Below are 144,179 nucleotides of genomic sequence, written 5' to 3'. Positions count from 1 at the left end.
TCTTCCTTTCCAAATTGTATCCCTTTGACCTCCTTATGTTGTCGAATTGCCTGAGCTAGTACCTCAAGTACAATATTGAAAAGATAAGGAGAAAGGGGGCTGCCTTGTCTGGTCCCTGATTTCAGTGGGATTGCTTCAAGTTTCTCTCCATTTAGTTTGATGCTGGCTACCGGTGTGCTGTATATTGCTTTTACTATGTTTAGGTATGGGCCTTGAATTACTGTTCTCTCCAAGACTTTAAGTATGAAAGGATGCTGAATTTTGTCAAATGCTTTTTCAGCATCCAATGAAATGACCATGTGGTTTTGTTCTTTGAGTTTGTTTATGTAGTGGATTGCATTGATGGATTTCCGTATATTGAACCAACCCTGCATTCCCGGGATAAAGCCTACTTGATCATGGTGGATGATCGTTTTGATGTGTTCTTGGATTCGGTTGGCAAGAATTTTATTGAGTATTTTTGCATCGATGTTCATAAGGGAAATTGGTCTGAAGTTCTCTTTCTTTGTTGGATCTTTGTGTGGCTTCGTAGAAGGAATTGGGTAGTTTTCCTTCTGTTTCTATTTTGTGGAATAGTTTGAGGAGTATTGGTGTTAACTCTTCTTTGAAGGTCTGGTAGAATTCTGCACTGAAACCATCTGGTCCTGTGCTTTTTTTGGTTGGAAGACTTTCTATGACTCCTTCTATTTCTTTAGGCATTATGGGACTGTTTAGATGGTCTAGTTGGTCCTGATTTAATTTTGGTATTTGGTATCTGTCAAGGAAATTGTCCATTTCCTCCAGATTCTCCAGTTGTGTTGAGTACAGGCTCTTGTAGTAGGATCTGATGATTTTTTGGATTTCCTCAGTTTCCGTTGTTATATCTCCCTTTTCATTTCTAAGTTTGTTAATTTGGATACTTTCTCTGTGCCCTTTGGTCAGTCTGGCTAAGGGTTTATCTATCTTGTTGATTTTCTCAAAGAACCAGCTCCTGGTTTTGTTGATTCTTTGTATGGTTCTCTTTGTTTCTACTTGATTGATTTCAGCCCTGAGTTTGATGATTTCCTGCCTTCTCCTCCTCCTGGGTGAAATAGCTTCTTTTTGTTCCAGGGCTTTCAGGTGTGTCATTAAGCTGGTAATGTATGCTCTCTCCATTTTCTTTTTGGAGGCACTCAGGTCTATGAGTTTTCCTCTTAGCACTGCTTTCATTGTGTGCCATAGATTTGGGTATGTTGTGTTTTCATTTTCATTGTGTTCTAAAAAGTCTTTAATTTCTTTCTTTATTTCTTCCTTGACCAAGGTATCATTGAGTAGAGTATTGTTCAGTTTCCACGTGTATGTGGGTTTTCTGTTGTTTCTGTTGCTATTGAAGACCACTTTTACTCCATAGTGATCAGATAGGAGGCATGGGATTAGTTCGATCTTCTTATATTTGTTGAGGTCTGTCTTGTGACCAATTATATGGTCGATTTTGGAGAAGGTACCATGAGGTGCTGAGAAAAAGGTATATTCTTTTGTTTTAGGATAGAATGTTCTATATATATCTGTTAAATCTAATTGGTCCAAAGCTTCAATTAGTTTCATTGTGTCCCTGTTTAGTTTCTGTTTTCCTGATCGGTCCAGTGAGGAAAGTGCAGTGTTGAAGTCACCCACAATTATTGTGTTAGGTGCAATATGTGCTTTGAGCTTTAATAAAGTTTCTTTTATGTAAGAGGGTGCCCTTTCATTTGGAGCATAGATGTTCAGGATTGAGTGTTCTTCTTGTTGCATTTTTCCTTTGACCAGCAAGAAGTGTCCCTCAGAGTCTCTTTTGATGACTTTGGGTTGAAAGTCAATTTTATCTGATATTAAAATGGCTACTCCAGCTTGTTTCCTGAGACCATTTGCTTTTAAAATTGTCTTCCAGCCTTTTACTCTAAGGTAGTGTTTGTCTTTGACCCTGAGGTGTGTTTCCTGTAAGCAGCAAAATGTAGGGTCCTGTTTACGTATCCAGTCAGTTAGTCTATGTCTTTTTATTGGGGCATTAAGTCCATTGATGTTAAGAGATATTAAGGAATAATAATTGTTACTTCCTATCATTTTTGACGTTATTTTTTAAATTTGATTGCTTAACTTCTTTTGGGTTTGATGAAAGGTTACTATCTTGCTTTTTCCAGGGTGAAGTTTCCCTCCTTGTATTGGTGTTGTCCTCCTATTTTCCTTTGTAGGGCTGGGTTTGTGGATAGATATTGGGTAAACTTGGTTTTGTCATGAAATATCTTAGTTTCTCCATCTATGGTGATTGAGAGTTTTGCTGGCTATAGTAGTTTTGGTTGGCATTTGTGTTCTCTTAGAGTCTGCATGAGATCTGCCCAGGACCTTCTAGCCTTCATAGTCTCAGGTGAAAAATCTGCTGTGATTATGATAGGTCTTCCTTTATATGTTACTTGGCCTTTTTCTCTTACTGCCTTTAATATTCTTTCTTTGTTTAGAACATTTGGTGTTTTGATTATTATGCGACGGGAAGTATTTCTGTTCTGGTCCAGTCTGTTTGGAGTTCTGTAGGCTTCTTGTATATTCATGGGCATCTCTCTCTTTAGGTTAGGGAAGTTTTCTTCCATAATTTTATTGAAGATATTTGCTGGCCCTTTAAGTTGTAAATCTTCACTCTCATCTATGCCTATAATCCTTAGGTTTGGTCTTCTCATTGTGTCCTGGATTTCCTGGATATTTTGGGTTACAAGCTTTTTGCATTTTGCATTTTCTTTAACTGTTGAGTCCATGGTTTCTATGGAATCTTCAGCATCTGAGATTCTTTCTTCTATCTCTTGTATTCTGTTGTTGATATTTGCATCTCTGTCCCCTGATTTCTTCCCAAGGCTTTCTATCTCCAAAGTTGTCTCCCTTTGAGTTTTCTTAGTTGTTTCTACTTCTGATTTTAGATCCTGGATGGTTTTGCTTAGCTCCTTCACTTGCTTGTTTGTCCTTTCCTGTAATTCTTTAAGAGATTTTTGTGTTTCCTCTTTCATGACCTCAGCCTGTTGACCAAAGTTCTCCTGTATTTCTTTAAGTGTTTTTTTTTTTTTTTTTGTGTTTCCTCATTGTTGGCTTTTGTATTCTCCTGGATTTCTTTCAATGATTTTTGTGTTTCCCTTGCAAGGGCTTCTAACTTTTGATCCATTTTCTCCTGAATTTCTTTAAGTATGTCCTTCATGTGTTCCTGTACCAGCATCATGACCAGTGATTTTAAATCCAAATCTTGTTTTACTGGTGTGTTGGGGTATCCAGGACATGCTGGTAGAGGATAATTGGGTTCAGATGTTGTCATATTGCCTTGATTTCTGTTAGTGATATTCTTGTGTTTGCCTTTTGCCATCTAGTTCTCACTCGTGTTACTTGGTCTTGTCAGTGCTGAACTCACCAGTGCAAGCTGCCCCTTCCCATTTGGCCTCTGGTGCACAGCTTACCTCCTGCACTGCCTGTAGACATGGTGCTGCTGCCCAGACTGTTCAGATCCCGAAGCAAGCACCCGACGGCTCCCGCTGGGGCCCGCTGGATTCACTGGAGCACACTGACTTCTCCCAGCTGGCCGCCCGGAGTCCCCTCTAGGCTCTTGCAGGACCTGGAGATGTGGTGCTGCCGCCCAGGCTGTTCTCAGACTGTCCGATGTCACTAGATTTCGAAATCAAGATGGAGAGACCGAGTTCTGAAGTGGCTTCCGTGCAGCGAAAGGTGCCGCAAAACTGCAGCTGTTTGCATCCCGGCTGGTCAGTGAAGGTCAGTGGTCGTGGGCGCATGGCCTAACTGGTCCCTATGTCGCCTTGGTTCCACTGCTGATGGCCCTTCAGCTGGACCAACCACTGCTGTACTGCCGCCGCCGCCGCCGCCGCCGCCCTTATTTAAAATTTTGAATCCAGGATTGTTTCCATGTAAAGGAAATGCAGGTACAAAATGGAGCAGAGAATGATAAAAAGGCCACCCAGTGACTGGTCCAACTTTAGAGCCATCCCATGTACACAAACCAAATTCTGATGCTATTACTGAGTCCATATTGTCTGTTCAGAGAGGAGCCTGGCATGGCTGTCCTCTGCAAGGTTCTACCAGCAATTGACTGAGACAAATGCAGATACTTTTAGCCAGCAATTGGATTGAGATTGGAGACCAACATGGAAGAGTTAGAGGAAGGACTGAAGGAGCTAAAGGGGATTGCAGTCCCATAGGAAGAATAACAGTGTCAACTAAACCTGACCCCTCAGATCTCTCAGAGTATAAGAAAGAATACCAAGGAACATATATGGGATGATACTCAATGCCAGGAATATGTGTAGTGGAGGACGACATTGTATAACCTCTGTGGGAAAAGATACACTCAGTCCTGTGGAAACTTGATGTTCCAGGGAAGAGGCATTATTGTGGGGGTGAGGTGTGGGTAAATGGGCTGGTGGTGGAACACCCTCACAGAGATGGCGGTAAAAGTGACAGGGTGAAGAATTCAGGGAGGGATGACTGCGAAGGGGGCAAAAGCTTGGAATGTAAATAAATAAAATAATATAATATTAAAAAATACAGGAAAATAAATCATGTAGCTAGATCTCTCTAAAGATGAACCAAGCAAATCCCTTAAAGATATAAAGGAAAATGTAATTAAACAGGTAAAAGAAATAAACATTAACTTCAGAGTGTCTGGCTTTATGTGGAGGTCCTTGATCCATTTGGATTTGAGCTTAGTACAAGGAGACAAGGATGGATCAATTCGCATTCTTCTGCATGCTGACCTCCAGTTGAACCAGCACCATTTGTTGAAAAGGCTATCTTTTTTCCATTGGATGTTTTCAGCCTCTTTGTCGAGGATCAAGTGGCCATAGGTGTGTGGGTTCATTTCTGGATCTTCAATCCTGTTCCATTGATCCTCCTGCCTGTCACTGTACCAATACCGTGCAGTTTGTAACACTATTGCTCTGTAGTATTGCTTGAGGTCAGGGATACTGATTCCCCCAGAATTTCTTTTGTTGCTGAGAATAGTTTTAGCTATCCTGGGTTTTTTGCTATTCCAGATGAATTTGATAATTGCTCTTTCTAACTCTGTGAAGAATTGAGTTGGGATTTTGATGGGTATTGCATTGAATCTGTAGATTACTTTTGACAAAATGGCCATTTTAACTATATTGATTCTACCGATCCAACACTCTGAAGTTAATAGAAAAGAAACTGGGGAAGACCCTTGAGGACATTGGTACAGGGAGAAAGTTTCTGAACAGAACACCAATAGCGTATGCTCTAAGAGCAAGAATTGACAAATGGGACCTCATAAAATTACAAAGTTTCTGTAAGGCAAAGGACACCATCAAGAGGACAAATAGGCAATCAACAAATTGGGAAAAGATCTTCACCAATCCTACATCAGGAAGAGGGCTAATATCTAATATATATAAAGAACTCAAGAAGTTAGACTCCAGAAAACCAAACAACCCTATTAAAAAATGGGGTACAGAGTTAAGCAAAGAATTCTCACCTGAAGAACAAGGGATGGCAGAGAAGCATCTTAAAAAATGCTCAACTTCATTGGTCATTAGGGAAATGCAAATCAAAACAACCCTGAGATTTCACCTTACACCAGTCAGAATGGCTAAGATTAAAAATTCAGGAGATAGCAGGTGTTGGAGAGGGTGTGGAGAAAGAGGAACACTCCTCCACTGCTGGTGGGGTTGCAAACTGGTACAACCACTCTGGAAATCAGTCTGGCGGTTCCTCCGAAAACTGGGCACCTCACTTCCAGAAGATCCTGCTATACCACTCCTGGGCATATACCCAGAGGATTCCCCACCATGTAATAAGGATACATGCTCTACTATGTTCATAGCAGCCCTATTTATAATTGCCAGATGCTGGAAAGAACCCAGGTATCCCTCAACAGAAGAGTGGATGCAAAAAATGTGGTATATCTACACAATGGAGTACTACTATTCAGCCATTAGAAACAATGAATTCATGAAATTCTTAGGCAAATGGATGGAGCTGGAGAACATCATACTAAGTGAGGTAACCCAGACTCAAAAGATGAATCATGGTATGCACTCACTAATAAGTGGATATTAACCTAGAAACCTGGATTACCCAAAACCTAATCTACACATCAAATGAGGTGCAAGAAGAAAGGAAGAGTGGCCCCTTGTTCTAGAAAGACTCAATGAAGCAGTATTCAGTAAAACCAGAATGGGGAAGTGGGAAGGGGTGGATGGGAGGACAGGGGGAGAGAAGGGGGCTTACGGGACTTTTTGGGAGTGGGGGGGTCTAGAAAAGGGGAAATCATTTGAAATGTAAATAAAAAATATACCGAATAAAAAAAATCTTTCAATAAAAAAAAAGAAATAAACAAAATGGTACAAAACCTGAAAGAGGGAAGAAATGCAAGAAAACACAAACTGATGAAATCCTGGAATTGGAAAACCTAGAGAATAGAATGGGCAGAACAGATCATCAACAAAAGATTAGAAGAGATGGAAAAGAGAAACTCAGGTATAAAAGACACTTTGAAGAAATTGACACAGGAGTCAAAGAAAATGTTAAATCTAAAAAATTACTGACACAAATATCCAAGAAATCTGGGATACCATGAAAAGACCTAAGAATCATGGGAATGGAAGAAGGTGAAGAGTCCCACCTCCTAGGCCCAGAAAATAGTCTCAACAAAATCGTCTCAACTGTTCCAATGTAAAGAAAGAGATTCCTATAAACATACAAGAAACTTATATACCACCAACTAGACTGTATTATAAAATAAAATCCTCAAATCACATAATAATAAAAACAGAAAATTCACAGAAAAAAGGCAATTTAAAAGTTGTAAGGGAAAAATGCCAGGTAACATCCAAAGGCAGAACTATCAGAATTATACCTGGCTTATCAACAGAGACTCTAAAATCTGGATGAGCATAGACAGATATGGTGAAGCCTCTAAAAAAACAACAGGTGTCAATCTAGACTACTGTATCTAGCAAAACTCTCAATCACCATAGAATGAGAAAACAAGAATTTCATGACAAATTTGAAAAATATATATCCACAATTCTATTCCTACTGAAATAATAGAAGAAAATCTCCAACCCACAAAGGATAAGTAATCCAAGAAAACACAGGAAATAAGTAATACCATAGGAGAAAAAATAAGGAAATCACACACAAAAATAAACTCTCTCTCTCTCTCTCTCTCTCTCTCTCTCACACATACACACACACACAGACACACACACAGACACACACACAAACACTAGTACCACCACATTCAGTATAACAGAAAATAATCACTTGTCATCAATATCTTTCAACATCAATCTACAGAAGTCCCTAATAAAAAGACACAGGCTAATGGAGTTGATGCAAAAACATGGTCCATCATTCTGCATACAAAAAGTACACCTTAGTCATATACATAGACATTACAGAAAGGAAAAGGGCTAGAGAAAAGGTTTCCAATTCTCCTTTGAGCCAATTTGGAGAAAAAACGTGGAGCAGAGACTGAAGGAAGAGCCATCCAGAGATTGCCCCACCAGTATAATCACCAAACATAGACACTGTTGTGGATGCTAAGAAATGCATGTTGACAGAAGCCTGATATAGCTGTCTCCTGAGAGGTTCTGCCAGTACCTGACAAATACATATGTGGATTCTTGCAGTCACCCATTGGGGACTGAGCATGGGGTCTTCAATGAAGTAGTTAGAAAAAGGACTGAAGGAGGTGAAGGGGTTTCCAGCTCCATAGGAAGAACAACAATATCAACCAACTATACTTGCCAGAGTTCACAGGAACTAAATCACCAACCAAAGAATGCACATGGAGGGATCCATGGCTCCAGCTGCATATGTACCAGAGAATGACATTGTTGGAAGGAGAGGGCCTTGGTCCTGTGAAGGCTTGATGCCCCAATGTAGGGAATGTGAGTGTGGGGTGCTGGGAGTTGTTGGTCGGTTGAGGGAACATCCTCTAGAAGGAAAGCGGATAGATTACTGTGTTTCTCGGGGGGACTGGGAAAGAAGAATAACATTTTAAATGAAAATTAAAAAAATATCCAATAAAAAAGAAAGTAAAAAATATTTCCTAACAAATGAACCCAAGTAGCAAGCTGTAGTAGCTATTCTAATATGTAATAAAATAGACTTTCAACTGACCTCAGTCAATCAAGACAGGGAGGATACTTCATTCTTATCAATGGAAAAAAATCTTCCAATATGTTATCTCAATTCTGAACATCTATGCCACATACACAAGTTTACCCATATTTGTAAAAGAAACATTTCTAAAGCTTAAATTTCACATCGAACCCCACATATTAATAGTGGGAGAATCCAGCATCCAACTCTCACCAAATGACAGGACATCCAGATGAAAACACAATAGAGAAACAATGAAACTATTAGACATTTTGACTCAAATGGATGTAACAGACATCTATAGAATATTTCACCCCCCACACAAAAGTATATGCCTTCTTCTTAGCACCTCATGGGTCTTTCTCCAAAACAGTCACAAAGCAAGTCTCAACAGATATAAAAAAAAAATTGAAATAATACCTTGCATCTTATCAGACCACTATGTATTAAAGCTGAACTTCAACAACAATATAAACATTGGAAATCCTACCCACTTATGGAAATTGAACAACTCTCTACTCAATGATCTCTGGGTCATGGAAGAAATAATGGGAAAAAAGACTTTTTAGAATTCAATGAATATGAAGGAAGTATATACACAAACATATTAAAAAAATGAAAGCAGTGCTAAGAGTTAAGTTCATAGCACTGATTGCTTCCATAATGAAATTAGAAAATTTTCCTATTAGCAAGTTAAAAGTACACCTGGAAGCTCTAGAAGAAAAAGAATCATGCCTATCAAAGAGGAGTAGAAGTCAAATTATCAAGATCAGGTCTGAATTCAATCAGTTAGAAACAAAGAAAATAATACAAAGAATCAACAAAACCAAGAGTGGGTTCTGTGCAAAAATCAACAAGATACACAAACTCTTAACCAGACTAACCAAAGGAGAGAGATAGTATCCAAATAAACAAAATCAGTAGTAAAAAAAGGGAGACATAACAACTGACACTGAGGACATTCAAAGAATTATCAGGTCTTGCTTCTAAAATTGGTACTTCACAAAGTTGGAAAAATCTTAATGAAAGAAACATTTTCTAGACTGATACTATCAAAGTCAACTCAAGATCAGAAAAAACTATTTAAACAGCCCCATGACTCCTAAAGAAGTAGAAGCACTCATTAAGTATCTTCCAAGCAAAAAATACATAAAATAAAATAAAAAACAAACAAGCAAAAAACAAAGAAACACCACAGCCAGATTGTAGTGTAGAATTCTAGAAAACTATCTATGAACAGCTATCCAAATACTTCTCAAACTATTCCACAAAATGGAAAACATATACTAACAAACTGATTCTTTGAGTCTATAGTCACCATTATACCTAAACCACACAAAGACTCAACACAGAAAGAGAACTTCAGATAATTGCTTCTTATGAAAATTGATGAAAAAATACTCAATATAATATTCATAAACTGAATCCACGAATATATCAAGACATACTTCAAAACATTATGTAGTCTTCACTCCAGTGATGCACGGTCGGTTCAATATACGAAAATCCATCAGCAAAATATATCATTTAAACAAAATGAAAGAAAAAAGCATGTGATTATGTCACTAGTCTCTGAAAAAGCATTTGGTAAAATCTAATACCCCTTCTTATTTAATATATTAGAGAAATAGGATATATAGGCCATATATTTAATCATAATCAAAGCAATATTCTTGAAGCCAATTGCCAACATCAAACTAAATGGAGAGAAAGTTAAAGCATTTCCAGTAAAATGAGGGACATGATAAGGCTACCCACTCTATCCCTATGTATTCAAAATAATTCTTGAATTTCTAGTTAGAGGAAGAAGACTACTATAGGGGATCAAATGGATATATATTGGAAAGAAGAAATTAAATTATCACTATTTGTGGATATGATAGTATACATACATGACCCTAAAAATTTGAACAGAAAATTCCTACAGCTGATAAACACCTTCATCAAAGTGTGTTGGCATAAAATTAACTCAGAGAAATCAGTAGCTCTCATTTATAAAATGATAACCTGGACAAGAAATAAATTAGGGAAATATCATCCTTCACAATACCCATGAATAATTTAAAAATGTTTTGTTTTAACTTGAACCAAGCAAGTGAAAGATATGTTTGACAAGATCTTCAAGTCTATGAAGAAAGAAATCCAAGAAGACCCCAGAAGATGCAAATATCTCCCATGCGCATATATTGGTAGGATTTCCATAGTAAAAATGGCCATCCTACCAGATTCAATGCAGTCCTCATCAAAGTTCCAACATAATTTTTATAAAGGTTGAAAGAGAAGTTCTCACATTCATATGCAAAGAGAAAACCAAGATTAGCTGAAATAATCCTGAACAAAACAAGAAGTAGAGAGGAATCACCCATCCCTCACCTAAAGCTATACTGCAGAGCAATAGTGATAAAACCTGCATGGCATTTGTATAGACACAGACATGCTGATCAATTGACATGAATTAAGACCTAGAAATAAACTTAGACTTGATTTTTTATAAAGAAGCCAAAATCATGTAATGAAAAAATAAAAGCATATTTAACAAATGGTGCTGGACTTACTGGATATCTACATGTAGAAGAATGATGATCCATACCTATCACTCTGCACAATACTTCAGGCCAAGTGTATCAATAACCTCAACATCAAGCAGGATACACTAAATCTCACAGAACAAAAAGAGGGAAATACTCTTGATCTCATTGTTACAGGAGACAAGTTCCTGAATAAAGCAACAGTGGTCCAAGTTTTAAGATTACCAGTTGATCAATGGAACTTCATGGAACTGCAAAGCTTTTTATTTTAAAGGTAAATGATACTGTCAATAGGAAAAATTGCAGCCCACAGATTCAGAAATATCTTCACCAATGCTATATCTGACAGAGGGCTAATATCCAAAATTTAGAAACAACTCAACAAGTTATACACCAACAACCCAAATAACTCAATTAAAAACAGTGTACAGAACCTAAGAAACAAAGGGATGCTTCCAGCAAGAGGCATGTATCACCTGAGCCTGTGAAGATGAAACACATGAGAATAGTGTCAAACCAAGTTGAATCTGTGGAAGAGCAGGTTAGTACTGTTATGAAAACAGAAGAAATGGAAGCCAAAAGAGAAAACCTGTCACTCCAGATCAGAAAACCTCCCAGAGTTCTAGTTACCACATAAAACCAATGAAAACCAGCCACGACCCAAGGTTGATACATCTGCAGAAAAGGTTGGGATAAAGAAAAATGAGAAGACTATGAAGACTACCTCTCAGGAGACAGAGACAGGTCAAGATGACAGAGCCAAGAAGTCTACTTCTTGGGCAAAGTCAGTGGGAAAAGTACATGCTTGAGGTCTAGAGGACAGTCTGAGATTACTTATCCCAGTGAAGCAGAAGAGAAAACAATCAAATCAGGTGAAGAAATCTTGATAAATCTCAGAAAGAAAAAGGAGTCTCCAGAAATTCTGATGTTTGGTGTTTGAGATCCAGAAAAACTTGAGTCACTTTGGGCAGTGAACCTAAGACAAGAGTGATTCCAGGTGTCAAGAAAGATGCAAAGATTCAGAAGAAGGATGAAGACATTGGATACACCAAGAATTTAAGAAGAAGAAGTCAGCATAAAAGTGAAACTATGTAGCAAAGACATTTAAGAAGGAAAAATAAATTTGGCTTAGTGATAAATTCCAGAATGTGAAGATGACAGAGCCAAGAAGTCTACTTCTTGGGGCAAAGTCAGTGGGAAAAGTACATGCTTGAGGTCTAGAGGACAGGCTGAGATTACTTATCCTAGTGGAGTATTTTCAACCTCCAGTGTAAAGAACTGTAAACAATACTGCCTGTGTTTGAGCTTTCCTGGTCATACTCTCTTCAAAGTCCAATGGATCATATTATGAAGGATCACCAGGGATCTCAGAGCAATAACAGTTTAAATGTTTGGGGGTGACCAGGCAGAAATGATGCCACGTCTCCTACACAATGAAGTTCTGTGAAATTCAACCCAAACAGGCACACAAACAAAAACAGGGTACAGAAATTAAGAGAATTCTCAAGAGAGGATTCTCAAATGGCTGAGAAGTACTTAAAGAAATGTTCAAAGCCCTTTGTCATCAGGAAGTCCATTAAAACAATTCTGAGGTTCCATCTTATACCCAACAGAATGGTTAAGATGGAAAACTCAATGGATAGCACATACTGGAGAAGATGTGAACACTCCTCTATTGCTGGTGGAAGTGAAAACTTCTGCAACCAATTTTGAAATCAATTTGGTATTTTCTCATGAAATTGGATATAGATCTACCTCAAGACCCAACTATACCACTCTTGACCATATACCTAACAGATACTCCAACATCTCACTAAGGTACTTGCTCAACTGTGCTCACAGAAGCTTTATTCTTAGTAGCCAGAAAGTGGAAAGAACCTAGATGTTACTCATTTGAAGACACCATGGAATGTTATTCAGCAATTAAAAATAAAAATAAAAATAAGGCCATGATGAATTTTGCGGGCAAATAGATTGAAATTGAGAATGCCACCTTGAGTGAGGTAACCCAGACACAAAAGGACATCCATGATATGTACTTACATGTAAGTGGATATTCACCATAAAATACACATACTGGGTTACATGGTATCCATAGACCCAGAGAAGCTAAACTAGAAGGAATTCCCAAGTCGGGGAGCTTGAATCTCACTTACAAGGGAGGAGTTCATACTCATTAGAGGTAGGTAGATTGAGGGAACAGGGAGGGAGGTTGGATGGGAAGGGGAATGAGGTATTTATGATCTGATATGGGGCCAGACAGTGGTGGCCCACTCCTTTAATACCAGCACTTGGGAGGCAAAGCCAGCCTGATCTACAGAGTAAATTCCAGGACAGAGAGACCCTATCCCAAAAACAAAACAAAACAAAGAAACAAAACAGAAAAAATAAAACAGGATCTTGTGTTGGGTATGACAGGATATAAAATTAATGAAAATCTGCATTTGACAGTGGTGAAGTGGTAGGGGCCATCTCCAGGATTAGACAGAGACACTAACCCCCTCACAAAATTTTCAACCCAAATTTTATACTGTCCACAAGTAATGCAGTCATGAGGGAGGTAGCAGAGATTGAGGACATGGCCACCAATTATCAACCCAACTTGCTATCTGTTCCATGGGCAAATATCAATCCACAACACTACTAATGATACTTTGTTATGCTTGCAGACATGAGTATGTTGTCCTCTGGGAGGTTCCACCTAGCATCTGAATCAGACAGAAACGGATACCCACAGTCACATAGTGGGTGGAGATTTGTGACTCTTATGGAAAAATAGGAGGAGGAAGGATTTCAGATTTTGAAGGGAATAGGAACTCTACAGGAGGATCAACAAAGTCCATTAACCTGGACACTTGGAGGTCTCAGAGTATAAACTAGCCAACAAAGAACATGCAAATGGTGGACCCAGGCCTCCTTGCTTGTATGTAGCAGATATGTAATTTGACCTACATGTAGGTCCTGAACAACTAGAACTTGGGTTATCCCAAAAGTTGTTGCCTGTACTTTGGATATGTTCTACTAGCCAGCCTGTCTTGTTTGATAATCAGTGGGAGAGTAACCACCTAGGCTTGCAAAAATTTGAAGTGCCAGGGTTGGGAGAATAACCAGGGGTGTCCCCTCTTGCTTGGAGGAGAAGGGGGAGGGGGATATGGGAAGGATTGTAGGAGAGGGTGACAGGGCAAGGTGCAGTGATTTGAATGTAAATTGAACAAGTAAGAAAAATTTAAAAAATAATAAAAAGAATAGTTAAATAGTTGCATATTCAAATGAGTTTGTGTCTATGTTCAAAGAAGTTCTCTCATGTTTTCATGAGATAACTTGTGTGCTAGTGAATAAATATAGTAACAATTTTGCTCTATAATAAAGAGAAATTATTTACAAGAAATGCGATAATATATTCAATGAATGATTTTTGTAATCACAAATTGTAGTTTCCTATCACCAATGTATTCTTTACTTTGGCCATATGATTACTATAAACCCTTCTATTTTACCATAGTCTATAATGCAAGTACAAAGTTTTACATGAGGAAAAGTCATTGCTATTTACAGAAGGCACTTGTGAAAATCACAAAATAAATATCTTATTACATAATTACTATTGGCCAAGGTCATTCCAGGTGGGATATGCCCATGGGCAATTGCAAGGAATGAAAATGGCACTCATGTAATATAGAATTATATTAAAACTTATAACAAATTAATTAATTTTGTGTCCCTATTCCTAACCTGGTAGTAATATAGTTATTCTCTCTAGAGTTCTTATTATCTTGCTTCTCTAAGGAGAGAATGGGAATATATAAATTGTGGACTAACCCCCAGTGTGAGTCCTAAGAGCAAGTGTTAATTTGGTTTTTACCTACTGAAGTAATTTTTTTCTTTTCATTTTTTATTAGATATTTTCTTTATTTACATTTCAAATGTTATCCCTCTTCCTGATTTTTCTTCTGAAAATCTCCTATCCCATCTCCCCTCCCCCTGCTCACCAACCCACTCACTCCCACTTCCCTGTCCCGACATTCCCCTATACTGGGGCACTGGGCTTTCTCAGTACCAAGGGCCTCTCCTCCTTTTGATGTCCAACAAGGCCATTCTCTGCTACACATGCAGCTGGAGCCATGGGTCCCTCCATGTACACTCTTTGGTTGGTGCTCCAGTCCTTGGGAGATCTGGGGGTACTAGCTGGCTCATATTGCTGTTCCTCCTATGGGGCTACAAGCTCCTTCAGCTCCTTTGGTCCTTTCTTTAGCTCCTCTATTGGGGGACCTTGTGCTCAGTACAATATTTGGCTGAGATTCTTGCTGGGTCATCTACTTTGTTTTTCTGAAACTATTTATTGGTAACATAATCTATGTTAAGTATAATTTAAATGGAATATTTTATTGCTATTGCTACATTTGCTAATAAAATACAATTTTATAAGTGCTATAATTTAAGCTATATATGTTTTATTTTTGCTAAATTTTATGTTATATTTCCCTATGTAATAGGAACTTGAATATTCTAAAAAGAGAATATTTTCCTGTATAATATTTTTAGAATTTGCCCTATGAAATGTTATGTCAGAAATGGTAAGAAGGTCTGAACTGTTGGCAATTTTTAGTAGAAATGCAATGCTTTCTTTATGTATTGTTCTTTCATTAATTTCCATATGTATGTTTGTATTTTTTAGGTATATCAAGTAATCATAAAAGACACTTGGAGAGATTGAATTTAATAAAGCATCCCTAAATCTCTAGTTAGGAAACTATTGATCCTTCCATAAGATTCTAGTACTTGTTTCTGAGAAGTATGTTATCAATAAAAATATTTACTTTTAATTGCATCACAAATTTTTAATAAGTTATGTTAATACTAGAGTGAAAATGTTGATAAATATATACAGACTTTACATGTGAGGAAATGCCATGTTCTGTATATCAAGGATCATTAATTTCATAGAATACATTCAAAATATAATGTATAAAATTAAGAAAAATATGTTATTAGGTTTTATTGGGTATATACTGATTAAATCTGAAGATTAGGATACGTTTATTTAATCAGAATATTCTAAAATATATTTCTTTTAATTCTTGTTTTAAAGAGTTAAATATGTGTGAGGAAAAGTGTTATTGTACAAGTAAACTTTTTTGCTTAAAGATGTTGCTATTGCAATCTAAGTGCCTTATTTTATTTGCACATCATTTTTTGGAAAGATTAAAACATAGGATAAAATTTAAGAGTTCCATAGGGGTGTGAAAATCAGTGACACTAATAATTGATATGATTTATTTTTTTGTTCCAGTCATTGTTTTCCATCCAGGAACATCCTTCATTAACTTTATAATGACATACATATATTTGTGGTAATTATAATAATTTTCTTTGTTATATTTCAAGATATAAAGAAACTAGCAATAGAACTAACTCAGCAGTTATTTTCCGAATCTGTTGTTAATAGGAAAAACTCAGCAGTTATTTTCCAAATCTTTTGTTGCTTGAGGAATGAAGAGGAGTACTTTGCAGTGCTCTCACTTTTATTTTGGAACAGGGTTTGCTTTGTAGTTCAGGGTGGCCTCAAATTTACAATTCCTGGTCTTATCCTCCTAAATGTAGAAATGTGTTATATGTGGGAAAAGATAAAGATCTTTTTTATTTTGGGGATAAAACAATGATATATTATTTATGTTATATTTCTGTGTGTTTTAACTTACTGAAGAAAGTATTCATTGTTTCACCAGGAAATGAACAGGGTCAGATTATATATTCTAAATTTCCACTTATTTTCTAACAGCTTGTACTACAAATTGTCTAATATGTGATACTATAGAAAATTTGCTTTCAAAACCACCAAACAAAATATTATTTTTACAACTCTGATTAAGTTTTTCTGAACAATTTAATTAACATCATCCTTATGCATATGTTAATGAAAATGCTATTGTTCGTATATTAAAGATATAGTGTCAAAGTTATAGAAGCATTTCTACATTTATTTCTTCCAAGTAAAATACATGTTGAAGAAGTCATAGGTCATTCAAACACTCATGATATCATTGTTGATATGATTTTCTATAATTTTTGGAAATTTTAGTATTAAAGTCTTATCTACCATTGAATATATATGTATATATAATATAATTACATAGAGGAATACATGAAATAAGCAATTGTATAATACATTGATTCTACCTTAATTTAGACTTAGGGAGTGTCTAGTGTCATACACATTAATGTAAGGCATAAGATAATAAAACAAATGTTTAAGGTAATGTGAAAAATAGATCAGTTTGTAATGAATTGTGAGGTTAAAAATTAAGTAAGGATTCTACATGATTAATAAAGTCATGAATTTTCAATATCTAGTGAATTTCCTCCAGAGGTAGAATATAGATTTTGTATATTCAGAAATAGTATAAATAAAAAGAAGTTTAAGAATGTCTAAAAGGTAAATTCACACAACAGACACCAAAGTAATTCAGAGAATCGTAAAGACATACTTTCCAAGCCTGTAATCCAACAAATTGGAAAATCTAGAAGAAAGGAATAATTTTCTTGAACTGCACCAAGTCTATAAATAGACTTATAGCCCTTAGTAAATTAGAAGCAATTATTAAAAGTGTCCCAGCAATTACAACAACAATGAAAATGCCCAGGGTCAGGAGGTTTTAGTACAGAATTCTACCAGACATTTAAAGAAGATTCAATGCCAGTAACCCTGACATTATTACACAAAATAGAAGAAACAGGAGGAACTTTGCACAATTCATGCTGAGGCCACTCAAACCACATGAAGATTCAACAAAGAGAATTACTGACAAATATCTCTTAACTGTATAGACACAAAATACTCAAAAATATACTTGCAAATAGCATCCAAAGCACATAAAAAAGATCGTGATTTACCATAATGTGATAATAATTAAGATAGAGGTAGCACCTACAGCCTTCAACCACATTCTGCTATATTCTCAGTTTCTCAGAAGCAGGATATCTGCTTTATCATGCTAATCTGCATTCTGTGCTTTTATTTTCACTAGAAACATCCTGTGGACAGAGGAGATGGACAAATACAATCTTACCACAGTGACTCAATTCATCCTCATAGGGCTGTCTGACCTCCCTGAGGTGCGCTATCCACTCTTTGTGGCCTTTACCATCATCTATCAGATCACTTTACTGGGAAACGGGATCATCCTGTTGGCCATTTTTACTGAGAGAAAGCTTCAAACTCCCATGTATTACCTGTTGGCAAATCTGTCCCTGCTGGACATATTCTGCCCATCAGCTACTGTCCCCAACATGCTCAAGAATCTCTTGACTGAGAACCACAGCATTTCCTTTGTTGGGTGTGCTTTGCAGCTCTATTTCCTGGTGGCCCTAGCTGGGACTGAAGTTTTCTTGCTGGCTGTGATGGCTTATGACCGCTATGTGGCCATATGCTTCCCTCTGCGTTACTCCCTCATCATGACCAAGGTGCGCTGTGTGCAGCTGTTGTTTGGGACTTGGGTAGCTGGGTTTCTGAACTCCTTCATTCACACAATGGCCACCTTTAGTTTGTCTTTCTGCAACTCTAATAGAGTAAACCAGTACTACTGTGACATTCCACCTGTGGTGGCACTGTCATGTTCATCCACCTATGTGGCAGAAATGCTTCTTTTAGTGATAGGAAGCATTTTTGGGGTTGGTGCTTTTCTGATCACGTTGATCTCCTACATATACATTGTCTCCACCATCCTAAAGATCCAATCAGCAGAAGGTAAGCGCAAAGCTTTCTCTACATGTGCTTCCCATCTTCTTGTTGTCTTTTTGTTCTATGGCACAACTATATTTACCTATATCCGCCCAACTTCCAGTCAGCACTCTCCTGGCAGAGACCGACTTATCTCTATGTTGTATGGGGTCATTACTCCCATGTTAAACCCTATTATCTACAGCCTGAGAAATACAGAAGTCAAAGGAGCACTCAGAAAAGTTTTACATCTTAGGATATGTTCACAGAAAGCATGATAAAACACTTCTCAATCTAAAATATTTGTCTTTTTGGTACAAAATAGATGGATCATGAATCTTGATTCATGCAGTTGACCTGTGTCTTTTTATTAGTGAATTGAGGTCATTTTTGTTTAAAGTTATTATTGAAATGTGTGTGTTGATTGTAGTCATACTGTTATTGAATTTTTTGTTGTTGCTTTTGTTATCAACTGTGCTTAGTGCTTTAATAATTATCTTTCCACAGTCTTTTGGCTCTGCTCATTTGTATCTTTAGCTTGTAATATTGTTTCTCATGGTTTTGTTAGGTTTGGTTTGTTGCTTGTTTATAGTGTTGAACATTTTCCTTTCTCCTTCACTTATGACATAGTTTTCCTGGGTATATTGTTCTAGGTTGGCCATCATAGCCTTTAAGGACTTGACAATGCATTGTTCCATACTCTTCTGACTTTTAAAATTTTCATTGAGAAATCAGCAGTGATTCTGATGGATTTTCTTTCATTTATTATTTGAGTTCTTTCTCTTGAAATGTTCAATGCAATTTCTTTGTTTTGTATACTTAGTGCTCTAAATATCATATACCATGGGTATTTTCTCTTCTATGATTATTAAGTGTTCTGTGTGCTTCTTTTATTAGTTTTGATGTGTCTTTATTTGATTTAGAGACATTTCTATGATCCTGTTGAAGATCTGTTCTATGCTTTAGAGTTGGGATTATTCTACCTTCTCAATGCATAAAATTTAAGGTTATAGATTTTTCTTTTTTCTTTGGTTCCACATTTTCTGTGTGTCTTATAATTTGACTTATTTTATTTTAAAAACAATTTCCATATCACTTACTCATTTTGTCTAGATCCTCTACATTATTTTCAAATTCTGATAATATATCATTTGTGTAATTCATTCTATTTGAAAGGGATTCTTATGACTGTTATTATTAAATTAATGAGTTTTCCAATTTCATTTTTATATCAACTTAATTGCTGTTCAATATTTCATTATCCTCATTGAATTCTACTCTTGAGCTCTAGATTGCTTTTGTCATTTCTATCAGTTTTATTTTTGTATTTTTCTTGGATATCACTTAGGCATTGGTTCTCCCTAAGTTCTTTCTCTTTTAAAAATATTTTATTGGATATTTTAGTTATATACATTTCAAATGTTATCCCCTTTTCTGGTTTCCCCTCTGGAAAGCCCCTATTCCATCTTCCTTCCTTCTGCTTCTATTAGGGTGCTTCCCCACCTATCCAGCTATTCTTGCCTCCCCATCCTGGCATTTTCCTACACTGGGGAATCGAGTCTTTCTCAGACCAAGGGCCTCCCCTCACAATTGATGTCTGACAAGGTCATTTTCTTTAATTTCATTGTTCTATTTCTTCGTGACTTCTTTAAATTACTTGAAGTCTTTGATTTCATTTATGATTGCTCTTTTAAATTCTGTCTTCTTGTATCTATCTAAATAATCTTCCTTGGCAAACATTTCTATAGTATTGGTACATTTTGGAGAGAATATAGTGACCCAATTTGTCATATTGTTGGTATTTTGTGATGAAGTCTGGGTATATGAACTTCTTTTATTAGTTCTAAGTCTGATATAGACAGAGCCAATTGGGATAGAAAAGCAGATACATGCCGGGCCTACAGGTTGGAAATAACTTAGGGTAATAAAGTCAGGTACACATATTGTACTTTATCTCTGAACAGAATGCATTTCCCATGTTATAATGGTATATATACCTATGTGAATAGATTGAGTGTTGTGTTAAAGGGCCTTTCTATTGGGAAATAGGTAAGAATCCTTGTGATTATTTGTGACACAGGCAGTAGATGCCAGATTTGATTTAGGAACTAGATGTGGGACCCAGGTGATTTCTAGTAGGTTGTGGATATGCCTTGGATAGAGTTTCAGGAAGACTCACCAGGTGTTTTATTGATTAATGTTTGATGTAGGTCTTTATAGCTCACAATGGGAAGTGCTACTGCAGATCTGGTTATTCTGACTTGTATAAGGTATTAAGACAAGAAAGCCATGAGGAACAAGCCAATAGGCAGGATTTCTCTATGGTTTATGCTTCATTTCCTAACTCTGGGTTCCTGACTTGAGTTCTTGTTCTGGGTTCTTGATTATGAACTGTAAACTGTAAGATTAAATAAATGACATTACTTCCAAAATTTGTTGTAGTAAGTGTTTTTATCACAGTTATGGGCATTTGATTATGATTGCAATAACAAACAGAAAAGTCTCTTCTTGGGAGCAGGTGTCAAACCCAATCATAAAATGGTTAGTGACTCTATAATAGTCCTGTCAATATCACATCATCAAACACAACTTGCCTGGATGTAAGTATTGAAGTATGATAGATCTAAAGTTGGGTAAGACCATTGATGTTTTATTTTATACCAATTAGCCTGAAAGCACTTTTTACCATTATGAAATATAGCCAGTAGTGATGAAATTTGGTGGTTGATTTGGGATTGATTTCTTTGTCATTTATCCAAAGCTCATGTTATCTTCAGAACTAAGGAGTTGTTAAAAATTCAAATGTGGACCCACTAGTTCACAAATTTCAACGTGAAAGAATCAATTTATATATTTAGAAATATACATACATACATATATGTATGTATTTATCAACAAGTAATGAAAAAAGAGGCCATTTATTTGAATTCCCATTCATGAAGTTATATGGGAGGTTTGGAAGAAAAAGAAAGGGAAAATGATGTAATTAGATAAGCCAACTGATATCCAGTTTCAAGTGGTCATCCATAGATGCACCATCATAACGGCAATAAAAAATGGAATCTATCTGTATGTCTATCTGTCTGTCTATCTATCTATCTATCTATCTATCTATCTATCTATCTATCTATCTATCTATCTATGTATCATCTATCTATACAACTATCTGTCAACTATAGTATTCTACATATGCATATAATTGTTAACAAAGAATTATATATATATGCTACATACATTTATATGTACTTAAGTAAATAACAGTAAGTAAAGCAAATATCATGTGTTTAAGAGTATTACAGACAAAAGAATAGTTCAGGGATAGAAATGGCACAAATAAAATACACATGTATGACAATTTTTTTAACTAGAAAATGTTCAGATTACTGGAAAAGTTAAATTCTAAACATACTCTGTTGATGATTTTTCAGAAAACTATTATTAGACAATGTATAGTCTTTTATTTGCAGCCCCATAATAGGAACAATGATAGTTACCAACCAGTAGCCCCAGAGATTGTAGGTACTAAATGGCCAACCAAAGAGTGTACACATTTGTACTCTTTGGTTGGCAGTTTGGTACCTGCTACATATATAGAAGAGGATGGACTTTTCAGACACCAAAGAGAGGAGAGGCCATTGGTCCTGTGAAGACTCAATGACCTAGTATAGGGGAATGACAGGTCAAGAAAGTGGGAGAGGGGATTGGTAAGCATGTGGAGAGGGGATGGGTTAGGGGATTTTCAGGGGTAACAAGGAAAGGGGATAATGTTTGAAATGTAAATAAAGCAAATATTTAAGAAAAACATTATAACATAAAAAAGAGTACAGTCTTAAAAAATACTTTTTCTGTTAGTTTTTTTTTGGGGGACACCTACAGTGATCCCAGGCTGGACCTAGGCCTCTTGCATATACAGAGAATATGAGTAGCTTGGTCTTCAAGTGGGTCCATCAAACAACTGGAGCAAGTGTTGTTCCTGAGCCTGTTGCCTACCTGCCTGCTTGTGGAACCCACAACCTTAAATGGACAGCCTTGTCAGGCCTTAGTGGGAGAAGATGTGCCTAGTCCTGCAGCAACTTGAAGGGCAGGGGTGGGAGTGGGAGTGGTTGATACCCAGAGAGTGTTTGAAGGGGAATGGAGAATGGGGGAGGACATGAATGATAGAGTACTGAAAGGAGAGTAAGGACTGATACTGAGTTGTAAATGTAAATTCTTAGGCAAATGAGTGGAACTGGAAAATATACCTCCTAAGTGAGGTAACCCAATCACAAAAGAACACACATGGTATGTACTCACTGTTAAGTGTATATTAGCCCAGAAGCTTGGAATACCCAAGACACAATTCACATGTCAAATGTTGCTCAAGAAGAAGGAAGAACAAAGTATAGATACTCTGGTCCTTCTCAGAAGGGGGAACAAAACACCCACAGAAGGAGATGCAGAGACAAAGGGTGGATTAGATTCTGAGGGAAAGACAATTCAGAGACTACCCCACCTAGTGATCCATCTCATATACAGTTACAAAACTCAGACACTATTATAGATGCCCACAAGTACTTGCTGACTGGAGCTGGATATAGCTGTCACCTGTCTGCTAGTGTGTGAGAAATACAGAGGGGGACACTCTCAGCCAGCCATTGAACTGAGGACAGTGGATAGGTAGAGAAAGGACCCAAGGAATGGCAGGGGTTTGCAGTGCCATAGGAAGACCAGTAATATGAGCCACCCAGTACTCCCAGAGATCCCAGGGATGAAACCATGAACCAGATAGAATGCATGGTGTTCCCCATGGCTCCAGATGCATAGGAAGCAGAGGATGGCCATGTTGTACATCAAAGGGAGGCGAGTCCTTTGGTCCTAGAAAGGCTCAATGCAGTAGTGAGGGGAATACCAGGACAGGGAAGTGGGAGGGGATTGATTAGCAAACAGGGGGAGGGGAGATGGCTTATGGGATTTTTTGGGGGGGCAGTAAAGGGGAAATCATGTGAAATGTAAATACAGAATATATCTAATGAGAAAAAGTAAAATAAACATTATTAAATCTTTGTGAATTTCACATTTGTGGATGCCAATCATACTCATCTCCCCTCCCTTTATCTCTATCTCTATTTCTCTGTCTATGTCTGTGTCCCTGCCCTATTCCTATCTCTATCTATCTATCTATCTATCTATCTATCTATCTATCTATCTATCTATCTATCTATCTATCTATCCATTGCCCTTGCAACCTTGCCCACAAAACAAAACAAAAGAAGAAAAATAAAAAAGGAAAGAAAATAAGATTTAAAAACATCTTGTCATGGAAGCTGCAAGGTATTACAGTGTGTCCCACAATATAACCTTTTGCCTAAATATCTTTACTTGCAATGAGTCATTGGTCTGGTTTGAGGTCGCAGGCTTCTGCTATATCATCAATTCTGGATCCTCACTGAGACTCCTCTTAGATATCCTGTTGTTGTGTGGTGTCATGAATATTCTGCAACTTTGCTTTGCATGATAATCTAATTTACATGCTCCCACAGTTCATAGATGGGGTAGATGTTAGAGGTGGATCCTCTCAAAGAGCTGGATCTAGGCATGGGTGGTAGCTTATTTGGTTAGTCTAACAGCTCGACAAACTGTCTCAAATCAGTGCCAGTGCAAGGCCAGCAAGGGATTGCTCTCCTGGGTGCCACAGCTGGTGAAAGGCAGGGCCATATTTTCTTCAACAATGTCAGGTTTTCTATACTACCAAGGTGAATGACAGTGGCCAGTGAGTGACAGGGCCATCTCTGCTCATCATGAGTATGTTAACATGACTCTAGGTGGCAGCCTAGATCAGGAACATCAACATGACCTTTGGTTGTAACATGGACCATGGACATCAACATAAACCTCTGCTGCTGCAAAGGCACAGATCCACACATAGCCCTCAGATGCAGTATGTGCCAGGACATCAATCGTTTCAAGTAGAAGCATAGGTTACTCATCTTAGGCTGTTCCTCACCACTCTCACATCTTCAGTTCCAGCTGTTTTCATAGAACACACTGTTTCATTTGTCTTTCTCTACCATCTCTCCACCACATACTTGCTCACAGCACTGGCAACTTGCCTATTCAGCATAATTGTGAAAGAGACTCTCATGCAACCATTTTTTTTTTAAAGAAATATCTTGGTAAGTCAACATTTAAGCATAAACAATAGAACAGTTTTCAATATGACATAATTTACTTGAAATCTGTATTTTGATAAGATACTAGTTGAATATTATATAGATGAGAGGTAAATTGTGATTATAGAAAGATGATAGATTTGAAGACAAGAAATAATTTTTCACTTCTTGTGGTAAAAAATATAAGGACACATCTGTCACAATTCAAAGACTGTACTCTGATTTATTAAATCTTCCTTGAAATTCCAGTTCGAAGGATTCATGATGTCAGCATTCTGAGCTTATATGCAGGGTAAAAATATATTGCTCTTCTCTACTAAAATTTATTTGATTCTGACAAACAATTCTTTTGCACATTGCAGTAATTTGTGAGAGTATAGGTTTCCCAGAAGACAAGCAGTAAGGAATATGATGGCTATATGGATGATCTCTTGTGTACTATGTGGAGCATCACCTGTCAATAAAATCTGATGGCCAATAACTGAGGCAGGATTAGAAGGTGAGACATCCAGCAGAGAGAGAAGAACTTTGGGAAATAGTGAGGCAAGGGTTATTCCAATCTAGACTTGGAGAAAGTTGGGTGTATGAAACTGAGGAGAGGTAACTAGCCAAGTGGCATACGTAGAATAGTATAAATGGGTTATTACATATTCCAATGTGTGTCTATGTATGTGTGTGTGTGTTATATTATATATATTAGCTAGTCAGTGAACAAGCTTAGCTTCCCGCATAGGAATTTATTAATACAATATACTATTTGAGTTGTTATTTGGGAACCAGGGTGCTCTTCTTTGGTTTTATTCGTTCGTTCGTTCGTTCGTTCGTTCGTTCCTCCTTCCCTCCCTCCGTCCCTCTCTCCCTTCCTCCCTTCCTTCCTTCCTCCCTCCCTCCCTCCCTCCCCCTCTTTCTTCCCATCCCAAATGCTGCCAGCTCTTGTTCCTCTCTTGCAGATTGCCTCCCACACCCCGTTTTCCTTTTACCTCTGAGAGCATCCCCCATGTATCCCCACCCTGGTGCAAGAAGTCTTTTCAGGATTAGGTAAATCCTCTATCACTGAGGCCAGAAATTGCAGCCCTTTTCTACATATGTGCTGTGGGCCTTGGATCAGCCCATGTATTCTCTTTCGTTGGTGGCTCTGTCTCTGGGATTTCCCTGGGGTCCAGGTTAGTAGATACTTTTGGTCTTATTATGGGGTTGCCATCTCCTTGATGGCCTTCATTCCTTCCCCTAACTCTCCACACCAACAAGTTCTGTATTGTATATATCAACACCATGTGCTTTATTGAGTAGTTTCAAAAACCTAAGTGTAAAATAATAACAATATACTCTCATTTATGATGGATTCATATTAGTCATGTAGTTTTCAAACAAACAAGTTTTAATTATTGATGAATTTACTATATTCCATGTTTAGACAGAATGATATTGAAGAATTTTCTATAGTCCTTGTTTAGTAGAGTCAGGCTGAGAGAATTGTGCAGTCTCTTTAAAGTTCCTGTGATCATGATTCCTTAAAGCAGGAATTATGTGTTATCTCCAAACTCCTGATACGAATCTTACATTCAAGTGATGACTTTGTTTTATCTACTGATGTAGTTTGTTGGCTAGTTCATTTGCTTTGATTTGCTGATATATGCATATGTGTGTGTGTGTGTGTGTGTGTGTAATGTGACCTATGCCAAAACTAAAATTTACCTATACTATTTTAGTAATGTTGTTATAATAAATCAAATGCAGTTTTAATTATCCTAAGATTTACGGTTTATCTTTTATTTTTGCTTAATTAGCAATCGATTTTTTTTTATATAGAAGAAGCCTATTCCCCCTCCCACAACCTTCCCACAACTCTAGTGTGTGTGTGTGTGTGTGTGTGTGTGTGTGGTGTGTTTGTGTGTGTCTAATGACTAGCTGTGGGTCTTTTTATTTGATTCCATCTGCTGCAAGAAGACCTTTTCTGATGATGAATAAGGCATGGATCTGTGAGTATGGCAAAAAATCTTTAGGTGTAATATTTTGTCTTCCCTTTTGTTTTTTAGAGTAATTTTTTTGGTTTTACCCTATGTGTCTTGTCTCTGGTTCTTGGTCAGCTAAGGGGTGTTGGGTATGGGTTCAATCTTGGGGAGTGGGCTTTTAGTCAAACAAGTTATTTGTTAGCTTCTCCCACAAGTTTTGTGCTACCATTGACCTAGTATATTTGCCAGCAGACATATTGCAAATAAAGTTTTGTGGTCAGATTGCTGCTTATGTTTTTAGTAGCCTCCTTTACCAAAGAGTCTAGAAGATAGAAAGAATGCTCTTTATAGGTACCGTTTTTACCTTTCCATGTTCAATGAGTTGTGCAAGTGTTGTTTGCAATGAGAGTGTGAGTTTGCAATTGGGTCTTGCTGTCTGTTTGTAGAGAGCAACCTATTAACTTAACAACTGCCTGGGTTTTGGGGGGACTTCCATAGAACAACTGTGGCCATGAGTTCTGTTGGTTATGATATAGTCCTGATAATGGAAGCTCCATCTGAGGACAAGTGATTGCCAGTTGGGATTCATTTCTGTCATTATTTTCTTTTTTAACAGCTTAGTATAAGTGGACCACATTTTCTTTATTCATTCTTCTGACATCTAGGTTGTTTCAAACTTCTTGCCAATCATGAATTGAGCAGAGATATATATGGTTGATCAAGTGTCTTTGAGATAGGATGAAATGTTCTTTGGCTATATAACCAAGAATGGTACCGCTGGATCTTGAAGTAGACTAATTTCCATCTTTTTGAAGAATCACCATACTGATTTCCATAGTGTCTACACAAGTTTTCACTCTCAAAAGCAAAGGAGTGTTCCCCTTTTCCATGTCCTTGTCAGCAGTTGCTGCCACTTGGGTTATTGATTTAGGCTTCTTGACAGGTATGAGATAGACTCTCAAAGTACTTTTGATTTGCATTTGCATTTTCCTCATGGTATGAATATTGTACATTCTTTCTTTAAAAGTTCTTTTTTTTATTAATCATTTTAGTTGTTAAATTTCAAACGACATCCCCCTTCCCAGTTTCCCCTCCACCAACCTCCCATTCCATTCCTCCTGACCCCCTCTCCTTTGCCTCTATGGGGGTCCTCTTCCACCCATTCACCCACTCCTACTTCTACCCTTTAGCATTCCACTTCTGGGGCAACAAGCCTCCCTCTCCTCCCACTGATGTCAGTTAAGGCCATCCTCTGCTACATGTGTACCTGGGGTCCTGTAACATTTCTTTATGAGCTTTGCAACTATTTGAGTCTTCTCTACTGAGAAATTTCTGTTCATATCTGCACCACATTCTTAATTGGGTTATTTGGGAGAATTACTCCCTTACTTTAATTACTGCCTCTTTCACTCTAAAATAATATCTATTGTTTCATTGCTTATCTGATCTCAATTTAATGTTGGTAAGTACTATTTACTGATAAAATTATCTATTTATTTTAGATTTTTCTGTTTCATGGAACACACATTTTTCAAGTGTGCTCTATGATTTTGTGGATTTCTGCTCTGTATGTTCATACATCCTACTTTCCATTTCTGAGTATGGTACCTTCCTCTCATTTTTTGTTATTTGGGATAAGGGTTTGTGGATCTGTTTTATTTTCTTAAGGAGCCAATACTTTGGTTCATTGGTTCTTTTTCATTTTGTTTTAATTTTTTTTTTTATTTCAGACCCGAGTTTTATTACTACTTGCCTTCTATTCCTCTTGGGCTTGATCTTCCTCCCATCCCCGAGCTTTAAGATTTGCTGTTGTTAATATGAGATCTCTCCAGTTTTTTATTTTTATTATTCTTTTTTCTTTTTTTTTCATTTAGGCATTTAGTGCTCTGAACTTGTCTCTTAGCACTGCTTTCATTGTATACTGTATGTATTGGTGGGTTTAGCTACACCCCTTTGTGCTCCCAGCAGGCTGCATTCTTCCAGCCACCCACCCAGGAACTATTTGGATCTGTGAATGAAAGAAACACACATTAGCTTATTTTTAAAAATGCTGTGACTTGCTCAAAATCTGGGCACTCCTAAACCATCTCCTGTTACCCCAGGCCTAATTGGGGAAGTGGCTAGTGGCCACCTAGAAAGATTCTCATATTGCTGGTTAGTTGGCTTTCTCTCCTGCAGCTCCTATGTCCCATCCTTTTCCTCCATTTTATGGTTATTCTTCTTTCCATTTCTCTAGTTTCTAGCCCTTGCAAATCTAAAGGTCCTGCCCCATCTCTCTCCGCCCAGACATTGTCTGCTGTCATCTTTATTGATCAATCAAAAACAAATTGGGAAAAGGACCTTCAGTGTTTGGACACACAGATTCCTAATTAAATCAAAGCATTAGAGTCAGTCAAACACCTGTAAGTTTGGGTGTGTTCATCCATTTCTATTTAATTCTAGCCAATCTTTCACTTTTTGTTCAGTTTTGCCTTAACTCTTTGTTCTTTTAATAGAAAGTTTTTCAGTTTTTTTTTTGAGTTTGTAAATTTTCTTTTGTTGATATCCAGTTTTATTTAGTTCATGGCATATTTTTTATAGAACATAGAGAGGCATTTCAATTGTCTTGTATCTACTGAGACTGGCTTGGTGTCCACATGTGTAAAATTTGAAGAAGTCAATTTTAGAAAAAGTTCTATGATGTGCTAAAAAGAAGGAATATTCTTTTGTGTTTTGGGGATTTGTTCTGTAAATATATGTTAGGTCTATTTGATTTATTACTGTTACCTATAGCATTTCTTTCTTTAAATTTTGTCTGAATACCTGTCTAATTGTTGACTGGTATATTGAATTCTCCAACAATTAATGTTTAACGATCAGCTTATGATTAAATCTCCAGTAATATTCTTTTTTCTGTGATACTTTAAATTTTTGCCTTTCATTTCATTTATTTTAGCATTTATACTTTTTAAAAATTGGATATTTTATTTATTTACATTTCAAATGTTATCTCCTTTTATGGTTTCACTTCTGCAATCCCCTTTTCTATCCCCCCCTTACCCTGCTTCTATGAGGGTGCTCCTCCACACACCTATTCACTCCTGCCTCACCACCTTAGCATTTCTCTATATTGGGTAATCAAGCCTTGGCAGGACCAAGGGCCTCCCCTCCCATTGAAAAGGCCCCTTCAGATCCTTCAGTCTTTTCTCTAACTCCTTTATTTGAGGTCCCTGTGCTCAGTCTAAGTGTTGGCTGTGAGTGTCCACATCTGTATTGGTCAGTATCCAGCAATTCCTCTCAAGAAACAGGTGCATCAGATTCTTGTCAGCAACTACTTCTTGGCCTCAGAACTAGTGTCTGGGTTTGGTGTCTGTATGTGACATGGTTCCCAAGGTAGGCAGTCTTTGGATGGCCTTTCTTTTAGTCTATTCCATTTTTGTCCCTGTCTTTCTTTTTGACACAAATATTTCTAGGTTAACAATTTAGAGATGTGTAGGTGACCCCATCCCTCAACTGGGAATTGTGTCTATATACTGGACATGGTCTCTACAGGTTTTCTCTCTCCTTTCTTGCATATTTTGACTAAAGTCATTCCCATTGAGTCCTGGGAACCTCTCACTTCCCTGGCATTGGAAAATTTCTAGCGGCTAACCCCAGCTCCTCATCCCCCACTGCTACGTATTTCTATTCGATTTCCTGACTCTCTGTATTTCTCTCTTGTCCTTTCTAATACCTGATTATGTGACCCCCCACCAGTTTTTACTCTTCCCCTCCCAGGTCCTTCCCTCCCTCTATCTCCTATGCTTATTTTTCCCCTTCTATGTAGGATTGAAGCATCCACACTTTGATCTTCCTTCTTCTTAAGCTCCATTTGGTTTGTGGGTTATATTGTGAGTATTCCAAACTTTAGTGCTAATATCCACCTATCAGTGAGTATATACCATGTGTGTTTTTTGTGTCTGGGTTACCTCCCTCAGGCCATTGTTTTTTTTTTTTTTTTTTTTTTAATTTTAGAAGCACAGTGACATACATTTATTTTTTTCTTTTTTTTATTCAATATATTTTTATTTACATTTCAAATGATTTCCCTTTTTCTGGGCCCCCACTCCCTAAAAGTTCCATAAGCCCCCTTCCCTCCCCCTATTCTCCCACCCACCCCTTCCCACTTCCCTGTTCTGGTTTTGCCCTATACTGCTACACTGAGTCTTTCCAGAACAAGGGGCCACTCCTTCGTTCTTCTTATACCTCATTTGATGTGTGGATTATGTATTGGGTATTCCAGTTTTCTAAGTTTATATCCACTTATTAGTGAGTGCATACCATGACTGATCTTTTGAGACTGGGTTATCTCACTTAGTATGATGTTCTCCAGCTCCATCCATTTGCCTAAGAATTTCATGAATTCATTGTTTCTAATGGCTGAATAGTACTCCATTGTGTATGTGTACCATATTTTTTGCATCCATTCTTCAGTTGAGGGATACCTGGGTTCTTTCCAGCTTCCGGCTATTATAAATAGGGCTGCTATGAACATAGTGGAACATGTATCCTTATTACATGCTGGTGAATCCTCTGGGTATATGCCAGGAGTGATATAGCAGGATGTTCCGGAACTGAGGTGCCCAGTTTTCTGAGGAACCGCCAGACTGATTTCCAGAGTAGTTGTACCAGTTTGCAACCCCACCAGCAGTGGAGGAGTGTTCCTCTTTCTCCATATCCTCACCAACACCTGCTGTCTCCTGAATTTTTAGTCTTAGTCATTCTGACTGGTATAAGGTGAAATCTCAGATTTGTTTTGATTTGCCTTTCCCTAATGACTAATGAAGTTGAGCATTTTTTAAGATGCTTCTCCACCATCTGAACTTCTTCAGGTGATAATTCTTTGTTTAAGTCTGTACCCCATTTTTTAATATGGTTATTTGTTTTTCTATGGTCTAACTTCTTGAGTTCTTTGTATGTACTGGATATTAGCCCTCTATCTGATGTAGGGTTGGTGAAGATCTTTTCCCAATTTGTTGGTTGCTGATTTGTCTTTTTGATTCTGTCCTTTGCCTTACAGAAACTTTGTAATTTTATGAGGTCCCATTTGCCAATTCTTGATCTTAGAGCATACGCTATTCGTGATCTGTTCAGAAACTTTCTCCCTGTACCGATGTCCTCAAGGGTCTTCCCCAGTTTCTTTTCTATTAGCTTCAGAGTGTCTTGCTTTATGTATAGGTCCTTGGTCCATTTGGAGTTGAGCTTAGTACAAGGAGACAAGGATGGATCAATTCGCATTCTTCTGCATGCTGACCTCCATTTGAACCAGCACCATTTGTTGAAAAGGCTATCTTTTTTTTCCATTGGATGTTTTCAGCCTCTTTGTGGAGGATCAAGTGGCCATAGGTGTTTGGGTTCATTTCTGGATCTTCAATCCTGTTTCATTGATCTGCCTGCCTGTCAGTTTTCCAATACCATGCAGTTTTTAACACTATTACTCTGTAGTATTGCTTGAGGTCAGGGAAACTGATTCCCCCAGAATTTCTTTTGTTTTTGAGAACAGTTTTATCTATCCTGGGTTTTTTGTTATTCCAGATGAATTTGAGAATTCCACTTTCTAACTCTATGAAGAATTGAGTTGGGATTTTGATGGGTATTGCATTGAATCTGTATATTGCTTTTGGCAAAATGGCCATTTTAACTATATTAATCCTGCCGATCCATGAACATGGGAGGTTTTTCCATTTTTTGAGGTCTTCTTCCATTTCCTTCTTCAGAGTCTTGAAGTTCTTGTCATACAGATCTTTCACATGTTTGGTAAGAGTCACCCCAAGATACTTTATACTGTTTGTGGCTATTGTGAAGGGTGTCATTTCCCTAATTTCTTTCTCAGCCTGCTTATCCTGTGAGTATAGGAAGGCTACTGATTTGCTTGAGTTGATTTTGTAACCAGCCATTTTGCTGAAGTTGTTTATCAGCTGTAGGAGTTCTCTAGTGGAGTTTTTTGGGTCGCTTAGGTAGACTATCATATCATCTGCAAATAATGATAGTTTGACTTGTTCCTTTCCAATTTTTATCCCTTTGGCCTCCCTATATTGTCTAATTGCCTAAGCTAGTACCTCAAGTACAATATTGAAAAGATAAGGAGAAAGGGGTCAGCCCTGTCTAATCGTGATTTTAGGGGATTGCTTCAAGTTTCTCTCCATTTAGATTGATGCTGGCTACCGGTCTGCTGTATATTGCTTTTACTATGTTTAAGTATGGGCTTTGAATTCCTGTTCTTTCCAAGACTTTAAGCATGAAAGGATGCTGAATTTTGTCAAATGCTTTTTTTTAGCATCCAATGAAATGACCATGTGGTTTTTTTCTTTGAGTTTGTTTATGTAGTGGATTGCATTGATGGATTTTCGTATATTGAACCAACCCTGCATTCCCGGGATAAAGCCTACTTGATCATGGTGGATGATCGTTTTGATGTGCTCTTGGATTCGGTTGGCAAGAATTTTATTGAGTATTTTTTGCATCGATATTCATAAGAGAAATTGCTCTGAAGTTCTCTTTCTTTGTAGGATCTTTGTGTGGTTTTGGTATCAGCATAATTGTGGCTTTGTAGAAGGAACTGGGTAGTGTTCCTTCTGTTTCTATTTTGTGGAATAGTTTGATGAGTATTGGTGTTAACTCTTCTTTGAAGGTCTGATAGAATTCTGCACTGAAACCATCTGGTCCTGTGCTGTTTTTGGTTGGAAGACTTTCTATGACCCCTTCTATTTCTTTAGGGGTTATGGGACTGTTTAGATGATCTATTTGGTCCTGATTTAATTTTGGTATTTGGTATCTGTCTAGGAAATTGTCCATTTCCTCCAGATTCTCCAGTTGTGTTGAGTATAGGCTTTTGTAGTAGGCTCTGATGATTTTTTTCAAATTTCTCAGTTTCAGCTTCTGTTGTTATATCCCCCTTTTCATTTCTAATTTTGTTAATTTGGATACTTTCTTTCTGCCCTTTTGTCAGTCTGGCTAAGGGTCTATCTATCTTGTTGATTTTCTCAAAGAACCAGCTCCTGGATCCGTTGATTCTTTGTATGTTTCTCTTTGTTTCTACTTGATTGAGTTCAGCCCCGAGTTTGATGATTTCCTGTCTTCTACTCCTCCTGGGCAAATTGGCTTCTTTTTGTTCTAGGGCTTTCAGTTGTGTCCTTAAGCTGCTAGTGTATGCTCTCTCCATTTTCTTTTTGGAGGCACTCAGGGCTATGAGTTTTCCTCTTAGCAGTGCTTTCATTGTGTCCCAAAGTTTTGGGTATGTTTTGTCTTCATTTTCATTAAATTATAAAAAGTCTCTGATTTCTTTCTTTATTTCTTCTTTGGCCAAGATGTCATTGAGTAGAGTATTGTTCAGTCTCCATGTGTATGTGGGCTTTCTGTTGTTTTTGTTGCTATTGAAAACTACTCTTACTCCATAGTGATCTGATAGGAGGCATGGGATTAGTTCAATCTTCTTATATTTGTTGAGGTCTGTCTTGTGACCAATTATATGATTGATTTTGGAGAAGGTACCATGAGGTGCTGAGAAAAATGTATATTCTTTTGCTTTAGGGTGAAATATTTTATTAATATCAGTCAAATCCAATTGGTCCAAAATTCAATTAGTTTTATTGTGTTCCTAGTTTCTGTTTTCCTGATCTGCCTATTGAGGAGAGTGGAGTGTTGAAGTCACCCACAATTATTGTATTAGGTATAATGTGTGCTTTGAGCTTTAGTAAAGTTTTGTTTACAAATAAGGATAAGGGTGCCCTTGCATTTGGCGCATAGATGTTCAGAATTGAAAGTTCTTCTCGGTGGATTTTTCCTTTGACCAGCAAGAAGTGTCCTTCTGTGTTTCTTTTGATGACTTTAGGTTGAATGTCAATTATATCTGATATTAGAATGGCTACTCTGGCTCATTTCCGGAGATAATTGGCTTGTAAAATTGTCTTTCAGCCTTTTACTCTAAGGTAGTTTTTGTCTTTGGCACTGAGGTGTGTCTCCTGTATGCAGCAAAATGTAGGATCCTGTTTCCTTATCCAGTCTGTTAGTCTATGTCTTTTTATTGGGGAATTGATGTTAAGAGATATTAAGGAATAGTGATTATTACTTCCTGTCATTTTTTTATTTGATATAATTTAATTACATTTCAAATGATTTCCCCTTTTCTAGCCCCCCCACTCCCCGAAAGTCCCGTAAGCCCCCTTCTCTTCCCCTGTCCTCCCACCCACCCCTTCCCACTTCCCCGTTCTGGTTTTGCTGAATACTGTTTCACTGAGTCTTTCCAGAACCAGGGGCCACTCCTCCTTTCTTCTTGTACCTCATTTGATGTGTGGATTATGTTTTGGGTATTCCAGTTTTCTAGGTTAATATCCACTTATTAGTGAGTGCATACCATGATTCACCTTTTGAGTCTGGGTTACCTCACTTAGTATGATATTCTCTAGCTCCATCCATTTGCCTAAGAATTTCATGAATTCATTGTTTCTAATGGCTGAATAGTACTCCATTGTGTAGATATACCACATATTTTGCATCCACTCTTCTGTTGAGGGATACCTGGGTTCTTTCCAGCATCTGGCAATTATAAATAGGGCTGCTATGAACATAGTAGAACATGTATCCTTATTACATGGTGGGGAGTCTTCTGGGTATATGCCCAGGAGTGGTATAGCAGGATCTTCTGGAAGTGAGGTGCCCAGTTTTCTGAGGAACCGCCAGACTGCTTTCCAGAGTGGTTGTACCAATTTGCAACCCCACCAGCAGTGGAGGAGTGTTCCTCTTTCTCCACACCCTCTCCAACACCTGCTGTCTCCTGAAATTTTAATCTTAGCCATTCTGACTGGTGTAAGATGAAATCTTAGGGTTGTTTTGATTTGCATTTCCCTAATGACTAATGAATTTGAGCATTTTTTAAGATGCTTCTCCGCCATCCGAAGTTCTTCAGGTGAGAATTCTTTGTTTAACTCTGTACCCCATTTTTTAATAGGGTTGTTTGGTTTTCTGGAGTCTAACTTCTTGAGTTCTTTATATATATTGGATATTAGCCCTCTATCTGATGTAGGATTGGTGAAGATCTTTTCCCAATTTGTTGGTTGCCGATTTGTCCTCTTGATGGTGTCCTTTGCCTTACAGAAACTTTGTAATTTTATGAGGTCCCATTTGTCAATTCTTGTTCTTAGAGCATACGCTATTGGTGTTCTGTTCAGAAACTTTCTCCCTGTAACGATGTCCTCAAGGGTCTTCCCCAGTTTCTTTTCTATTAGCTTCAGCGTGTCTGGCTTTATGTGGAGGTCCTTGATCCATTTGGATTTGAGCTTAGTACAAGGAGACAAGGATGGATCAATTCGCATTCTTCTGCATGTTGACCTCCAGTTGAACCAGCACCATTTGTTGAAAAGGCTATCTTTTTTCCATTGGATGTTTTCAGCCTCTTTGTCGAGGATCAAGTGGCCATAGGTGTGTGGGTTCATTTCTGGATCTTCAATCCTGTTCCATTGATCCTCCTGCCTGTCACTGTACCAATACCATGCAGTTTTTAACACTATTGCTCTGTAGTATTGCTTGAGGTCAGGGATACTGATTCCCCCAGATTTTCTTTTGTTGCTGAGAATAGTTTTAGCTATCCTGGGTTTTTTGTTGTTCCAGATGAATTTGATAATTGCTCTTTCTAACTCTGTGAAGAATTGAGTTGGGATTTTGATGGGTATTGCATTGAATCTGTATAGTGCTTTAGGCAAAATGGCCATTTTAACTATATTGATTGTACCAATCCATGAGCATGGGAGGTTTTCCCATTTTTTGAGGTCTTCTTCCATTTCCTTCTTCAGATTCTTGAAGTTCTTGTCATACAGATCTTTCACATGTTTGGTAAGAGTCACCCCAAGATACTTTATACTGTTTGTGGCTATTGTGAAGGAGGTCATTTCCCTAATTTCTTTCTCAGCCTGCTTATCCTTTGAGTATAGGAAGGCCACTGATTTGCTTGAGTTGCTTTTAAAACCTGCCACTTTGCTGAAGTTGTTTATCAGCTGTAGGAGCTCTATAGTGGAGTTCTTTGGGTCACTTAGGTAGATGATCATGTCGTCTGCAAATAATGATACTTTGACTTCTTTCTTTCCAATTTGTATCCCTTTGACCTCCTTATGTTGTCGAATTGCCCGAGCTAGTACCTCAAGTACAATATTGAAAAGATAAGGAGAAAGGGGGCAGCCTTGTCTGATCCCTGATTTCAGTGGGATTGCTTCAAGTTTCTCTCCATTTAGTTTGATACTGGCTACCGGTTTGCTGTATATTGCTTTTACTATGTTTAGGTATGGGCTTGAATTCCTGTTCTCTCCAAGACTTAAAGCATGAAGGGATGCTGAATTTTGTCAAATGCTTTTTCAGCCTCCAAAGAAATGACCATGTGGTTTTGTTCTTTGAGTTTGTTTATGTAGTGGATTGTATTGATGGATTTCCGTATATTGAACCAACCTTGCATTCCCGGGATAAAGCCTACTTGATCATGGTGGATGATCGTTTTGATGTGTTCTTGGATTCAGTTGGCAAGAATTTTATTGAGTATTTTTGCATCGATGTTCATAAGAGAAATTGGTCTGAAGTTCTCTTTCTTTGTTGGATCTTTTTGTGGCTTTGGTATCAGCGTAATTGTGGCTTCGTAGAAGGAATTGGGTAGTGTTCCTTCTGTTTCTATTTTGTGGAATAGTTTAAAGAGTATTGGTGTTAACTCTTCTTTGAAGGTCTGGTAGAATTCTGCACTGAAGCCATCTGGTCCTGTGCTTTTTTTGGTTGGAAGACTTTCTATGACTCCTTCTATTTCTTTAGGCATTATGGGACTGTTTAGATGGTCTAGTTGGTCCTGATTTAATTTTGGTATTTGGTATCTGTCAAGGAAATTGTCCATTTCCTCCAGATTCTCCAGTTGTGTTGAGTACAGGCTCTTGTAGTAGGATCTGATGATTTTTTGGATTTCCTCAGTTTCCGTTGTTATATCTCCCTTTTCATTTCTAAGTTTGTTAATTTGGATACTTTCTCTGTGCCCTTTGGTCAGTCTGGCTAAGGGTTTATCTATCTCGTTGATTTTCTCAAAGAATCAGCTCCTGGTTTTGTTGATTTTTTGTATGGTTCTCTTTGTTTCTACTTGATTGATTTCAGCCCTGAGTTTGATGATTTCCTGCCTTCTACTCCTCCTGGACGAAATAGCTTCTTTTTGTTCTAGCGCTTTCAGGTGTGTCATTAAGCTGGTAATGTATCCTCTCTCCATTTTCTTTTTGGAGGCACTCAGGGCTATGAGTTTTCCTCTTAGCACTGCTTTCATTGTATCCCATAGATTTGGGTATGTTGTGTTTTCATTTTCATTGTGTTCTAAAAAGTCTCTAATTTCTTTTTTTATTTCTTCCTTGACCAAGGTATCATTGAGTAGAGTATCGTTCAGTTTCCACGTGTATGTGGGTTTTCTGTTGTTTCTGTTGCTATTGAAGACCACTTTTACTCCATAATTATCAGATAGGAGGCATGGGATTAGTTCTATCTTCTTATATTTGTTGAGGTCTGTCTTGTCACCAATCATATGGTCGATTTTGGAGAAGGTACCATGAGGTGCTGAGAAAAAGGTATATTCTTTTGTTTTAGGATAGAATGTTCTATATATATCTGTTAAATCTAATTGGTCCAAAGTTTCAATTAGTTTCATTGTGTCCCTGTTTAGTTTCTGTTTTCCTGATCGGTCCATTGAGGAAAGTGCAGTGTTGAAGTCACCCACAATTATTGTGTTAGGTGCAATGTGTGCTTTTAGTTTTAATAAAGTTTCTTTTACGAAAGAGGGTGCCCTTGCATTTGGGGCATAGATGTTCAGGATTGACAGTTCTTCTTTTTGTATTTTTCCTTTGACCAGCAAGAAGTATCCCTCAGGGTCTCTTTTGATGACTTTGGGTTGAAAGTCAATTTTATCTGATATTAAAATGGCTACTCCAGCTTGTTTCCTGAGACCATTTGCTTGTAAAATTGTCTTCCAGCCTTTTACTCTAAGGTAGTGTCTGTCTTTGACCCTGAGGTGTGTTTCCTGTAAGCAGCAAAATGTAGGGTCCTGTTTACGTATCCATTCAGTTAGTCTGTGTCTTTTTATTGGGGCATTAAGTTCATTGATGTTAAGAGATATTAAGGAATAGTGATTGTTACTTCCTATCATTTTTGACGTTATTTTTTAAATTTGAATGCTTAACTTCTTTTGGGTTTGATGAAAGGTTACTATCTTGCTTTTTCCAGGGTGAAGTTTCCCTCCTTGTATTGGTGTTGTCCTCCTATTATCCTTTTTAGGGCCGGGTTTGTGGATAGATATTGGGTAAACTTGGTTTTGTCATGAAATATCTTAGTTTCTCCATCTGTGGTGATTGAGAGTTTTGCTGGATATAGTAGTTTTGGTTGGCATTTGTGTTCTCTTAGAGTCTGCATGAGGTCTGCCCAGGACCTTCTAGCCTTCATAGTCTCAGGTGAAAAGTCTGCTGTGATTCTGATACGTCTTCCTTTATATCTTACTTGGCCTTTTTCTCTTACTGCCTTTAGTATTCTTTCTTTGTTTAGAACATTTGGTGTTTTGATTATTATGTGACGGGAAGTATTTCTGTTCTGGTCCAGTCTGTTTGGAGTTCTGTAGGCTTCTTGTATATTCATGGGCATCTCTCTCTTTAGGTTAGGGAAGTTTTCTTCCATAATTTTATTGAAGATATTTGCTGGCCCTTTAAGTTGTAAATCTTCACTCTCATCTATGCCTATAATCCTTAGGTTTGGTCTTCTCATTGTGTCCTGGATTTCCTGGATATTTTGGGTTACAAGCTTTTTGCATTTTGTATTTTCTTTAACTGTTGAGTCCATGGTTTGTATGGAATCTTCAGCATCTGAGATTCTTTCTTCTATCTCTTGTATTCTGTTGTTGATATTTGCATCTCTGTCCCCTGATTCCTTCCCAAGGCTTTCTATCTCCAAAATTGTCTCCCTTTGAGTTTTCTTAGTTGTTTCTACTTCTGATTTTAGATCCTGGATGGTTTTGCTTAGCTCCTTCACTTGCATGTTTGTGTTTTCCTGTAATTCTTTAAGAGATTTTTGTGTTTCCTCTTTCATGACCTCAGCCCGTTGGCCAAAGTTCTCCTGTATTTCTTTAAGAGATTTTTGTGTTTCCTCTTTCATGACCTCAGCCTGTTGACCAAAGTTCTCCTGTATTTCTTTAAGTGTTTTTTGCATTTCCTCCTTGTTGGCTTTTGTATTCTCCTGGATTTCTTTCAATGATTTTTGTGTTTCCCTTGCAAGGGCTTCTAACTTTTGATCCATTTTCTCCTGAATGTCCTTCATGTGTTCCTGTACCAGCATCATGACCAGTGATTTTAAATCCAAATCTTGTTTTACTGGTGTGATGGGGTATCCAGTACTTGCTGGTAGAGGAGAATTGGGTTCAGATGTTGCCATATTGCCTTGATTTCTGTTAGTGACGTTCCTGCGTTTGCCTTTTGCCATCTAGCTCTCACTGGTGTTACTTGGTCTTGTCAGTGCTGGACTCACCAGTGCAAGCTGCCCCTTCCCCGTTGGCCTCTGGTGCACAGCTTACACCCTGCACTGCCTGTAGACAGGGTGCTGTTGTCCAGGCTGTTCAGATCCCGAAGCAGGCACCTGAAGGCTCCCGCTGGGGCCTGCAGGATTTATTGGAGCACACCGACTTCTCCCAGCTGGCCGCCCGGAAGCCCCCACTAGCCTCTTGAGGGACCTGGAGATGTGGTGTGGCCACCCAGGCTGATCTGAAGCGGAGAGAGTTGACCTGAGGGCTTCTGCCTGAGGCCTTGCCCCAGATTGTGTCTGTGGACCAGATGGAACCCGTGTGCACCCCCAGGGAGCTCCGAAGGTGTATGCTGCTGTGACCTCCCCTGTGTTCCGCTCACTCCGCTGGGCAGCCGATTTCCCCAACCGTGCTGGCGCACACTAGGTTAGCCTTGTCGCCCAGGACCTGAGTCCAGGCAAAAGCCTGGGAGGCCAAGGTCCGAGCAAAGTTCCCCTAGGGCTATGACTGTTATTTGGGTCCGCCAGGTGACCCCGATGGCGGGCGTGCGCGTCCGCGCTCCGCGAAAGCACCGGGAGAGTCTGTTGTGCTAATAACCTCCTGGGCGGGTTGACACACAGATGGCCCACCAAGCCGCCCAGTTCTTGGGGTCAGTACTGTGCCTTTTGGGGCCTAGACCCCCGTTTTGTTAGCCTCAGGCTACGCTTGTTAGCTGTCTCTGCCCTCCCGAGCACTCTGGGTCCTGTAGGCAAAATGGCGGCACGTGCGCCGGCCAGGGCAAAAAAAAAACTCCTGGCTGGGTTGGCGCCCCGATGGCCACTCGAACAGCCCAGGGCCTGGGTGCAGGCCAACGCCCGTCAGGCTCAGGCCCCTGCGGTGTTGGGCCTAGGATTATGTTTGTGTACCTCAGTCTGTCCGATCTCTGGAGCCCGGAATCAAGATGGAGGTGAGTCTCTCCTGACTGGCGGGAAGCCGAGTTCTGAAGTGGCTTCCGTGCAGCGAAAGGCTCCGCAGAACCGCAGCTGCTTGCCGCCCGGCTGGTCAGCGAAGGTCAGTGGTCGTGGGCGCAGGGCCTAACTGGACCCTGTGTCGCCTTGGTTCCACCGCTGATGGCCCTTCAGCTGGACCAGCTACTGCTGCCGCCACCGCCGCTGCCGGTCCGAATGACTCACAGCTATTAAAGCTGGACAGTTTCCCCAGGCCTGGCTGACAGCCTCAAATACTCTCACCTGATTGCGTGTTTAAAAATAAAAAAGGGTTACACCAATACTCTTCAAACTATTCCACAAAATAGATACAGAAGGAACGCTACCCAATTCCTTCTACGAAGCCACAATTACGCTGATACCAAAGCCACACAAAGATCCAACAAAGAAAGAGAACTTCAGACCAATTTCCCTTATGAACATCGATGCAAAAATACTCAATAAAATTCTTGCCAACCGAATCCAAGAACACATCAAAACGATCATCCACCATGATCAAGTAGGCTTTATCCCAGGAATGCAGGGTTGGTTCAATATACGGAAATCCATCAATACAATCCACTACATAAACAAACTCAAAGAACAAAACCACATGGTCATTTCATTGGATGCTGAAAAAGCATTTGACAAAATTCAGCATCCCTTCATGCTTAAAGTCTTGGAGAGAACAGGAATTCAAGGCCCATACCTAAACATAGTAAAAGCAATATACAGCAAACCGGTAGCCAGCATCAAACTAAATGGAGAAAAACTTGAAGCAATCCCACTGAAATCAGGGACCAGACAAGGCTGCCCCCTTTCTCCTTATCTTTTCAATATTGTACTTGAGGTACTAGCTCGGGCAATTCGACAACATAAGGAGGTCAAAGGGATACAAATTGGAAAGGAAGAAGTCAAACTATCATTATTTGCAGACGACATGATCGTCTACCTAAGTGACCCAAAGAACTCCACTAGAGAGCTCCTACAGCTGATAAACAACTTCAGCAAAGTGGCAGGTTATAAAGTCAACTCAAGCAAATCAGTGGCCTTCATATACTCAAAGGATAAGCAGGCTGAGAAAGAAATTAGGGAAATGACCCCCTTCACAATAGCCACAAACAGTATAAAGTATCTTGGGGTGACTCTTACCAAACATGTGAAAGATCTGTATGACAAGAACTTCAAGACTCTGAAGAAGGAAATGGAAGAAGACCTCAAAAAATGGGAAAACCTCCCATGCTCATGGATCGGCAGAATCAATATAGTTAAAATGGCCATTTTGCCTAAAGCACTATACAGATTCAATGCAATACCCATCAAAATCCCAACTCAATTCTTCACAGAGCTAGAAAGAGCAATTATCAAATTCATCTGGAACAACAAAAAACCCAGGATAGCTAAAACTATTCTCAGCAACAAAAGGAAATCTGGGGGAATCAGTATCCCTGACCTCAAGCAATACTACAGAGCAATAGTGTTAAAAACTGCATGGTATTGGTACAGTGACAGACAGGAGGATCAATGGAACAGGATTGAAGATCCAGAAATGAACCCACACACCTATGGCCACTTGATCCTCGACAAAGAGGCTGAAAACATCCAATGGAAAAAAGATAGCCTTTTCAACAAATGGTGCTGGTTCAACTGGAGGTCAGCATGCAGAAGAATGCGAATTGATCCATCCTTGTCTCCTTGTACTAAGCTCAAATCCAAATGGATCAAGGACCTCCACATAAAGCCAGACACTCTGAAGCTAATAGAAAAAAAACTGGGGAAGACCCTTGAGGACATCGGTACAGGGAGAAAGTTTCTGAACAGAACACCAATAGCGTATGCTCTAAGAGCAAGAATTGACAAATGGGACCTCATAAAATTACAAAGTTTCTGTAAGGCAAAGGACACCATCAAGAGGACAAATCGGCAACCAACAAATTGGGAAAAGATATTCACCAATCCTACATCAGATAGAGGGCTAATATCCAATATATATAAAGAACTCAAGAAGTTAGACTCCAGAAAACCAAACAACCCTATTAAAAAATGGGGTACAGAGTTAAACAAAGAATTCTCACCTGAAGAACTTCGGATGGCGGAGAAGCATCTTAAAAAATGCTCAACTTCATTAGTCATTAGGGAAATGCAAATCAAAACAACCCTAAGATTTCATCTTACACCAGTCAGAATGGCTAAGATTAAAAATTCAGGAGACAGCAGGTGTTGGAGAGGGTGTGGAGAAAGAGGAACACTCCTCCACTGCTGGTGGGGTTGCAAATTGGTACAACCACTCTGGAAATCAGTCTGGCGGTTCCTCCGAAAACTGGGCACCTTACTTCCAGAAGATCCTGCTATACCACTCCTGGGCATATACCCAGAAGACTCCCCACCATGTAATAAGGATACATGTTCTACTATGTTCATAGCAGCCCTATTTGTAATTGCCAGATGCTGGAAAGAACCCAGGTATCCCTCAACAGAAGAGTGGATGCAAAAAATGTGGTATATCTACACAATGGAGTACTATTCAGCCATTAGAAACAATGAATTCATGAAATTCTTAGGCAAATGGATGGAGCTAGAGAATATCATACTAAGTGAGGTAACCCAGACTCAAAAGGTGAATCATGGTATGCACTCACTAATAAGTGGATATTAACCTAGAAAACTGGAATACCCAAAACATAATCCACACATCAAATGAGGTACAAGAAGAAAGGAGGAGTGGCCCCTGGTTCTGGAAAGACTCAGTGAAACAGTATTCAGCAAAACCAGAACGGGGAAGTGGGAAGGGGTGGGTGGGAGGACAGGGGAAGAGAAGGGGGCTTGCGGGACTTTCGGGGAGTGGGGGGGCTAGAAAAGGGGAAATCATTTGAAATGTAAATAAATTATATCGAATAATAAAAAAAAAAGAAAAAGAAAAAAAAAAATAAAAAAGGGGGTACAGGAGCGCAGAATGCATGACCATGGTATGATTGGACCTTGGCAAATTACCAGAATGCTTTTACCTCACTAACTCCTCTTGCTCGCATTAAGGGAGAATTTTTTCTTTATAATATATTTGCTGTTAGGAACATTAAAAGAAGGGCAGTCAGACTTCTTAATATAACCATAAACTCACTTTTGCAAAACATGAGTTATTCCCCTGCCCCGGTTTGCCTCAAACTACCCTTTTTCTTCCTTATTAGTACCGATGTGTCTAGTGATTGCCTAGATTGTAACAGTACCCATACACAATGCTATCTATCGGAATGTTGGGATGGCGGTAACGATACTGCCTTCATAGTTCACCTACCCATGTTTGTGCCCATTCCAGTTATAGAAGACCCAGACACTTTTCCTGTAGGACAATTGTTCCATGTCAAGAGAGATTTTGGTTTTACTGCTGCCATTATTACAGCCATTACTATATCTGCTGCTACTGCTGCAGTTTCCATGGCATCTCAAGTGCATACTACAGAGGTAGTGAATAGTATAGTTGAGCAGTCTGCACGAGCCTTACAGACCCAAAATCAATATAATTCCCTTTTAGAAGCTGGAATATGACTTTTGAATCAGAGAGTAGATATTCTACAAGAAGAAATCGGTGCACTTGTAACAATGGTGCAGGTATCTTGCTTTAAACATACCCCAGGATTGTGTATTACTCCCCTTCAGGTAAATATGACAGCTCTAAAAGAAAGTCAGTACAATATCAGTGAATTCCTTAAAGGAAATTGGTCTCTTGAGGGAGAATTATTAACCAAACAGCTTGTATTTCAGATAGCTTCGCTTAATGCCACAAGACTGAAGCCAATCACCGTGGAGGACCTGACCTCGTGGATCTCCAGTGCCTTTTCTTGGATCAAAGAGTGGGCTGGGTTGTTAGCTATAGCCGCTCTTATGTGCTTAGCAGCTTTCGTCTGCCTTTGGTGCTTCTGCCGTATTAGATGAGATCATGCAGCTCATATAGCCATAGTTTATCAGGCTCTTACAGCTATGGACGCTCAGGAAGACGTCTCTGTGTGGCTGGCCTCTCTAAAATCTTAGAAGCCTTCGCTCCAGGGTACACTGAGCATGTAGTACTGTACATACTATACTGTCTGGAATTCAATGATACCCAAAGACGGGCAACTTCTCGGCACTTGGGTCAACCTATGACATGGGGCCCGGTGGGCGATAGGGTGACTCTTTGACGGGTAAGACCAAGTCGTGGCAGAGATGACCTAAGTCAGGGGTCATTGGTCAGCAGGATGCCAGTGACCCGATTAGCCCTGACCTGGGACGACTTCTATTAAAACAAAAAAAAGGGTGATATGTAGTGAGCCACACTTTGTTCTTCTCTGTTACAAGATGGTGCTGGCCACATGCAGCTCCCTGGTAGTAAATCACTTGAGTACATGTGCAGAGGGCTGTATTCCTTATCACACTTACATGCTAATGAAGTACTCACTTAGTTGACCTATGAGGAAACGGCTGGCTATCTCCCTGGGCAGACGGAGCTGAGTAAGCTTTATAAGGTGAGGCTGGGAGAGAGCCCGGGGCTGCCAAAAGAAGAAATAAGCTTAATTCAAGGTGCCCCAAATAAACCATTAAAGGAGGAAACTCCCTGGTGTTGCGTGCTCCTTGCTGGCGAGGGTGGACGTGACACATCAGCATCAAACATGACTTCAATGCTGGGAGTCAGCCCATCCTGGAATGGTTTGAAGCAAGACACAGTATTAGATATAGAGGTAGCCTGGTTTTATGTGGAGGTCCTTGATCCATCTGGAGTTGAGCTTAGTACAAGGAGATAAGAATTGATCGATTTGCATTCTTCTGCATGCTGACCTTCAGTTGAACCCGCACCATTTGTTGAAAAGGTTATCTTTTTTTCCACTGGATGTTTGCAGCTCCTTTGTGGAATATCAAGTGACTGTAGGTGTGTGGGTTCATTTCTGGGTCTTTAATTCTATTCCATTGATCTACCTGACTGTCACTGTGCCTATATCATTCAGTTTTTAACACTATTGCTTTGTAGTACTGCTTGAGGTCCAGGATATTGATTCCCCCAGAAGTTCTTTTACTGTTGAGAATAGTTTTAGCTATCCTGGGTTTTTTGTTATTCCAGATGAATTTGAGAATTGCTCTTTCTAACTCTATGAAGAAATGAGTTGGGATTTTGTTAGGGATTGCATTGAATCCATATATTGCTTTTGGCAAGATGGCCATTTTAACTCTATTAATCCTGGCAATCCACGAGCATGGAAGATTTTCCCATTTTCTGAGGTCTTCAATTTCCTTCTTCAGAGACCTGAAGTTCTTGTCATACAGATCTTTCACTTGCTTGATTAGAGTCACCCCAATAAATTTTATAGTATTTATGACTATTGTGAGTGGTGTCTTCTCCCTAATTTCTTTCTCAGCCTGTTCATCCTTTGAGTAGAGGATGGCTTCTGATTTATTTCAGTTAGTTTTGTATCCAGCTACTCTGCTTAAGTTTTTTAAATCAGGTTTAGGAGTCCTCTGGTGGAATTTTGGGGGTCACTTAAGTATACCACCATATCATCTACAAATAGTCATATTTTAATTTACTCTTTAACCATTTAGATCCCCTTAATATTCTCAGCACTTCATGGCATCTTTTCAAAAATTGACCATATAATTGGTCATGAATTGTGCCTCAACAGATACAAGACTGAAATAATCCCTTGTATCCTATGAGATCACTATTCACTAAGGTTGGTCTTCAATAACAACACAAACTACAGAAAGCCCACATACATATGGAAGCTGAACTATGCCACTCTTCTCCATGATATCTTGGTCAAAGGAGAAATAAGTAAGAAAGACTTTTTAAAATTTAATGTGCTTCATTTTTTAATTGGATTATTCGCGTTGTTGTTATTTAACATCTTCTGTGCTTTATAAATATTGATTATTCGCCCTCTGTCAGATTTAGGGTTGCTGAAGAGCCTTTGTCTTTTGCCTTAAAGAAGCTTTGCAGCTTAATGATGTCCCATTTATCAATTGTTGATCTTAGAGCCTGAGCCATTGGCATGTTGCTCAGGAAATTGACTCTTTTATCAATGTGTTCAGTGGTGTAGAGAGCTGTATTGGGGTGCTATGCTACCAGGCAGGAATGTGACATTGACCTAAATTAAGCAGGTGACCTGAGCAGTGTAGCCAATGCCCAGTGAACAACCAGACCAGTTCCCCAAAACACACCCAAGAATTTGGGGGAAGGATCTTGCCCTGCTTATATATATTTGGAGATATCCATTAAACTTTGAGTCTTGAGCAAAAAATCTTAACTCCATATTTCTCCTGTCACCCTGTTCCCATCCCTAGCTTTCCTTCCAGGTGACCCGGTAAACCATTCAGATGTAGCTGCAGGCAGCTACAGATTGGTGCCCAATGACGGGCTTGGAAACAGAGAGACCAATTGAGGGATGCTGTTTTGGGTGTAGCTCCACTAAAAAGGAAAAACACTTATGTATCTGGCATGGTAAGCAGCATAGAGTATTAATTTTAGTGCTATAAATGTCATATTTTGAAGACTGTTTTTGCGGAGTGCAAAAGGGATACAGACTAGACTAAATCAGCATAGGCCTGATGCTGAGATCAGCTAGGGCGTGACAGTGAACTAGAATGGGGAATTCTGTTAGGCAAATTGTCCATAGTCTAGAACTTCATCAGTCAAGAGTCATAGGGCATAAATAAATAAATAAAATAAAAAGAGTAACAAACAAGCAAACAACAACAAAAACAGATTTTAGAAACATGAGAGAGAGAGAAGGAAAATGGATTTCAAAACTCTCCTAGGGTCAGGTGGAAATATTGAGACATCTTGTTTCTCTATGGACCCTACTGAAGGTGTTCTTAGTACTGTACACCAAGTGCTCTTCCCTCTCTGTGTATTGTTTGTCCTTGGTGCACCAATTTGTCCACGTGTCAATTTGTGTCTGTCTTTGTTTTGTTGTTTGAATGACTGTTGTTTTATGTTTCATGTTGAAAAGAAAAATTGGCAAAAATTTCATCTGCTAGTGGTCCATCTCTTATTCTAATCTCAGTTGACACAGAGGAGGGTGATTTAAGATGCCCTGTACTCAGCTAGGAGTCAAATATAGCTGGAGAAAATGCTGCTTTTAAAAGGGCCAGCAGCCTCAAGTTCTAGGTTATTTCAATGGTTATGTCTCCTAAAAAAAATCTCTGCAATTGTGATGATTGGGTTCAAAGTTCTTTTTTCTCTTGAAATTACAGTGAGAAAAATTTGTTTGTTTAAATTTATGAGATTTATGTAATTGCTTCATTTTTGTTTCTAGTTGATCTTAAATGTGAAAGTATGTTTTGCATGTCTTGACTATATAGTTTTGGCTTATAAATTATTGGACATGATTTAAAAGATATAATGTTGGTAACAATAAGTTAGTTTAAAACTGGTAACTCAGGGAGGAGCCATCTTAAACAGCAACATGTGACATTACCAACCCAGGAAAAACAGACCTCTAATATACTTCCAAATTGGTATAATGTTTTATGTGGATCTTATCCTAGAAATTAGACTTGTAAGGAATAAGATTTAAAACAATGTCTCTTTAATAAATTACACTGTCATACATTTGAACATAAGAACTTGCAGACAAACTTTGTAGTGTGAAAGTAATGCATTTGCCATTAATTTTAAAGAGAAAAGATTATTTAAAATTAATAACTTTTTATTTCAAAATAAAAAATAGTTTTGCTCTTCAAAGTTAGAGTTATGCTGTAGTATTGCAAGTGAATGTTAAGAATTAGGGTAAACACTCCTCCACTGCTGGTGGGGCTGTAAGATGGTACAACCACTTTGGAAATCAGTCTGGCGGTTCCTTAGAAAACTGGACATGATACTTCCAGAGGACCCTGCTATACCTCTCCTGGGCATATACCCAAATGATTCCCCGGCATACAATAAAGACACATGCTCCATTATGTTCATAGCAGCCTTATTTATAATAGCCAGAAGATGGAAAGAACCCAGATGGCTTCAAAGGAGGAATGGATACAGAAAATGTGGTATATGTACACAATGGAATACTACTCAGCAATTAGAAACAATGAACTCACAAAATTTTTAGGCAAATAGTTTGATCTGGAAAATATCATCCTAAGTGAGATAACCCAATCACAAAAGAATACATATGAAATGCAATCTCTGATAAGTGGATATTAATTAGCCCAGAAGCCTTGAATACCCAAGGCACAAATTGCCTAACAAATGACTTCCATGAAGAAGTATGGAGAGGGTCCTGATCCTGGAAAGGATTGATCTAGCATTGGAGGGGAATATAAGGACAGAGAAAAAGGAGGGAGGTGATTGGAGAATGGATGGAGAGAAGAAGGTTTATGGCACATATGGGGAGGGGGGATATGGGAAAGGGGAAATCATTTGGAATGTAAACAAAGAATATAGAAAATAAAAAAAAATAGGGTAAAAACTGCCAGTATACCATTGCCTGCAGTGTGCAGTCTGATTGAAGGCTCACAATTCTTAACATATTTTTTAATTAAGATGATTTCAAGAGTGATAAGTTTAACAGCAGTTGTGGACATTATAGGCCTGTTCCCAATTTTTCACAAGTTTATTGGCTACAGCAGTAGAAGCAAAATTTAACCCCCAAGATCGAAAAGGAGATACCAGTGGGAATTTATTTGATATCAAACAGGCTCCTTTGACTATTAAAACATAACTAGTAGAATTTTTCCAGGAACCTGAAATTACAGGTTCCTTTTGTTATTTGACCCTCATACTATATGGCCTGGTTGCAGGCTGCTGCCATGCAGGACAGGCGGGTGTGGGTCTGGCCTTAGACAATAGTCTCAGAATAGAAGATAGTTACATTTGAGTTAATGCAAAGTTCAGAGCTGTGTCAATGGAAACTTGTGAGGTTCTGCTTTTGTCTTGCAAACCTAGGGAGTTTCTGGCTAAAAGGACATTCCTGACAAATGTATCCAGGTGTGGTTCAAAACACAGTTCAAACTTAAGATCTATGAAAGGTTAATAAGGCTATGTAGAATTTATCAAGGCATTAAAATCTGCCTGCCTACTCCATACAAAATTATTACGGAGTTGAAAAGTTGTTTTTTGCTTTACATCCTGATAGATGTAAAACATTTGCTTCTAATGAGCTAAGAGAACCAATAGAGCAATTTCATCAGAAAGTTTTGCCTCAAGGTAAGGCTGATAGCCTTACCTTATGTGAGAAAAAATGTTTTGTCTCTGCTTCAATACTAGAAGCTAAGATATCTTTCAGTGTATATTTATAAAATTTTATAGGCCTTTGCTCTTAATAATGGGTTTTAAAAAATATTTTTAAGTAGTTGTTGCTCCAAAAAAGATTCAAGGATAATGTATGAATTATATTCTAGGCAAATTGACACTGAAAATTCAAATAAAGATAATTAATTTATTCTAAATGATTTTCAAAGATTGTTAGGATATATTAATTGGCCTTATCTTATATTAACTTCATCCTAAGCTTGCCACAGGAGGACTTAAATCTCTGTTTTCAAGGTGGATGCAAAATAACTGAGAGACAAATAATTTGGAGGAACCTACTGTAATCCTTTGCCAACAGTTTATTTCATGTTCACTGCCATTCCTTGGCAGAGGGAAGATTAATGTAGAATCACCTTTTTTCATCTTCAAATAAAGTTTTAGCATCCTCCAATAAAGATATTGGTATGTTAATAAAATGTCATAAGATAAAATCCTCAAGGTATTTTAAAGGAAAAATCTTAAGAACCTGATGAAACATTTGTTCCTTGTTTCAAACAACAATCAAATTGGTTATTGCAGAATATTGATAGTTGATCTATTACATGGCAAGCCTTTTAGGTAAAATTGATAATTGTTATCCAAAAGACAAGCTGTTAAAATTTGCTTGCATATATGCTTTTGTATTTCTTATAATTTATAGATGCATCCCAAAAAGAATGCATCTATTGTGGGAGTGAAGCTTGTGTAACTGGATCACATGTCTATTCTTTTGAGTTTCCCCCTGCTTCAGCACAGATAATTGACTTGGGTGCTGTAGTGGCCATTTGTAGAACATTAAAAATCAAGCCTTTAATTTGTATATTGATAGCAAATATATATATAATGGCTTACAGTTTCTTGATACTGCTAATTTTTAAAATTTTACAATTATTTATACAAATATAGTTCAAATTGAAAAAGATATAATCCTTTAAATGACTGTCCTCTGGACATTTGAGGGCTGATCCAGGGGCTGGAGAGGTGGCTCAGCCATTAAAGGCTAGGATCAAAATCAAAAATATGAGTTCATTCCAGAAAACACATGGTGGCCCACAACTATCTGTAATGAGATCTGATACCCTCTCTGGCATGTCTGAATACATGCTTATATACTTATGTATAATACATTAATAAATCTTTAAAAAAGAGCTCATCCTTGATTGCCTGGACAAGAACTCTTAAGGCAAGGTCACAAGAGATTTGTGTCCCAGGCAGACTATATGCCTTACATAGAAACAATTGGCCAACAATCATATTCTTTACATCATCAAAATAGTAATAGCTTAAAAATAATTTTATCGGTACAACCACTCTGGAAATCAGTCTGGTGGTTCCTCCGAAAACTGGGCACCTCACTTTCAGAAGATCCTGCTATACCACTCCTGGGCATATACCCAGAGGATTCCCCACCATGTAATAAGGATACATGCTCTACTATGTTCATAGCAGCCTTATTTATAATTGCCAGATGCTGGAAAGAACCCAGGTATCCCTTAACAGAAGAGTGGATGTAAAAAATGTGGTATATCTACACAATGGAGTACTATTCAGCCATTAGAATCAATGAATTCATGAAATTCTTAAGCAAATGGATGGAGCTAGAAAACATCATACTAAGTGAGGTAACCCAGACTCAAAAGGTGACTCATGGTATGCACTCACTAATAAGTGGATATTAACCTAGAAAACTGGAATACCCCAAACATAATCCACACATCAAATGAGGTACAAGAAGAAAGGAGGAGTGGTCCCTTGTTCTGGAAAGACTCAGTGAAGAAGTATAGGGCAAAACCAGAATGGGGAAGTGGGAAGGGGTGGGTGGGAGGACAGGGGGAGAGAAGGGGGCTTATGGGACTTTTGGGGAGTGGGGGGCTAGAAAAGGGGAAATCATTTGAAATGTAAATAAAAAATATATCGAATAAAAAATAAAAAAAATAATTTTATTTTTTTAGAAAATGTGCACATCAAATTATAAAGAATTGTTCTTGGTGTCCTCAATTCCTACCTCTACCACATAATGGTGTTAATTCTAGAGGACTTAATTAATTATTACATATGAATGGTATTCATATTTCTGATTTTAGAAAATTAAAATATTTACTTGTGCTTAATGATAAATTTTTGGGCTTTCTAGTTGCAGCTGCTCTAGAAAAAGCAACTAAAACTGCTATGTTTATTTTCAATGCTTATATAATTGCCTACATTATTGTCTATGTTCAGTATTCCAACTTAGATTAAAAGAGATAATGGAACTGGCTATTTATTACATTCATAAAACATTTGAGATGTCTTTGACATCAATTTAACAAAAATTTAATTCTTTATAATCCTCAAGGATGAGGTAATATGGAAATTTTAAAACAATATCTTCTTAAAAACAAAAAGGGGATAATTATATCCCTGTGCGTATTATTTAAATTATGCTTGTATACTTTTTAGAAAACGTTGAAATATTCATGCCAAGTAACTCCTTCTGAGTGTCTATTGCATCATGTAACTAAGTATGCTCATGCCTAGGTGAAATGGAAGGATCTACTCATTGACTTATGGTATGATCCTGACTTAATATGGGGAAGAAGGTGTGTTTGTATTTTTTCCACATATAGCTGCAGAAGCGTGCTAGCTGCCAGAGTGATTGTTGTGCATGCTGAAGATAATGCTGACCTGTGGGTTTGTTGAGTGTCCTGACAATGGTAACTTTACTTGCCCATGTCCCAGATTAGATAAACTGCCTTGCTTCAAGCTTTGAGACCTTGTGGGACAGAACATGAAGACTGTTAAACTAAATTAGAAAAATTAATCTAAAGGAAGAATTATGATGACTCTTCTCTTTCCTTGAATGTGATCAGCTGACATAATCATAGACTGGTCTAGAAATAAATCCAATATTGGAGATTCCAATTATGAAGATGGCTAATAATGTTTATCAGCCAGCCGAGTTATTTTGAAATATAGTCTCCACTCTTTTTGAAAAATAACAGCTTATCTGTTGATTCACAAAGCTACCTCCCCAACCCAAGAGGCTAGCTTTTGTGTCTGACAGCTGCTAAATTGCAGTTGAATTCTCAAAGTTCGTTCCCCTACACTGGGAAGTCAGGCTTGGTGTCTGAAAGTTGCTAGTTTGCAACTAAATGAGATACTTTGGGCCATCCAAAGACAAGTTAATTCTGTTTTATTTAAGCAGACTACTTTTCAGCACCCAGGTCCACCTGGATTGAAAATTGTCATGTCTGTTAAAGAAACTTGTTGAGTGTTTGGCACAAATTGACTCTCTGGCATCAAAACCTATGCAGGTAAATCTTCTTTTAGGAGCCACATAGAACTCAAATCTATGTGCTTACAAGCTGACATGGGCACCAGTGAAAGGTGCAGGGCACAGCACTGCAAGGGGAGGACCATGATTTCTGTCTCTGGGTCCCGTTTGTAGCAAACCTGATTGCATAGAGGTTGGTGTTCAGAGGCACTCCTTAAAATAACAGCAAGGAAGCCTAAAATCTCTCTTCCATAAAAAGACACCATAAAGTATCTAGGAGGATTCGGTCAATATTTTCCATCCATGGTTAATTCCCACCATTGTTTGATGCATGTTTATCCACTTGGCTGTTACCTCCTCTTCTTAAAACTAATAAAATGGGAGGAGATGTAGAGAGCCATATTGGGATGCTATTTATTTCTGGGTCTTGAATTTGATTCCAGTTATCCACTGGCCTGCTTCTGTAGTAATACCTTGAAATTTTTATTCATTATTCCTCTGCAGTACCACCTCAGAACAGAGATGATGATTCCTTCTGAAGTTCTTTACTGTTCAGGATTGTTTTGTCTACCCTGGATTTATTACTCACTCATGGAGTCTATAAAAATTTAGTTGAATTTATGATGGGAACTGCATTGTGTCTGCAGATTTCTTTTGGTGTTATGGCCATTTCACTATGTTAATCCTACATATCTATGAGCATGTGAGATCTTTCCATCTTATGATGTCTTCTTCATTTTTTTTTTCTTCAGGGACTTGAAATACTTGACATATAGATATTTTACTTGCTTGTTTACAGTTTCACCATGGTATTTTATATTATTTGTGACTATTGTAAAGGGTACTTTCCTCCTAATATCTGCCTTAGCCAGTTAGTCACTTGTGTAATGGAGGAATACTGATTTCTTTGAGTTAATTTTCTATCTAGTTTGCTGTATGAGTTCAGTGGTGGAAAATTTGGGGTCATTTATGTATACTATCATATTATTGGAAAGATGCAATTCTTTGCGTCTTATTTTCCATTTTTTATCCCCTTGAACTCCTTTGTCTTATTGCTCTGGCAAGCATCTTTGTCTTATCCTTATTTTTAGAGGGATTGCTTCAAGTATCTCTCCATATAATTTGATAATGGCTGTTAGTTTCCTGTATATATATATATATATATGTATGTATGTATATGCCTTGAATTCTTAATCTCTCCAATACTTTTAACATGAATGGTTGTTATATTTTGTTAAATGCCTTTTTAGCATCCAATGAGATGTTCATGCAATTTTGTCTTTAGTTTGTTTATTAAAGTGGATTATGTTAATGTGTTTTCATATATTGAATGTTCATTACATCCATGGGATAAAACATACTTCATTGTGGTGAATGATGGTTTTGATGCACTATTGGATTCAGTTTGCAAGAATTTTATTAAGTACTTTTCCATCAGTATTCATAAATGAAATTGGTCTGAAGTTGTCTTTCTTGGTTTGGGTCTTTGTGTAGTTTAGGTGTCAGAGTAACTGACTTCACAGAATGAATTAGGTAGTGTTCTTTTTGTTTCTTTTTGATGGAATTGTTTGAGGAGTGTTGGCATTACCTCTTTGAAGATTTGGTAGAATTATGCCCTAAAGCCATATGGCCCTGGACTTTTTTATTTTCTTAGGAGGTAAGGGCCTGTTAAGATAGCTTTTACCTGCTTTTAATTTAACTTTGGTACTTGGTAAATGTCTAGAAAATTATCCATTTCATCTAGAATTGCCAATTTTGTTGAGTATAGGCTTGTGTATTAGGATATGATGATTTTATTGTTTTTCCTCAGCTTTTGTTGTTATGTCTCCCTTTTAATTTCTGATTTTGTTTATATACTATCTCTTTGCCTTTTAGATAGTGGTTTATCTATCTTTGATGTTCTCAAAGAATCAGCTTTTGCTTTGTTTGATTCATTCTATCATTCTTTTTGTTTCTATTTGGTTGATTTCCCGAGTTTGTATATTTTCTGCTGCCTACTCTTCTTGGATATATTTGCTTCCCTTTTTTCTAAGACTTTAAGGTGTGTGGTTAAGTTGCTAAAGTAGGATCTTTCCAGTTTCTTTACCAGGGGACTTAATGGTGTGAATTTTCCTCTTAGCACTGCTATCATTGTGTCCCATACATTTGGGTATGCTGTGTCCTCTTTTTCTTTATTCTTTATTAATTATTTATGTTATTATTTATTTATTTATCTTTTTTTTTACACTCCAGATTTAATTCCCATCCTGGTATACCCTCTTACTGTTCCACATTCCATACCTCCTTCCTGCCCCCTGTCTCCAGAGGATGTCTCCACTTCCTGCCCCACCAGATCTCTAAACCTTGGAGTCTCCATTCTTTTGAGGGTTAGGTGCATCTTCTGTGATTGAATCCACACCTGGCAGTCCTCTGCTGTTTAAGTGTTGGGGCCTCATATAAGCTGGTGTGTGCTGCCTAGGTGGTGGTCCAGTGTCAAAGAGATCTCTTGGGTCCATGTTAAATTGAGACTGCTGGTCCTCCTACAGTGTTGCCCTCCTCCTCAGCTTCTTCCAGCTTTTCCCTAATTCAACCAAAGCATCTGGCAGCTTCTGTCCATTGATTGGGTACAAATATCTGTGTCTGACACTTTCCACTGCTTGTTGGGTCTTTCAGAGGGCAGTTATGATTTTTTTCTTTTTTCTTTTGTGAGCACACCATAGCCTCAGTAATAGTGTCAGGTTTTGGGGCCTCCCCTTGAGCTAGATCCCACTTTGGGCCTGAGGCTGGACCTTATTTTCTTCAGGCTCTAATCCACTTCCACCCTTGCAGTTCTTTTAGACAGGAATAATTATGGGTCAGAATATTGGCAGTGGGATAGCAACCCCATCCCTCACTCCATGCCCTGTTTTTCTGCTGGAGGTAGTCTCTAAAAGTTCCCTCTACCCACTGTAGGGTATTTCATCCAGGTTTTCTCCTTTGAGACCTGAGAGTCTCTTACCTCAGAGGTCTCTAGAATTAGAGGGACACCCAACCTCCAACCTCCCAAGGTTGATTGTTTCCATTCTTTCTGCTGGCACTCACAGCTTCAGTCTTTTCTCCCCAACAAATATCAGATCTTGTTCTTTTTTCATGCCATCCACTTTCCCTCCCAGGTCTCTTCCTCCCTCCCCTCTAGTGGTTGCTTTCTTCTCCTTCCCAATTGGGACTGAGGCATCCACACTTGGTCCCTTCAGCTTTTTGACCTTTTTGAATTCTGGGATTGTATCTTGGGTATTCTGTACTTTCTTTCTTGGCTAATATACACTTATTAGTGAATATATTCCATGCATGGCCTTTTGGGTCTGACTTACCTCACTCAGGATGATATTTTCTAGTTCCATGCATTTGCCTGCAAAACTCATGTTGTCCTCACTTTTAATAGCTAGGTAGTATTCCATTGTGTAAATTAACCACATTTTCTCTATCTATCCTGTCATGGGACATCTGGGTTGTTTCCAGCTTCTGGCTATCATAAATAAGGCCACTATGAACTTAGTGCAACATGTGCCTTTCTGCCATATTCAAGAGCGGTGTTGCTGGATCTTCAGGTAGATTTAGTTCTAATTTTCTGAGGATCATCCAGATTGATTTACAGAGTGGTTGTACCAGTTTGCAATCCAGCAAAGAGGAGGTTTTTTTTTCCTCCACATCCTTGACATGTGTTGTCACCTGAGGTTTTGATTTTAGCCATTCTGATTGGTGTAAAGTGCAATCTTAGAGTCATTTTGATTTGCAATTTTCTGATCACTAAGGACTTTGAACATTTCTTTAGTGCTTCTCAGCCATTCAAACTTCCTTTGTTGTTAATTCTTGGTTTAGTTCTATACCTCATTTTTTGATTGTGTTGTTTGTTTTTTTGTTGGTTAGCTTCTTGAGTTCTTTATATATTTTGGATATTAGCCCTCTATCAGATGTGGGGTTAGTGAACATTACATTTTTCTCAATCTCTAGGTTGCCGGTTTGTCTTATTGACTATGTCCTTTGCCTTACAGAAGCTTTCCAGTTTTATATACCTATTTATCAATTGCTGATCTTCGAGCATGAGCAATTGGAGTTCTGTTTAGGAAATTTCTCTCCTTGCCATTGAATTCAAGGCTTTTTCCCAATTTCTCTTTCATTAGATTCAATGTATCTGGTTTTATTTTGAGTTCCTTAATCTGCGTGGACTTGAGCTTTCTACAAGGTGACAAATATGAGTCTATTTTCATTTGACTACATACTTACAGACATTTATTGAAGATGCTTTCTTTTTTTCCATTGTATATGTTTGACTTCATTGTCAAAGATCAAGAATTTGTAAATGTGTAGTTTTATTTTTGGGACTTCAATTCTATTCCCTTGATCATCCTGTCTGTCTCTGTATCCATACAATGTAGGTTTTTATCACTATTGCTCTGTAGAAGAGCTTGAGGTGAGGGAATCTTGATTTCCCCAGCTCTCCTTTTATTGTTAAGAATTGTTTTCACTCTTCTGCTTTGTTTTTGTTTTTGTTTTTGCCTTTTTTGTTTTGTTTTTTGCCTTTCCAGATGAATTTGAGAATTGCTTTTTCCATATTTTTGAAGAATTGTGTTGGGCTTTTGATGGGGATTGCACTGACTTGTCTTTGGTAGGATGGCCATTTTTGCTATGTTAATTCTACTAATCAATGAGCATGAGAGACCTCTCGATTTTCTGAGATTTTCTTTGATTTCTTTCTTGGGAAACTTGAAGTTCTTGTCATAGAGATCTTTCACTTGTTGGATTAGAGTTACCCCAAGTTAATTTATATTATTTGTGGCTATTGTGAAGGGAGTTGCTTCCCTAATTTCTTTCTCAGATTGTTTATCATTTGCATAAGGGAAGGTTACTGGTTTATTTGACTTAATTTTATATCTGGCCACTTTGCTAATATTATCAGCTTGACAAGTTCTCTGGTAGGTTTTTTTGTGGTCTATCATGTATACTATCATATCTTCTGCAAATAGTGATACCTTTGTTTCTTCTTTGCCAATTTGTACCCCCTTGATGTCTTTTTCTTATCTTATTGTTCTAGCTACCACTTTGAATATTACACTGAATAGATATGGGGAGAGTGGGCATTTTTGTCTTGTCCCTGATTTTAGTGGGATTACTTCAAGTATCTCTCCATTTAATTTGATATCTAAATTGCTCTTGCTGTGTTTAGGTAGGGGCCATAAATTCCTGATTTCTCACTGTTGTATTTTGTCAAATGCTATTTTTTGAATCTAAAGAGGTGACCATGTAATTTTTTTCTTTGAGTTTGTTTATATAGTGGATTAGGTTAATGGATTTTTGTATATTATACCAACCCTGAATTGCTGGGATGAAGCCTACCTGGTCATGGTGAATAATGGTTTTGATGTATTCTTGGATTCAGTTTACAAAAATTTTTATTGAGTATGTTTGCATCAATATTCATAAGCAAGATTGGTCTGAAGCTCTCTTTTTTGGTTGAATCCTTGTGCTCTTTAGGTATCAGAGTAATTGTGGCTTTATAGAACAAGTTAGGAAGTGTTCCTTCTCTTTTATTTTATGGAAGAGTTTGAGGAAAATTAGTATCAGGCCTTCTTTGAAGGTCTAGTAGAATTCTGCACTAAGCTCATCTTGCCCTGGGCTTTTTTTAGTTGGAAGGTTTTTAATAATTTCTTCTATTTCCTTCTTAGATATTTACCTGCTTTTTGGTGTGTGGCATCTGTCTGGAAAGCCATCCATTTAACCTAGATTTTCCAGTTTTGTTGAGTGTAGACTTTTATAGTAGGATCATATGATTTTTTTTGAATTTCCTCCTTTTCTGTTGTTATGTCTCCCTTATCATTTCTGATTTTGTTAATTTGGATACTGGCTTTTGGCCATATAGTTAGTCTAGCTAGGAGTTTATCTATCTCATTTATGCTCTTTAGGAACCAACTTTTGTTTTGCTGATCTTTCTATTGTTTTCTGTTTCTATTTACTTGATTTTGACCCTGAATTTAAATATTTCCTGACTTTTAATCCTCTTGGGTGAGTTTGCTTCCTTTTGATCTAGAGCTTTCAGGTGTACTGTTAAGTTGTTAGTGTAAGGTCTCTTCAGTTTCTTTACCAGGGCACTTAGTTCTATTAACTTTACTCTTAGCAATGCCTTTTTAAATTTTTATTTATTTTTTATTTTTATTAGATATTTTCTTTATTTACATTTCAAATGTTATCCTCTTTCCTGGTTTTCCTGCAGAAAACCCTCTATTCCTTCCCCCATTCCCTTGTTAACCAACCCTTATCCCTCTCCTGGCATTCCCCTATACTGGGGTATTGAGCCTTTCTCAGGACTAAGGGCCTCTCCACCCTTTGATGTCCAACAAGGCCATCCTTTGCTACATATGCAGCTGGAGTCATGTGTCCCTCCAGGTGTACTCTTTGGTTGGTAGTTTAGTCCCTAGGAGCTCTGTGTGTACTGGTTGGTTCATATTGTTGTTCCTCCTATGGGACTGCAAGCTTCTTCAGCTCCTTCAGTCCTTTATCTAGCTCCTCCATTGGGACCTTGTGCTCAAACCAATGGTTGGCTGAGAGCATTGACATTTGTATTTGTGAGGTACTGGCAGAGCCTCTCAGGAAAAAGCTATATCAGGGTCCTGTGAGCTAGCACTTGTTTGCATCCACAATAGTTTCTGGGTTTGGTGACTGTATATGTGATGGGTACCAGGTTGGGCAGTCTCTTGATGATATTTCCTTCAGTCTCTGCTCCATACTTTGTATCTCCTGCCTTGGATATTTTGTTTCCCCTTCTAAGAAAGACAAAATTATCCATACTTTGGTCTTCTTTGTTCTTGAGCTTCATTTGGTTTATGAATTGTATCTTGGGTATTCCAAGCTTCTGAGCTAATTCACTCATCAGGGAGTGCATACCATGGTTGTTCTTTTATTAGCACTGCCTTCATTGTGTCCCATACGTTTGAGTATGATGTGTCAACATTTTCATTAAATTCCAGGTAGTCTTTAATTTCTTTATGTCTTCCCTAAACAAGTTATCATTGAGTAAGGAGTTGTTCAATTTCCATGTGTATACTGGTTTTCTGTAGTTTTTGCTGTTGTTGAAGACCAGCCTTAGGCCATGGTGATCTGATATATTGCATGGCATTATTTTAGTCTTCTTCTATTAGTTTAGAGTTGTTTTATGACCAATTATATGGTCTGTTTAGGAGAAGGTACCATGAGGTTTTGAGAAGAAGGTGTATTCTTTTGTTTTAGGGTGAAATGTTCTGTAGATATCTCTTAAATCCATTTGGTTCATAACCTCTCTTAGTTTCACAGTATCTCTGTTTAGCTTCTGTTTCAATGACCTGTACATTGGTGACAGTGGGTAGTTTACATCTCTCACTATTATTGTGTGGGGTTCAATGTGTGTTTTGAGCTTTAGTAAATTTTCTTTTATGAATTTGTGTGATCTTGCATTGGGGTATAGTTATTCAGAATTGAGACCTTCCCTTGGTGGATTTTACCCTTGATGATTGTGCAGTGTCCTTTATCATGCTTGATTAGTTTTTGTTGAAAGTCTGTTTTATTGGATATGTAGGATGGCAATTCCTGCTTGTTTCCTGTCACCATTTGCTTGGAACACATTTTCCTATCCTTTAACTCTAAGATAGTGTCTGTCTTTATTATTGAGGCGTATTTCTTGTATGCAGCAAAATGCTAGATCTTTTTGCACATATTATCTGTTAGTTTATGTCATTATATAGGTGAGTTGAGTGGACTAATATTGAGAGGTATTAAAGAACAGTTTCTTCCTGATATGTTTGTTTTTGTAGGTGGCTTTATGTACATGTGGCTCTCTATTTTAGCTTTGTTGTGAGATGCTTAATATCTTGTCCCTTCTTTGGTGCAGGTACTTTCTTTGTCTTGGAGTTTTCCTTCCAGGATCCTCTGTAGGGCGTGGTTTGTAGACAGATACTGTTTGAATTTTTTTCCTGGAATATTTTGGTTTCTCCATCTATGTTGATTGAGAGTTTTGCTGAGTATAGTATCCTTGGCTGGCATTCGTGTTCTCTTAGAGTCTCCATGACCTCTGATTAGGCTTTTCTGGCTTTCATAGTCTCTGTTGAGAAGTCTGGCATAATTATTTTTTTATTGAATATATTTTTTATTTACATTTCAAATGATTTCCCCTTTTCTGGCTCCCCACAGCCCGCAAGTCCCATAATCCCTCTTCCCTCCTCCTGTTCCCCCATCTACCCCTTCCCAATTCCCTGTTCTGGTATTGCTGTATACTGCTACACTGAGTTTTTCTATAACCAGGGGCCACTCCTTCATACTTCTTGGACATCATTTGATGTATGGATTATGTTTTGGGTGTCCCAATTTTCAAGACTAATATCCACTTAGTAGTGAGTGCATACTATGATTGATCTTTTGAGACTGGGTTACCTCACTTAGTATGCTCTAAGATCGAGAATTGACAAATGGGACCTCATAAAATTACAAAGTTTCTGTAATGCAAAGGACACCATCAAAAGGACAAATCGGCAACCAACAAATTGGGAAAAGATCTTCACCAACCCTACATCTGACAGTGGGCTAATATCCAATATATACCAAGAACTCAAGAAGTTAGACCCCCAAAAAACCAAATAACCCTATTAAAAATGTTGTATACAGGACAGGGAAAAGGGAGGGGGGGAGATAGGAGAATGGATGGAGAGAAGACTTATGGGACATATGGGGGGGGGAACTGGGAAAGGATAAAGCTTCTAGAATGTAAACAAAGAATATAGAAAATAAATAATAAATGGTGTATAGAGCTAAACAAAGTATTTTCACCTGAAGAACTTCGGATGGTTGAGAAGCATCTTAAAAAATGCTCAACATCATTAGTCACTAGGGAAATGCAAATCAAAACAACTCTGAGATTTCACCTTATACCAGTCAGAATGGCTAAGATTAAAAACTCAGGAGACAGCAGGTGTTGGCAAGGATGTAGAGAAAGAGGAGCACTCCACCACTGCTGGTGGGGTTGCAAATTGGTACAACCACTCTCGAAATTAGTCTGGCAGTTCATCAGAAAACTGGGCATGTCACTTCCAGAGGATCCTGCTATACCACTTCTGGGCATATACCCAGAGGATTCCCCAGCATGTAATAAGGATATGTGCTCCACTATGTTCATAGCAGCCCTATTTATAATAGCCAGAAGCTGGAAAGAACCCAGGTATCCCTCAATGGAGGAATGGATACAAAAAGTGTAGTATATATACACAATGGAATACTATTCAGTCATAGAAACAATGAATTCATGAAATTCTTAGACAAATGGATGGGGCTGGTGTAATTCTGATAGGTCTACCTTTGTATGCTACTTGACCTTTTTCTCTTGCGGTTTTAATATTCTTTGTTTTGTGCATTTAGTGTTTTGGTAATTATATGGCTAGAATATTTTCTTTTCTGTTTCCATTTAATTGGTCTTCTGTAGCCTTCTTGTACCTTTATGGCCATCTATTTATTTAGGTTGGGGAAGTTTTCTTCTATGATTTTGTTAAAGATATTTTCATGTCCTTTGATCTGGGAATCTTTGTTATCCTCTATTCCAATTATTTCTAGATTTCGTCTTTTCATTGTGCCCTGCATTTCCTGGATATTTTGGGTTAGGAGTCTTTTATGTTTTGAATTTTCTTTAAAAATTTTGTCAATCTCTTCTACCATATCTACTATACCTGAGATTTTCTCTTTTTATCTCTTGTATTCTGTTGGTAATATTTACATATGTAATTCCTGACCTCTCTCCTAGGTTTTTAATTTCCAGGTTTGCCTCCATTTATGTTTTCCCTATCATTTCTACTTCCACTTTTAGGTCTTGGATTGCTTTATTCAATTCCTTCACTTGTTTACCTGTGTTTTCCTGTATTTCTTCCAGTGAGTTATACATATTCTCCTTAAAGGACTCTATTATCTTCATGAGAAATGGTTTTAGGACAGATTTCAGGTGTGTTGGTATATTCAGGGCTTGCTGTGTTGGGATAATTGGATTCTGATGATTCCCATGTATTTTGGCTTCTTTTTAAATTTTCTGACCATCTGACCCTGACTCCTCCCACGCCTGAGCCTGCTCCCCCTTCACCTCCTCTCAGCCTCCCTTGTCCCTCCCCCTAACTCTAGTGATCAGTTTGTTCTTCCTTCTAAGTAGAATTGAAGCATACACACTTTGGTCTTCCTTCTTGAGCTTCATATGGTCTGCGAGTTATATTGTGGGTATTTCAAACTTTTTGGCTAATATCCACTTATCACTGAATACATACCATGTATGTTATTTTGTATCTGGGTTAACTCACTCAAGATGATATTTTCTAGCTCCATCCATTTGCCTGTGAATTTCCTGACATTCTTGTCTTTACTACCTGAGTAATACTCAATTGTGTAAATGTACCACATTTTCTGTTTCGATTCGTCCATTGAGGGACATCTTGTTTTTTTCTCAGCTTCTAGACAATCTAAGTAAGGGTGCTATGAACTGAGTAGAACATGTGCCTTTGTTATATGTTGCAGCATCTATCAGATCACTTTACTTGGAAATGGGGTCATCCTGTTGGCCATTTTGACTGAGAGAAAACTTCAAACTCCCATATATTACCTGTTGGCAAATCTGTCCCTACTGGGCACATTCTGCTCTCCAGGTAATGTCCCCAAGATGCTAAAAAACCTCTTGACTGAGGATCATAGCATTTCCTACATTGGATGTGTCTTGCAAGGTGGCTCTAGCTGGGACTGAAGTTTTCTTGCTGGCTGTGGTGGCTTATGATCACTATGTGGCCATATGTTTCCTTCTACATTACGCCCAAAGCATGACCAAGATTCACTGTGTGCAGATGTTGTTTTGGTGGTGGGCAGCTATGTTTCTGAATTCCTTTGTCCACACAATATCTACCTTTACCCTGTTTTTCTGCGAGTCTAATAGAATTGACCAATACTAATGTGTTATTCCACCTGTGGTGGTTCCTATTATGCCCATTCACTTATGTGGCAGAAATGCTTGTTTTTGTGGTAGGAGCTATCTTTGTGGTTATTGCTTTTCTGATCACATCAATCTTCCATGTATACATAGTCTCCACCATCTTAAAGATCTGGTCAGTGGAAGGCCAGTACGAAACTTTCTCCACATGTGCTATCCATCTTGTAGTCTTTTGTTCTATGGCACAACTATATTTACCTCCCAATTTCTTGTCAACATTCTCCTGACAGAGAAAGGCCCATCTCTATGCTGTATACAGTCATTACCCCCATGTTAAACTCCTTTATCTACAGCCTTTGAAACTCAGAAGTCAAATGATTGCACAGAAAAGTTTTACACCTTAGGATATGTTCACAGAAAGTGTGATGTAAGACTTCTCAAGCTGTCCTTAGATTGAATATATAGAACTGAGTAGCAAAATTATAAAATGTAATGTATGTAGAGAAAGATTAAATATAAACATGTATATAAATTCTGATATTATTATCCACATTTATATGTCACTTTCAATAAAATTTGTAAATAAAAATAGATTTTTGAGTCTACATATTTTTTCGTAGGCTATTTGAAGTAACTTTATATATATTGCTGTCTTACAGCAATAGATATAGATATTGCTTGAATGTATATGTCTACATGCAGAATTATAATAATATTTGCTTATATCTCTATTATCTGCTTTTCGTTTCAACATCTATCATGCAGTTACAGATCTTTATTTTTTTTCAAATTAGAGTTTTTAATTTTAAGAGGATTTTTATTTATGAACATGAGAGTTTATGTACATATATGTATTTTCTCCATTGTACTTGAAGTATTTGTCTGCCTGTATGTACTTACTACTTGCAATATTCATAAATGCTATTCAATATCTTGGAACTGGATTTATAAATAGTAGTGGATAACCATGTAGATGTCAGCGACAAAATCTTGGTCCTTTCCAAGAGCAATAAGTACTTTTATTTTTTTAAACAATTCTTCTACCACTAATCACATTTAAATATTTGTTTATTTTTGTGTATATATATGTGTTTTGTTTGCATGCTTGTGCTTCACATGTGTGCAGTATACATGGAAGTCAGAAGAGGGCGTTTTATCCCCAGATGCCAGCATCCCAGTTGTCCCTCAACAGATGAATGGATACAGAAAATGTGGTACATTTACACAATGAAGAAATATTCAGCTATTCAAAGCAATGAGATCATGAAATCCGCAGACAAATGAATAGAACTTGAAAATATTATCCTGAGTGAGGTAACCCAGTCACAAATAAACAAACATGGTATTTACTCATTGGTAAGTGGATAGTAGTCAAAAGGAAGCTCAGAGTACCCACGATAGAACTCACAGACCATAGGAAACCCAAGAAGAAAGAAAAGCACTCTAAAGTATAGATGCAACAATCCTACTTAGAAGGAAGAAGAAAATAATCTCGGGATATAGAGGGAGAGACAGATCTGGGAGGGAAAGAGGAGTGGGAAAAAACAAAAGGGCTGGCTTAGATATGGGAGGAAATGGGGAAGAAGGGTCCTTTTGAAAGGAGGTGTGTAGCAGTTGGGGATGGGGAACTTGGGGTAACTACTTGAGAGACCCAGATGCCAGGGACCTAAATGGTTCCCAGGCCCTAACAGGGAGACATTAGCAGAAATAATCAACAAAGGGGAGATATAAATTGTAGAGTATATATCCTGTGGATAGGGAAGACCCCTGGTTGAGAGATAGGGCCACTCATACACCTCAAGAATATCAATCCAGATTTCCTCTGGTTGAATTGAAGTGCAGGGACAAAGAGTGGAGTAGAGACTGAAGAAAAGGCCATCCAGAGACTGCCTTACCTAGGGATCCATCCCACCTGTAGACACTAAGGCAGATACTATTGCTGATGGCAGGAATTGCTTGCTGACAGGAACCTGATATAGCTGTCTCTGGAGAGGCTCTGCCAGAGCCTCACCAATAAGGATGCAGCCAAACATCAGACTGAGTACTAGGACCCCAATGGAGAAATTAGGGTAAGGACCGAAGGAGCTGAAGGTATTTGCAACTCCAGAGGAATTACAAGTATATTAAACAACCAGCACTCCCCTATGCTCCCACAGACTAAACCACCAACAAAAGAGTATACATGGGGGTTGGGACACATGGCTCTAGCTGGATATATAGGTGATTTCCTTACCAGGCATCACTAGGAGGGGAGATCCTCTGTTGCCCTGCCCCAGATCCTCTGAGGCTTGATGCCCCAGGGTAGGGGAATGCTAGAGGGCTGAGGCAGGAGTGGGTAGATGGGTGGGAGAGAAACCTCATAGAGGTAGTTAGCTGGGGGAAGGCATAGCAGGTTTGTGGAGGGGAAACTGGAATGGGGCAATAACATTTGAAATGTAAATAAATTAAGTAACTAATAAAATTTTTTTAAAAAATTGTACTTGCTCTTGCTTTCTAAGAATCAATGGGCTAAGTTCATAAACTGCTGATTCATGGCATAGTCAAAGGGATTATGACTGGGATAATGACTGAACTGATATTGAAAAATAGACTATGCTCTGGTCTGCAATAGATGAACTATATACACAGCTGTCTGGAAAGGGAGCTCAAGTAGAACACAGAGCTGTCAGCTCATACACATGATTGACTTTGAGTCATCCTTCTGAGTCTCACAAAGATACCTTCCTCAGAATCCCCTCTTCAAGGTGAGGCTTGTCAGTAAGTGAGAATAATAGCAAGAAGGATAAATTCTGCATAATTTCAAACAGTTAGTAAATGCTAGCTATGCAAACCAATTCCTACTTACAATTATACATGATACCAAGAACCAAATGAAATGCATGAGTTACATTTTATAAATGCTACCTAGAATCTCTAGTTTAGAAATTATGTGGAGTGGGGTATCATCTTGGAGGAAGGGAGGAGATATGGGATGAGGAACATTCAGAGAGCAGACTGAACTCTGAAGAAGATTAAAGAAAAAGAAACAGAAAAAGGACACAAATAGTAGAGAGGGAATGAGGGAGGGAAAACTGGGAACAAAATATAATATATAGCAAAAGACTAAACAAATAAAGCACTTTATAAAAATAAAATATTATTGCTGTATTTAAAATTTGTTCATTTGTACATTGAGAGTGTTACATAAACTCCTCTTTAGAAATATGATGGGCAGAATGTTACTCTTTCTAATTTATTCCCAAATGCTTAATACTTATTTATGTTTAAATTAAGAAGAGAAAATTGTGATAAATACAAGAAGCCTCTTCACATAAATAATTCCTATACAGCATGTATCAAGACCATATATTTTGGCTGAGCAGTGGTGGTGCATGCCTTTAATCCCAGCACTTGGGAGGCAGAGGCAGGCAGATTTCTGAGTTCAAGGCCAACCTGGTCTACAGAGTGAGTTCCAGGACAGCCAGGGCTGCACAGAGAAACCCTGTCTCAAAACAAACAAACAAACAAACAAACAAACAAACAAAACACAAAACAAAAAAGCTTATTTTATTGAATACTTTCAAAAAGCTAAGTTATAATATAAGAATAATATGATATACTTTGCAATACATGGGTATATATTAGTCATGAAATTTGGGAAGAAACAATATGTTTCTAAATTGTAATATTATTAGTGGAGTACTATAGTCCTTTTTAAAAGCATCAATTTTATGTGAGTGAACATACAAGTTATTCATTGTATAAATATTATATAAGCCCTCTGAAGATGCTGCTCTTGTGAAAAAGGTTTCATATTTATACACTTACACCTGCTGTGTTAATTTTCAAAGATAAGTTGTACATGTCTGTAGACAGAAGCTTAACATTTCTCCAAAACTTAAGAACTGAAATGATACATTTTGTTTTAATCATTCTTTTTTACTCATTGACTATCCTTCAATTGCATAATGAAATATAGTAATTTTTTGGTAAATTTTATGATCTGAAGACATCATTATTTAAAGTATAGTTTCTCAAAAATTTTCTGTAACAACTGTTGCTTTAGTAGAGAAAAAATATTGCTCCTCTAGGACTTGCATGTTTTCCTTTTTTTTTCTTGCAGGTCTTGCTTTGTAGTCCAGGGTGTCCTCAAATGTAAAGTTTCTCTTAACAAAGGAATTGAAACCACACACCAATATAATCACTTTACCAGGCATGTGTAAACATAATTTACACTTTATGTTTCATCTGGGCTGCTCTTGACTCCAACTGCCCAATCCTCAGGGCCATGCCTTCTTGGCTCATAAACCATGGTGTGTTTGTGCTCTCTTTACACTCTTTTTCCTCTCATGGTCTCCTTTGATTACAAGGCTAGAAATACTCAACCCTGACTGTCTCAATTCTGCCCAGCCATAGGCTGTAGGCATCTTTAGTCACCAATCAGAAATAACTTGGGGATAAGGTCGCATTGTGTCATTTGGGTCTATGCGTGGACTCTCTCATCTCTGGGGCAAACAGGTCCTGATGGTCCACACTTAGCATTACAATACATAGCAAAAGAATAAACCTTAACAATCCCACTTTTTAATCCAAAAAAGGGCTCCTTTTCTGTCAGATATAAATTGGATTCGGTTATAACTATGAACACTATATCATATACTTAGACATCTAGTCCTTTGCATTTGGCAATTTAGATAAGGTATATTATTTATCTTTTCTTGGTGTGTTAGATATTTGTAACTAAATTAATTTTTATCTTAACTTTTATTTTCAGCCTTCTGACCCAGAACATCTGAATGACTTTAAATGAAGCAGTGATTATGATGCTAATTATCTCCCCAGAGATTAGCAGTAGAGTATTTTGTTCCCATTTGTGCTTCTGGACAGCATTCTTTTAGCAGATAAATTTAGAGATTTTCTTTGTTCTTTAGTGGCTAGTTTTTCAGAATTGAAGCAACTCCATACATAGGTTATTGATACTCATCATCTTCTTTGAAGTGGAATTGGGGTACTGTCAGAAGCAAATCTGTCTCATAGTTAAAAGGTCTTTTAATAATGAAATAATTTTAAATGCCATAGTTTGTGGACCTCTGAGGCTTTTGGAGACTATCTAATAATAAGATATTTGGACAAGCAAACATTGCCCATCTCTAGCTACCTTTTATCAGCTATCGGTTGAATGCAGAATGTATATTTCTATGATAATCCAGACTATCATCTAACATGAGTTTGATGGACTGACTTAATTTGCATTGCTTAATTACCATAATCAGTTTGTAATAGAACTATTGAAAGGACTGGGATTAATTCTTGCATTTTAAAATAAGTTGCATAGACACAATGTCTAAGAGTAACAAAATTAATCTTAAATTTTGTGTCAATATACAAAGATTTATATGAATGAAAACTTTAAGCATGTATCAATATACAAAATTCTCTATAAGTATAACAAAATATAATCCCAATATTGATCTAAAGATGTCAATTAGCATGAGATTATAGCTATAAAGTGCTTTTGTTTAAAAGTAGTATTCATAATCCATTGAGATTTGTTTACTTTATTATAATATATCCCACCTTTATATTTTTACCACTTTGAAGAATGGAAAAGAGGAAAGGAAATATAGAAATTCTTCAGTCTAAACTCCATATTTAGTTTTCTTTCTGTCCAAGACCATAATTATTTGTAAATCATTTATTGCATGGCTATATATATATATATATATATATATATATATATATATCTTGTAATTTGGCCAAAACTTTCTACTCTAACTCAAGGGACAGGGATGATGTTTTTCTTATAATTTCTTTTTTAAATATTTTTATTTTCTATATTCTTTGTTTACATTCCAAATGATTTCCCCTTTCCCAGATCCCCCCTCCCCATATCTCCCATAAACCTTCTTCTCTCCACCCATTCTCCAATCACCTCCCTCCTTTTTCTCTGTCCTTATATTCCCCTCCAATGCTGGATCAATCCTTTTCAGGATCAGGGTCCTCTCCATACTTCATGGGAGTCATTTGTTATGCGATTTGTGCCTTGGGTATTCAGAGCTTCTGGGCTAATTAATATCCACTTATCAGAGATTGCATTTCATGTGTATTCTTTTGTGATTGGGTTACCTCAATTAGGATGCTATTTTCCAGATCAAACCATTTGCCTAAAAATTTTGTGAATTCATTGTTTCTAATTGCTGAGTAGTATTTCATTGTGTAAATATACCACAATTTCTGTATCCATTCCTCCTTTGAGGGACATCTGGGCTGTTTCCAGCTTCTGGCTATTATAAATAAGGCTGCTATGAACATAATGGAGCATGTGTCTTTATTGCATGCCAGGGAATCCTTTGGGTATATGCCCAGGAGAGGTATAGCAGGGTCCTCCGGAAGTGTCATGTCCAGTTTTCTGAAGAACCACCAGACTGATTTCCAAAGTGGCTGTACCATCTTACATCCCCACCAGCAGTGGAGGAGTGTTCCTCTTTCTCCACATCCTTGCCAACACCTGCTGTCTCCTGAGTTTTTGACCTTAGCCATTCTGACTGGTGTAAGGTGAAATCTCAGGGTTGTTTTGATTTGCATTTCTCTAATGACTAATGATGTTGAGCACTTCTTAAGGTGCCTCTCGGCCATCCGAATTTCTTCAGGTGAAAATTCTTTGTTTAGATCTGTACCCCATTTTTAATAGGGTTATTTGGTTCCCTGAGGTCTAACTTCTTGAGTTCTTTGTATATATTGGATATTAGCTCTCTATCAGATGTAGGGATGGTGAATATCCTTTCCAAATTTGTTGGTTGCCGTTTTGTCCTTTTACCAGTGTCCTTTTATAATTGGAGCAAAGAATTTCTCTTTGGGGGCAGAAAGGGAAGTTATAGAAATGGTTAAGTCAAAATCAAACTAGCTGGAAACTTTTTTAAAATTCTGTGGATACAGGCTTTCAAACATCTGATCATTCTTTGAATTTCTTCAGTGTCTGTTTTTACGTCTCCCTTTTCATTTCTGACCATCTCTGTGCTTTTTTAAGTTAATTTTCCTATTAGTTTTTCTATTTGTTATTTTTACAAAAAACCAACTCTTGGTTTTATTCATTTTTTAAAATTGTTTTCTTTGTTTCTATTTGGTGGAGTTCAAACTTCTATTTTGTATGCCATCTACTCCTCCTGTGTGTTTTTGCTTCTTTTATTCTAGAAGTTTCAGTGTGCTTTACGTTGCTAGTATAGGTACTCTGCAGTTTCTTTAGGAATGCACTTATTGCTATGGATTTTTCTCTTCACACTGCTTAAATTGTGTTCTATCTATCTGAGTATATTGTGTTCTCAATTTCATTAAATTATAGAAAGTCTTTAATTATTTTCATTATTTATTCCCTGTGCAAGTGATAATTGAGTACCTAATTGTTCAGTTTTCATGAGTATCTGTGTTTTCTGTTGTTGTTGAATCCCTGCTCATTTCTGTGGTGATCTGATAGAATGCAAGATGTTATTTCAATATTATATATGTTAAGGCTTACTTTGTGTTCAACAATGTAGTCAGTTTTGGAGATGGTTCTTTGAGGTACTGAGAAGAAGGATTTTTTTTTTTTTTTGGTTTAGGGGTGAAATGTAAATGTTCTGTAGATATCTGTCAAATCCATTTGGTTCATAACTTCAGTTAGATTCATTATGTCTCTGTTTAGTTTCTGTTTCAATGACATGTCCATTGGTGAGAGTATGATATTGAAGTCTCTCACTATTATTGTGTGGAATTTAATGTGTATTTTGAGCTTTAGTAAAGTTACTTTTATGAATTTTTGCCCCTTGCATTTGGGGCATAGATGTTTAGTATCAAGACTTCATCTTGGTGAATTTTTCCTTTAATGGGTGTGCTTCTGTATCTGTCTTGGTTACTTTAGTTTGAAAGTCTATTTTATTGTATATTAGAATGTCTACTCTAGTTTGTTTCCTGGTACCATGTGGTTGTAAAATTTTTTGTTGTTTGTTTTGGCATCTGTTGTCTCTTATGGCTTGCAAGATACATGTCCAGAATCTACTGATTGTAGAGTCTTTGCTAGAATTTAGGTTTAATTTTTATAGGCCTGTCTTTATTTGTCACTTGTCCTCTTTCCCTTATCCCTTTCCCTTTTAGTATTCTTTCCTTGTTCTGTACATTTAGGTGTTTAGTCTGCTTGTTGATTGTTATATTGTGGGAAGGTTTTCTTATCAAAGGAATTTAGTGTTCTATAGGCTTCTTGCACATTTATGTCATGTCTTTCTTTAGGTTAGGGAAGTTTTCTTCTAAAAATTGTTGAAGAAATTTTCTGTTCCTTTGAACTCGGAATCTTAACCCTCTTCTATTTCTATTCTTAGGTTTTGTTCTTTCATTGTGTCACACATTTCCTGAACATTTTGTGTTAGGATCTCTCTTCAATTGGTATTTTCTTTGACCAATGTATCCATAGGTCCTATGGTATCTCCTTTGTCTGAGATTTTCTCTTCCATCTTTTGTGTTCTATTGGTGATTCTTATATCTGTATTTCCTATTCTCCTTCCTGTTTTCCATATACAGTGTTGGCTCTGTTTGTGATTTCTTTATTGTTTCTATTTCTATTTTCAGTTCTTTAACCATTTTGTTCATTTCCTTCACCTGTATGATTGTAATTTCCTGTATTCTTTTAAGTGATTTATTTGTTTCCTTTTCAAGGGCTTCTACCTGTTTGACTGACTTTCTTTTTCTTTTTCTTTTTCTTTTCTTTTTCTTTTTTTCTTTTTCTTTTTCTTTTCTTTTCTTTTCTTCCTATCTTTCTTTCCTTCTCTCTCTTTCCTTCCTCCTTCTTTCTTTCTTTCTTTCTTTCTTTCTTTCTTTCTTTCTTTCTTTCTTTCTTTCTTTCTTTCTTTCTTTCTTTCTTTCTTTCTTTCTTTCCTTCCTTCCTTCCTTCCTTCCTTCCTTCCTTCCTTCCTTCCTTCCTTCCTTCCTTCCTTCCTTCCTTCCTTTCTTATTTGTCTTTTGGAGAAGAAAAAGTTTTGTTAAAGAGAAATTATAGGGACCCTAAACCTTCATTAATATATTAAGACAACCAAAACTGAAAGAGATGTGCCCTAGTAAAACCCAATGCCTGTTTGATAAGACAAAGAATTCTGCAAGACTGCACCAATAGGACAATAGTGCAAACATCTCAAGATGGTCCATATATTACAGTTAACAGACACTGACTTTAAATAACTCATACTGAGAAATTTGGAGGATTAAGAACAAATATGATCTTAAGAGCAAAGAAGTGGAGAATCTCAGAAGAGAAAGATTAGGAGATAAAAACAAGACAAGGGAGAAGAGGGGGAGGGGAAGAGGAAGTAGCAGCAAATGGAACAAGAGAAACTCTGGAATTCAGAAGGATGAAGTTTGACATGAAAAATTCACTTTGATTAGCTTGTCAAAACATTGGAGAACTCAGGAGCAAAGGACAGCTTATTTATTGACATTGATTGAACCTATCTCAATGGAAAAGCAGACAAGCAAATCTTAACAGAAATTAGTTATTGTTCAATAACCTATGGGGAAATAGTCAACACTGAAACATCTATAGTCAGGACCCCAGAAACATGCAAAGATATGAAAAGGCAGGAAGTATGTGCTTGGAAATCTAACAGTGGTCTTTGTTTATGAAAAAAAAGAGTCAGATTATAGATATATTTACTGAATCCAAAATAAATAAAAAGAAAACCATATTTAAACACATTGTAGTAATACATCATTTAACCCAAGATTTAAGAAGGCATAAAAACCATGCAAAGCAATTGACATGGGAATCTAGAGGACCACAAATGCAAAGAGCTGACTTCTCATCAGAAACTAAAAAAAATTCCATGTTGTAAGTAAAGAGGAGTTGTTCTCTTCTCTAAATTTCTCTAAAAATCAGTTCATTGTTAGAGCAAAAAATATGATTAAAATTTGTTCTTTAAACAATATAAAAAGAAAATACTTGAGGGCTAGGACTTCTCTTGGCAATGGCATCCCAGAACAAGAGTGAGGAGCTGAGTTCAATGCCTGAAATGCTTTTAAAAAAAATTCATCTAGCAAAGCATACTTTAATTCCATCCCCTGGGAGAAAAGACATGCTGGCCAGCCAGTCTACACTATCCACTGAACTCCAAGACAAAACATCCATGCAAAACATGAGACACCTGAAAAATGAAACCTAAGTCTGTTCTCCAACTTCTAAATCCACTTGCACATATGTGCAGATACTCTCACACACACAATCTACAGACATGTACAGAAGCATATAAATGCAAACATTTTAAAAAATCACAAAAGAGGCTATAGATTGTTAATTAAGTATATTGTCCTTCAGATCTGATATTGGTATATAAAATGGAAATTGGTGATTTTATTTTTATTTTTAGATGATATCATTAAATGAATCAAATTTATTTCAAAATATACAACTCAGTATTGACACTTTTAGTCATCAAAATAATTTGTAATAGTTTAATGCCTATTAAATATACATGATATCTTCTGAAGGTAAAAGTATGTGCACTCAACCAGTTTTTTAAAAATATTTTTATTTTCTATATTCTTTGTTTACATTCCAAATGATTTCCCCTTTCCCATATCCCCCCTCCCCATATCTCCCATAAACCTTCTTCTCCCCATCCATTCTCCAATCACCTCCCTTCTTTTTCTCTGTCCTTATATTCCTCTCCAATGCTAGATCAATCCTTTCCAGGATCAGGACCCTCTCCATACTTCTTCATGGGAGTCATTTGTTATGTGATTTGTGCCTTGGGTATTCAGAGCTTCTGGGCTAATTAATATCCACTTATCAGAGATTGCATTCCATGTGTATTTTTTTGTGATTGGGTTACCTCACTTAGGATGATATTTTTCAGATCCAACCATTTGCCTAAAAATTTTGTGAATTCATTGTTTCTAATTGCTGTGTAGTATTCAATTGTATAAATATACCGCATTTTCGGTATCCATTCCTCCTTTGAGGGACATCTGGGTTCTTTCCAGCTTCTGGCTATTATAAATAAGGCTGCTATGAACATAATGGAGCATGTGCCTTTATTGCATGCCAGGGAATCCTTTGGATATATGCCCAGGAGAGGTATAGCAGGGTCCTCCAAAGTGTCATGTCCAGTTTTCTGAGGAACCGCCAGACTGATTTCCAAAGTGGTTGTGCCATCTTACAGCCCCACCAGCAGTGGAGGAGTGTTCCTCTTTCATCCTTGCCAACAAGTTCTGTCTCCTGAGTTTTTGACCTTAGCCATTCTGACTGGTGTAAGGTGAAATCTCAGGGTTGTTTTGATTTGCATTTCCCTAATGAATAATGATGTTGAGCACTTCTTAAGGTGCCTCTCGGCCATCCAAATTTCTTCAGGTGAAAATTCTTTGTTTAGATCTGTACCCCATTTTTAATAGGGTTATTTGGTTCCCTGGGGTCTAACTTCTTGAGTTCTTTGTATATGTTGGATATTAGCCCTCTATCAGATGTAGAGTTGGTGAATATCCTTTCCCAATTTGATGGTTGCCATTTTGTCCTTTTAACAGTTTCCTTTGCCTTACAGAAACTTTGTAATTTTATGAGGTCCCATTTGTCAATTCTTGATCTTAGAGCATAAGCTATTGGTGTTCTGTTCAGGAACTTTTCCCCTGTGCCCATGTCCTCAAGGGTCTTCCCCAGTTTCTTTTCTATTAGTTTCAGTGTGTCTGGTTTTACATGGAGGTCCTTGATCCACTTGGAGTGAAGTTTGCTTTGAAAGTCTGATAGAATTCTGCACTAAACCCATCTGGTCTTGGGCTTTTTTCTTTTTCTTTTTTTTTTTTTTTCACTTTTAATGAGAAAATTTTAATGACAGCTTCTATTTCTTTAGGGGTTATAGGACTGTTTAAATGGTTTATCTGATCATGATTTTACTTTGGCAATAGGTATCTGTCTAGAAAATTATCCATTTCTTCCAGATTTCCCAGTTTTGTTGAATATAGGCTTTTCTAGTAGTATCTGATGATTTTTTTAAAAAATTTCCTCAGTTTCTCTTGTTATACCCATGTTTTCATTTCTGATTCTGTTAATTTGAATACTGTTTCTGTGCCCTCTGGCTAGTCTGGCTGACAGTTTATCTGTCTTGTTGATTTTCTCAAAGAACCAGCTCCTGGTTTTGTTGATTCTTTTTATCATTCTTTTTGTTTCTACTTGGTTGATTTCAGCTCTGAGTTTGATTATTTCCTGCTGTCTATTCATGAGGATATTTGCTTCTTTTTGTTGTAGAGGTTTCAGGTGTCCTGTTAAGCTCCTAGTGTATGCTCTCCCCAGATTTTTTGTTTTTTGAGGCACTCGGAGCTATGAGTTTTTCTCTTAGCACTGCTTTCATTGTTTCCCATAAGTGCAGGTATCTTGTGCTTTCATTTCCATTAAATTCTAAAGTCTTCAATTTCTTTCTTTATCCTTCTTTGACCACTTTTCATTGAGTAGGTTGTTCTTCAGCTTCCAAGTGTATATGGGCTTTCTGTTTTTGTTGCTATTGAAGACCAGCCTTAGTCTGTGGTAATCTGATAGGATGCATGTGATTATATCAATCTTCTTGCATCTTTGAGGTCTGTATTGTGACTGATTATATGGTCAATTTTGTAGAAGGTACCATGAAGTACTGAGAAGAAGGTATATATTTTGTTATATGATGAAATGTTTTATATATATAACTGCATTTGGAGCATAGGTGTTCAGAATTGAGAGTTCTTCTTGTTATATTTTTTCCTTTGATGTGTATGAAGTGTCCTTCCTTATCCTTTTTGATAACTTTAGGTTGAAAGTTGATTTTATTTGATATTAGAATGGCTACTCCAGCTTGTTTCTTGGGACCATTTGCTTGGAAAATTGTTTTCCAGTCATTTACTCTGATGTAGTGTTTGTTTTTGACACTGAGGTGTGTTTCTTGTATGCAGCAAAATGCTGGGTCCTGTTTATGTATCCAGTCTGTCATTCTATGTCTTTTTATTGGGCAATTGAATCCATTGATGTTAAGAGATATTAAGGAATACTGATTATTGCTTCCTGTTATTTTTGATGTTATTTTTATGTTTGTGTGGCTCTCTTCTTTTGAGTTTGTTGAAAGAAGATTACTTTCTTGCATATTTTAGGGTTTAATTTCCCTCCTTTTGTTGGCGTTTTCCATTTATTATCCTTTGTAGGGCTGGATTTGTGGAAAGATACTCTGTAAATTTATTTTTCATGGGATATCTTTGTGTCTCCATCCATGGTAATTGAGATTTTTTCTGGGTATAGTAGCCTGGGCTACTGGGGATCTGTATTCTCTGAGGGTCTGTATGATATCTGCTCAGGATCTTCTAGCTTCGTAGTCTCTGATGAGAAGTCTGGTGTATTTATAATATGTCTGCCCTCATATGTTACTTGACTTTTTCCCTTACTGCTTTTAACATTTTTTCTGTGGTTTGTTCATTTGGTGTTTTGACGATTATGTGATGGGAGGATTTTCTTTTCTGGTCCAGTCTCTTTGGAGTTTTCTAGGCATCTTGTTTGTTCATGGACATCTCTTTCTTTAGGTTAGTGAACTTTTATTCTATCATTCTGTTCAGATATTTACTGGCACTTTAAGTTGGGAATCTTCCCTCTCTTCTGTACCTATTATCCTTAGGTTTGGTGTTCTCATTGTGTCCTGGATTTCTTAGTTTATTTCAGTTATGAGCTTTTTGCATTTTGCATTTTGTCAGCATTTTCTTTTCTTTCTTCTTTGTGTAACCAAAATTATTTTTGTATGTTCATAAAGGCAGTTTTGTTAAAGTCAAAGATATTACACACACACACACACACACACACACACACACTCATACACACACACACAATCACACACACACACACATATTTACATGGTGCACAGACATACATTTTAACAAACATTCATCATATAAAATAATAAAACGTACTTTTAAAACAGTATGTTGTGGTACTACTTGACTTGTAACTCATACAATATTACTCAAACATGCTACACATTGCAGTATGTCCTATGACCAGAACATTTTAAAGTCAATAAACTAATACAATTCTATCACTGAACTCTACTATCAGAAAAAAAATAAAAGACAATAAAATGCCTTTCATGTACAAAATATCTAATGGGTCACACAGCCAAACCTAGGACATAAGCTGAAAATAGAGGATGTTATCATAGGCCACAGTGTAAAATCTGCTTTCAAATCAGAACCTTGGTGAGAGTCTGACGATGGCCTGCTAGGTTATTTTATGCCTTGGTATTGGTGGCACACTTACACAGGTTGACCAACTTTCTAATTACCCAATTTACGACCTTCCCCCTCATCATTAAAATTAGATCCTGATATTACCTATATATTCTAATCATAGAGTTTCTTTAAAACTCAGCTACTCCCTTTTGCTGCCTGTTAGTCAATGATAGAGTTTAAGTTTTTTTTTTTTTTTTATAGATAATTTTGTTAGTTGGATACTTTCAAATCCCTTTATTCGGTCTTTTGCTAAGTTGTGGAATACAGGTCCACATTCACTCTCTGCAGATGCGGAGAACAAAACAGTTACAGAATACAACTGCACAAAGAATTGTTCATGTGAAGATAGACCGGTGGTTACTTGGTTTCAAGAGAATTGAGAATTTAACACTATGCTTTGTTGTTTTGTTACTTTTTGAGATCAGGCTGATGGAATGACAATGAAATAATTATTTAAAAAAATCAGCAAGAAAACTACATTTCATATAACTACAAGTCTCAGTTGACCAGATCTTATGATTCATTATGACTTTTTCAGAAAAATGATACAAAACTACATAACAAACTTTTGGGCTTTGGATTGGAAATGTTCTGTGTCATTAACCTGTTTGAAACATTAGAAAACTTGAATAATAAAATAGTTATAATTTATGAGACAATTAGATGCTTCACATTCCATATTTTTAAATGCACTAACATATCATGGCAGAATAATAATTAACACATTAACTCATATTACAGTAAAAACATGTACAACTATCGAGAGGCCACTACATTAAAATGTAATTTTAAAAGTTCTTGAATTAACTGATAAATCAATTAGAAATTATTTTCTTTGCAAAAAGTAGTAAAATTGATAATATTTCTTAGTCTAGTCCAATAACCCAATTTAAATTGTATAGTATCTAAATTACACTTTATAAATTTGCTTTTAACTCCTGATGGAGAAGTGTTTATTTAAAATTAGTTTATCAAAGTGAAATTCATATTAATTTCCACTCTTACTCTTTGATTTATATCGGATAATTTCTATAAATTAATATTCAATTTATACATATATTTTAATTGTTCTTTCTGAAATGAAAGTTACTATGTCATTATAATTTGATGGTAAGGTTTGCTATATATTTTATATTCATGATCTCAAATCTTGAAATTCATTCCTTTTTATAACCAATATCTCTTAGACTCTCATTTATAATTTTATACATTATTTTAGGATGAATTCTGAATGATTACATTTGAATAATTTTCCACTTCTACAATTGCCCCTTCAGCTCTATTTGAGCTAATGTTCAGCCCCGACCATGGGTGTCGACTTTTAATGGCTTTGAATTTTCTGAAGCTAATAGAAAAGAAACTGGGGAAGACCCTTGAGGACATCAGTACAGGGAGAAAGTTTCTGAACAGAACACCAATAGCATATGCTCTAAGATCAAGAATTGACAAATGGGACCTTATAAAATTACAAAGTTTCTGTAAGGCAAAGGACACCATCAAAAGGACAAATCGCAACCAACAAATTGGGAAAAGATCTACACCAACCCTACATCAGATAGAGGGCTAATATCCAATATATATAAAGAACTCAAGAAGTTAGACTTCAGAAAACCAAACAACCCTATTAAAAATGGGGTACAGAGTTAAACAAAGAATTCTCACCTGAAGAACTTCGGATGGCGGAGAAGCATCTTAAAAAATGCTCAACTTCATAAGTCATTAGGGAAATGCAAATCAAAACTACCCTGAGATTTCACCTTACACTAGTCAGAAACGCTAAGATTAAAAATTCAGGAGACATTAGGTGTTGGCGAGGATGTGGAGAAAGAGGAACATTCCTCCACTGCTGGTGGGGTTGCAAATTGGTACAATCACTCTGGAAATCAGTCTGGCGGTTCCTCCAAAAACTGGGCACCTCACTTTCAGAAGATCCTGCTATACCACTCCTGGGCATATACCCAGAAGATTCCCCAGCATGTAATAAGGATACATGTTCCACTATGTTCATAGCAGCCCTATTTATAATAGCCAGAAGCTGGAAAGAACCCAGGTATCCCTCAACAGAAGAGTGGAAGCAAAAAATGTGGTATATCTACACAATGGAGTACTATTCAGCCATTAGAAACAATGAATTCATGAAATTCTTAGGCAAATCTATGGAGCTGGAGAACATCATACTAAGTGAGGTAACCCAGACTCCAAAGATAAATCATAGTATGCACTCACTAATAAGTGGATACTAACCTAGAAAACTGGAATATCCAAAACATAATCCACACATCAAATGAGGTACAAGAAGAACGGAGGAGTGGCTCCTTGTTCTGTAAAGACTCAGTGAAGCAGTATAGGGCAAAACCAGAATGGGGAAGTGGGAAGGGGTGGGTGGGAGGACAGGGGGAGAGAAGGGGGCTTATGGGACTTTTGGGGAGTGGGGGGCTAGAAAAGGGGAAATCATTTGAAATGTAAATAAAAAATATATCGAATAAAAAAATTGGTCAAGCAATTATAAAAGAATCAAATGTAGAGTTTAAGATTTTGCCCATTTCTGATAAAATGAAACATACGGTTCTCTTGATTTTTAGCCTATCTACTTACTTTGGATGCTTTTAAAACAGCTTCAGAGATAGAAGGCATTGTGAATCTCCACATTTGATGCAATGTAGTAAACAAGAATGAGAGTTTCTGAGGCAGGAAACTTCTCAGTGTGGGCAATAACTTGCTGAATGACTGGAAGCTCAGTTTTTTTAACCCTCTGCCCAAAATAGAATTACCTGTGCCACGAACTGAAGATGAAATGTAGTTTATAAATGCGAATTTAGCAAAAAGAAAAAAAGATTTTTTTGTTGATATTTTCTATAGTGTCTTCTGCACCTGAGATTCTCTCTTCTACCTCTCGTATTCTGTTGATGATGATTGCCTCTATGACTCCTGATCTCTATCCTATTTTTTTTTTAATATTTAGGGTTGTCTTCCTTTGTGATTTTTTTATTGTTTCTCTTTCCATTTTTAGATCCTGGATGGATTTGTTACATTCATTCACCTTTTTGGTTGTGTTTTCCTGTAATTTTTTAAGGGGATTTTGTGTTTCCTCTTTAAGGGCTTCTACCTGTTTACCTGTTTTCTTCTGTATTTCTTTAAGGGAGTTACTTATGTCCTCAAAGTCCTCTATTATCATATTGCGAAGAAATTTTCAATCGGAGTCTTGTTTCTCTGGTGTTTTGAGGTATATCCATGGCTCATTGTGGTTGGAGAACTGGGTTCCGATGATATCTACTAGCCTTGGTTTCTGTTGCTTATGTTCTTGCCCTTGCCTCTCACTCTTGTTATCTCTGATTCTAGCTAGTTTTGCTGTTTCTGACTTTGGCTTGTCTCTCCTGAAAGCCTGTGTGTCAGTACTCCTGGAGGCCAGCTATCTCCCAGTGGTATTTGGGTACGCAGGGCTGTGGCTCAGGTTCAGTTCTGGTCACAAATGGAAACCAGAAAAATCCCGCATTTTTGTTAGTTTGTTTGCTTTTTCATTGTATAGCCCTGGCTGTCCTAGAACTCACTATGTAGACTAGACTGGCCTGAAACTCAGAAATCGCCCTGTCTCTGCCTCCTAAGTGCTGGAATTAAAGACATGCTGTACCACTGCCCAGCTCTCATTTTCTTTCTTCTTTTTTTTTTTAAAGAGAATTATTTATATCCTCTTTAAAGGCCTCAATCATTTTCATGAGATGGAATTTAATACCAAAATATTGCTTCTTCTTCAGATATGTTAGGTTGTCCAGGGGTTGCTATAGTAAGAGAGCTTGGTTCTGTTGGTGCCATTTTATATTGGCTTTTGTTGATTTTGTTCTTGTGCTAGTCTTTCCCAACTTTTGGTTGTATCTGGTGTTAACTGGCCTCGGTGTCTCTGATTGGAGCAGGTATCTCAGGCAGCAGGTAGATCTGTGTGTACAGTATTAGAGCTGTCTTCCTGAGAGTCAGACAAGGTTCTGTCTTTAGTTAAAGCAGGTCTTCTGTGCCCCTGATTAGTTCAGGCTTCCTTTGGGACATGCAGAACTTTGAAGGTCGGGGTAGGGTTACATCAGTTCACCCTGAGTGCAGGTAGAGGGGCAAACCCTGAGGAAATTGGGGTCTGAGAGGATTCCTGTGCCCATATCTACTTGCCTCTGCCAGGTTCTAGCTGGAGTGGGCATTTGAATAGGCTTCTTTCCTGTGTTCCTTTTTAGAACAGTCCCCTTGGGAGATAGGAAGGGTTGTGCTTTGAGTTAGCAAGCATGTCAGTCTGCCACAGATGCGGGTGGAGATGTGTATTGGAAGTATGATGGGGCTCTGTCAGGGAAGGGAAGATTACACATGTGCTGGGCACTGTGGGGTCCCAGGTGGTGTGAATATTGGGGTTGGGGTCTCACTTGTGTACCCAGTTAGAGCAGTCCTCCTGGGAGACAGTCAGGAGGCTAGAGGGAAGGCATCCTAATCTGCCATGGGTGCAGGAAGAGGTGCCTCACTGATAAATCTTATGTTTGTTCATCTAAATTTTGTACTCTGGTGTATATAAGTAACTATTATTGCAGAAATTTCTATAGAAATGGTAGGGTTTTTAGAGAACATACTGAGTTTTCCTCTCTTATTATTTCTTCTCCTGTTGGATCTGGGAGTGACTTTCTTTTATTAGTTCTAATATTGACAGTACATATTGGAGCAGATGAAAAGGTGTGTGGGAAGTTCGAACCTAGAGTTAAAATATGACTCATATGTGATGAAGTCAGGTAGAAAAAAATACTGTGCTGGTGTGAAGGCTGTCACCTTATCTAAGCCTAGAGTGTATGAATAGATCTGTCTGGGTGGTAAGGGTGAGTGTGCTGTGGGAGGGGCCTGCAATTTGGAGATAGGTACCAAGAGACCTAGCAGAAGTGTATGGATTGGTCTGGCTAATTACAGAGAATATCTGGATGGGAATTACTAGGAAGTCCTTAGATATCTTGGAAGATCTTGAAGAAGGGAGTAGGACATCTGACCAGTGAAAGGTTGAATGTGGTAAGAAGTCCTGTGGGTAGTGGCAGGAGGACAGGTTCTGCCAGAGCCTATGTATTATTTAAAGAGCAGGAGAAGATGGCCAGAAAATGTAGAGCACTGGATGTGGGTCCTAGGATAGATCTGGGGAACTGAGGAAAATTTGTAGATTAGGAGGTTCAGGGATACTCAATCAGTTAGACTCTGGAGAAAGAGGTTCGTTATGGCATAGGCAGGAGTGATTAAACTTAATATGGGTTCTTGATTTGAGACTTGCTAGATTCGATCAAATGGAAGAAGGTATAGATAGTACAACAAGGGGAACTCAAAAGTGTAGGTTTGGATAAGGAAACCATTTATTTTGAGTATATTCCTGTCCCTCCCCAATTCCTCTCCATTCCTTCCCACATGGCCAACCACTCAAATCCATGCCTTTTCTTCACTTCAAGCAAAAGAAACCAAGTGGATATTAGCCTAGAAACTTTGAGTACCCAAGACATAATCCACATATTAAATGATGTCCAAAAAGAATGGAGGAGTGGCCCCTGGTTGTAGAAAGACTCAGTGCAAGAGTATAGGGGAATTCCAGAACAGGGAAGGGAGAAGGGGTAGATGGGGCAACAGGGGAAGGGACGAGGGCTTCTGGGGCTTGTGGGGAGTGGGGACCCAGAAAAGGGGAAATCATTTGAAATGTAAATAAAAATATATCAATAAAAAACAAACAAACAACAACAAAAAAGAAACCAAGAGTCTTGGAAATAGCCTGAGGTGTTTTTTTAATTGTTTTCCATGAGACCCTTTTGGCCAGCCATATAGGGCACTGGAGGTTTCCCTTGGTTGTGCAAATTATATCAGTGGATCATTGTCTTCCCCTTTTATTTAGTGACACTATTCATAAGTCTTTCATATATGTATTCATTTTAAGAAGTTTATACTGTAGTAGGTCTCCATATGACTTCTCAAATGGCCTTTAGTCATAGTCTTCTATCCTCACAATCTTTCTCTTTTTCCTCTTATATTCCCACTTCCCCATTTAATCATCTCATTTTAGTCTCCCTTTGTTTCTCCATAACTATATACTATTTTTAAGGATATTTTAATGTTTCAATTTGTTTTGTTCTATTGCTAAGTAACCCAGGAGTTTCATTATGGCATTTCATCACATCCATAGAAAGCCTATTTAGGACAATGTATAGAGCTGGATCTTGACACAGTCATTCACAGCCTCCTGTGAAACCACCACATTGATTGCCATAGTATCTATACAAGTTTTCACTCACAGAAGCAAAGGATGAGTGTTCCCCTCAAGGGCACGATCTGTCAATTGTTATATTGCTCTTGGCATTCTGACTGCTGTAAGATAAAATCTTAAAGCAATTTTGATTTACATTTTCCTGATGACTGGGGGCATTGAACACTTCTTTATATGCTTCTCAGCCATTTTATTGGTTTTTTATTTATTTACATTGCAAATATTTTCACTTTCCCCCTTCTCCCCTCTGCAACCCTCCCATTTCCCCCTCTTCTATGCTTCTAAGAGGGTGCTTCCCAACCTTCCCACCACTCACACCTTATATCTCTAGCATTCCCCTATGCTAGTGCAACAAACCTTCACAGGAGAAAGGGCCTACCCTTCTTGATGCCAGATAATGCAATCCTCTGTGACATATTTTATTTTTTCTTTTGAGAATTGTTTGTCTAGGTCTGTAACTCATTCTAAAATTGGGAAATAAATCGTTTAGTTTCTTGATATCTAGTGAATTGTAATGTTGCTTACATATTTTAAAAACCTTCTATTAGATATATAATTGGTAAAGGACTTTCTCATTCTGTGGGCTGACACTTTAAATGAATGTTTATATCTTTTTCCCTACGGAGACTTTTAGGTTTATGAGGAACCATTCATTAATTATTTGTCATCGTACCCATGCTATCAGAGTCCCATACAGAAAACCTTTTCCTAACCAATGAATTCAAGATTATTTCCCACTTTCTTTTGTATCAGATTAAAAGATATGCTATTTGTTTAATGTATTTAATATATTTGTAGTTGAGTCTTATGCATAGTGATAAATATGGATCCATTTTCACTCTTCCATATCTAGCTATTTTATTTAACAATAACCATTTGTTGAAGATACTATTTTTTCTCTAGCTTGTATTTTTGACATCTTCATAAAAATAACTTTTCATAGATTAGTAGAATTAAGACATTACTAAAATTTAAGGGGTATTTTCAATTTCAGAATGTGTGCCACTGAACTTTTGAGTAAAATTCACCTCTGGTCTTAATAAAATTGTAAAGCATTTTGGAAAAAAAATACAAACAAGCAACCCTGCACTGGAAGTCAAGATGGAAAAGATCTCCACAGCCACCATCGCCTTTCCCTTGGTGCTAAGGTAGACAGGAAGAAAAGTAATCCACACGCTGCAGAAGACCAGCATGCTAAATGTCAGAAACTTGGCTTCATTGAATCTATCAGGCAGATTTCTGGCCAGAAAAGCTACAGTGAAACTCCCTAGGGCTAATAAGCCCAAGTAACCCATGACACAGTAGAAGGCAATAACTGAACCCTTGTTGCAGACAATGATGATGTGGCCGTGTTCAAAGTGTGGATCAGTATCAACAAATGGAGGAGATGTTCCTAGCCACATTCCACAGAGAATAATTTGGATCATGGTGCAGATGGGAATAATATAGTTAGGTGCCCTTGTTACTAACATCTGTCTCATCTTTTTTCTTGGATCAGTGATCTTGAAAGCCATTACTACAGTAATTGTTTTGGCCAAAATAGCAGAAACTGCTACAGTGAAAACAACTGCAAATATTGTCTGCTGCAGGATGCAGGTAGCCATATGGGGATGGCCAATGAAGAGCAAGGAACAAAGGAAACAAAATATGAGAGAGATGAGCAGAATGTAGCTGAGAAGTCGGTTATTTGCCTTGACAGTGGGATTGTCTTGGTGCTTCAAAAATATACTGAGTATAGCAACTGTGAGAGCAGCGAAGCACAGGGCCAAACATGCCAGAGCCATTCCTAAGGGGTCTTCATATGCCAGGAAGGTCACAACTTTCTTGAGGCAGTGAGTTTGTTTTATGTTGGCATACTGATCATTTGGACACTTTACACATTGATCCATGTCTGGCACAGGAAAGGAACTATCATCAGTTTTATTTTTCTTCTCTATATTTCTCATAAATTTTAAATTAATGCATTGAAAAATCTTGACCAAATTGATATTATTTGTTGGCCATGCATACTCTTGAAAATTTGCTTTTAAAAACCATAGTTAGCACTATTTCAGAAGGCAAAATCTCATGAAGCAATTAGCACCTGATGTCACTACATCTTAAAAAAAATCTCTTTTGTTTTATGTTTCCTTGTGAGAATTTTAGTAGACTAGAACACATCATATATTCATAACTTTTTAAAATTACATTTGAGTGTTAGTCAACTCAAAGGACAATTCCTTAATGAGAAAGCACCAATACAGAAATGTTTACCATCCCTTAATTACAAGCAATGCCACATAATCCTAGGTGGGTATAATTATCTTCCATAATTATCTTGAAATTTCCACTGCAGTACATTCAATTTTAAAATTTCAATTGAATTGGAAAACCATATCCAGTTCAAGGTTTGTAATATCAGTCTTTCTATCAGCATCATACACTATTATTCAGTTATTTTATGTTCATCTAATTTTTCTAAACTGTTATCTTAGCATGTAGGCAATGTAGTACTTTTCAGTGCTTTGGAGGTTGAATTAACCATTTACAGTGGTTGCCTAAGACCACTGGAAAACACAGATTTTTATTTACATTATGATTCATAATAGTAGCAAATTTACAGTCATGAAATAGCAATAACATAATTTTATGGTGGTTTGTGGACTAGTTACCACAATATTAAGGATTATATTAAAGGGTCACAATGTTAGAAATCAACAAATTGATTATTTTTCTGATTTTTGGAACCATTACAATGTAATAAAAACAATGCAATTGACAAGTTAAAAGAATTGCAGTATTATTTTATTCTGTATTGAACTGACAAAGACAATGTGTTCCATTAATTAATTTTGCTTTAATATATTTGTCTTAGGGCAATGTGAATAAACATTTTTTGCTGCAATATTTCAATATGTTATTCATTTCAACTTTTTCTTGCATTATTCACTATGTTGCATAGGCAAAAATGCTGAACATTCTTTTGGGTTGTTTTTGTTGTATTTTCAAACCATTGTTTGTCTGTGTAGCTTTGTTGGTAATGGAACTCACTCTGTAGATCAGATTGGTCTTGAACTCACAGTGATTCATATATCTCTGCCATTCTTAATGTGAGTGCTGGGATTAAAGATATGTACTGCCACTGCCCAAGGTAATGTTGAACATTCATTCTAATGCATTGTTTTTATATCTGAGTACTACATCTATTTCTACTTTGCTTATGTTAAAATTTTATTGAACTATTTATGCACTGGTCTTGATATTAAAGTTTGGTTTTATTGTTTATTTATTTCTATTACTCCTACAATAAGTATTATGTGTGTCAGTTACCTGATGTACTACCAATTAAATCACATATAAAATTTCTCTGTGACTTTTGAGACAAGGTAGATACCACTACTTATAAAATTTCTAGATTCTATGTAATATTATGAACTGAAATATAATGAATTTTTAATAACTCATCTAGATATTGGCTGACAAAGTCACCTATTCCAAACATGCAGCCTATTAATTGGTAATGCATGCAATTACCTGTCATGTTGGAAATTTCATTTTCTGGACATGGAGTACAATCAAAACAGCAGACAGCCTTTCCTTTCTGAAGGGATTTTCTGAATCCTACACTGCAGGGCATACTGCATACAGAAGGTATTGTCTAATAAAATTTAACTACATGTTAATAAAAGGAGTTTGTCATATTCTACAATAAAGATGTGATTTGCAGTCAGGTCTATGAAAAATATTCTTCATTTACAAAAAGTGATATTTTCTTGTTCTTTAGAATAATATTATAAACGTATTATGATATGTTTTGTGATACAAATTATGAATAAGTTATATTTATTTATAGTTATGAATAATAGTTAAGTTTAACTCACCTGTCTAATGTCTACAGACCACTTTATCATATCTTCAGGTATATATAGTTGCTGACCATGCAGAAAATCTTGGGAAAACTTTGCAATTTTCACATTAAATCCAACACCTGGTAGAAGATTCATAGCATAGAGAATGTCATATTCTGAATCCAGTTTCCCTTTTTGTTTCATTTTGAATTGATATCCAGAAGGATTTATATATTTATTGTTCTCCAGGAAAGGGACCATCTGAAATAAATATATTTTTGTAGTCTCAACTATGCATGCACATTCAGAAAGATAATCTCAAAATCAGAATGCCTCTAATTTCATTTATGTATTCTAAACTGTGACATTATTCGTAGCCCTCAATACAATAAAATAGTATTCAACTAGAATTAAATATCATTATGGATTAGAAATATAAGTTTCACAATGGAGTTAATGGCTTACAACAGTCACATCTTAGTAATATTCATGGAGAGTGAGATATTATCAACTTCTTTTCTTTCATCAGTATTATCACACCATCAGCTAATGAGTAGAGTTCCTTAGTACATAAATACAGTTGCAGAATTACTTTATATAAGCTAATAAGCTCTTCATTTTAACCACCAACAGACTCTTCATCATTTAAAGGACATTTCTGCTTCTTGCTGCTATGTACAAACTTTGTTTCAAATGTTTATTATGTAAAAATGTGTATATGTTGGAAATATACTGGGCAAAATTTAGCAACTTGAATTTTTTCTTTCCTTTATAATTTTTTTTGAGAATTTTATTCAGTATAATTTTGTCATATACTTTCCAGTTCCTTAACACCTCTCCCTTCTTTCCTCTATCTCAACACATACAATTTCCTGTTTTTTCTCTCACTCTTAAAAATCCCCAATCCCCAAAAAATAAGCCAAAAAAAAAAAAGAATGAAGTTCAATTCATGCTGGCTAGCTCTTGAGCATGGGGTCTTCTATGAAGATTAGCTTGTATATGCAGTGTCATTCCATTGAAGAAAATTGATTTTACTTCTAAAGGATGATATCAACTATAAATAACATCATTTTCAAAGGTGGAAATGTGTGTTCACTTCATATTTGTGCTAGAATTTTGTCTGGTTAACGCTCTGGAGGTCTTGTGTATACTACCATAATTTCTCTGGGTTTATATATGCTTCTTTCCTTTTCTGATTATAAAATAATGTTTTCTTAAAAATCTTCAGCCACTAATGACTCTTACATTTTTCTATCCCCTTTTTGACATAGATGCACGATCTCTGAGGGTAATGGTGTGATAAAGATATTCCATTTAGGGATAATTCCTTCAAAATCTCTCACTCTGCACTGTAAAGTTGTGGGTCTTTATATTAATTATTACCTATGCAAGAAGAAACTTCTCTGATTAGGGTTGAGTGATGCCCTGATCTGTAGGTGTGTAGTATCACGTCATTAAGAGTTGTCATATTGTATGCTCATTTAGCAGAATACAACTTTTCCTTGATCCCATGCCCTAATATATTCTAGGATTTTTGGCTATACTAACAGTGTCAGGTATGGGTACAATCTTATGGAGTGGATCATAAATCAAATGATAAAGATGGGCTTAGGTTGGATAACTGACTAATATTTGTGGCACAATCTTATTGGCATACCATTATTATAGATTTCAGAATTTCTAACATCAAGAAATTGGTGATTTCTCTTTGCTTGCAGTGGTCGGATAAGTACCTTCCAGCACTGCAAAGGCTAGTCAGTAATGGTGGAGATTCCAACTGAGTACCAGATTGATCTCTCTATGTTGTATGTGATTACTATGAGTGTCTTCAGCAACAGGGTCTTACTATTGTGGCAAATATCCCATAACATTGATTCTAATGTTTCCAGTATGCTGTTGTCTCTTGATGTTAATTCATACCAATAACCATGTTTATATTATATGCAGCAAAGGGTACAGAAATAAACCCACTGGGGAGAAAATTTTGGAGGATACTTATATTTAGAACGTATGGTAAACTTTGAGTCTTATGTTGGCACTTCATAGTATTAAGTGGGAATACTATTACCTTCCAGGAGTAAATATTCTTTTGCCAATGTTCTGTATGTTGAATAAGCATTTCATGAAGTGCATAGGCTATAGTGTAGGCAGCATTGTACAGGTTGTAACTTGCCTCACTCATGGACACTTCAAACTGGTGCCTGGATAACCATTCTAGTAGGATTTTGGTTGAACAATTTTTCAGTGTCTTACAATGAGATGGCAATGAACAGTTAAAATACATCCACCATAATCTAGCAAGGGAAGTATCTTCATTGAAGTTGGACGGGTTCACTGACTGGATGAATTTTTTAAATCCAGGAATCTCAGAATGTGGATGTGAAAAAATGAAGATCCCATGAAAGGAGGTAAGAAGGACGTCTCCTTTAACTGTTTTCTCATCCAACTCTAAGGTGGTGATCCAGAGTCTCTTAATGCTTAAATGTTGCCACAGTCTAAAGTGTACAGTTAGAGTGTCTGAGTCACCATTAACGATAATAACTTTTGCTGATGACATCAAGATCTGGTTGTAATACTTTTCAGCTCTTTTCCTTTGTAATTGTGTATTTTGTATGATCATATTCACAAAGGCTAAACAGACTCTGTGTTTGTGCATCTCTTGTCTCAAATTTGAGAGAAACTGAATGCTTGGCTCATCATCTGAAATGACTAGTCCCACCCAGTTCCAGCTAAAATGAACTACCAAGGCCATCATGGCCAGGGCCAGAAATGTGTCCTTTGGAGACATCTGGTACAAGTAAGGATAGTGCTCCTGGTCACTCAGGAGAGGATGAAATGGCCCATAGTAGAGCTAAAGGACAAAAACATAAAAAACATGAAGAAATAGCATGCATGATTTCCAGTCTTTCTAAGAACGCCAGTTAATATCTGAGAACTTTAGGAAGCATACATTTTTTATATAGTTATTGCAATTCTACCTTTGTTGTGATTTTTCTTAAAAAATACTTATAAGGCTATCTTACATTACAAACTTGACATTTCTACTCTTTCACATTTATTTCTAATAAAGATGTCATGTACATGCCAGAAAACGAGAATTAGTGCTTGAACCTGTGATTGATAACAGGAATAAAGCCAGTTTATGCCTTCCAATCTGTCTTGGTACTCACAAAGTTGGCAGGAAAGGAGACACTTTCATTACAATCACCATGTAACCTCACCTGTGGTACTGCAAAAATGTATAGAAGTGGCCCCTGTATAACAGATGAAAACCACCCTGGTCCTGTAAGTACAGTTAACAATTGTCTTTCATGTTTACAGTTGTAGTTAGGAATAATTGGATCTCTGTTTGAGAACATGGAAATTGTTTGTAGATCTTCCTTTTTGGCACAGTATACTTTAACCATCAGTGAAACATTGGGTAAAATATGAATGTTCCTGTTTATTTTTTTGATAGCAAAAAATAGAGAAAAAATCAAGTGGATGTTCATAGCTGTCAATCTGAAAACAGAACACAGAGACCACTAGAGTTTAGGTTCCAAACTTGTTAAACTTATATTACATAATCACTACAGTGATTATTACTGAATTCTGTTTCCCTGACCAATTTCAATGGTGACACAGGTTTCATGCCTGTGGTATGTGAAGATGTGAAATCTGTGGAAGAATATAAGAATATTTCTTTCTCTTAAAATTAATTATTTATCCATTATTTTATACTCCATATTTTATCCCCCCTTGCCTACCTTCCAACTATTCCACATCCCATACCACATTTCCACCTCATGCCCCCACATGGATTTTCCAATTCCCCACCTCACCTGTCCTCTAAATTTCCTAGGGCCTCTAGTCTTTTGAGGGTTAAGTGTATCATCTCTGAATGAATGCAGACCTGGTAGTCATCTACTGTATGTGTGTTGGTGGCCTCATATCAGCTGGTATATGCTGCCTGTTTGGTGGTCCAGTGTTTCAGAGATATCAGGGGTCCAGATTTATTGAGACTCCTGGTCCTCCTCTAGGGTCACCTTTCTCTTCAACTTCTTTCAGCCTTCCCTAGTTCAACAACAGGGTTTAGATGCTTTTGATTGGTTGGATGCAAATATCTGCATCTGACTTTTTCAACTGCTTGTTGGGTCTTCTGCAGTGCAGTCATATTACATCCCTTTATGTGAGCATTCCATAGCCACAGTAATAGTGTCAGGTCTTGGGATCCCCCCATACCCCTTGAGCTTGATCCCAATTTTGGCCTATCCCTGCACCTTCTTTTCCTAAGGCTCCTTTTCATTTCCATCCCAGTAATACTTTCAGACAGGAATAGTTATGGGTCAGAGTTGTGACTGTAGGATGGCCCTCCTCTCCCTCATTTTATGCCCTGTCTTCCTGCTGGAGGTAGGCTCTGTGAGTTTTCTCTCTCTACTGTCAGACATTTCATCTGAGAGTCCTGAGAGTCTCGCAACTCCCAGGTCTCTGGTGCATTGTGGACAGTCCCACTACCTCCTCTCTCCAGAGGTTGTCTGTTTTCATTCTTTCTCTGGCCCTCAGGGCTTCAGTCCTTTTCTCTCACCCAATACTAGATCAGGTTCTGTTGTTCCCTCCTCTCCCCTGCCCTGTCTACTTTCCCTCCCAGATCCCTCCCTCCCTCTCCAATTTAGGTAGATATCACTCAAAATATTTTTTTTTGAAAATTGATATGGTTCACCATTGTTTTCCTTGAACATAGTGAGGGGTCCATATGCTGTCCATGAACTAGAATGTAGGTGTTAGCCAGTACTGAATCTACTCTTTGCTTTCTTGGAATTCAACTATTTAATGTAAGTAGAAAATGAATGAGTTCTATCAGCTACGAAATTTTGATGTTTTTACCTACAAAATTACTACTAGCTAACTTAGTAACTTAGTAAATGAGAAATGACTAATTAAATCTTCCAAATATGCAACTCTTAGAAGGTTATTGGATTCATAGGCAATGCAACTAGCGTAACATTTCTTATTCTTCCCTCTTCATTCCATAAAAATTTTTCCTTTTAAGTACCTGTGGCTGTACAATTTTGAGTGATAAAAACTGAGGAAAACAATAAGCTGAGGAGTACATTTACAGGGTACTTGGATTCCATTAACATGTTTTATACTTAATTGAATATTACTGTATTGACCCTCAATTATGTTTTTTTTCAAGATTTTAGCAACTTTATTTATATCCACCTATTCTACCCTTTGGTCAGGTATTTGTAGATGAGCTCAGGACTACTCAATGGTGGTTTCAATCCACTCAATGTTCTGCACTATGAGAGCTGGTGACCTGTGTTGATGGCTGGGTACTCCAGTCTTCAGTAAGGTACTACTGAACTTTTACAGAGGGTACTTGCCCTCTTCTCTGGCTGTGCAATGGTGTATTTAGTAGCTGGCAAAGTCCAGTACCTTTTGACTACATCCTTCTCAGAAGCATCTTACTCTTCTTTCTAAATACTCTCAGAGTCTCTATAGAAGTAGAGATCAGGCATATATTCCCATAGTTCTAATGAGAGATAGTACTACATCGTAGAATATTTCCCATGACTACAACAATAAAATATTTGCCTGGGGCCAACATCTCTCACATTACTCCCACTGACTGAACTACCTTGTTATTGCATGGAATGGCATTTCCATGTTGCCCAAGGAGTCCTGTATTACAAAGAGATAGTATAGGCAGGTTGATATATAACACCTCTGTGAGTAGCTAGTGGCAATCCCTGAGATAGCCAGGGCTTCCTGAAAACTTCTTGGTTCTGATTAGTGAAGATTCCAGGCAGGAAGCAGCCAGCAATGGGAGTGGCTCCAATGGAAACAGCAAACTACTGCACTTTTCACTGCCCAGCATTTCTGAAGGAGATGTTGTTGACACAAACAGGGATCTAAATGTCAATGATAGCCCTAGATGCAAGCAACAGCTTCTTCTATGTTTTCTTCAGATTTATGATATAGATCACATTTCATTTTGTATATGTATTGCTTCATGTAAAAGTGAAGGTTAATATCATCTGAGCATGTTCCTTTTAGTAAAGAATTTGAGGACCCCTTCATTTGAAGAACATCAATGGCTCTGAACTTTGCACAACTTTGTTTTTAAGTTACTATAAGAAAACCTTTGGACCCATACATTGACAGTCTGTAAAGGCTATCTTGGTTGTTTTGACTTTGTACAAAATTGTTCTCGAATGCTTATATTTTTGTATTGTCTGTGTATTTTGTATTATTTTATGAATATATAACATATTAAACTGCACTAGATCCAAATTGTTGTTATATATTAATTGATGTTAATATCATTGTTACATGAACAATGCCCATATCTTTTAATTTTCTGTTTTCTTTGCTTAAAAAATTTTCTAGAGTGTTTTTATAGCTTTATATCTTACAATTTCTTTTACATTCATAAAGGCCTAACGTGTTTCCTTGTTTTCCTGTTTCTTGCCATTCTGAGATGGGTCAGTTTCATCCTAGTTGTTGAGTGTCTGAAATAAGCCATTTCTGTTAAACTTTTATGAGTTTTTGATATCTTTAATCATAGAGTTATTTCCCAAACAAGCTATTTTTGAATTAATGTATTTGTCTTATTTTGGAATTACACATTTAAGTTACATGAACACATTAGATTGAATATTATTTCCACATTTATTTTTGGTATTATATATCATTCTCCATTCTCCTTCTTCAAGAACCACCATTTTTCACAGTTTGCTCACATCTTTAAAATTCATTGTGTCATATATTCATTGTCGCATATCTTTTGCCAGATGTGGTTGGCTCTATTCTAGGTCACCAGGATATACAATCTCTGGGCCATTGCCTTTCAGGCAATGTTAGGGGTGGGTTCCCTCTCAGGGGATGTGTCTCAACCTCAACCAATCTGATTGTCCATTGTTATAATTGCTCCACTACTTTTACCACAGCCTTAATTTTTTTTTTTTAAAAGTTGATTAGGTGCTCGCCTACATGTATGTTTGTATACCATTTGCATGTCTTATACTTATCAGGGCTACTGCATGCCTGGGCACCAGAATTACACTCAGTTTACAGCAACCATGTAGTTGCTAACAATTGAGCAGCCAGTCCTCTTAATTGAACCAACCTCTTAATTGAACTCCAGCTCCAACAGTCTCCTTTTTAAATTGAATTATTTGCTTTTTTCATATCTAGTTTTTTGAATTCTCTATGTATTTTGAAAGCTAGCCCTCTGTCAGCTGTGTAGTTTGTGAAAATATTTACTCATTCTGCAGGCTGCCATGTTGCCCTATTGATGGTGTATTTTGCCTTACAGAAGCTTTTCCATTTTATGAACTCCCATTTACTAATTTCTGTCTTTGTGCCTACATTGTTGGTGTTCTTCTGTTCAGGATGCTGTTTCTTGTGGTATTTGCCTCCAAGGCTATTCTCCAATTTCCCTCCTCCCAGGTTCAGCGTATCTGGTTTTATGGTCAGGTATTTGATCCACTTGAACTTGACCTTAGTGTAGGATGATAGATGGGGCTCCACTTGTAACCTACTACACGACAATTTCCAGTTACACTAGCACAATTTTTGAAGATGCTTTACTTTTCCTGTTTTATATTTCTGTTTTTTCTATTTAAAAAAATAGGTATTCATAAGTGTGTGCATTTATGTCTGGGCTTATGATTATATTTCATTGGCCAAAGACTCTGTTTGAGTTCTATAATAGAACTTGAAATAAGTGATAATGATACTTCAGAATTTGCTTTATTATATAGGGTTGTTTTAGCTATTCTGAATTTTTGTTTATGCATATGAACTTAAGTATTGTTCTTTCCATGTCACACATATTTATTTATATGAATATAAATATATTCTCCTAAATATGTTATATAAAGTTATTTGTATGTACTTGGGGTTTACTACTTGATATTGGATAAACAATGGGTGTGCTCTTTCCTAGAGAACAATATTCTCATTTTCAGCATTCATGAATTACCTGTAGTTCTTCATTTAGTACTGAGGCTTGCGAACCTTTCCCACCCCTATATTTTACCCTGTATATGATGTTTTTCTTCTTTATCTGATTTTAGATAGGAATGCCTATGAAATTTTTTTGGTGTAGCTTCTGACATTCATAAGGGAAACACAGTCTCAGAGTAAAACTCTCTGATCCTCTGTTTTTTTTTAAACCTTTCTGTCCCCTTTTCTGCAATGCTTCAAGAGTGTGGGTTCAGTGATTGTTTCATAGATGTATTCATTGAGACTGGGACCTGCAACTCTGTATGTTTCTGGGATACAAGCTTTTTGCATTTTGCATTTTCTTTGACTGTTGAGTCAATGATTTCTATGGCATCTTCGGCATCTGAGATTCTTTCTTCCATCTCTCATATTCATTTGTTGATATTTGCATCCATGGCCCCTTTGCTGCATACAGGAAACACACCTCAATGTCAAAGACAAAAACTACCTTAGAGTAAAAGGCTGGAAGACAATTTTACAAGGCAATGGTCTCGGGAAAGGAGCCGGAGTAGCCATTCTAATATCAGATAAAATTGACTTTCAACCTAAAGTCATCAAAAGAGACATGGAAGGACACTTCTTGCTGGTCAAAGGAAAAATCCACCAAGAAGAACTTTCAGTTCTGAAAATCTATGCACCAAATGCAAGGGCACCCTCATTCATAAAAGAAACTTTACTAAAGCTCAAAGCACACATTGCACCTAGCACAATAATTGTGGGTGACTTCAACACTCCACAATCCTCAATGGATTGAACAGGAAAACAGAAACTAAGTAGGGACACAGTAAAACTAATTGAAGCGTTGGACCAATTGGATTTGACTGATATTTATAGAACATTTCACCCTAAAGCAAAAGAATATACCTTTTTCTCAGCACCTCATGGTATCTTCTCCAAAATCGACCATATAATTGGTCACAAGACAAACCTCAGCAAATGTAAGAAGATTGAACTAATCCCATGCCTCCTATCAGATCACTATGGAATATGAGTGGTCTACAATAGCAACAAAATCAACAGAAAGCTCACATACACAAGGAGGCTGAACTAAATGATACCTTGGCCAAAGAAGAAATAAAGAAAGAAATCAAAGAGTTTTTAGAATTTAATGAAAATGAAGGCACAACATACCCAAATCTATGGGACACAATGAAAGCAGTGCTAAGAGGAAAGCTCATAGCCCTGAGTGCCTCCAAAAAGAAAACGGAGAGAGCATACACTAGCAGCTTAATGGCACACTTGAAAGCCCTGGAACAAAAAGATGCTAATTCACCCAGGAGGACTAGAAGACAGGAAATCATCAAAGAGATCCATACAAAGAATTAACAAAATCAGTTCTTTGAGAAAGATCCGCAAGATAGAGAAACCCATAGCCAGACTATGCAAACAGCACAGAGATAGTACCCAAATTAACAAAATTAGAAATGAAAAGTGAGATATAACAACAGAAATTGAAAAAAATTCAAAGAATCATCAGCTCCTACTACAAAAGTCTATATGCAACACAACTGGTATATCTGGAGGAAATGGACAATGTCCTAGACAGATACCAAATACCAAAATTAAATCAGGATTAAATAGATCACCTAAACAGTCCCACAACCCCTAAAGAAATAGAAGGGGTCATAGAAAGTCTCCCAACCAAAAAAAACAAAGGACCAGTTGGTTTTAGTGCAGAATTCTAGCAGACATTCAAAGAAGAACTAACACCAATACTCTTCAAACTGTTCCACAAAATAGAAACAGAAGGAACACTACCCAACTCGTTCTATGAAGCCACAATTATGCTGATCCCAAAACCACACAAAGATCCAACAAAGAATGAGAACTACAGGCCAATATCCCTTATGAATATCAACACAAAAATACTCAATACAATTCTTGCCAATTGAATTCAAGAACACATTAAAATGATCATTCACCATGATCAATTAGGCTTCAACCTGGGGATGCAGAGATGGTTCAATATATCGAAATCCATTAATGCAATCTACTACATAAACAAACTCCAAAAACCCACATAGTCATTTCCTTAGATGCTGAAAAAGTATTTGACAACATTCAGCATCCTTTCATGCTGAAAGTCTTGGAAATAGCAGGAATTCAAGGTCCATATGTAAACATAGTAAAAACAATATACAGTAAACCGGTAGCCAACATGAAACTAAATGGAGAGAAACTTGAACCAATCCCCCTAAAATCAGGGACTAGACAAGGGTGCCCCCTCTCTCCATATCTTTTCAATATAATTCTTGAAGTCCTAGCTAGAGCAATTAGACAACATAAAGAGTTCAAAGGGATACAAATTGGAAAGGAAGAAGTCAAACTATCACTATTTGCAGATGATATAATAGTCTACTTAAGTGACCCAAAAAAAATCCTCCAGAGAACTCCTACAGATGATAAACAACTTCAACGTGGTTGGATATAAAGTCAACTCAAGCAAATCAGTAGGCTTCCTAAACCCAGAAGATAAGCAGGATGAAAAAGAAGTTAGAGAAATGACACCCTTCACAATAGCCACAAACAATATAAAGTATCTTGGTGTGACTCTAACCAAACAAGTGAAAGATCTGTATAAGAAGAACTTCAGGTTTCTGAAGAAGGAAATTGAAGAAGACCTCAAAAAATGAAAAATATCTTCCATGCTCCTGGATTGGCAGGATTAATATAGTAAAAATGGCCATCTTGACAAAAGCAATCTACAGAATCATTGCAATCCCCATCAAAATCCCAACTCAGCTCTTCATAGAGTTAGAAAGAGTAATTCTCAAATTCATCTGGAATAACAAAAAACCCAGGATAGCTGAAACTATTTTCAACAGTGAAAGAACTTTTGGGGGAATCAGTATCCCAGATCTCAAGCAGTACTACAGAGCAATCATATTAAAAACTTCATGGTATTGGTACAGTGACTGGCAGGTAGAAAAATGGAATAGGATTGAGGACTCAGAAATGAACCCATACACCTATGGTCACTTGATCTTTGACAAAGTGGCTGAAATCATCCAGTGGGAAAAAGACAGCCTTTTCAACAAATGGTTCTGACTCAACTGGAGGTCAGCATGCAGAAGAATGTGAATTGATCCATTCTTATCTCCTTGTACTAAGCTCAACTCCAAGTGGATCGAGGACCTCCACATAAAACCAGACACACTGAAACTAATAGAAAAGAAACTGGGGAAGATCCTTGAGGACAAGGGCACAGGGGAAAAGTTCCTGAACAGAACACCAATTGCTTATGCTCTAAGATCAAGAATTGACAAATGGGACCTCACAAAATTCCAAAGTTTCTGTAAGGCAAAGGATACTGTCAAGCAGCCAAAATGACAACCAACCAATTGGGAAAGGATCTTCACCAACCCTACATCTTACAGAGGACTAATATCCAATATATACAAAGAGCTCAAGAAGTTAGACTCCTAAGTTAGACAAATATCCCTATTAAAAAATTGGGTGCAGAGCTAAACAAATAAATTTCACCAGAAGAATTTTGAATGGCTGAGAAGCACCTTAAAATGTTCAGTATCATTAGTCATTAGGGAAATGCAATTCAAAACAACCCTGAGATTTCACCTTACACCAGTCAGAATGGCTAAGATTAAAAACTCAGGAGACAGCAGGGGTTGGTAAGGATGTGGAGAAAGATGAACACTCCTCTACTGCTGGTACTACCACTCTGGAAATCACTCTGTTCCTCAGAAAACTGGGCATAACACTTCCAGAGGACCCTGCAATAGCACTTCTTGGCATACTGGACATTTAAGAACACATGCTCCACTATGTTCATAGCAGCCTTATTTATAATAGCCAGAAGCTGGAAAGAACCCAGATCTCCCTCAGTGGAGGAATGGATACAGAAAATGTGGTATATTTACACAGTGGAATACTACTCAGCTATTAAAAACAATCAATTCATGAAATTTTTAGGCAAATGTTTGGTTCTGGAAAATATCATCCTAAGTGAGGTCACCCAGTCACAAAAGAACACACATGGACTGCAGTCACTGATTAGTGGATATTAGCTCAGAAGTTAGGAGTACCCAAGACACAATTCACATATCAAATGACTCCCAAGAAGAAGGAAGGAGAGTTCCCTTGTCCTGGAAATGCTTGAGCCAACAATGTAGGGGAGTACCAGGACAGAGACGTAGAAGGGAGTAGATCATGGAATTGGTGGAGGAAAGAGGGCTTATGGGACTTTTGCGGAAGGGGGAACTGGGAAATGGAAAATCATTTGGAATGTAAACAAAGAATATAGAAAATAAAAAAAAAAGAACTTATAGAACACTAAATAGATTGGACCAGAAAAGAAAATCCTCCTGCCACATAATCAAAACACTAATTGAATAGAATAAAGAAACAATATTAGATATGGTAAGGGAAAAAGGTCAAGTAACATATAAAGGCAGACGTATCAGAATTATACCAGACTCTTAAACCCAAAAGAGCCTGGACAGACATCATTCAGGCCCTCAGAGAATGCAAATGCTAGCCCAGGCTACTCTACCCTGTAAGAATCTCAATCATAGATAGAAGGAGACACCAAAATATTCCATGACAAAACCAAATTTAAACAATATCTAGCAATCTGTCCATACAGAGGATTCTAAAAGGAAAATTCCAAGATATGGAGGGAACCTACACAAAATAAAAAATAAAACAGCAATCATCTCATAATAAAACCAAAAGTAGAAGATCATATACATGCAATGCAATCTGTAACTATAAATATAACAGGAATTAATCATCTGTCTTTACTATCTCTCAATATAATGGGCTCAATTCTCCAATAAAAGAACAAAAGCTAATGGACTGAATATGCAAGCAGGATCTAGCATTTTGCTGCATACAAGAAACACACCGTGTGACAGCCAGAAGCTGGAAACAGCCCAAATGTCCCACAACAAAAGAATGGATACAGAAAATGTGGTTTATTAAAACAATGGAATCCTACTCAGCTTTTCAGAATGAGGACATCATGTGTTTTGCAGGCAAATGTATGGAACTAGAAAATATCATCCTGATTGACATATCTAAAAACCCAAAATGATATACATGGTATGTATTCACTAATAAGTGGATATTAGGCAAAAGTATACAGAATACCCAGGATACTAATCCACAGAACTGAAGAAGTTTAGGAAGTTGAAGTGTCCAAGTGAGGTTGCTTTAGTCTCACTTGGAATGGAAAATAAAGCAATCTCTGCATGGAGGCATGGAGTGAAGCAGGAATTTAGGTAGAGGCGGGAAGAGTTAGTGGAAAAGGGGAACATGATCATATATTGGGGGAGGGAACAAGAGTGAAGATACGTAGGCCAACAGAAAGATTGGAAACAGGAAACCTTGACATGTGGGAGGTTTGGGTACCATCTAGAATGTACCAGACACTTGGGAGGTTTGAGACTCTCAGTACTCAAATGGAGTAAAATTCACAACAGTGTGGAGAGGGACCTTGTAGAGTACACCTCCAGTTAAAGATAAGGCATCAAGTAGTGTGATGGGGTTGCCATCCATATTCAAAATTCTGATCTAGAGTTGTTCCTGTCTAAAAGAACTGAAGGATTAAAAATGTAGAATACAACGAGAGAAAGGAGGTCCTGTTACTGGTCCAAATTGATATCCATCTCATAGGGAGGCTCCAAGACTTGACAGTATTACTGATGCTGTGGTTTGCTTTCAGATAGTAGCCTAGCATGGCTGCCCTCTTAGAGCCCCAAGAAGCAGTTGATCAAAGCAGAAGCAGAAGCAGGTACTATTTGGACTGAAATTGAGGACCGCTGTGGTTGAATTAGAGATAGGCTAGAAATTCAGGAAGAGTGCAACCACATAGGAAGACCAACAATCTCAACTAACCTCAATCCCTGAGATCTCGTAGACAAAGAGACACCAACCAGTCAGCTCTTACAGGACTCTCACACATATACAACAGAGGACTTCATGATCTGGCCTTAGTGAGAGAAGATGCACCCATTCTTCAAGAGACTTGTGATCCCAGGTAATTGGGAGGCCTTGCATGGTAGGGTAAGCTTTGGGGTGTGGGGAAATCCTCTTGGAGATAGTGTAATGAGGTATAGGATTAGGACGTGATAGAGGGCAGACCAGTAGGGGGATAATGACTAGATTGTAAAAAACATTTAGAGTTAATACAAAAAATAAAAAATAAAAATAAACCACCACCACCACCACCACCATAATAGCAAAATAAAACAATCAACAATTAAAATCGCTAAATTCTGTTCTGAGACCCTGGACTGTCATTTCTATCCTGATTTATGTTACTGTTTTCCTGGGATTCTCTTAGGCATTTTTTCTCTTTTAACCTTATTTCCTTAATTTCTTTGAGCTGTTTTGTTTTTATGTCTTCAATCTCACTGGTTTTTTAAAAGTAAAATTTGCTATTATTTTAATAATTCGGTATCTTGACATCATCTAAGTAATTCTCATTAACAAAAATTTCAACAGAACTGGTATGTTTTGGTAAAGAGATATTTGTTTTTTTTTTTTTTATATTGTCGGAATTCCTATTTTGAGATCTGGGCATCTGGACATTTACTGTTAGTTCTATATTTGAATTTGGCAAAACAGTAGAATAGTAGAATAAAATATGTGCAAGCAGGTTTGATCTAGAGGTACCAAAAACCTTGGTGTAATAAAGTAAGGTTGAAAGTACAGATTGGACTGGTATTGCAGATGTACTTCTTGGTCTAAACTTTAATTGTATTGGTGGATTTGGTTGTGTGATAAAGTTGTTTATGATATGAATGTGTCTGGTGGGCTTGGAGAATGGTAGGGAGTCTCTTGCCCAAGGCCAAGAGTTCATTTGTGGCACAGGTTGGGGAGACAAGACAAGGTTGTGGCACTCTGTGGGACTGAGGTAAAGTCTGATGGGATAGGAAGTTGGTGTGGATGGGAATTGTTAGGTAAGCTCATTGGGTTAGCCCTTTGTAAGATATGGTGGTTGGAGAGGTCAGTTATGTTTTAGAAGGTGACCTATGGGAGGCAGAAAATGGGGGTAGATTCCATAGAATTCTAAAGTCAAGGTGCAGCACAGACATAGGAAGTCAGATTAGGCCAGGACACTGGATGTAAAATCCATGCTAGACCTGTCATGTTGGAAAGAGTTTTTTTTTTTTTTTCTAGTGAGTCTCAGGGACTCTTATAGAGGTTGACACTGGAGAAGGATGCCGAAGGTCTGGCTGCATGGAGAGATTTGATACCGCACAGAGGGATCTAAAGGTGTTGGCAAATAGTTTGTGTCCCAGAGAACATCTAGAGGTTGTTTGCAGCACAGACAGGAGTGACTATGTAATATAGTGCTCTTGATATGGGACTAACTGGCTGTCTGGGGATAAGTGATGGATGGGGAGGTCAGGGAGAATTATTGTATTAGACTCTGGAGAGAAATGTGGGAGGTATGGCAGTGTAGAGAATTTATTTATGACACATATGGGAGCTTCCATGTATTTGAATTCATATATATATATATATATATATACATATATATATATATATGAGTGTTTTTTACATTTACATATATGTAGCACATGTATACCCACAGAAGTCTGAATACACTGCTGAATCCTTTTAATTTGGACTAGCAGAAAGTTATATAACATCCACATGATTTCTGGGAACAGAACACAGAAATCTGAAGGAGCATTATGCCCTCATAGCCGCTATGCCAACGCTCCTGCCAAAACATTCCCACATCAAATCATATAGCTGATAAGCTTTAGTTCATAAAGATCATAAGGAAAGTCTGTATTGATGATGACAGAGAAAACTAAGAATTAAAAACTTTTAAACTACTAAATCATCAAAGACCATCCACAATATATGAAGAACTAAAAATAATACAAGAAATTCATTCAATTACTGGAAAAATCACATGAGTAAAAACATCTCAAAGGAAGTGCACATGACCTGTAGCTATATTAAAAATGCACAATGCATTTACTTATCATGAAATGTACATATTAGACAGATGAAGATACTTTATTATACTATTTTTATAGATTACTAAGAAGACAAAAGGCAAAATATTCTTGTGTGGATATGTGAAGGACTAAAGGAATCAGTGTATTGTTCATAGGAATGTAAATCAGGCCAGACACTGTGAATAACACTTTGGAAAACCCACATGAAGCAAAAATGACACCATCACACGGTGATTCAGCTCTAACAAGTTTGAGTATAATTCAAGAGGAAAATCCAAGTCAGTACATATAGAGCTGCTTAGTCATTTTTTCTGCACTCTGAACAATAGACAAGCAATAGAATCATTTTGAGCAGTCACCAAACAATGGATTGATATACACAACAAATGATTCTGATATTCACACAACACAACCATTGTTTAGACCCCAAGAAAAATGGAATTCTATAAGACAATGACTAGAACTATCTATCAGTCTACATAAGCAACATACAGAAGCACAACCACCATAAGTTTTTCCTTTTTTTTATTCAATATATTTTTTATTTACATTTCAAATGATTTCCCCTTTTCTGGCCCCCCACTACCCTAAAGTCACATAAGCTCCCTTCCCTCCCCTTGTTCTCCCACCCTCCCCTTCCCACTTCCCTGTTCTAATTTTGCCCTACACTGCTATACTGAGTCTTTCAGGAACAAGGGGCCACTCCTCCGTTCTTCTTGTACCTCATTTGGTATGTGGATTATGTTTTGGGTATTCCATTGTTCTAGGTTAATATCCACTTATTAGTGAGTGCATACCAAGATTCATCTTTTGAGACTGGGTTACCTCACTTAGTATGATGTTCTCCAGCTCCATCCATTTGCCTAAGAATTTCATGAATTCATTGTTTCTAACGACTGAATAGTACTCCATTGTGTATATATACCACATTTTTTACATCCATTCTTCTGTTGAGGGATACCTGGGTTCTTTCCAGCTTCTGGCTATTATAAATATAGGGCTGCTATGAACATAGTGGAGCATGTATCCTTCCTCTGGGTATATGTCCAGGAGTGGTATAGCAGGATCTTCCGGGAGAAATTCGCCTCCATCTTGGTTCTTGGATGCCAGATAGATCAGACAGCCTGAGGTACACAAACATAACCCAAGGCCTTCATCGTGGGGGTCAAAGCCCTAAGGGCATTGGCCTGCACCCAGGCCCTGGGCTGTTTGGGGGACATTGGGGTGCCAACCCGGCCAGGAGGTTGTTTGCCCGGCCTGGTGCATGCGCCATTTTGGTTACGGGATGCCAGAGAGTTCCAACAGGTAAAGCCTGCCAACAGTCATAGCCCGAGGCTAACATAGCGGGGGTCTAGTCCCAACAGGCCCTGGTCTGCCCCCAAGACCTGGGCTGCTTGGTGGGACAACTGTGTGCCAACCTGGTCAGGATGTTGTTAGCGCAGCAGACTCTCCTGGCACCTTCAGGGGGCGGGCCACCTGACAGAACCAGTTAAGCACTCATAGCCCGAGGGGAACTTTGCTTGGACCTTGGCCTGCCAGGCTTTTGCCTAGACTCAGGGCTTGAGCAGCTAGGCTAGACTTGTGTGCACCAACCCAGGTGGGAGATCGGCTGCCCAGCAGAGTGATCATCACTCGGAAAAGGTCCCGCAGCATACACCATCAGCACTCCCTGAAGGAGCAAACGGGTACCATCTGGTTCACAGACACAATCTGGGGCAAGGCACACTAGGGCTGCAAGGGCACCCAAGTGGAGGACAGCACATCAGCAATCTGCGATAGAGGAAACCCAGTCATCCAGTGTTGCAGAAATAGCCCTAGAGCCTCACAGGAGGCTCAAACACCAGCCAGAGACAAGACCAACTAACGCCAGAGAACAAGATGGCAAAGGGCAAACGCAGGAATGCTACTAACAGAAATCTAGGCAATATGGCAGCGTCTGAACCAAACTCTCCAACATCAGCATGTCCTGGTTATGCCAATACAACAGAAAAACAAGATTTGGATTTAAGATTTTCCTAAGATATACAAGATACAACAAAGAAAATGTATGACTAAAAGAAGTAGATTTTTTTTCTCCAAAGCCAGAGTATGGGCACAATGAGAAGAAAGTAAAATAAAGAATTGTGAAAGTTGGCATATTGAACATGGTATTATACAATGTATACATGTACGTAAGAATTTTATTAAATTGTTTATGTAAAGACTTTATATTCAGGATTATAGCACCAAAACAAAACACTTGCTTCTAAAATAAAAAATATCAATAAATATATTCACATTCTTTAAGATGACTTTTACTTTAATTTCTTCATATGTCTCTCAGAAAAGAGGCTGAAATTTAAGTTTGCATCAAGCAGCCAGTAGAAAGGGCTTAATTGCTGTTATTCCATGAATTTACTATAAAAAGTCAAAGAAGTTAAATATATATCATTTTTCTGAGTATTAACACACCAAACTCTTAAGTTAAAATTTGTTGAAAACCACAATATAATTGCAAAATTAAAAATTGCATTAGCCTACAATTTTTCAAAGCTGTTTAGGAATGAGAAATAAATACAATGCAGCAGTATATAATAATGCACATAATTTGTTTAGTGCTTGTTCACATTTAATATAGAAATAATATAAATGATATTTTATTTTATAATTCATGTATTAAATACAAATCAAAAGATACACCATACTGTGAATTTGGATTCTATACCTCTTTTTGACAGTTTTATACTCTCACACCAATATCCTCCAAGGAATCAATTTCAAAGTAGAAAAGGTAGACTGCTCACAGTTTTGTAGATTTTAGTTGATGTGAATAGAATTTGGTCAATTGCTTTTGTGCTTTTTAAGACCATGATTCAAGATGGGAGAGAGTTATTTCCAAACCACCCAAATCATGGCTAGAATATAAATGAAAACATAATATGAAATTGGGATCACCAAACTCCATTGGAGAGCATACATTACCAATAGCATAATTTACCAATTAAGTGAACCACATATAGGCAGTGCCAAACCAAATCAAATAACTTACAATGCAAGCATTTGAGCAGACCTGCAGATCCAAGCTACAATAATCATGGAAATATAAAGAACTCACACACTTATAATAAACTTTGGTTTACATCTACCAACCAATTCCAAGTTAGAGTGAACTATTGAAGCCACCAAGAGTTTTTGTTCAGTCATAGAAATTCTAATTAGTTCATCAGAAGAGTGGCATATTTGAAACTTTGTTTGTTAATCGACACACCTAGAAATACTCATTCACCTCAGAAGTGTAATAACCTGACCAGAAACTTGGTAAACTGGTGATTCCTCTTATGAACCAAATTTGATGGTAACCACAAAAATTCAGAGTCCAGAGATTTTACACCATGAATCTTTTGGGGCACTTCTTCAAGCCTAAAGAGCCATCTCTAGTCATCCTTTGTGACTCTGTATTTACTATCAGAAATCCAGAGTTGAACGACTAGGCTGGGACTCAGGTGGTGACCTTTATCCATTTTCCTTCCTTCCATTCCAATTTCTCCATACTTTGCCTATGATACTTTTAGATCTGGCAGGAGCCCTGTCTCTCAGGCCCACAGCAATCTTCTATGCACTTGACATCTTGCTGTATGCTTAGAGACCCATTCATTGAGTTCCATGGCTCTTTTCAGGATTTCTTTCTTTCTTATTTCTATCCTTTGAGTCTCTGAAAAACCACAGAACTGCTTTGTATCAGAGACCCACAGCCCACACACTTGGATGACCTACATCTTCCTTTGTTCTACATTCCATTCTCTTTATACTTATCCCAGTCCTGGTTTGGCCTGCCTGCTTGAGTCTCTCCTTAAACAAACTCTTGAGTACTTGGTTCCTAGTTGTAGACCAATGACCCAAGTTTTTCTCTATCGCCCTCTCAGTTTCTCATTCTAGCCTGCCTATATAATGGTGTTTTCAGTAAATTACAACCACCACATTGCCTTAGATTCTGGTGAGATATAGCCTCCATATTTGGTTAGCAATGTGGGTAGCAAGAGTGGGCAATAGCAACCAAAGTAAAGAAAGTTGATTGAACAAAGACAGGACTAGATATGTACATGAAGAAAGAGTTTAAGTGCTATAAGTCTGTATATATTACAGAGTTAAAAAGTATAAACAGCAAAGACAATATTCTTTTCCCAGAATCCAGCAACACTACTGTAATATGCCCCTATAAAAAGCAATTAGAATGAAGTACAAGAATTTCAAAATAGTCATCATGAATATGATGAAGTACCTTAAAAATGTATGAAGAGAAGGCTAACTATATCCAAGAGGGCATAAAGTGTAAATAATCTCAGAACTATTGGTCAAAATAGGTGGGAAGAGCACACACCCTAGAAACAAAATAAGAAATATTAATAATAGCATCCATTAATATCTCCCAGTATTGATGATCTTAATTCCTCATTAAAAAGACAGAGAAATAGATTTTACTAGAAAATCGGAATTTATTTTTCTGCAGCACTGATGAGGGGAGGGGGAACATATCATCATGAAGAGACATCACAGTAACGTAAAATGATAGAAAGAGTATTCTAAATATGAGGGATCAGAAAACAAACAGATAGGTATTTTAATATATGACAATACAGACATTGAACAAACTACGTGGTGATTTAAAACATTAATAAGTTGTGGTATTAAAGGAAAAAATACTAGGGAGATATTAAAATTCTGTACACTTATGCACAATACAAGGATGCCTAAGATTCTATAGGAAATGTCACAACTCCTAAAATCACACACTGTTCCTAACACAGCAATAGTGAGTGACTTCAATACTTCACTCACCAAAGACAGATCATCTATGTAACAGACTAAGTAACAAATATAAGTCAAACCAAATCAAACAGCAAAAAAATAAAATAAAATAAAATAAACAGAAAAATGTAATAATGTTATGAATCAAATAGTTTTGACCAATACTTATAGAACATTCTATCCAACACAGAAGAATATATTTTCTTTTCTGTAGCCTATGAAACTTTCTTTAAAAGTGACCACATATTACATAGGGCATTAATGAAGTTTCAACACATATAAAATTTTTAGATCACGCCATCCATACTATTTTACTATAGTGCATTAAAATCAAATAAAGACATCCCATTTAAGACATCTAAGTTTTTCATTTTCTCCACATTTCTAGTTATAGTATTTGAGTTGATTACCATTAACTTCTCTTACGAGGATGGAGAGGTACAGTGATGTATGATTATAGCAATATAGTACGAGTCATTTTTCTACTCTATTTTTGTAGTAAAAAAGTAGTTTCCACATAAGACTATTTCTTCTCTAGTCTCCCTCTCTTTTTAGCTGCTTTCCAGCATCAGGTATGAATTCCATATTTTCCAGTGGGCCTTAAATATAAGAAAAGTGTTGGGGTATTGTAGGTTGAAGTTACTCTAGTTGGGATATATTGATGATAACCTTTCTTCTTTGGTAGCATTCAGAATACTGTTTCATATCATGTATGATAGTCGGTGAGCATAAAGATTTAAGTTGATCACAAACTTGATTTTTCCACATTTCATAAAAAAAATTGTCTTTAGAAATAAGATCTTACCATCAGATTATAGAAAATAAACAAAACTCTAGGCAGAGTCAATATTTTCCTTCTTGAAATCAATGAGTATTGAGAACCTTTATGTCTTCTAGTGTCTACATTGATTTCTTTCTTTAGTGTCTTAAAGAATTTGTTGTATAGATTTTCATCTCTTTGGTTGGATTTTCTACTTGGCATTTCACTCACTTACTTTGGGAAGATAAAGTAAATTAAAATTTTTTCTTGATTTTTTTTTCAAATTTGTAAATGTATATAGAAAGCTGCTCATCTTGTTTTTAAGTTGATAATATATTCCTGTATCTTAGTTGGTATCATCTAAGAATTTTATTATAATTTTAGAGAATTTTAATGACAGAATAATATTATAGTTTTTGGAAAAAGTTTAAATTCTGCTTCCTAAATGTTTTTGAATACTTCCTAATAGTTTTTGTACCATAATGAATGATAGAAAATCATGAAGGTTATAAATAAAAACAAAAACAAAAACAAAAAAAAAGAAAGAAAATCATGAAGGGATTTGCTTTTATGCCTGATGGTAAGGAAATGTTTTCAGAGTTTTCCTATTTCATATGATTTTTGTAATTTTTATATAGTATCTTTTATTATTTTATGTATATATGTTCTTTTTCCAAGTATTTTAAGTCATTTTTATTAAAGTATATAATACTTTGACAAATTTCTAAGTTGAAAACTTGAATTATTTAGGTAATGTTGGAAATAAATGCATATGGAATAAAGCTATGTTTACTTTTCTATATATATGGAAAATTTTCTTAAACTTGGACTCAGGTTCATACAAAGGGGACTTCAAGGATAAATCATAAAAAGCAGCAATAACACTCACAGTAACTCATTTCTGTGATACATGGATAACATGTTTCTCTAATAGATGAACAAAGCATTAACTAGATGATCTAATAGAAAATGAGACAGGATGGCATTTGTTATAAGTTTGTCAGTTACTTGAATCTCTTAAACACTAGTGCCATATGATCAAGTGTGCATCCTGTCAAATAAAACAGACTTGAGAGGAAAAGACAAAATTGTTATAGTCTTTTCCTATTCTGATTGCAGCTGCACATCATAGCATGACATGTAGGAAATGATGATATATAGATTCTCCAAACAAAAGATAAATATCTGTATAAGAAACATACCCAGGACAAAGATCACGAATATTAAGATCATCTCTGTATGGGGACTAGGGTCTCCATACCAATGAAAGGAACACTAGAAGACCACTGCAAGATCATTTTCCTGTAGCCCCTAAGAAACAAATTCAGGGGAGTGCTTTGCTCTGTGATTCTGGGGACATTGCATAGCACTAACAAGAAAAAAACTATCACTATTAGGTGCATTTCTCTAGTACCAATTTGAAAAGTATATGTCATTTAGCCTAGCAAATGTTATTCTAAAGACATGAGCAAAATGCCTAATACAGAAACATGGAAATAATGAGAAGGCAAACACAGAATAAAGTTTTGTTTGATCTTAGTAGACACAAGTAAGGAGACACAGCGAATTATGGTCAACCTATCTTTAGCCTTAATACACATTATTAACTATGATAAACAGAAATGAATGAAGGAGGTACTTACTGAATATCTGGATTTCCATTGAAAGAATCATTCAACAGTGGACCCTGTCTTGCATATATGTAAAAAAAACAGTCATCCTCTGTATATCTAACCTTTTTTTCATTTTGTTTTATTCTCCAAAAGCACCTGGGATGTGTTACACTCAAAAGTAAGATATACCCCAGTATTAGGAAGATAGATATAAAGGATAACATCTTCATCACACCCCTATGCCTTGAGCCTGAGCCAAGTGCAGCATGAATACTTAGGCTGAAGCCCAAGTATCAATGTGCTGGAGTGCACCTGTGTGTCTTGCTTTTGTAATTGTAGTTAGTACTGAGAAAAATATTTGTGATCCTCAGTACCTTTCTTTTCTGCTTGTTCTCCTCTGGAGGATTCTTAAACACTTTCTGGCCCAGGGCTCTCCATTTGAATGTCTGTGTTCAGGAGAACAATAGCGGTTGATAATTTTGTTTAATTATAATCTTTCCCCTCCCTACATCTGACAATTCCATCCATGTCACTGGATATGAAGGCCACAGGCATGAAACTTCTTAACAAAGTTTACTAACCTGTTGAGTTCACCAAACTTTTTCTGATCACCATTTGAAAGAGTTAAGTGAATTGTATCAGCCATTCCAACTTCTGTTTCAAAATGGAAGTTTATAAAACAGCTTATCATAGCCATAGCTCCTTATAAACCTACAGGTATCATGTCCAGAAATATCCATACTAGGGAGTAGCATTCTCACTAATTAAGAGTCCAGAGAACAAGAGAACTGTGTGACTCTTCTATATTCGAATGACTGCTACTGTTCAGAGTTCCCTAAAGTTGCATATGTTACATGAATAATACGTGATTTTTTTTCTGATCCTAGATTTGCTCATCAAGTATCTCAGTATCAAAGTAGAAACTGAACTGCATGTTAGAGTTATAGAATGTGTCTTAATTTTGTATTGGTATTTCTTGTGATCAGCAATTTCTAAATCAGCAATGTCATTTTCCTACATATTTATGCTTACATTTGAAAGTTGTCCAGTTGAAATTGTGTATGATAATGTAATGTAATTGAAATTATGTATTATAATGTAATGTACAATGAAAATGTAATTATAATTACATTACAGAATATATCTTTCCAATGGGGAATGTGTAGGTCTGTTTTATACTAGTATGTTTCTGACACTGAAATGAGACTAGAAAAAGTGCATTTACTCAAAGCAATCTGTTTTGTGGAAAGGTGATATATACAAGAATAACCAATAATTGTTGGGGTCACATTAACAAATGGAATCAAAACAATTTCCTTTGGAATAATTTAGCCAAGATTTGAATTCTCTACTTCATTCCCCATGTGTCTTTTTTCATCCCATGTGTTATACAGGTATGTCTGTTCCTTCCTCAAAGTTGTCTAGTGAATATGCCCCTCTTTGTGTTTGTATCTGACAGTGTCTGTTTTTAACTTTAGTCCACACATACTGAATAACACAGAAAGTTTCACATGCAGAAATAAGAGAGATATTTCATACAAATCTTAAACAATTTCCCAAGGGATTAAATCACTGACTTAAACTGAAGAAGAAACAAACAAACAAATATCAACCTACATATTATCATGTAAAATCCGATGTTGCTTCCAGCATCTACCAAGGGCAGTTGTTTTCTAAGGCCATGTCCAGCCAAGTTTTTTTTTTTTTTTGCAAATGGATATCATAATATACATATGCACATGCTTTAACATGAATCAGGTATGTGAATGAGTGAATAATTTAATACTACAGCTATGTATTATCTAAGAATGTAAATGTTCATTACATGGGAATGCCAAGTCAAATAAGAACTGTTGATATACTGTGGTAATCTTAAAGACAGGTTAAAGACGGAGGCTGAGAATATAGTACCTGCTTTTAAGCTTAAAGTGTGCACAAAGTGTAATATTAACTGGCTGTTAGGTGTATTAAACATTTGGTGTCTTAGAATGTAAATTCAAGGCCCAAACATGAAAGAAGCAATGCACAGCAAGCCAACAACCAATATAAAATTAAATGGAGAGAAACTTGAAGCAATCTCACTAAAATCAGGGAGAAGGTTAGGATGCCCGCTCTCCCCTTATCAATTCAATATAGTACTTGAAATTCTAGCTAGATCAACAGGACAACAAAAAGGACATCAAAGTGATACAAGTTGGAATGGAGGAAGTCAATATATTACTATTTGCATATGATATTTATACCCAACAAATGGACAGAAGCTGTTGACCACTGTGGTTCAATTAGGGAAAAGCTCGAAGAAGCTGAGGAGAATGGGGACTCTATTTGCAGACCAGCAGTCTCAACTAACTTGGACCCCTGAGATTGCTCAGACACTGAGCCACCAACCTGGCAGCTAATATAAGGCTCCGAAAACATACATAGCAGAGGACTGCCAGGTCATGATTCAGTGAGGGAGGATGCACCTAACCCTCAAGAGACTTGAGGCCCCAGGTAGTGGGGAGGTCTGGTGAGATGGGTGTGGGGTGTGGTGACATCCTCTTGGAGATTGGGGGAGGAGGTATGGGATATGGAAAAGTCGGAGAGCAGACCAGGAAGGGAATAAAACTGGAATATAAAAATTTTGAAGAATAAAAAAGAAAATATAATTACTTAATTAAAATTTGAATCAGTCATTGGCATACATTTATTCTTTGAAGTTGTCTCAGTGCATTTCATTTTACATTATTGTACAAGGCATATCAACTTTTTTTAAACATTGGTGCATGAATTGTCATTTATTTAGTTTACCCCAATACTCCTCAATTGAGTTTAAAGGCAACCAAAATAATAATTTGAGAAAGTTTGGAAATATTCGTTGTTCACCGAGGTTGAACACATTTGCTAGGCAAGTATAAGAAATTAAAATGTCCTTGCTGTGCTATAGAATTACTTTAATTATTACATTAAATTAATTAGCTCTGGGATTGCATTATCAAGCTGATATCAATATGCACAGTCTCTCTAATGTTCTTCTTATGATTCCCTAAGGAGAAGCAGGAATAATATAAATTTTTTACTAACTCCTGATGTGAATCTTACATTCAAATGGTGATATGCTTCTACTGATGTAATTTGTTGGCCCAGTCATTTGCTTTAATCTGATATTTTTTTTAAAAAAACTGGTAGTAAGGTAAACTTAAAAATCAAAATTACCTATACTATTTTAGTAATATTGTTCCAATAAATCAAAGAGTTTTGATTACACTGAGATTTAAGGTTTATCTTTTTTATATTTATTAGATATTTTCTTTATTTACATTTCAAATGTTATGCCCATTTCCCATCTGAAAAAATTTCTATCCCATCCCCTTCTTCCTGCTCACCAACCCACCTACACCTGCTGTGCTTCCCTGTCCTGGCATTACCCTACACTGGGACATCAAGCCTTTATAGAACCAAGGGTCTCTTCTCCTGTTGATGTCCGACAAGGCCATCCTCTGCTACGTATGTGGCTGGAGCCATGGGTCCATCCATGTGTACTTCTTGATTGGTGGTTTAGTCCCTGGGAGCTCTGGGGGAACTGGTTGGTTGATATTGTTGTTCCTCCTATGGGTCTGCAAACCCCTTCAGCCCCTTTGGTCCTTTTTATAGCTCCACCAGGTAATCCAGTGCTCAGTCCAATGGGTAGCTGTGAGCATTCACCTCTGTATTTGTCAAGCACTGGTAGAACCCCTCAGGAGACAGCTATATCAGGCTCCTGTCACCAAGCACTTGTTGCCAACCACAATAGTGTATGGAGTTTGATAACTGTCTATGGGTGGATCCCCAGGTGGGGCAGTCTCTGGATGGCCTTTCCTTCAGTCTCTGCTCCAAATTTTATCTCTGTATCTGCTCCCATGGGTATTTTTCCCTGTTCTTAGAAGGACTGAAGTTTCCACAATTTGCTCTTCCTTCTTGAATTCCAAGTGGTGTGTGAATTGTATCTTGGGTATTCCTGTTTTCTAGGCTAATATCCACTTATCAGTGAGTGTATACCATGTGTGTTCTTTTCTTATTGGGTTACCTCACTCAGGATGATATTTCCTAGTTCCATTCATTTGATCAAGAATTTCATGAATTCATTGTTTTTATAGCGAAGTAGTACTCTATTGTGTAAATTTACTACATTTTCTGTATCAATTCCTCTGTTAAGGGACATCTGGTTTCTTTCCAGCTTTGGACTATTATAAATAAGGCTTCTATGAACATAGTAGACCATGTTTCCTTATTAAATTTTGGAGCATCTTATGGGTATATGACCAGGAGTGGTATAGATGGGTCTTCAGGTATTAATATGTTCAGTTTTCTGAGGAACAACCAAATTTATTTCTAGAGTGGTTGTACCAGTTTGCAGTCTCACCAGCAATGGAGGAGCATTCCTCTTTCTCCACATCCTCTCTGGCATCTGCTGTCACTTGAATTTTTAAACTTAGTCGTTATGACTTCTGTGAGGTGGAATCTCAGGTTTGTTTTGATTTTCATTTCCCTGATGACTAAGGATGTTGAACATTTATTTAGGGACTTCTCGAACATTCAGCATTCCTCAGTTGAGAATTCTTTATTTAGCTCTGTACCCCATTTTAATAGGGTTATGTGGTTCTCTGGAGTCTAACGTCTTTAGTTCCTTTCATATATTGGATATAATCCCGTATAAGGTGGAGGATTACTAAAGATCTTTTCCCAATCTGTTGGTTGCTGTTTTGTCCTATTGACAGTGTCTTGCCTTACAGAAGCTTTGTAATTTTATGAAGTCCCATTTGTCAATTCTTGATCATAGACCATAAGTTGTTAGTGTTCAAATACCCCTTAATTCTCGCCATTTTTCCTACCTTTCATCTCAACCTCATTTTGCCTTCTCCTTCCCAACTGATGCTCTTGTTCCCCTTCCCTATACCCCAGCTCTAAAATCTATTGTATTTATGTCTCCCACAGAGATTCCCTATGTCCATTCCATCCCTTCCTGTCTCTGTGGGACTGTGGATAGTAGATTGATTGGTAATTATTTAATGGATAATGTCCACATACAAGTGGACAGAATCCATAACTATGAATGGAAATCTGTAACCATAGGGGTATGAGGGGAAACTCCAGAAAGGGATGGAGACCTTATATAGGGGAGACATCCAAGAATCAATGATGTTATCTTTCACAATGACTCACAGCACTGGGGATATGGAGTTTGGGGAGGCTGCCTCCTATGTCCAGTCAGGAACTCCTGTGGAACAATAGAGACACAAACTCTCAGACAATTTTTGGTCCAAATGTATCATGTCTACAAGAAATTCAGGAATTGGCGATGGGGCAGAGCCTGAGGGAATGACCAATCAATAACCAGCCCAACTAGAGATCCATACCATGTTCACATAACAGTCCTGATATTACTAATGATATTCTGTTATACTTGGTGTGTTGGGGTACTTGCTGTGTTCAGAAAACTGTGTTCTGGTGATGCAAACTATCCTTGGTTTCTGTTGCTTATGTTCTTGCCCTGGCCTCTTGCCATCCAGTTATTTCTGGTGTTATCTGCTCTTGCTGTTTCTTACTGTGGCTTGTCCTCCCCTGCAAGTCTGTGTGTCAGTACTCCTGGGAGACCAGTTCTCTCCAGGAGGAATTTGGGCATGAACAGCTATAGCACAGGGTCAGCCCTGTGGTACAGACAGAAACCATAAGTGTTTTGTCTCTGGCTGTTCCTTGTTTCCTATATCCTGATGATTTTGAGAGCATCCCTATTGGGCCAGGAATTTGAACAGAAGAGGTGGTCTCACCTGTGCTCACAGGTTTGTCGGTGCTCTTGGAGACCAGCTCTTTTCTGGAGATATTTGGGTATGTTGCACTGTGGCACAGGATCAGCTCTGGGTGCTGTGGCACAGGATCAGCTTAGGTAGCAGACCTATGCTTCAATTTTTTTTTAATTAGGCTACTTGTGTTGTTGGTATTTAACTTCTTCGGTGCTTTATAAATATTGAATATTAGCCCTATGTTGTTTGTTGAGTTCTCAATCTGTAGGCTGCTGTTTTGTCTTATTGACAATGTCCCTTGCCTTATAGAATCTTTGCAGCTTAATGAGGTCTCATGTATCAATTGATCTTAGAGCCTGAGCCATTGGCGTGTTGCTCAGAAAATTGACCCTTGTATCAATGTGTTGTTCTATGATATTTAATGTATCAGTTTTTATGTTGAAGTTCTTGATCCACTTGGACTTGAGTTTTGTGCAGGGTGATAACTATGAGATCATTTTCATTCTTCTACATGAAAACATCCAGTTAGACTAACAACATTTGATGAAGATGCTTTCTTTTTTGCACTGAATTGTTTTGCCTACTTTATCCAAAAACAAGTGTACATAACTGTGGCTTTATTCCTGGGTATTGCAATGGATTCCAGTTATCAACCAGTTTGTTTATGTAGCAATACCTTGAAGTTTTAAATTATTATTTCTCTGTAGTAGTACTTGAGGTCAGGGATGATGATTCCTCCTGAAGTTCTTTATTGTTCAGGATTATTTTGGCTATCCTGCATTTATTTTATGACATGAAGTTGAGAATCAATCTTTGAATCTACAATTTTTTTTTGGAATTTTGATTAGTAATGCTTTGATTCAATAGATTTCTTTTTTTTTGCAGTTGGATATATTTTATTTTTTAATATTTTTATTTTCTATATTCCTTGTTTACATTCCAAATGATTTCCCCTTTCCCAGATCCCCTCTCCCCATATGTCCCATAAATCTTCTTCTCTCCATCCATTCTCCAATCACCTCCTTCCTTTTTCTCTGTCCTTATATTCCTCTCCAATGCTAGATTAATCCTTTCCAGGATCAGGACCTTCTCCATACTTCTTCATGGGAGTCATTTGTTAAGTGATTTTTGCCTTGGGTATTCAGGGCTTCTGAGCTAATTAATGTCCACTTATCAGAGATTGCATTCCATGTATATTCTTTTGTGATTGGGTTACTTCACTTGAAGTTCTTGTCATACAGATCTTTTCCTTGTTTCGTTAGAGTTTCACCAAGATATTTTATATTATCTGTGACTATTTTAAAGGGTGTTTTTTCCATAATATCTTTTTCAACCAGTTAATCTTGTATAAAGAAGGAATACTGATTTCTTTGAGTTAATTTTCTATCCAGTCACTTTGCTGAAGGTGTTTACCAATTGTAGGAGTTTTGTGGTCGAAATTTTGGGGTCCCTCATATATACTATCATATCATCCACAAATATCAATACATTGTCTTCTCATTTTCCCATTTTATCCCTTTGACCTCCTTTAGTTTTCTTATTGCTCTGGCTAGCATTCTTGTCCTATTTTAAAGGGATTGCTTCAAGTTTATCTCCACTTAATTTAATATTGGCTGTTAGTTTGCTGTGTACTCCTTTTATTATGTTTAGGTAAAGCATTGAATTTATGATCTCTCCAGTACATTTAAAATGAAGAGGTTTTGTATTTTGTCAAATGCTTTACAGCATCTAAGGTGATGATCATGTAATATTTTTCTTTTAATATGCTTATAAAGTTGATTATGTTAATGGGTTTTTATATATTGAATGTACCTTACATGCCTAAGATTTAGCCTACTTCATCGTGTTGAATGATGGTTTTGATGTCTTCTTGGATTCAGTTTGGAAGAATTTTATTGAGTATTTTTCCATCAATATTCATAAATGAAATTGGGGTAAAGTTGTTTCCCTTCATTGAGTCTTTGTATAGATGGAGAATCAGAGTAACTGTGGCTTCATAGAATGAATTAGGCAGTGTTCCTTCTGTTTCTACTTTATAGAATTGTTTGAGGAGAGTTGGTATTACTTCTTTGAAGATTTGATAGAATTATGTACTAAAGCTATCTGTCCCTGGCCTTCTTTTGGTTGGGAGGTTTTTTTAATGACGTCTTTTATTTTCTTAGGGGATATGGATGTATTTAGATAGTTTACTTGCTTTTGATTTAACTTCAGCATTTTGTATCTTGTTTAGAAAAATCATCGATTTCATCTAGATTTTCCAGTTTTGTTGATATAGGCTTTTCTACTAAGATCTGATGATTTTTTTAAAAAATTTCCTCAATTTCTGGTTTTATGTCTCCCTTTTCATTTTTGATTTTTTTAATTTGGATACGATCACTTTTCTATTTAGTTAGTTTGGCTAGGGGTTTATCTATCTTTCATTTTTCTTAAAGAACTAGATTTTGCTTTCATTGATTCATTCTATCATTCTCTTTATTTCTATTTGGTTAATTTCAGCACTGATTTTGGGTATTTCTTGATGTCTACTACTCTTGAGTGTGTTTGCTTCTTTATTTTCTTGGGCTTTAAGGTTTGTGGTTATGACACTACTAGTACAGGATCTCTCCAATTCATTTACTAGGGAACTTAGTGCTGTGAGTTTTCCTTTTAGCAGTGGTATCATTGTCCCCCATAAGTTTGGGTATGCTGTGTCCTCATTTTCATTGAATTCCAGGAAGTCTTTAATTTCTTTCTTTATTTCCTCCCTGACCAAGTTATCATTGAGTAGAAAGTTGTTCAGTTTCCATGGGTATTAGATTTTTTCTTTTCCTTTTTATTATTGAAGTCTAGCCTTAGACTTGAGTGATCTGGTAGGATGTATGAGATTAATTCAGTCTTTTTGTATATGTTGAGGTTTGTTTTGTTTCTGATGTGTAAGGTACCATGACATGCTGAAAAGAAGATATATTCTTCTGTTTTCACTGTGAAATGTTTTGTATATATGTTTAATTCATTTGGTTCAAAACCTCTATTTGTTTCATTGTATCTCCATTTTTTTTCAATGACCTTTCCTTTGTTAAGAGTAGGGTGTTGAAGTCTCTCATTAATATTTGGGTTTCTATGTGTATTCTGAGCTTTAGTAAATTTTCTTTTATGAGTGTTGGCACTCTTATATTTATGGCATAGATTTTCAGAATTGAGACTTTCTCTTGTGTTTTTCCTTTGATGGATATCATGTGTCCATTCCCATCTTGCTTGATAACTTTTGTTGAAATATATTTTAATGGGCATTAGGAGGGCAGGTCCCTTTTGATTCTTTGGACAATTTGCTTCAAAGATTTTTTTCCAGATGTTTACTCTGAGATAGTGTCCTTGTCATTGAGCTGTTTCTTGTACATGCAAAATGCCAGATCCTTATTGTATATCTAGTCTTTTAGGTTATGTCTTTTTACTGGGGAATTGATTACATTTATATTGAGAGATATTAAAAACAGATGATTTTTAGTTCCTGTTATGCTTGGTGTTGTAGTTGGAACTGTGTGTAAGTGACTCTCTTCTGTTGGCTGACTTGTGAGATGATTAATGTCTTGTTTTTTCTCTGGTATAGGTACCTTCCTTGTTTTGGAGTTTTTCTTCTATAATCCTCTGTAGGGCAATATTGGTAGATAGATGTTGTTATATTTCATTTTACCATGGTATATTTTGGTTTTCAAATCTGTGATGATTAAGTGTTTTTCAGAGTATAGTAGCCTGGGCTGGCATTTGTGTTCTCTTAGGGTCTGCATGATCTCTGTCCATCTCTTCTGGCTTTTAGTGTCTCTGGTGAGAAGTCTGCTATAATTCTGATAGGTCCAACTTTATATTTTACTTAGCCTTTTTTCCTTATGGTTTTTAATATTCTTTGATCTGTACATTTAGTGCTTTGATTATTATATTATGAGAGGATTTTCTTTTCTGTTCCAATATATTTGGTGTTCTATAGGTTTCTTGTACATTTATGGGCATCTCTTTCTTTCTTTAGGTTGAGAAGTTTTCTTCTGATATCATTAAAGACATATCCTGGTCCTTTGGACTGGGAATCTTCACTCTCTTGTATTTCTATTATACTTAAATTTGGTCTTTTCATTGTTTCCTAGATTTGATAGAAATTTACTACTACTACTACTACTACTATTACCACCACTACTACTACTGTTTATTTTATTTATTTACATTTCAAATGTTATCCCGCTTCCCAGTTTTCCCTCATAACACTCTATCCCCTCCCCATCCCCCCTTCTTCGTTAAGGGTGCTTTCCCACCCACCCACTCCTGCCTCACTGCTCTAGCATTTCCCTTCATTGGGGCATTGAGCCTGCACAGGTCCAAGGGTGTCCACTTCCACTGTTTCCAGATAAGGCAATCTTCTGCTACATATGCGGCTGGAGCCATGTATCCCTCCATGTTACTCTTTGGTTGGTGATTTAATCTATGGAAGCTCTGGGGAATCTGGTTGGTTGATGTTTTGGTTCTTCCTATGAGTTTGCAAGCTCCTTCAGCTCCTTCAGTCTTTCCCCTAACTCCTCCATGGTGGTTCTCATGCTCAGTCCAATGGTTGGATTCAAGCATCCACATCAGTATTCGTCAGGCTCTGGAAGATAGTCTCAGGGTATAGCTATATTGGGGTCCTCTCAGCAAGCGCTTCTTGGCATCAGCAATAGTGTCTGGGTTTGGTGTCTGCAGATGGGATGGATTCCTAAGTAGGGCAGTCTCTGGATGGCCTTTCCTTCAGTCTCTACTCCACACTTTGTTCCTGCATTTTTTTTTTAGACAGAAGCAATTCTGGGTTAATATTTTGAGATAGATTGGTGGCCCCATCCCTCAACTGGTGGCTATGCCTAATCTCTAGATAAGGTCTCTACAGGCTCTCTCTCCCCTTTGTTGGGTGCTTCAGCTTATGTCATCACTGTTTTTGTCCTGGAGGCTCTTACTTCTATGGCATCTGGGACTTTCTAGTAGCTACTCCCAGTTTCCCATCCTCTGCTGCTACACAACTCTGTTCAATTTTCTGATCTCCTGACTCCTCACACATCCGATCCTGCCCTCTTCCCCCCTCTCTCCCAACTATGTCCCTCTGTCTGTCTACTTCCTGTGATTATTTTGCTCCCCTGTATAACTGAAGCATTCATACTTTGTTCTTCCTTCTTCTTGCACTTCATATATACTGTGGGTTGAATCATGGCATTAAATTTTTTTTGCCAATTATATACTTATCACTGAGTACATATCATGTGTGCATTTTTGTGATGGGTTTTTCTCACTCACAATGATATTTTCTTTTATTTTTTATGGTTGTGAAACATTAATTGTTGGCTGAGTGTGTGATATGTGAAAAGTAGAGGCCAGTCATGGAGATGTGGAGAGAGGGGGAAAGGAATGCAGAGAGAGGTGGAACAAGAGAGCAAGAGAGAGAGACAAGATTAGAGAGTAAGAGAAAAAGGATGATATTTTCCAGTTCCATCCTTTTCCCTGCTAGTTTTATGAAGTCATTGTTTTTAATAGCTGAGGAGAATTCCATTGTGTGAATGTACCATATTTTCTGTATCCATTTCTCTGTTGAAGGACATCTGGGTTCTTTCCTGCTTCTGGCTATTATAACTAATACTGCTATGAATATAGTGGAACAGATGTTCTCATTACATGTTGGAGCACATTTTGGGTATATGCCCAAGAGTGGTATAGCTGGGACCTCGTGGGGTGCTATGTCCAATTTTCTGAGAAACCACGAAACTGACTTCCAGAGTGGTTGTCCTAGCTTGAAATCCCACCAGCAATGGAGGAGTGTTCCTCTTTCTCCACATCCTCCCCAGCATCTGCTGTCACCTGAGTTTTTGATTTTAGCCATTCTGACTGGTGTGAGGTGGAATCTCAGGGTTGTTTTTATTTGCATTTCCCTGATAACTGAGAATGTTGATCATTTCTTTAGGTGATTCTCTACCATTGGAGATTCTTCAAGTAAGAATTCCTTGTTTAGCTCTGTACCCCATTTTTAATAGGGTTATTTACTTCTCTGGAGTCTAACTCCTTTATTCCATAGTACACATTGTACATTAATCCTCTGTCAGATTGATAAAGATCTTTCCCCAATCTGTAGTTTGCCATTTTGTCCTGTTGACAGTGTCCTTTGCCTTAAAGAAGCTTTTCAATTTTATGAGGTCCCATTTATGTACAGTTGATCTTATAGCTTGAGCCACTGGTGTTCTGTTCAGGAAAGTTTTCCCTGTGCCAATGTGTTCAAGGCTCTTTCACACTTTCTCTTCTATTAGATACAGTGCATTTGGTTTTATGTGAAGGTCCATGATTAACTTGGATTTGAGATTGTATAAGAAGATACTGATGGATTAATTTGCATTCTTCTACATGTGAACTGCCAGTTAGACCAGCACCATTTGTTGAAGAAGTCACAGAAAGCTGATGGAATATGGGATTTCCAGAAGAGAAACTGGGAAATGGGATAACATTTGCAATATAATAAAATAAAATATCCAACAAAGCAGAAGAGGAAATCCTTGATGTAAATACTAATACCCTCATCATAAAATTTATGTTCTGTTTGTATCAAGGCTATATATTTTGAGTACTTTAAAAAAAAAAAACTATGTGTACACTGTAAGAATAATGTGCCTTAAGTTATGCTGTGTATGTTTCTTAATCATAATGCTATTGATGAAGCACTATAGTCCTTTTTAAAAGGATCAGTTTTCTGTGAGTGAACATACAAATTATTCATTGTATAAATATTATATAAACCCTATGACAATATTATACATTTACAAGTGCTATGTTATTTCTCAAAGATGAATTATACATGTCTGTAGTTAGAAACCTTATACTTCTGCAGGGTTGTGAGTATTTAAGAACTTAAGAACCAAAATGGTGCATTTTGTTTTAATCATTGTTACTTACTCATTAACTATCCTTCAATTACATAATGAAATATATGATTTTATAGTATATATATATATATATATATTATGTATGTCTTTATATGTTTTTTATTTGTTAAACATATAACATATTTAATGTTTTATAGTATATATAGTATTTTTTATATATAGTAGTTATATATATATATATATATATATATATATATATATATATATATATATATATATATATAAATTTTTTTTAAAGCCAAGACCTTTCTTTATTGTTCATCTCCAAGGTCAGACATTGATATAAACATCAGGATAAAACATTTTACAAACTTTTTTTTTTTAGGTTTATATGTAATTTTATTTGGGAAGATCAACATGGACAATGTACCCAGGAAGGAAACTGAAGTGAACTTCTATCTGTTAACTTTTGTGAGTTTATTCATAACTAGGGCTAGTCTCACCATGGAGCATATCTTATACTCGGTAAACTGTATGCTGAGTTTTATTCCCACACATGCCAAGAGTATTTCCATATCAAGATCCTTGTACTTATTCTTCTCCCTGTCCACATTTTCATTCTTTTTTTTATTCGATATATTTTTTATTTACATTTCAAATGATTTCCCCTTTTCTAGCCCCCCACTCCCCGAAAGTCCCGCAAGCCCCCTTCTCTCCCCCTGTCCTCCCACCCACCCCTTCCCACTTCCCCGTTCTGGTTTTGCCGAATACTGCTTCACTGAGTCTTTCCAGAACAAGGGGCTACTCCTCCTTTCTTCTTGTACCTCATTTGATGTGTGGATTATGTTTTGGGTATTCCAGTTTTCTAGGTTAATATCCACTTATTAGTGAGTGCATACCATGATTCACCTTTTGAGTCAGGGTTACCTCAGTTAGTATGATGTTCTCTAGCTCCATCCATTTGCCTAAGAATTTCATGAATTCATTGTTTCTAATGGCTAAAAAAAACTCCATTATGTATATATACCATATTTTTTGCATTCACTATTCTGTTGAGGGATACCTGGGTTCTTTCCAGCATCTGGCAATTATAAATAGGGCTGCTATGAACATAGTAGAGCATGTATCCTTATTACATGGTGGGGAATTCTCTGGGTATATGCCCAGGAGTGGTATAGCAGGATATTCTGGAAGTGAGGTGCCCAGTTTTCGGAGGAACCACCAGACTGATTTCCAGAGTGGTTGTAACAATTTGCAACCCCACCAGCAGTGGAGGAGTGTTCCTCTTTCTCCACACCCTCTCCAACTCCTGCTGTCTCCTGAATTTTTAATCTTAGCCATTCTGACTGGTGTAAGGTGAAATCTCAGGGTTGTTTTGATTTGCATTTACCTAATGACTAATGAAGTTGAGCATTTTTTAAGATGCTTCTCCACCATCCGAAGTTCTTCAGGTGAGAATTCTTTGTTTAACTCTGTACCCCATCTTTTAATAGGGTTGTTTGGTTTTCTGGAGTCTAACTTCTTGAGTTTTTTATATATATTGGATATTAGCCCTCTATCTGATGTAGGATTGGTGAAGATCTTTTCCCAATTTGTTGGTTGCCGATTTGTCCTCTTGATGGTGTGTTTGCCTCACAGAAACTTTGTAATTTTATGAGGTCCCATTTGTCAATTCTTGATCTTAGAGCATATGCTATTGGTGTTCTGTTCAGAAACTTTCTTCCTGTACGGATGTCCTCAAGGGTCTTCCCCAGTTTCTTTTCTATTAGCTTCAGAGTGTGTGGCTTTATGTGGAGGTCCTTGATCCATTTGGATTTGAGCTTAGTACAAGGACACAAGGATGGATCAATTCGCATTCTTCTGCATGCTGACCTCCAGTTGAACCAGCACCATTTGTTGAAAAGGCTATCTTTTTTCCATTGGATGTTTTCAGCCTCTTTGTCGAGGATCAAATGGCCATAGGTGTGTGGGTTCATTTCTGGAACTTCAATCCTGTTCCATTGATCCTCCTGCCTGTCACTGTACCAATACCATGCAGTTTTTAACACTATTGCTCTGTAGTATTGCTTGAGGTCAGGGATACTGATTCCCCCAGAATTTCTTTTGTTGCTGAGAATAGTTTTTGCTATCCTGGGTTTTTTGTTATTCCAGATGAATTTGAGAATTATTCTTTCTAACTCTATGAAGAATTGAGTTGGGATTTTGATGGATATTGCATTGAATCTGTATATTGCTTTTGGCAAAATGGCCATTTTATCTATATTGATTCTACCGATCCATGAGCATGGGAGGTTTTCCCATTTTTTGAGGTCTTCTTCCATTTCCTTCTTCAGAGTCTTGAAGTTCTTGTCATACAGATCTTTCACATGTTTGGTAAGAGTCACCACAAGATACTTTATACTGTTTGTGGCTATTGTGAAGGGGGTCATTTCCCTAATTTCTTTCTCAGCCTGCTTATCCTTTGAGTATAGGAAGGCCACTGATTTGCTTGAGTTGATTTTACAACCTGCCACTTTGCTGAAGTTGTTTATCAGCTGTAGGATTTCTCTAGTGGAGTTTTTTGGGTCACTTAGGTAGACTATCATGTCATCTGCAAATAATGATAGTTTGACTTCTTCCTTTCCAATTTGTATCCCTTTGACCTCCTTATGTTATCTAATTGCCAGAGCTAGTACCTCAAGTACAATATTGAAAAGATAAGGAGAAAGGGGCAACCCTGTCTAGTCCCTGATTTTAGTGGGATTGCTTCAAGTTTCTCTCCATCTAGTTTGATGCTGGCTACCGGTTTTCTGTGTGTTGCTTGTACTATGTTTAGGTATGGGCCTTGAATTCCTGTTCTTTCCAAGACTTTAAGCATGAAAGGATGCTGAATTTTGTCAAATGCTTTTTCAGCATCCAATGAAATGACCATGTGGTTTTTTTCTTTGAGTTTGTTTATGTAGTGGATTGCATTGATGGATTTCCGTATATTGAACCAACCCTGCATTCCCGGGATAAAGCCGACTTGATCATGGTGGATGATCGTTTTGATGTATTCTTGGATTCAGTTGGCAAGAATTTTATTCAGTATTTTTGCATCGATGTTCATAAGAGAAATTGGTCTGAAGATCTCTTTCTTTGTTGGATCTTTGTGTGGTTTTGTTATCAGCATAATTGTGGCTTCGTAGAAGGAATTGGGTAATGTTCCTTCTGTTTCTATTTTGTGGAATAGTTTGAAGAGTATTGGTGTTAACTCTTCTTTGTAGGTCTGATAGAATTCTGCACTGAAACCATCTGGTCCTGTGCTTTTTTTGGTTGGAAGACTTTCCATGACTCCTATTTCTGTAGAGATTATGGGACTGTTTAGATGATCTATTTGGTCCTGATTTAATTTTGCTACTTGGTATCTGTCAAGGAAATTGTCCATTTCCTCCAGATTCTCCAGTTGTGTTGAATACAGGCTCTTGAAGTAGGATCTGATGATTTTTTGGATTTCCTCAGTTTCCGTTGTTATATCTCCCTTTTCATTTCTAATTTTGTTAATTTGGATACTTTCTCTGTGCCTTTTGGTCAGTCTGGCTAAGGGTTTATCTATCTTGTTGATTTTCTTAAAGAACCAGCTCCTGGTTTTGTTGATTCTTTGTATGGTTCTCTTTGTTTCTACTTGATTGATTTCGACCCTTATTTAGATGATTTCCTGCCTTCTACTCCTCCTGGGTGAAATAGCTTCTTTTTGTTCCAGGGCTTTCAGGTGTGTCATTAAGCTGGCAATGTATGCTCTCTCGATTTTCTTTTTGGAGGCACTCAGGGCTATGAGTTTTCCTCTTAGCACTGCTTTCATTGTGTCCCATAGATTTGGGTATGTTGTGTCTTCATTTTCATTGTGTTCTAAAAAGTCTTTAATTTCTTTCTTTATTTCTTCCTTGACCAAGGTTTCATTGAGTAGAATATTGTTCAGTTTCCACTTGTATGTGGGTTTTCTGTTGTTTTTGTTGCTATTGAAGACCACTTTTACTCCATAGTGATCTGATAGGAGGCATGGGAGTAGTTTGATCTTCTTATATTTGTTGAGGTCTGTCTTGTGACCAATTATATGGTAGATTTTGGAGAAGGTACCATGAGGTGCTGAGAAAAAGGTATATTCTTTTGTTTTAGGATAGAATGTTCTATATATATCTGTTAAATCTAATTGATCCAAAGCTTCAATTAGTTTCATTGTGTCTCTGTTTAGTTTGTTTTCCTGATCAGTCCATTGAGGAAAGTGCAGTGTTGAAGTCACCCACAATTATTGTGTTAGGTGCAATGTGTGCTTTGAGCTTTAATAAAGTTTCTTTTACGAAAGAGGGTGCCCTTGCGTTTGGAGCATAGATGTTCAGGATTGAGAGTTCTTCCTGTTGTATTTTTCCTTTGACCAGCAAGAAGTGTCCCTCAGAGTCTCATTAGATGACTTTGGGTTGAAAGTCAATTTTATCTGATATTAAAATGGCTACTCTAGCTTGTTTCCTGAGACCATTTGCTTGCAAAATTGTCTTCCAGCCTTTTACTCTAAGGTAGTGTTTGTCTTTGACCCTTAGGTGTGTTTCCTGTAAGCAGCAAAATGTAGGGTCCTGTTTACGTATCCAGTCAGTTAGTCTATGTCTTTTTATTGGGGCATTGAGTCCATTGATGTTAAGAGATATTAAGGAATAGTGATTGTTACTTCCTGTCATTTTTGATGTTATTTTTTAAATTTGATTGGTTAACTTCTTTTGGGTTTGATGAAAGGTTACTATCTTGCTTTTTCCAGTGTGAAGTTTCCCTCCTTGTATTGGTGTTGTCCTCCTATAATCCATTGTAGGGCTGGTTTGTGGATAGATATTGGGTAAAGTTGGTTTTGTCATGGAATATCTTAGTTTTTCCATCTACGGTGATTGAGAGTTTTGCTGGATATAGTAGTTTTGGCTGGCATTTGTGTTCTTTTAGAGTCTGCATGAGATCTGCCCAGGATCTTCTAGCCTTCATAGTCTCCGGTGAAAAGTCTGCTGTGATTCTGATAGGTCTTCCTTTATATGTTACTTGGCCTTTTTCTCTTACTGCCTTTAGTATTCTTTCTTTTTTAGTACATTTGGTGTTTCAATTATTATGTGATGGGAAGTATTTCTGTTCTAGTCCAGTCTGTTTGGAGTTCTGTAGGCTTCTTGTATATTCATGGGCATCTCTCTCTCTAGGTTAGGGAAGTTTTCTTCCATAATTTTATTGAAGATATTTGCTGGCCCTTTAAGTTGTAAATCTTCACTCTCATCTATGCCTATAATCTTTAGGTTTGGTCTTCTCATTGTGTCCTGGATTTCCTGGATATTTTGTGTTACAAGCTTTTTGCATTTTCCATTTTCTTTAACTGTTGAGGCCATGGTTTCTATGGTATCTTTAGCATCTGAGATTCTTTCTTCTATCTCTTGTATTCTGTTGTTGATATTTGCATCTATGTCCCCTTATTTCTTCCCAAGGCTTTCTGTCTCCAAATTTGTCTCCCTTTGAGTTTTCTTAGTTGTTTCTACTTCTAATTTTAGATCCTGGATGGTTTTGTTTAGCTCAATCACTTGCTTGTTTGTGCTTTCCTGTAATTCTTTAAGAGATTTTTGTGCTTCCTTTTCATGACCTCAGCCTGTTGACCAAAGTTCTCCTCTATTTCTTTAAGTGTTTTTTGCGTTTCCTCATTATTGGCTTTTGTATTCTCATGGATTTCTTTAAATGATTTTTGTGTTTCCCTTGCAAGGGCTTCTAACTTTTGATCCATTTTCTCCTGAATTTCTTTAAGTATGTCCTTCATGTGTTCCTGTACCAGCATCATGACCAGTGATTTTAAATCCAAATCTTGTTTTACTGTTGTGATGGGGTATACAGGACATGCTGGTAAAGGAGAATTGGGTTCAGATATTCCCATATTGCCTTGATTTCTGTTAGTGACGTTCCTGCGTTTGCCTTTTGCCATCTAGTTCTCACTGGTGTTAGTTGGTGTTGTCAATGCTGGACTCACCAGTGCAAGCTGCCCCTTCCCAGGTGGCCTCTGGTGCACAGCTTACCTCCTGCACTGCCTGTAGACAGGGTGCTGTTGCCCAGGCTGTTCAGATCCTGAAGTAGACACCTGAAGGCTCCCGCTGGGGACTTCTGGATTCACCAGAGCACACTGACTTCTCCCCGTTGGCCGCCCGGAAGCCCCTCTTGCCTCTTGCAGGACCTGGAGATGTGGTGTTGCTGCCCAGGCTGATCGGGATCCCGAAGCGGAGAGGTCTGAGGGCTACTGCCAGAGGCCTCAGGACTGGAATCCAAGCTCCGCGCTACAGGAGCAAGCTGTGCTGTGAGCTCCCAGACTGCCTCTGGGTGCACACCAGGTCTCCTGCACTTCCTAGAGACCGAGTGCTGTGGCCCAGGCTGTTCAGATCCCAAAGCAGGCACCTGAAGGCTCCTGCTGGGGCCCACTGGATTCACCGGAGCATACCGACCTCTCCCTGCCGGCTGCCTGGAAGTCCCTCTTGCCTCTCTAAATGTTTTTTATATATTTATTTTTATTTGATACATTTTTTATTTACATTTCACATGATTTCTGCTTTTCTGGCCCCCCCACACCCCGAAAGTCACATAAGCCCCCTTCCCTCCCCCTGTTCTCCCACCCAACCCTTCCCACTTCCCTGTTCTGGTTTGGCCTTATACTGCTACACTGAGTCTTTCCAGAACCAGGGGCCACTCCTCGGTTCTTCTTGTACCTAATTTGATGTGTGTATTATGTTTTGGATATTCCACTTTTCCAGGCTAATATCCACTTATTAGTGAGTGCATACCATGATTGATCTTTCGAGACTGGGTTACCTCACTTAGTATGATGTTCTCCAGCTCCATTAATTTGCCTAAGAATTTTATGAATTCCTTGTTTCTAATGGCTGAATAGTACTCCATTGTGTATATATACCACATTTTTTGCATCCATTCTTCTGTTGCGGGATAACCTCGGTTCTATCCAGCTTCTGGCTATTATAAATAGGGCTGCTATGAACATGGTGGAGCATATATCCTTATTACATGCTCAGGAATCATCTGGGTATATGCCCAGGAGTGGTATAGCAGGATCTTTTGGAAGTGAAGTGCCCAGTTTTCTGAGGAACCGCCAGACTGATTTCAAGAGTGGTTGTACCAATTTGAAACCCCACAAACAGTGGAGGAGTGTTCCTCTTTCTCCACATCCCTGCTAACACCTGTCTTCTGAGGTTTTAATCTTAGCCATTCTGACTGGTATAAGCTGAAATCTCAGGGTTGTTTTGATTTGCATTTCCCTGATGACTAATGAAGTTGAGCATTTTTAAAGATATTTCTCTGCCATCCGAAGTTCTTCAGGTGAGAATTCTTTGTTTAACTCTGTACCCCATTTTTAATAGGGTTATTTGGTTTTCTGGGGTCTAACTTCTTGAGTTCTTTGTATATATTGGATATTAGCCCTCTATCTGATGTAGGGTTGGTGAATATCTTTTCCCAATTTGTTGGTTGCCGATTTGTCCTTTTGATGGTGTCCTTTGCTTTACAGAAACTTTGTAATTTTATGAGGTCCCATTTGTCAATTCTTGATCTTAGAGCATACGCTATTGGTGTTCTGTTCAGGAACTTTCCCCCTGTACTGATGTCCTCAAGGGTATTTCCCAGTTTCTTTTCTATTAGCTTCAGAGTGTCTGGCTTTATGTGTAGGTCCTTGATCCATTTGGAGTTGAGGTTAGTACAAAAAGACAAGGATGGGTCAATTTGCATTCTTCTGCATGCTGACCTCCAGTTGAACCAGCACCATTTGTTGAAAGGCTATCTTTTTTCCATTGGATGTTTTCAGCCCCTTTGTCGAGGATCAAGTGGCCATAGGTGTGTGGGTTCATTTCTGGATCTTCAATCCTGTTCCATTGACCAGCCTGCCTGTCATTGTACCAATACCATGCAGTTTTTAACACTATTGCTTGGTAGTATTGCTTGAGGTCAGGGATACTGATTCCCCCAGAGTTTCTTTTGTTGTTGAGAATAGTTTTAGCTATCCTGGGTTTTTGTTATTCCAGATGAATTTGAGAATTATTCTTTCTAACTCTATGAAGAATTGAGTTGGGATTTTGATGGATATTGCATTGAATCTGTATATTGCTATTGGCAAAATGGCCATTTTAACTATATTAATCCTGCTGATCCATGAGCATGGGAGGTTTTCTATTTTTTGAGGTCTTCTTCCATTTCCTTCTTCAGAGTATTGGAGTTCTTGTCATATAGATCTTTTACATGTTTGGTAAGAGTCACCCCAAGGTACTTTATACTATTGGTGGCTATTGTGAAGAGGGTCATTTCCCTAATTTCTTTTTCAGCCTGCTTATCCTTTGAGTATAGGAAGGCTACTGATTTGCTTGAGTTGATATTATAACCTGCCACTTTGCTGAAGTTGTCTATCAGCTGTAGGAGTTCTCTAGTGGAGCTTTTTGTGTCACTTAGGTAGACTATCATATATTCTGCAAATAATGATAATTTGACTTCTTCCTTTACAATTTGTATCCCTTTGACCACCTTATGTTATCTAATTGCTGGAGCTAGTACCTCAAGTACAATATTGAAAAGATAAGGAGGAAGGGGGCAGCCCTGTCTAGTCCCTGATTTTAGTGGGATTGCTTCAAGTTTCTCTCCATTTAGATTGGTGCTGGCTACTGGTTTGCTGTATATTGCTTTAACGATGTTTAGGTATGGGCCTTGAATTCCTGTTCTTTCCAAGAATTTAAGAATGAAAGGATGCTTAATTTTGTCAAATGCTTTTTCAGCATCCAATGAAATGACCATGTGGCTTTTTTCTTTGAGTTTGTTTATGTAGTGGATTGCATTGATGGATTTTTGTATATTGAACCAACCCTGCATCTCTGGGATAAAGCCTACTTGATCATGGTGGATGATCATTTTTATGTGTTCTTGGATTTGGTTGGCAAGAATTTTATTTTGGTTTTGTCATGGAATATCTTGGTTTCTCCATCTGTTGTGATTGAGAGTTTTGCTTGGTATAGTAGTCTTGGCTGACATTTGTGTTCTCTTAGAGTCTGCATGAGATCTGCCCAGGATCTTCTAGCTTTCATGGTCTCTGGTGAGAAGTCTGGGGTGATTCTGATAGGTCTTCTTTTATATGTTACGTGGCCCTTTTCTCTTGCTCCCTTTAATATTCTTTCTTTGTTTAGTACATTTGGAGTTTTGATAATTATGTGATGAGAGGTATTTCTGATCAGGTCCAGTCTGTTTGGAGTTATGTAGGCTTCTTGTATATTCATTGGCATCTCTCTCTTTAAGTTGGGAATGTTTTCTTCCATAATTTTGTTTAAGATATTTCCTGGCCTTTTCAGCTGTAAATCCTCACTCTCATCTATTCCTATAATCCTTAGGTTTGGTCTTCTTATTGTGTCCTGGTTTTCCTGGATGTTCTGGGATGCAAGGTTTTTGCATTTTCTTTGACTGTTGAGTCATTGGTTTCTATGGTATCTTCGGCATCTGAGATTCTTTCCTCCATGTCTTGTATTCTGTTGTTGATATTTGCATCTATGGCCCCTGATTTCTTCCCAAGGTTTTCTATCTCCAAAGTTGTCTCCCTTTGTGATTTCTTAGTTGCTTCTACTTCTGATTTTAGATCCTGGATGATTTTGCTTAGCTCCTACACTTACTTCTTTGTGTTTCCCTGTAATTCTTTAAGAGATTTTTGTGTTTCCTCTTTCATGACTTCTGCTGTTTCACTTTCTCCTGCATTTCTTTAAGGTTTTTTTTTTTTTTTGTGTGTGTGTGTTTCTTCTTTATTGGCTTCTATCTCTTGAGCCTTATTCTCCTGAATTTCTTTAATTGATTTTTGTGTTTCCAGTATACGGGTTTCTAGCTTATTCATGTTCCCCTGTATTTCTTTAAGAGATTCATTTATGTCCTTTTTGTGTTCTTCTAGCAGCATCATGAGCAGTGATTTTAAATCCACATCTTGTTTTTCTGGTGTGTTTGTGTAACCAGGACTTGCTGATTTTGGAGAGTTTGGTTCAGACGCTTCCATATTGCCTAGATTTCTGTTAGTAGCATTCCTGTGTTTGCCCTTTGCCATCTTGTTATTTATGGCGTTAGTTGGTCTTGTCTCTGGCTGATGATGTTTGTGCCTCCTGAGAGGCTGTAGTGCTATTTCTGCAACACTGGATTGCTGGGTTTCCCCTGTTACATACTGCTGATATGCTGTCCTTCTCTTGGGTGCCCTTGGAGCCCTAGTGTGCCTTGCCCCAGATTGTCTGTGTGAACCCGGTGGTGCCTGTTTGCTCCTTCAGGGAGTGCTGATGGTGTATGCTTTGGGACCTTTTCCGAGTGCTGCTTACTTTGCTGAGCAGCAGATCTTGCAACCGGGTTGGTGCACATAAGGCTAACCTAGCTGCTGAGGCCCTGAGTCTAGGCAAAAGCCTGGCAGGCTAAGGCACAAGCAAAGTTCCTCTTGGGCTATGACTCTTAATTGGTTCTGTCAGGTGGCCAGGATGGCTGAGTGCGCGAGCTCCCTGAAAGTGCAGGGAGAGTCTGCTAGGCTAGCGACCTCCTGGCCGGGTTGGCACACTGAGCAGCCCAGGGCCTGGGGGCAGTTCAAGGACTGTCCAGCTTAGACTCCTGCTATGTTAGCCTCGGGCTATGACTATTTCTGACTTTGCCTGCTAGAACTCTCTGGCATCCGGTAGTCAAAATGGTGGCAAGCGCACCGGGCTGGGCAAACAACCTCCGGCCGGGTTGGCATACTGATGCCCCTTCCCCCCAACAGCTCAGGGCCTGGGTACAGGCCAATACCTGTCAGGTTTAGACCACCCACAAGGTTGGCCTTGGGTTATATTTGTGTACCTCAGTCTGTCTGATTTCTCTGGTGCCAGATATCCAAGACGGCAGAGAGTCTCTCATAACTGACTGGCGGGAGGCAGAGTTCTGATGTAGCTTCTGTAGAGTGAAAGTCACTATAAATCTGCCACCACTTGCAGCTGGCCCTATAAATGTTTTTTTACAGTAATTTTTTGTTACATTTTATGATCTGAAGACATACTTAAAGTTTATTTTCTCAAACATTTTATTATAACTATTGTTGCTTCATTAGAGAAAACTATCACTCTTCTAGGACTTGCTTATCTTCCTTTATTTTCAAGGAGGTCCTGCTTTGTAGTCCAGAGGGGCCTCAAATTTAATTTTTTTCTAAACATAGGAATTAAAGACACACCACAAAGTAGTACCACTTTACCAGGTACTGCTATGAACCTTAATATTATTTATTTATATCTTACATAGAAAAAGTGGTAGGAAAACTTTTATTCCATTTTTGAATAAAAATTAGTATGTATAGCTTGTGTTATTTTTCTTACATATTTTTTAAAGAAAAATTCCACAGAAATAAATGATGTTTGTGCACAGAACTTTTTATAGAATTATTTTTTTATGTATATGAGTACACTGTAGCTTCACTTCAGACACAGCAGAAGAGGGAATTGGATCCTGTTACAGATGACTGTGAGCTACCATGTGGTTGTTGGAAATTGAACTCAGGACCTCTGGAAAATCAGTCAGTTTTCTTAACTGCCAAGCCATCTCTCCAGCTTTGGTTATGTCAGTTGACCAAAGAAAGTATTTATTGATTTTGCTTAAAAATTTGATAGGGTGGTAGAATGTTCCTTTTGTTTTATTTTAACCAGCTTTTATGTGTAGATTTCATGTTCTATTAAATATTTAATCTCAAGTTGGAGTTTCTGCCATGCCTTTGACAATTTAGTTCCCAAGTAAAAGACATTTCACCCTCATCATTTAAATAAGCCTCAATCAGCACTAGAGCTGCTCAGATATCTACCATTTATGATATTAGAACCTACTTTCCTATCAATAATTCCAAGTTATTTCTTACAACATTGCATCTAGGCTGTTCTTAACTTGAATGGCTCAGCACTCGGGGCCATACCTTCTTGACCCTAAAAAATGTGTCTTTTGCTCTCTTCGCCCTCTTTTCCTTCCTCTCATAGTCTCTTCTGGTCTCAAGGCTGGGCATATGCAGCCCTGACTCTCTCAATTCTGCCCAGCCATAGATATAGTTATAGGTATCTTTAGTCTCCAATCAGAAATAACTTGGGAACAATTTTACATAGTATCACTCAGGTCTATGTGTAGACTTTCTCATCTCTGGGGCAAACAGGTCTTGGGGACCCAAACTTAGCATTACAGTTCATAGCAACAGACCAAACCTCAACAATTCCACTTTTTAATCCAGTAGAAGGCTCTTTTTTCTCAGACACAAATTGAATACAGTTATAATTATGAAATTTATAAATTATTATATACATTCATGACATCTAGTCTATTTTATTTGGCAATTCACATAAAGTATTTTGTCATTAATCCTATCTTCCTGAGTTAGAACTTCATATCTAAATCTGTTTTTTTCTTAACTATAATCTTCAGCCTTCTGGTCCAGAACATATAACAGACTTTAAGTGCCACAGGAATTATGATGTTAATTATCTCAGTAGAGATTAGAAGTAGACTATTTTGTGTACATTTGTGGGTTTTGGGCAGCATTCCTTTAGCAGATAAAGTTAGGACATTTTTTCCCTATTAGGTTAGCTTGACAGAATTGAAACAATTCCATACATAGGCTATTGATGCTCATCATCTTCTTTGAAGTGGAATAGGGGTACTGTCAGTAGCAAATCTGTCTCATAGTCAAAAGATATTTTAATAATGAAATGATTTTAACTACTATATTCTATGGACCTCTGATACTTTTGGAGACCATCTATCTATTTATAGGATATCTGAACAAGCAAACTTTGCCTGTCTCCAGCTACCTATTATATGTCCAATCTAGGATGTGTATTTCTGTCATAATCCAGACTAGTATCTAATATAAGTTTGAGGGACTGACAAATAATTTGTATTACTTAATTATTGTAAACAGTTTGTAATAGCAGATTTAAAAGGACTGGGATTAAACCTTGTAATTTTAAATGAGTTCATAGGCATAATGCCTAAGAGGAACAAAATTAATCTTAAATTTTTATCATTATAAAAACTTTAAACATATATCAATGTACAAAATTCTCTAACAAAATATAACCTAAAGATGTTGATCAATGTAGTATTATGAATCAAAATTGCTTTTGTTTAAGAGTAGTTTTAATAATCCACTGAGATTTGTCTACTTTATTATAATAGTACTATATGCCCCTTTTTCATTTAACCCACCTTTGAAGGATAAGAAAGAATAACATGTGTGTTCTTTTGTGATAACTCAGGATGATATTTTCTAGTGCCATTCATTTGCCTAAGAATTTCATGAACTCATTGTTTTTAATAGCTGAGTAGGACTCCATTGTTTGAGTGTACCACACTTTCTGTATTCATTCATCTGTTAAGGGACATCTGGGTTCTTTCAAGCTTCTGGCTATTTATTATAAATTAGGCTTCTATGAACATAGTGGAGCAGGTGTCCTTATTACATGTTGGAGAATCTTCTGGGTATACGACCAGGAGTGGAATAGCTGGAAACTCAAGTAGCACTATGTCCAATTTTCTGAGGACCCACTAAATGGATAGCCAGAGTGATTGTACCAGCTTGCAATCCTACCAGCAGTGGAGAAGTCTTCCTCTTTGTCCACATCCTCACCAGCACCTGCTGTCACCTGAGTTTTCAATCTTAGCCGGTCTCACTGGTATGAGATGGAATCTTAGGGTTGTTTTGACTTGCATTTTCCCTGTTGACTAAGGATACTAAACATTTCTTTAGGTGCTTCTTAGCCTTTGAGGTTCCTTGGTTGAGAATTTTTTGTTTAACTTTGTACCCCATTTTAATAGGGTTATTTGGTTTTTTGGAGCCTAACTTCTTGGGTTCTTCATATATATTGGATTTTAGCCCTCTATCAGATGTAGGGTTGGTAAAGATCTTTTTGCAATTTGTTGGTTGCTCTTTTGTCCTATTGATAGTGCCCCCTTTGCCTTACAGAAGCTTTGCAATTTTATGAAGTCCCATTTTTCAATTCTTGATCTTAAAGCACAAGCTATTGGTGTTCTGTTCAGGAAATTTTCCCCTGTGTCAATGTGCTCGAAGTTCTTCCCCAGTTTCTTTTCTATTAGTTTCAGTGTATATGGTTTTATGTGGAGGTCCTTGATCCACTTGGACTTGAGCTGTGTGCAAGAAGATAAGAATGGCTATCTTTTTTCCACTGGATAATTTTAGCTGCTTTGTCAAAGATCAAGTATGGGTTCATTTCTGTGTCTTCAGTTCTATTCCATTGATCTACCTAAATGCCACTGTACCAATACCATGTAGCTTTTATCACTATTGCTGTGTAGAACAGCTTGAGGTCAGGGATGATAATTCCCCCAGAAGTTCTTTTACTGTTGTGAATAGTTTTTCTTTCCACTCTCTCCAAATCTATTCAATATAGTACTTGAAGTTCTAGCTATAGCAATAAGACAGCAAACGGTGATCAAGGGGATAAAAATTGGAAAAAATAAATGCAAGTTATCCCTATTTCAGATCATATAATCATATCCATAAGTGAGCCAAAAATCACCATAGAATTTCTACACTTGGTAACAACTTCATCAAAGTAGCCAGATATAAAATTAACTCAAACAAATCAGTAGCCTTCTTATATTCAAAAGATTAACAGGTTGAAAAAGAAATTAGGGAACTGATGTCTTCTCTGTATTTCTTTAAGGTATTTATTTGTTTCCTATTTAAGGGCTTCTACCTGTTTACCTGTGTTTTCCTGTATTTCTTTCAGTGAGCTTTTTATATCCTCCTTAAAGACTCTATTATCTTCATGAGATAGGATTTTCAGTCAGCTTCCTGATTTTCAGGTATGTTTGTGTATTCAGGGCTTGCTGTAGTGGGAGAACTGGGTTCTGATAATCCCCATGTATATTGACCTCTGTTGCTTATGGTCTTGTGCTTACCTCTTGTTATCTGGTTATCCCTAGTATTTGCTGATATAGGTGACTGTCTAGAGCCTGTCTTTTTTGTCCCTGGTTTGCTTCAGGACTCTTGGTAAGTCTGCAGTCCTGACTGTACCAGATTTCTTGTGGGGCCTTCCAACTAGTGGATTTTTAGAGGGACAGAGAAGCTTCTTATCTGCTGCCCTGGCTGCAGCAGATCTCCTGGAGGTCTTCAGACTTTTAGAGCTTCAAAGGAGCAGCCAAGCTGTAGTCCTGTGTGAAGATGTTCTCATGTGGTTCCTATGGACCATGATTTTGTTTTACTGTGTGTGGCTTTACTTGCTTAGGAGGCAGACAGTAGAAAATGGGGTAGGAACTTGGTAGGCATTTGTCCACAGCTCTTAAGTCCTGATTCAGGAGAAAAAGAAAAGGGTTTTAAAAATAGGCATATATCTGCAGCCTCCAAGAGCTGCTTTAAAGAGGAAAATGGATGCAATTGCTAAGCAACAAGCATGCTTCCCTTTCTGTGTATCTGTCTGTGTTGTTTGTCCCGATGCACCGGCTGTTTGTCTATGTGTATGTTTTTGTCCTCTCTGTGTTTTTGTGTGAATGACTGTTTGTTTGTTTCATGTTAAAGAGAGAAATTGGTAAGGATTTCATCTGCTGGCAACCTCTTGAGCCAGCTGCAGTTTGTGTGGGGACTGATTTAAAGCCGTGCCGCAGCTCACTCACCAGAGAGGTAAACATGGCGGGGGGAAAAAGCCGTTTTTAAAAGCCCAGAAGCCTCAAGATTTGGGAAAACTTTGGTTTCACTTATGAAATTCGTGTAATTGATTTATACTTGTCTCTAATTGGTCTTAATGGTATAAGGTTTTACATATCTTGACTATAGAGTTATAAATTAATTGGTTATGATTTAAAAGGCATAGCATTATTAAGAAAAGGTTAGTTTAAAACTGGTGATTCAGTATTGGGGTGATCTTAACTAGCTACACGTGGCCTAATGCAACTCATGCCTTGTTCTTGTTTATAATTGGTCTTAAAGGAATGAGCATATTTTGCATGTCTTGACTATATAGAGTATTGGCTTATAAGTCATTGGATATGATTTAAAAGGTATAATGTTATTAACAAAAAGTTAGATTAAAACTGGTAGTTTAGGATAGTAGCCATTTTAAACAACATGTGGCATGATGCAACCCAGGAAATACAGAACTTTAAGATGCTTCTAAATTGGCATGGCATTTTGTGTGAATCTTGGCCTAGAGATTGGACTTAATAAAGATTAAGATTTAAAATAATGTCTCTTTAATAAGTTACACTGTCATACACTTGAACATAAGAACTGGCAGACAAACCTTGTGCTGTAAAATAATGCTTTTGTCATTGATTATTTTTGTTTTATTTGTGTTATTTTTTATTTTTTTCCATATATTTTTTATTTACATTTCAAATGATTTTCCCTTTTCTAGACGCCCACTCCCCAAAAGTCCCATCAGCCCCCTTCCCTCCTCCTGTTTCCCTACCCAACCCTTCCCACTTCCCTGTTCTGGTCTTGCCCTATACTGCTTCACTGAGTCATTCCAGAACAAGGGGCCACTCCTCCAATATTGGAGGTTCCAATTTTGAAGATAGCTAACAATCTTCAGCCAGCTGTGTTAATTTAAAATATAGCCTCTACTTTTAGTGAGAAGTAACAGCTTATCTCTTGATCCACAAGGCTACCTCTCCCATCCCAGAGGCCAGGCTTTGTGTCCTTTAAGTTGCTAATTTGCAACTGAATTGGACATTTCTGGGACAAGTTAATCCTGTCCCACCTTTAACCCTTGAGCTTGTTTGATAAGCAGACTAGCTGTCTCCACCCAGGCTCACCTGGATGGAATGATGATTACATGTCTGTTAAAGACACTTGCAGCCCCCCTGGCTTCAAAACTTACACAAGTGGCTCTCCAAAGTGGGAGCCACATAGAACTCAGATCTATGTGTGTTTGTTTATGAACAAACATGGGTACCAGTGAGAGGTGCGAGGCCAGGCACCTAATGGGGAGGTGAATTTCTGCCTCTGAGTCCCCAGGAAGTATACCTAATTGCATAGGGGTTAACGTTGAGAGGCTTTCCTTAAAATAATAAGGGAGCCTATTACCCCTCCTCTGAAAAAGATGTTATACAATATTTAAGAGGAATTGAGGTCAATGTTTCCCCTCCTGGTTAAGGCCCGCCTTCTTATAAAGGATAGTTATCCACTTGTTTTTTACCTCCTCATTTTCAAATTAATAAAAAAAAAGGGAGGAAATGTACAGAGCCATATTTGGGCAGTCATGCACATGGTTTGAGTTTGACATTGGTCAAGGACAATCCCTGGCTTCGGGTAGGAATCTGCCCTTAGGACATAATAGGGAACTAGGTTAAAGCAGGAATTTTTATCATAGGGTGGAGAAGCTCAGTGAAGGTTAAGCTCACTGTTCCTCCAGGTCTAGGAATTCCTGAATTAAGCGGGTGACCCACCCAGCTGCTGGAGCAGTTGAGACAAGGATCTCCAAGAGAAGCTAGACAACTTGCACCGCAACTCAGCCTGGAGTCTGGGGGGAAGGGTTTGCCCAAACTTTTAAAAGGTCTGACCACCATTAAAGTTTTGACCTCAATCAGTGAAACATCGTCCTGGCCCTTCTTTCTTTCCCCCCTTCCCCATCCATCCCTCAGCTTCTTTTCCAGCAACCCAGTTCATAATAGCTGCAGGCAGGTATGGAATACAACATATCATTATTTGCAGATGATATGATAGACTACCTAAGTGACCCAAAAAACTCCACTAGAGAACTCCTACAGCTTATAAACAACTTCAGCAAAGTGTCACATTATAAAATCAACTCAAGTAAATCAGTAGCTTTCCTAAAGTCAAAGGATAAGCAGGCTGAGAAAGAAATTACAGAAATGACACCCTTCACAACAGCCACAAACAGTATAAAGTACCTTGGAGTGACTCTTACAAAACATGTGAAAGATCTGTATGACAAGAACTCTAAGACTCTGAAGAAGGAAATGGAAGAAGGCCTCAAAAAATGGAAAAACCTCCCATGCTCATGGATCGGCAGGATTAATATAGTTAAAATGTCCATTTTGCCAGAGCAATATACAGATTCAATGCAATATCCATAAAAATCCCAACTCAAATCTTCATAGAGTTAGAAAGAGCAATTCTCAAATTCATCTGGAATAACAAAAAACCCAGAATAGCTAAAACTATTCTCAACAACAAAAGACATTCTCTGGGAATCAGTATCCCTTACCTCAAGCAATACTACAGAGCAATAGTGTTAAAAACTGCATGGTATTGGTACAGTGACAGGCAGGCAGATCAATGGAACAAGATTGACGTTCCAGAAATGAACCCACACACCTATGACCACTTGATCCTCGACAAAGGGGCTGCAAACATCCAATGGAAAAAAGATAGCCTTTTCAACAAATGTTGCTGGTTCAACTGGAGGTCAGCAGGCAGAAGAATGAGAATTGATCCATCCTTGTCTCCTTGTACTAAGCTCAATTCCGAATGGATCAAGGACCTCCACATAAAGCCAGACACTCTGAAGCTAATAGAAAAGAAGCTGGGGAAGACCCTTGAGGACATCGGTACAGGGGAACGTTTCTGAACAGATCACCAATAGCATATGCTCTAAGATCAAGAATTGACAAATGGGACCTCATAAAATTGCAAAGTTTCTGTAAGGCAAAGGTCACCATCAAAGGACAAATCGGCAACCAACAAATTGGGAAAAGATCTTCACCAACCCTCCATCAGATAGAGGGCTAATATCCAATATATACAAAGAACTCAAGAAGTTAGACCCAGAAAACCAAATAACACTATTAAAATGGGATACAGAGTTAAACAAAGAATTTTCACCTGAAGAACTTCTGATGGCTGAGAAGCATCTTAAAAAAACGCTCAACTTCATTAGTCACTAGGGAAATGCAAATCAAAACAACCCTGAGATTTTACCTTACACCAGTCAGAATGGCTAAGATTAAAATTTCAGGAGATAGCAGGTGTTGTCTAGGATGTGGAGAAAGAGGAACACTCCTCTACTGCTGGTGGGGTTGCAAATTGGTATATTCACTCTGGAAATCAGTATGGTGTTTCCTCAGAAAACTGGGCACCTCACTTCCAGAAGATCCTGCTATACACTCCTGGGCATATACCCAGAGGATTCCCTAGCATGTAATAAGGATACATGCTCCACTATGTTCATAGCAGTCATATTTATAATAGCCAGAAGCTGGAAAGAACTCAGGTAACCCTCAACAGAAGAATGGATGCAAAAAATGTGGTATATATACACAATGGAGTACTATTCAGCCATTAGAAACAATGAATTCATGAAATTCTTAGGCAAATGGATGGAGCTGGAGAACATCATACTAAGTGAGGTAACCCAGTCTCAAAAGATCAATCATGGTATGCACTCACTAATAAGTGGATATTAACCTAGAAAACTGGAATACCCAAAATGTAATACACACATCAAGTGAGGTACAAGAAGAATAGAGGAGTGACCCCTTGTTCTGGAAAGACTCATTGTAGCAGTATAGGGCAAAACCAGAACAGGGAAGTGGGATGGGGTGGGAGGGAGAACAGCAGGAGGGAAGGGTGCTTATTGGACTTTTGAGTAGTGGGGGGCCAGAAATGGGGAAATCATTTGAAATGTAAATAAAAATATATCGACTACAAAAAAGTAAAAAGAAAAAAAGCATACAAAAAAGAGAATTATCTAATTTTTTTTAATCCCAAATCTTTCCCCCCATCTCAGTTCCCCTTCCAAGGATCTTTACCCCATCCTCTTTCCTCTTAACCTCTGAGATGGTGCCTCTTCTCTTT

General features: G+C 37.5%; 2 protein-coding genes and 1 pseudogene across 2 annotated transcripts; 2 read left to right on the top strand and 1 right to left on the bottom strand.

The window, feature by feature from the left end:
* The first annotated feature begins 17,681 nt into the window (after positions 1-17,681).
* LOC127666368 (olfactory receptor 5V1-like) lies at positions 17,682-18,629 on the top strand. The gene has a single exon (XM_052159261.1). It carries the CDS (start codon positions 17,682-17,684, stop codon positions 18,627-18,629), a length of 948 nt encoding a protein of 315 aa, XP_052015221.1.
* Positions 18,630-24,179: 5,550 nt separating this feature from the next.
* Positions 24,180-64,801, top strand: LOC127687151 (olfactory receptor 5V1-like; annotated as a pseudogene).
* A 21,018-nt stretch (positions 64,802-85,819) lies between these two features.
* LOC127687082 (vomeronasal type-2 receptor 116-like) lies at positions 85,820-111,989 on the bottom strand. The gene is made up of 6 exons (XM_052185388.1): positions 111,796-111,989; positions 91,897-92,176; positions 90,744-91,526; positions 88,709-88,936; positions 88,362-88,485; positions 85,820-86,739 (listed from the first exon to the last, which is right to left on the bottom strand). The coding sequence occupies exons 1-6, from the start codon at positions 111,987-111,989 to the stop codon at positions 85,820-85,822; spliced, it is 2,529 nt and encodes an 842-aa protein (XP_052041348.1).
* Positions 111,990-144,179: the final 32,190 nt, after the last annotated feature.

Source organism: Apodemus sylvaticus, chromosome 1 (assembly GCF_947179515.1).
Source record: "Apodemus sylvaticus chromosome 1, mApoSyl1.1, whole genome shotgun sequence".
NCBI lineage: Eukaryota > Metazoa > Chordata > Mammalia > Rodentia > Muridae > Apodemus > Apodemus sylvaticus.
Note: the sequence above shows the minus strand (reverse complement) of the source record. Positions and strands in the feature narration are given on the sequence as shown.

Excerpts from the sequence above, each read along its gene's own strand:
- LOC127666368 (XM_052159261.1), top strand. The coding sequence starts at position 17,682 with ATGGACAAATACAATCTTACCACAGTGACTCAATTCATCCTCATAGGG.
- LOC127687082 (XM_052185388.1), bottom strand. The coding sequence starts at position 111,989 with ATGTTATCCTTTATATCTATCTTCCTAATACTGGGGTATATCTTACTT. Across the intron at positions 88,937-90,743 it reads AGAATATTTACTCCTGGAAG|ATGGTCCCTTTCCTGGAGAA; the intron begins GTAATAGTATTC and ends TATTTATTTCAG. Across the intron at positions 86,740-88,361 it reads TGAAATTTCCAACATGACAG|ACATGGATCAATGTGTAAAG; the intron begins GTAATTGCATGC and ends TTCCTGTGCCAG.